At 38.1% G+C, this 139,694-nt stretch overlaps 1 protein-coding gene across 2 annotated transcripts; it reads right to left on the bottom strand.

The window, feature by feature from the left end:
* Positions 1–34,592: 34,592 nt before the first annotated feature.
* ACVR1C (activin A receptor type 1C) lies at positions 34,593–121,016 on the bottom strand. 2 transcript variants are annotated; one of them, XM_046019692.1, is made up of 9 exons: positions 120,345–121,016; positions 85,295–85,525; positions 61,747–61,986; positions 56,190–56,420; positions 53,442–53,609; positions 51,926–52,082; positions 50,005–50,129; positions 41,938–42,068; positions 34,593–38,230 (listed from the first exon to the last, which is right to left on the bottom strand). In XM_046019692.1, exons 1-9 carry the CDS (start codon positions 120,415–120,417, stop codon positions 38,105–38,107), a joined length of 1,482 nt encoding a protein of 493 aa, XP_045875648.1. In that variant the 5' UTR covers positions 120,418–121,016; the 3' UTR covers positions 34,593–38,104. The 2 variants fall into 2 exon arrangements, with proteins under 2 accessions (XP_045875648.1, XP_045875650.1); XM_046019694.1 differs by lacking the exon at positions 56,190–56,420.
* Between the last annotated feature and the right edge of the window lie 18,678 nt (positions 121,017–139,694).

Consider the following 139,694-nt stretch of genomic DNA (forward strand, 5'->3'; position numbering starts at 1 on the left):
AATTATAATCCAATATTCCCAGCTTTGACAGTTGGGAACTACTTCAGGTTGGCGTCTGACCTTTTCAATACACTTCCATCATGTTTTGAACATTTGCTTTCTGATACCACAAGCCAGGCTTACCTTGTACTCAGCCTTGGACTTGGCTATTTTATTTAAAAATAGTGCTTAGAAACCAAGTTTTGGGCATTAGGTATACTCATTGCTGTAGGGGTGTTATTGTTTCTAGGTCCTCTAAGTGAAGAGATCGAAGAAATATATACAGGAACACACAAATACATACAGATCTGTATCTATTTCTGTATCTTCCTCCCCACTAGTTAAAACTCATCCCTATGACCTTGATCCACAGGGTTCATTCTAGCCTTCCCTCTTTCTTCATTTGTTACTCCTTTCTCTGACAGTAATAAATTGGCTCTCACTATCCACAATTTATTTACTTATTTACTCAATTTTGGAATATATGTAGTTTCAGAATTACTAATATAAACCTCTGTGAAAAACAAATTTACTAAAAAGAGTGCCATATTTGTGTCTTTGGCCTTGTAAGCCAAATGTTTCCAATATTATGCTTGTTATTTTCTTTTTTTCCCATTTGTTATGGCAGTGGTATTCATTTTAAGCAGCTGATTCATAGGGAACCATATGTATTCTGTTGGGATTCTCCATATATATATATCCTAGTTAACACTAATTACCTATCTTTTAATGTCTGCCACACTGCTTGGTCCTAACAGAACTATACAAGAAGGTGGGCTTAGAGCTATGCCCCCACTCATGCCTTCCACCTATTCCCACTCCCACATTCTTCCCACTCCATTACCACTGACCTCTTAGACAATCATTTTAGTGTCTAATCTATTCTTTCCATATTCCTTTCTGCCCAAATAAGAGCAGGTGTGTGTGTGTGTGTGTGTGTGTGTGTGTATTCTTATATCTCTTTCATTTGTACTTAAAAGGGTACCCTACCCTACTATTGATACCCTGAATACCACTGTATATTGGTTTGGAAAGCTCTTTTTCATTCTTTTTTATAGCTGCATAATACTCTCTATTATGTGGATATACCACAGTTTATTTGACTATCCTCTTACGTATGGGTATTTAGATAGTTTTCCATATTTTATATTTTCAAACAGTGCTCCAATGAATAACATTGTGCATGTTATTTGTATTGTTGTCTTCAGAACAACTTTCTAGAAACAAGATTAAATCAAAAGGTAAATGCATGTAAACCTTTGTTAGATATTGCTTAATTTTCCTGGGGAGATTTTAACCTAATGATATCCGAGCCCTAGCCCCAGATATTCTGATATAATTGACTGAAGAATGGGACCAAGGATTGGTATCATTATTTAATACATTTTTATCACTTTATGGAGGTATAATTTATACCATAAATTCACACACTGTATGTGTACAGTTCAATAATTTTTAAAGTACATTTATAGAGTTGTGCAAACATCACCAGTATTGGTATGTTTTCAAAGCTAATGAAAATGAAGTTTCAGACCACTAATTGCTACACTATTGTTGGTACCACATGGTACCGCATGGTGTCATTATTAAAGGCCCATGCTGCTACTTGGAGGCACTGGGCTTTTCCTTTATTGCAGCGCCCCTACTGGTTTAGATTAGCAGAAACTGTTACACTTTGAGCAAAAGCATGTGGCTCAATATCAGTCTTTATTCTTCAGCGTGGAATTAGAATCACTGAGCTATAAAAATGGTATTGGAGTGAGCTTCCAGCAAAAGTTACATACTTGGGGCACCTGGGTGGCTCAGTTGGTTAAGCCTCTTCCTTTGGCTCAGATCATGATCCCAAGGTCCTGGAATCAAGCCTCACGTTGTGCTCTCTGCTCAGTTTCCTCCCCTCTCTCTCTGCCTGCTTGTGATCTCTCTCTCTCTCTCTCTCTGTCAAATAAATAAATAATTAAAAAAAAAAAAGCTACACACTTGTCCAAACCAGTTCTCCTCCTAGACTCTTGTGCTGTGAAACCATTACACCAGACTTCATTTGTGACTTCTTTAAAGGTATTCTCCTATTCATGTCTGGTCTTTACTGTCCCAGCAATCAGCTGAGCATAACCCTAAACAAAGGAGAAGCCAACATAAATTTTAAATATTTCCCATATGAGATAGCCCTTTGGATGTCGTCCTTAAGAAGCACTCATACAGTTCCATATATATAGGGTCTCACCAGCATTGACCCAGTCTGGGAAATATTGAGAATGATTTTTTTTGGTCGGTGATATTTAAACAGATCTTCAGCTGATGACTCCTAATTAATCTGGTGAAACACAGGGAGGTAAAGGAGTTCACATTCCATGCAAAGAAAAGACATCTGCAAAGAGCCAGTTGGAGGACAGAACAGCAAAGTTGCTGTGAATGGCGCACAGAGAGGTGATAAGGGAATATGTCACTGGATAAGTCTAGATGGGTAGACCTGAGGCCAGCTCATTCGGACCCTTTTAGACCTGAAGGATTTTGTCCCTAATCTTAAAATCAGCAGAGACCCACCAAAAAAATTTAAGTGTTGGATCAGAGGAAGATAAAGGGGAACTGCATGATTGTATTTACTGAAAAAAGTTCACTGTGATAGCAGCAAAGAAAACAAACCTACAAGAGTAGGTACTGGAAGACCAATTAGAAACAAGTGTTCTGAAACAGGGAGAAATGACTTTTTTTAAAAATCTGGCTGGTGACTAGAGTAGTGCAATATTGAAAAAAGCAATAGATTGACAGGACTTAATGATTGGTTAACTCTGGGGCTGAGAAAGAGTAGGTATCAAGGATGACTCAAGTTAACAGACTATACCACCCACTTCTTCTCCTGATTGCAGTCATCTCTGGTTCTCCTCTCATTACTCCTCATCATTCTTTTAAACTTTTAGCTCCTCACTCTCTGTTGCTTTCACCATCCTGTGATAATTCTTGATGATCTCAAGATATATGCAAACAATTCTTTCATTACCCTGATTGTTTGGTTCCTTGATTTCCTCTTCTATAATCATTTTGTATTCTATGCTACCTTACCCACTGATTCCCATGGACATATACTTGATTTTTGCTACTATGAATTGAAATCCCTCCATAGTTTTATTTGCAAAAACCCCTTCTAGTACTCCAACTCCAATAATCCTGTGACCCTACCAGGCTTTATATTCCACCGATACTACCAGGATCACACTATCCCTCATCCCATCATATGTTCATATCTATTACTTAACAGCTTAAATTCTAGAACCAATCATTCCAATCACTCTTTCTTATAGCCTCAACTCACTTACCACTCCCCGCCACCCAATCTATAGAATCTCTTGGCCAAGCCACCATTATGACAATTAAATGATGTCCTTTAAATTTGAGTAAAAATAAGGTGAATGCAGAGATCTTCTGTTTTCTTCTTAAGATCAAATCTCCTTCCTTCTCTTCTCTACACTATAGCTGACCAAAAGGGACTACATACTACACAGCAACCATGCCCTCTTGGCTTTCAAATGGTTCAAGCAATGGAAAGGCCTGGCAGGAAATGGAAAGGATGGAGGATAATCGAGTTCTATCTGGTTCCATCCCTGCAAATTCACCAAAGGTTGTCTGTGTCTCTAAGTGAACTCAGTACACTGGTTTGCTGTAGGGATTTCACTTTCTTGAATTTTGGAAATCGCCAGTCCCACGCAGACCTTCCCATCCAGACATGTTAGTAGGTCTACTTCCAGTCAACCTGACTTTCTGCCTATCTCTGTAGTTCAAGTGCACCCTGCCTACATCTTTTGTATTACATTTATTATTAAGGTATAACTGACACAGTGAAATGCACGAGCCAATCAACTTTGACAAACATAGACACCTAGAAAACCCACATTCCAACCAAGATATAGAACATTTCCATCTCACTAGAAAGTTTTCTCATGAACTTGCCCAGTCAGTGTACTGCTTGCCAAGGCAAGAAATATTCTGATTTCTATCGCTATAGGTTATGTTTATTTATTTTGAACTTGTATAAATTGAATCATAAAGGTTTTATTCTTTTGTGTCTTGCATTTTCTATCAACATCACACCTATGAGATTGATCATATAGTTGGATCACATCTCTTTTCACTGTCTTACTCCACTGTATGAGTAGACTACAATTTATCTCTTCTCTTAAACATGGACATTTGAGTGGTTTCTAGTTATTGGCTTTTATACCTAAAAATGTTACCAGTTATACTTGTGCAATCATTTTGTGAACATGTGTTTTCATTTTTCAGTTAAAGAGAAGTGAAATTGATGATTCATATGGAAAATCTATTGTTTATCTTTTTAAGAAATTGCCAAGAAGTTTTTCAAAGTGACTGAATGATTTTATATTCCATAACAAATGCATGATAGCTCCAATCACTTCATAGTCTTCCAGCATTTGGGGTTGTTACATTATCTTCCTATTTTTAGACATTTTACTAAGTGTATAGTAGTCTCACTGTAGTTTTAACTCGCATTTCTAATACTGAGTACCTCCTCATGCACTTATTAACGGGAGCATTTATCTTCTTATAGTTGAATTATAACAGTTTTTTTAATAGTCTCAATACAAGGTCTTTGCACATGTATATTTTGCCAATATTTTCTTCTACTTAATGTCTTGCCCTTTCATTTTCTGTTGATTAGAGGATAGTATTGTATCAATGCTAATTTCCTATTTTGATCACTGTACCATAGTTATCTAGGAGAATGCCCTTGTGTTCAAGAGATACATAATTGAGTAGGTAGAATTAAAAAAGAATCATGTCTGCCATATATATGAAAGAGAGAGAGAATGACATAACAAATGTGGTAAAATGTTAACATGAGGAATCTGAATAAAGGGTAATCAGGAATTCTTTATACTGACACTTTTCTGCAAGCCTGAAGTTTTTTATAAAATTTGAAAAATGTTGTCAAAAAGCTCATGGGAAGAAAGCCTTTTAATAGGAAAGATAGTATTACGGATTGAATGTTTGTGTCTTTCCCACATGCATATATTGAAGCTCTAACCTCAATGTGGTGATATTAGAAGGCAAGGCCTTTGGGAGGTAATTCAGTTTAGATTAAGTCATGAGAGTGGAGGCCGCATGCTGGGATTCGCGTCCTTTTAAGAAGAGAAAAGGAAATCAGAGATTCCAGCTAGAAGAGCAGCGATCTGCAAACCAGGAAACAGGTCCTCATCAGATCCTGAATCTACAAGCACCTCATTGTGGGACTTTCCAGCATCTAGAACTGTGGAAAACAACGTTTTGATTTTAAGATACTCACTTTATGGTATTTTGTCATAGCAGCCCAAACTAAGACAAAAGGACTAATCAAACTTATGTGCTAGAGAGAACCCAAGTCAGTGGAAAACTGACATATTTTGGAAAGGTACGTAGAAGACAAGTGGTAGAAGCCTTAAATGTCAGACTAAAAGAGAGCAACTGGAATAAATTAACAGTTGTTGAACATAGGAAGAAAATGTGTGATATATTCTTTTAGGAATATTAGTCTGGCAAAAGCATTCTTGGGAAAATAGGAGATGAGCTGGAGACACAGCTTAATGGATAATTGCCAACACAGCAAGTGAAAATGTGGATTAGGTAGTAATGAGAATAGAAAGGATGGGACAGATGTGAAAAGAATTATGGTACACTAGCTTTGCAGGGGCCTTAGAAAGCCAGAATTTTCAAATCTCTGCAGAAAATTCTGAAACACAGCCATCCATGGGAACTTTGAGACTAGAACACATATTGGCACTATAAAGTGACATTATTGAGACATGAGCCCTGGATGGGGAAATCTGTGGTCAAAGGAACCAAATTGAGACTAAAGAAAATGGAAAGTTACCATAATAAAATTGTGGGTTTAATTATTTTAAGACAGAGCACTTAAAATAAAAATCCGAAGTAATAAATCCAAAGGAAATGCAATGAAATTAACAACTTTATATTGACTGGAAATGGAGCCAGAGATTTGGATGGGATTATTCAATATTGTTTAAGTCAAACTATTGCCATATCTTGATTAAATCATAATGTCTTTTAAGTTTTGGGCTTTTTTTTTTTTTTGTATTTAGAGAAGACTATCAGTGAATAAAAATATGTGTGGTAAGATACAAGCTCTATCTACTCCTATTCCCTTTCCTCATCTCCCTCATTATCCCGAGCTGTTTAAACCTCTCTTGCATATTTCCTAAGTAGTGAATCAAATGGCTGTTCAAAAGAACTTCCAGTTATACACTTCATTCTCTGTAATTTCTACCTCATGAGCCTCTACAGCTCAGCATAGAAAAATGCCTTTGTCCAACAAAATGGAGTACAGTCACCCTGCCATAGTCAAAAGAAAAACATAATTACCTTTTTCTTTCTCTCTCTTCTCTCACTTTCTGTTTCTTTCTTTATTTTCTTTCTTTTCCTTGAGTGTCTCATAGGGCTCAAATAATTACTAATAGTGAATATATTTCTAAGAGAAGAAAGTTTAGCCAATCCAGAAAGTGAATACACAAGCAGACAATGACTTTAAATGAGAGCTACATAATAAAGCACTTGCTATGTCAAGGCGATCAATAAATAGTAGCCTCCTCCCCTACCCAACTCCATCCACTATTTGTGGAAAATAAGAAATAGAAAAAAAATTGTCACAATTAAAAATAAAGTTCATTTGTGTTTTGCTGCCAATCTCAGTTACCTCCCCAGGCAACAATTGATTTCTATTGGGCCCTGTTGGGTTATGAAGTGTTTTCCAAAAGGGGTGCAGAGAGGTTACAAAGTAGCTTTCAGGAGTATTTTTTGCTTATTGTGGGTGGAAAGAGAGAGTAGGCAAAGAACTCTGGGAACAAAATTGTCTCTCCCACTACTTCTAACAATTAAAGATTCATAGTACTTAATGAGCTGTTCTTTTAAAGAGCAAAGTTCTCATGGGGTTAATCCTCATTTGCACCTGAATGTCATTAAACAAATAATTGATTTTAGCTAAAATTCAAGGCAGAAATTTTGTGGTTAGGGAAGGAGATATGAAGAACCTCTTTGTGAAGTAGGTAAGTGGCAGACTCCTATAACTAGAGGCTCTGAGGGCAGTGAGTATCTGAAACTAGGGGAAGAGATGGCAAGTGGCAGCAGGATTCCAGAAGAAAAAGAGGTAATCGCCAAGTACAATGCTGACACTTTAATTGGAAGTCAGAGAGCAATGGATGTGTGCCACCCATATTCCAGCAGGATTTTCAAATGACTACATTCAGACATCTAGACTCGTAATAATAGTTTCTCTTATTTCCATACAACAATCATAAACCTTACAACAATTTTGCAAGATAGATATTATATCATTGTTTCTCAACTCAGGAAACTTGAACACAGAGAAATTATATAGCTTTCTCGAGGTCACACCGAAGCTCGTAAATATAAGGGCAGAATTTGACCATAAATTTTCTTGAGTGCAAAGTGTGCCTTGTTTTCAAGGAAGGCCTGAACCCTTGGCAGGTTACAAATCTCACCTTCTTTCTACTGGATTCAATTTTTTCAGGCTATAGCTTAACAAACATTTTAGTTCAGCTCAGTGTCCTTCTGATCAACCTCTACCTTCTCAAAGGCGTGGGTCAAAGAGTGGAAAGAAGTCAAACTGTGGCTTCAGGCACCCTGGAATCCACAATTCAGCTCTGCCACTTATGTGCTATGTGGCTGTTAGCCTATTTCTTCATCTGTAAAGTAGCTGATCATACCCAGCTTACAGTACTCTTGCTTTATAACAATCATCTCATAATCTAGTGGCTTAATTTTTTTATATATATTTGGCCTGTAATTTTTTAAGCTGATCAAAGTCTGGTAGGGATAACTCATCTCTGCTTCACACAATGTCAGCTGGGGCAGCTTCAAGGCTGGGAGCAGAATCATGTAAAGGCTCAGTTACTCACAAGTCTGGCAATTGATTCTGGGTACTGTCTGATACATTAGCTGATGCCATCAGCAAGAACATCTATACACGGCCTCTGCCTGTGACTTGGCCTTCCTCATAGCGTGGGATTACAAACGTCACCATTCCAGGAGAAAGAAGTTAGGTGGAAGCTCCATTTCTTTTCGTGCTCTGGCCTCAGAAGCCACACAGCATCACTTTTTTTTTTTTTAAGACTTTATTTATTTATTTATTTGACAGGCAGAGATCACAAGCAGACAGAGAGAGAGGGAGAAGCAGGCTCCCTGCTGAGCAGAGAGCCTGATGTGGGGCTCGATCCCAGGATCCTGGGATCATGACCTGAGCTGAAGGCAGAGGCTTAACCCACTGAGCCACCCAGGTGCCCCTCACACAGCATCACTTTTGCAGCATTTTACTCTATGATGTAGTCACTAAAGTCTACTCAAGTTTCAGGGGATGGGATATGCATTCCATTAATGGGCGAATGACAGATCCTGGAAGAGCATTTGGGACCAGAAATATTGTGGAGACTATTTTTAGAAACTAAAATCTGCCACAATCCACTTTTGGCCACACTGATTCACATCTCTATATGCAAAATAAACTCACTTTCTCTGCCATGATCCCTCTATCAAGTTCATTAGGATTGAGTTTAAGATCCAGGATCTTGACATCTAAATCAGATGAATATCTTTGGGTGTGGTTTCTTGAGTTTAGCCTTGAATGACATTCCTTTTGATCTACAGATGTGTGAACTAAAGAGATGATTCTTCTTTCCACACACACTTGACATCCAACAATGATGTGATATATGGAAGAAAACCATTAAATGTATGCATATTCAAATGGGAAAAATAGATAGAACAGAGCTGTCACTGGTTTATTCCAAAATAAAACTAGAAACAGTTACCAGTTCCTTGACCAGGGCTCAGTCTTACCACGTAAGAGGTCTCCAGGGCTCTTTGCTCTGCCTTTGGGCTCTTTCAATCGACTACCTTATCTTTTCTATTCCATAAAATGTAGATCATCTTTGCAGTTGGGTGATTTTCTTTTTTTTTTCTTTTTTTTTTAAATTTTTAATTTATTTACTTGACAGAGAAAGATCACAAGTAGGCGGAGAGGCAGGCAGAGAGAGAGGAGGAAGCAGGCTCCCCGTCGAGCAGAGAGCCCGATGCGGGGCTCGATCCCAGGACCCTGAGACCATGACCTGAGCGAAGGCAGAAGCTTTAACCCACTGAGCCAACCAGGGGCCCCAGTTGGGTGATTTTCTTAATCTGCCTCCTGGTCACAGATTTTTGGGGATACAGATGCCTCTTAATTTTGTACTCTCTCTATCCTTTTTAGTAGAAGGAAACAAAATTCCTTTAAACAATTTGTGGGTTTCTTATGAATCACTTTATAACCCACCCCATTATACAAAAAGTAATATGTCCAAATCTTATTGAGATAAGACTTTTTTTCTAACTTGGGTTTCCTTTAAAGACATCTACCTTAATATTCTTAGAAACCCTATTGTTTTGTGGAAGGAGTCTATAAGGCACCGCTTAAGATCCTTAGAGGTACTTTTTGTTTATTCAAAGTGGTCTATAAGGCACTATCTGAAAATTTTATGAGGCTTTCACAAATGATTTTATATTTAGACCATGTTTTCCTGACAGAACCCTGGATTTGATCTCTGCTCAGAAGCCACATCTTAATTTTAGTATCATTTGCCATCTGGAGAGGCTGGGAATGAGAAACAGTTTTCTTTTCCAACCCAGCAAGTCCTGGAGACTTTATATATAACAGTTCTTTCTTTAGCTCATCTCTTTTCCTTACATTCTACTACAGGCGGTTAGAAACAGACAGGTGGCAAAGCATTCTCAACCCTCTTTCTGCAAATCTTCTTAGCTAGAAAATAGGTATGTTTCTTATTTTCCACCTTACTGCAGGAGACATTGTTGCTAAACTTTCTATCACTATATAACAAGAATCCCCTTTCCCCCAGCTTCTCCAGCTTCCAATGCCATTTTCCTCTCTTTCTTTTGAGTCCTTACCAACAGACTTTCCAGGTCAATGAGGCTTCCTTTATTGGTCTCTTTGACCTCTTTAGGATTTTACTAACACTTTTAAAGATGTTTCTTATTTCTGCCTGCCTCCTGGTCTTAAAGCTGCTACCACATATATTAAGTTTAATTTTGGCCGCACTTTACTGCCTGAAATTAAAATGTGTTCCAGCTATCTACTGCTGTCTATAAAAGTACCATAAAACTTAATGGCCTAAAAGACTGATATTTATTTTGCTCAAAAAACTGCAGTTTGAGGAAGACTCTGTGGCTTGTTCATCTCTGCTCAACTCAGACTTAAGGACATCTCAAAGACTAAGGATTGAATTAAACATTTTGCTCTGCTCCATGATGGGTTTAGTACCTCAGCTGGTAGACCTAAAACCTGTGGATGACTCTCAGACTGGATCCTCGAATCATATGAGGGTTTTGTTGTCCCCCCACCCCCAGAGAGAGAGAGAGAGCGAGAGAGCATGCAGAAGCAGGGGGGAACAGCTGGCAGAGTGAGAAGCAGGCTCCCCACTGAGCAAGAAGCCCAATATAGGGCTCAATCCCAGGAAGCTGAGATCACCACCTGAGCCTTAGTCAGATGCTTAACTGACTGAGCCATCCAGGCATCCCTGAGGGCTTCTTAATTCACATGTCTGGTGGTTGATACTGGCTATTAGCTGTTTTACTGGGGCTGTTGGTCAGAATACCTATGCGTGATCTTTCCATGTGTCCTAAGCTTCCACCATGTGGCTGAATTCCAAGAGTGAAAATTTTGAGAAAAATAGTAAGCCAGAAAGAATATGTATTGCCTTTCATGACTTAGCCTCAAGTGTCATGAATGTTACTTCTGTTGCTGTTTTTTCATTGGGATAGTGACGTAGGCTCTAAGATCAAGTGACAGAAAAATAGATTCCATAGATGGGACAATGACAAGTTTCTGGAAGGACATGTGAGACCAAAAAATATCCCACTAGTTTTGGAAAATACAGTCTGCCTCCAAAGAGTTAAAATAATTTACACACACACACCAAAAAAATAAATATGCAACACATGTCAGTTCCTGTCTCAAGGAAATACACATTTCTCTTCTATCTTCACTCAAAATATGGCCTTAACATGGCATATATTCATGATTTTTAAAGATAACTTGAATTGAAACAGTAAAATCTGTTTAGTATGCATCTGTGTACATATATCTTTTAATATGGAGAGAATCCATTAAAGGCTTAAAATATCAATGACCGGGAAAAACATGAATTAAAACTATTACTACAGTCTGCATCATAGAGTACACTATTTAAAAAATATATATTTTTGGAAAAGGAACCTATCTCCTACAGTGCTGAAAGCCAATTTTACAGATGTTTCCTATGGAGAAATTAGCAGAAGGAGAAAGGAGCTCTGGTAAAACAAAAGTTAAATTTTACATCATTTTATGGTCAATCAATTTGCACTGTATATTCTTAAGGAAACACATATTGTCTCTTTGTTCCATCTTGCTCCTAAATAAGCTCTTGTAACTGAAAACAAAATCAATTTGCAGTAATTCAGCATTCCTATTTCATTAGAGTGACATGAAAGAAGGTATATTATGATAGTTGCAAAAGCCACTGGAGACTGGGTCAACCTGCTCCTAGAGTTGTTTTTTTTTTTTTTCTCAAATTTCAATAAACAAGCTCTGGTTTCAGGAATCTAGCATCAAAGACTTTAAGCTAATGAATCAAAACCCTTTTCCTCTTCTATACCAATTCTCACCACTGTAATTCCCAATATCCACTTCTACTTGAGTAACAAAGGGTAGGAAATGAAAGAATACACACAATCAGGGAGGAGAAGAAGAAAAAGTGGAAGCAATAAAGAGGAGCATAAGTGTCACATTCAGAACCATGCCAGGCACCTGCCAATCCAACCCCCACCATTATAGAGGAGAAAAAAAAAAGAAAACTGTCAGAAATAAGGTAGAGGTGTCAAAAGTATATATAATTACCTACATTCATTTAGAATAATAATCAATGGTTTTGTTCTAGAATTCTGTTAAAAATTGCAAATTTATAGAGAATGAATACTAAAGACCCAAGTAATATAGATACCGTACAAAATATTATGTTCATCATAATTTCATTATGATGAAATTGAACATCAGAGGTACAATTCTGGACATGTTTTCACTGTAGACAAGTATCCCATTCTTCAAAAGCTGGTATCATTCACTATCTTCCATCATCTCTTTATACCAACCCCTCTGCATGAACAAATGATCATGAAGCTCTTGTGATCTTTCTCTCATTTCTTGTCCTCCAGTCACTCTTCATATTACAAACACATTTTAATCAATTGAACACGTCCACAATTTTACATTAGGTATTTATTCCATTGCACTTGACCTAATTTAGTCTTCAGAATCGAAGTCCATAGAATGATAAGCTTTTAGATAAATAATTGGAAAAAATATATAATACATTAAAAACTTTAAAAATAAAGATGTCTGCTTCCATCCATAACAGACTGCTGGTACTGTAATTGTCCTCTTTCCATAAGCAGTTAAAAATCTCAAATAGAGGAGGAGTTAAGAGGGCAGAGTAGTAGGGGGACCCTGGGCTTGCCTCATCCCTCAAACACAACTAGATCAACACCAAATTATTTTGAACAACTAGGAAGTTGATCAGAGGATTAAGAAAACAATCTGCACAATTAGAGGGAGAGAACAGATGTGAGGCTCAGAGCTGTCTACTGGGGGAGAGAAAATCCACAAGGTGGTAAAGGGGAGGGAGCTCTTTTCACAGACAGAAGCGAGAGAGAAAGCGAAAAGCAGGATAGAGAGTGGAGCATAGGTTTTGCACAATACACTGTGGTGAGGGGATCCCCTCAGTCATACTGGAAGAGCTCTCTCCCCCTCCTGGAATACATTTGGAAGGAGTATTTTGCCTCTCCAAAGACAAAGAGCTCACCGGAAGTGATTGATAGCTGTTCAGCAGCAGGGGACAGAGGTGTTCACAGAGCACAGGTGACCCGGTTGCAGTTATTTTACTGTGAGTCACAATAGAATCCTTTTCTGGGACAGAATGGTGTCATACCAGGAGGCTCTCCTCTGGGGGAGGAGAGTGGGTCTGTGCTTTATGGGGACCCTTGAAGATTTGGAGTTTTGAATCCTTGTCATGGGCCAGCGATAAAACACAGGAAAGCTATGGTATGCTGACGGGCCTATACAGAGACAGGTTGAGGTCAGGAATCTGACTAAAGCCTGGGACACAGGAGGGGCTTTTTCACTTTTCTGTGAAGGCCTCCTGAGGAGCAGCAGTTATGAATCCTCCTCCTCAGGGATGGGAAAGAAGGGTGAAGCCTTCTTCAACCCTCTGCTCTAGCAGCATGGTTAGAATTCAGAAAGCCTCCAGTGGAAGCTGTTGTCACTTACACCAAACCCCACACCCCTCTGCTCTGCAAGAGAATCCTTACTAGGCCAGTCTAGCCAGCCTCCCCTTCAGAAGACCAAGAGAGGGCCCCTCTGCTCCATTCCTCAACATCTACCAGGTCTGTTGATGATGCTCCAAAGATCACCTTCAGTTCTGGTGGAAATAGGAACAGGCTTGCTTGCTTTTTAATTTTTATTTTCTTTTCATTTCTTTTTTTTTTCTTTTTTTTCTTCCTTGCTATCAGATTTATAGGTTTTTTGTTTGTGTTTTTACTTTTCTCCTTTTTTGGATCAGACTTCTTTTTTTTCTTTCTTTCTTTTTCTTTTCTTTTTTTCTTCTTTGGAATTAGGCTTAGATTTTTGTTTGTATGCTTGTTTGCCTCTTTTTGTCCTTTTTCTTTGGATCAGGATATTTTTTGGTTTTTAATCAGGCCTAACAAACAAATTAAAGCATACTTAGTTAAGGTACAAACACTGCCCCCTGCAAGCATGGAGGAACTCTGCAGAGGACTGACCTGTGGAAAGAGCAGCCAAAGCACAGCAGCAGAGGGTACACAGCGTATAGCAGAAACACTACCTGAAGCACCAGGCCCTGGACAGTGTAGGACACCTTGTTGATATAGTATTACTCTCAGGAGCAGGAAACATAACATGTTTTCATGATATGCAAAAGACAAAAACCTAGGGGAAATGACAGGATGGACGAATTCTCCCAAAAGAAAAATCAAGAAGAAATCACAGTCAGGTATAAGCAATATATTTGAACAAGAATTCGAAATAACAGACATAAGAATACTAGTGGGGCTTGAAAGAACCATAGAAGACACCAGAGAAACCTGGCTGGAGAGATTTAAAAAGAACAAAAACCAAACCAAAACAAACAACAAACAAAAAACAACTTAAAAATTCATTAGACAAAATTTAAAAATGCTAAAGCTGAGATGCAAAACTGACTGGATGTAATCATGATGAGGACGGAAGAAGCAGAGGATTGACTAGGTGATATAGAAAATAAAATTATGGAAAATAATGAAGCTGAAAATCAGAGAGAAAAAAAAACTATTAGATCAGAAATATAGAATTAGGGAACTCAGTGATTCTCCAAAGTGCAGTTATATCTGTATCATAGGAGTCCCCGAAGAAGAGTGGGGAAAAGGGGGCAGAAGTTTTATTTGAACAAATTATAGCTGAGAATTTACCTAATCTGGGGAAGGAAACAGGCATTTAAGTCCAAGAGGCTTAGAGAATTCCCCTCACAATCAACAAAACAGGTCAACACCAAGACATATCATAGTGAAACTTGAAAAATACAAAGATAAAGACAGAATTCTGACAGCAGTTAGGGACAAAAAGTCCTTAACCTACAAGGGTAAACACACAAGGTTATAAGTAGACCTGTCCACAAAAACTTGACAGGCCAGAAAACAGTGACATGATATACTCAACAAGCTAAATGGGAAAAAAATGCAGCCAAGAATATTTTATCCAGCATACTGTCATTCAGAATAGAAGGAGAGATAAAGAGTTTCCATGACGAGCAAAAACTAAAGAAGTTCATGAATACCAAACCAGCTCTGAAAGAATTACTAACAGGGACACTCTGAGCAGGAAAGAGAGACCCAAAACAACAAAGACCAGAAAGGAACAGAGACAATCAACAAGAATAATGACTTTGGGGGAGGAGCAAGATGGTGGAGAAATAGATCTAAGTATCATTGGGGACCAAGAGTTCAGTTAGATAGTTATCAAATCATTCTGAACACTTACAAACTCAATAGGAGATGGAAGAGAAGAAGAGCAGCAATTCTAGGAACAGAAAAATGACACTTTTTGGAAGTTAGGATGTGCGGAGAAGTGAATCCAAGGTGATATAGGGGAAGACAGACTGCAAAGGGAGGGACTGGCTCCCAGCAAGAAAGAACAATAGAGTGCAAAATCGGAACTTTTAGATGTCTGCTCCACTGAGGGATGTCAATTTGGAGGCCAAGTGGAAGGGTGGAGCCCTTGTGGGGACAGTGTGGTCTCAGGACTCACAGGGTTACAAAAAGACCAAGGGTGTCTTGAGTGTGGCAGAGCTCCCTGGTATTGGAGTGGGGAAGCTGGCTACAGAGATGGAGCTGAGGTGGGGGCTCTCAGCTCAGAGTTACCTTAAACCATGGTCCAAGGCACAGTAGGACCACTGCTCATTGAGCAGGGACCCCGCAAGCAGCAGATCTGGGGAGACGCCCTCCTTCCTCATCCAGAAGGAGTGGCACGGGAGTGTGCTGCAGGAATCTGCTGGGTTTAGAGACTCCAAACAGGGCTGTGCACCAGAGAAAGAAATGCTTGGTCACAGGCTGAGTGAGCACAGAGTGTGGTAGGAAACCAGGGACATGGGAGGGATTGACTGCTTTTCTCTGAGGGTGCACTGAGGAATGGGGCCCCCAAGCTCTCTGCTGCTCCAAGCCAGAGACTTAGAGGCTGTCATTTTCATTCCTGTCCTCCAAAGTTCTACAGAAAGCATTCAGGGAACAAAAGCTACTGAGAGCAAACTAAGCAGATTGCTTAGCCTGGCCCCTGGCAAGGGTGTTGTAGTTAGCCAGGGGCAAAAACATTTGAGAATCATGGCAACAGGCCCCTCCTCCAGAAGATTAACAAGAACATCCATCCAAGACCAAGTTTATCAATCAATGAGAACTGCAACACTCCAGAGCTGGGGAATGCAACACATACATAGAATTCATGGCATTTCCCCCATGATTTTTTAGTCTTTCAGTGTTAAATTTTTTAACTTTATTTTTTTCTTATTCTATTTTTAAAATTTTTCTGCTTTCCTATTTTAACATTTTTCAACTATTTTAACATATCGATTCCTTTTTAAAAATATTTTTAAATTTTCATTGTTATATTCTATCCCTTCATTGTATATAACCTTATTTTTTTATATACATATAGGTTTTTCTTTCTTTAAAATTTAGGGATACAATTTCTTCTAACAGATCAAAGTAGACCCTAAATCTAGCACATGGTTCTGTTCTAGTCTCCAGCCTGATCACATTCTTTCCTCTTTTTTTTTCTTTTTTCAACCAACTTCTTATCTTATCAATTCCTTTTTTAGAATCTTTTTTAAATTTTTATCTTTACAGTCATATTCCTTACCTTTATTGTGTTTACCCTTATTTTTCTATAGGTATAAATTTTCCTTTCTTTAAAACTTTTGGAAGCTGCTTCTTCTAACTGACTAAAATAGACCCAAAGTCAAGTGTGTGGCTCTGTTCTATTCTCTCCCCAGTTTTGGGTCTCTTCCAATTTGGTTAGCATATATTTTTCTGGAGTTGTTGCTACCCTTTTAGTATTTTGTTCTCTCATTCATCTATTCTTATCTGGAAAAATGAAAAGGCTGAAAACCTCACCTCAAAAAAAATTAATTAAATTAAATAACAAGAGTCAATACCAATGGCCAGGGACCTGATCAATACGGACATTAGTAAGATGTCAGAACTAGAGTTCAGAATGATGATTATCAAGATGCTAGTTGGACTCAAAAAAAGCATGGAAGATACTAGAGAATCACTTTCTGGAGAAATAAAATCCCTTTCTGGAGAAATAAAAGAACTAAAATCTAACCAAGTTGCAATCTAAAAGCTATTAATAATGTGTAATAAAATATGGGGTTTCTTGCTGCTAGGATAAATGAGGCAGAAGAGAGAATTAGTGATATAGAAGACCAAATGATAGAGAATAAAGAAGCTGAGAAAAAGAGAGATAAACAACGATTGGACCACAAGGTGAGAATTTGAGAGATAAGTGATACCATAAGATGAAACAATAGAATAATTGGGATTCCAGAAGAAGAAGAAAGAGAGAAGGGAGCAGAAGGTATATTGGATCGAATTATGGCAGAGAATTTCCCTAATTTGGTGAGGGGAACAAGCATCAAAATCCAGGAGGCACAGTGAACCCCCCTCAAAATCAATAAAAATAGGTCCACACCCCTTCATCTAATAGTAAAACTTGTAAGTCTCAGTGACAAAGAGAAAATCCTGAAAGCAGGTTGGGACAAGAGGTATGTAAAATACAATGGTAGGAATATTAGATTGGTAGCAGACCTATCCACAGAGACCTGACAGGCCAGAAAGGACTGGCATGATATATTCAGAGTACTAAATGAGAAAAATATAAAGAATACTATATCCAGCTAGGCTGTAATTGAAAACAGAAGGAGAGATAAAAAGCTTCCAGGACAAATAAAAACTAAAAGAATTTGAAAACACCAAACCTGCCCTACAGGAAATATTGAAAAGGGTCCTCTACACAAAGAGAGAGCCTAAAAGGAACAGACCAGAAAGGAACAAAAACAATATAAAGTAACAGTCACCTTACAGGCAATACAATGGCACTAAATTCATATCTTTTAATAGTTACCCTGAATGTAAATGGGCTAAATGCCCCAATCAAAAGACACAGGGTATCAGAATGGATTAAAAAAAAAAACAAGACCCATCAATATGCTGTCTAAAAGAAACTCATTTTAGACCCAAAGACACCTCCAGATTTAAAGTGAGGGGGTGGAAAACAATTTGCCATGCTAATGGCCAGCAAAAGAAAGCTGGGATGGCAATCCTTATATCAGATCAATTAGATTTTAAGCCAAAGACTATAATAAGAGATGAGGAAGGACACTATATCATACTCAAAGGGTCTATCCAACAAGAAGATATAACAATTTTAAATATCTGTGCCCCTAACATGGGAGCAACCAATTATATAAACTAATTAATAACAAAATCAAAGAAATACATGAATAATAATAGTAGGGGACTTTAACAACCCCCTCACTGAGATGGACAGATCATCTAAGAAAAGATCAACAAGAAAATAAAGGTTTTAAATGACACACTGGGCTAAATGGACAGATATATTCAGGACGTTCCATTCCAAAGCAACAGAATACACATTCTTCTCTAGTGCAACTGGACCATTCTCCAGAATAGATCACATGCTGGGTCACAAATTAGGTCTTAATGGGTACTAAAAGACTGGGTTCATTCCCTGCATATTTTTAAACCACAGTGCTTTGAAACTAGAACTCAACCACAAGAGGAAAGTTGGAAAGAACTCAAATACATGGAGGCTAAAGAGCATCCTTCTAAAGAATGAATGGGTCAACCAGGAAATTAAAGAATAATTTTTAAAACTTATGGAAATATATGAAAATGAAAACACAACTGTTCAAAATCTCTGGGACACAGCAAAGGCAGTCCTGAGAAGAAAGTATATAGCAATACGAGATTTTCTCAAAAAACAAGAAAGGTCTCAAGAACACAACCAAACTCTACACCTAAAGGAGCTGGAGAAAGAACAGCAAAGAAAGCATAAACCCAGCAGCAGAAGAAAGATGAAGATCAGAGCAGAAATCAATGAAATAGAAACCAAAAGAACAGTAGAACAAGTCAATAAAACTAGGAGCTGGTTCTTTGAAAGAATTAATAAGATTCATAAACCCTGAGCCAGACTTATCAGAAAGAAAAGATAAAGGACTAAAATAAATAAAACCATGAATGAAAGAGGAGAGAGTACAACCAACACCAAAGAAATACAAACAATTATAAGAACATATTATGAGCAACCATACATCAGCAAATTTGATGAACTGGAAGAAATGGATGCATTCCTACAGACATATAAACTACATAAACTGAACTAGGAAGAAATAGAAAACCTGAACAGACCCATAACCAGAAAGGAGATTGAAGCAGTCATCAAAAACCTCCCAAAAAATAAAAGCCCAGGGCCAGACAGCTTCCCTGGGGAATTCTACCAAACATTTTAAAAAAGATTTTATTTTATTTATTTGACAGGGAGAGAGAGAGAGATCACAAGTAGGCAGAAAGGCAGGCAGAGAGAGGGGGAAGCAGGCTTCCCGCTGAGGAGAGATCCCGATGTGGGGCTCGATCCCAGGACCCTGAGATATGACCTGAGCTGAAGGCAGAGGCTTAACCCACTGAGCCACCCAGGCATCCCTCTACCAAACATTTAAAGAAGAACTAATACCTAGTCTCCTGAAACTGTTCCAAAAATTAGAAGTGGAAGGAAAACTTCCAAACTCATTTTATGAGGCCAGCATTACCTTGATTCCAAAACCAGACAAAGAGTTCATCAAATGAAGAATTACAGACCTATATTCTTGATGAACATGAATGCAAAAATTCTCACCAAAACACTAGCCTATAGTATCCAATAGTACATTAAAAGGATTATTCACCACAACCAAGTAAGATTTATTCCTGGGCTGCAAAGTTGGTTTAACATCTACAAATCAATCAATGTGATACAATACAGTAATAAAAGAAAAACAAGAACCATATGATACTCTCAATAGATGCTGAAAAAGCTTTTGACAAAGTACAGCATCCTTTCTTGATCAAAACTCTTCACAGTGTGGGGATAGAGGATACGTACCTCAATATCATAAAGCCATCTATGAAAAACCCACAGCAAATATCGTTCTCAATGGGGACAAACTGAGAGTTTTTCCCCAAGGTCAGGAACACAGCAGGGCTGTCCACTATCACCACTGCTATTCTACATAGTACTAGAAGTCCTAACCTCAGCAATCAAACAACAAAAAGAAATAAAAGTCATCTGAATCAGCAAAGAAGAAGTCAAACTCTCACTCCTTGCAGATGATATGATCTTTATATGGAAAACCCTAAAGACTCCACTTCAAAACTGCTATAACTCATACAGGTATTCCGTAAAGTGTCAGAATATAAAACCAATGCACGGAAATCAGTTGCATTTTTATACACCATCAGCAAGACTGAAGAAATAGAAATTATGGAGTCAATCCCATTTACAATTGCACCCAAAACCATAAGATACTTAGGAATAAACCTAACCAAAGAGGCAAAGAATCTGTGCTCAGAAAACTATAAAGTACTCATGAAAGAAATTGAGGAAGATATTAAGAAATGGAAAAACATTCCATGCTCATGGATTAGAAGAACAAATATTGTGAAAATGTCTATGATACTTAAAGCAATCTACACATTTAATGCAATCCCTATCAAAATACCATCTATTTTTTTCAAAGAAATGGAAAAATAATCCCAAAATTTATATGGTACCAGAAAAGACCCTGAACATTGAAATGGAATGTTGAAAAAGAAAACCAAAGTTGGCAGCATCACAATTCCAAACTTCAAATTCTATTACAAAACTGTAGTCAAGACAGTATAGTACTGACACAAAAACAGACACACAGATCAATGGAACAGAACAGTGAGACCAGACATTTCCTGACAAAGCAGGAAAGAATGTCCAATGGAATAAAGACAGTCTCTTCAACAAATGGTGTTGGGAAAATTGGACAGTCTCATGCAGAAGAATGAAAATGGACCATTTCCTTACACCACACACAAAAATAGACTCAAAATGGATGAAAGATCTCCATGTGAGACAGGAATCCATCAAAATCCTTGAGGAGAACACAGGCAGCACCTCTTTGACCTCAGCTGCAGCAACTTCTTCCTACAAACATCATCAAAGGCAAGGGAAGCAAGGGCAAAAATGAACTATTGGGATTTCATCAAGATCAAAAGCTTTTGCACAGCAAAGGAAGCAATCAACAAAAGCAAAAGATAACTGAAAGAATGGGAGAAGATATTTGCAAATGATATATCAGATAAAGGGCTAGTATCTAAAATCTATAAAGAACATATCAAACTCAACACCCAAAGACAAATAATCCAATCAAGGAATGGGCAGAGGACATGAACTGCATCCAGACATTTACTGCAAAGAAGACATCCCAATGGCCAACAGACACATGAAAAAGTGCTCCACATCACTCGGCATCAGGGAAATACAAATCAAAACCACAATGAGATAGCACCTCACACCAGTCAGAATGGCTAAAATTAACAAGTCAGGAAATGACAGATGCTGGTGAGGATGCGGAGAAAGGGAAACCCTCCTACACTGTTGGTGGGAATGCAAGCTGGTGCAGCCACTCTGGAAAATAGTATGGACATTCCTCAAAATGTTGAAAATAGAGCTACCTTTCAACACAGCAATTGCACTACTGGGTATTTACCCTAAAGACACAAGTGTAGTGATCCAAAGGGGCAATTGCACCCAAATGTTTATAGCAGCAATGTCCACAATAGCCAAACTATGGAAAAAACCTAGATGTCCATCAACAGATGAATGGACAAAGATGTGTTTTATACACATACACACGCGTATATACACAATGGAATACTACACAGCCATCAAAAAAGCAAAATCTTGCCATTTGCAATGACGTGGATGGAACTATATAGGGTATTATGCTAAGCGAAATAAGTCAATCTGAGAAAGACAATTATCATATGATCTCTCTGATATGAGGAATTTGAGAGGCAGAGCAGGGGGTCATGGGGGTTAGGTAGGGAAAAAATGAAACAAGATGGGACCAGGGAGGGAGATGAATCATAAGAGACTCTTAATCTCAGGAAACAAACAGGATTGCTGGGGGTTGGGGCAGGAGAGCTAGGATGGCTGGGTATTGGGGAGGGTATGTGCTATGGTGAGTGCTGTGAATTGTGTAAGACTGATGATTCCCAGACCTGTACTTCTGAAGCAAATAACACATTATATGTTAATTTAAAAAAAAAATAAAGAACAGTGACTTTCCAGGTAATACACTGGCATTCGATTCATATTTATCAATAATCACTGTGAATGTAAATGGACTCTATATTCCAATCAAAAGACATAAGGTATCAGAATGGATATTAAAAAAATATAGAGAAGCCTCAATATACTGCTTATAAGAGACTCATCTTAGGCCCAAGACATCTATAGATTGAAAGTGAGGAGGTGGAAAACCATCTATCATGCTAATGGACATCAAAAGAAAGCTGGAGTAACCATACTTATATCAAACAAACCAGATTTTAAACCAAAGACTGTAATAAGAGCAGAAGAAGAGCACCATATCATAGTAATGGGGTCTGTCCAACAAGAGGATGTAACAATTGTAAATATTTATGCCCCCAACTTGGGACCACCCAGATACATAAATCATTTAATAACAAATTTAAAGAAACTCATTGATAATATTACAACAATAGTAGGATACTTTAACACCCCATGCACAACAATGGACAGATCATCTAATTAGAAGATCAACAAAGAAACAGTGGCTTTGAATGACACACTGGACCAGCTGGGCTTAACAGATACACATATTCAGAGCATTTCATCCTAATGTAGCAGAATACACATTCTTTTCAATTGCACATGGAACATTCTCCAGAATAGATCACATATTGGGTCACAAATTAGACTTCAACCAGTATAAAAAGATGGAGATCATGCCATTCATATTTTCAGACCACAATGCTATGAAACTTGAAGTCAAGCACAAGAGAAAATTTGGAAAGACCACAAATACATGGAGGTTAAAGAACATCTTACTAAAAAATGAATGGGTTACCCAGGAAATCAAAGAAGAAATTAAAAACACGTAGAAGCAAATGAAAGTGAAAACACAACAGTCCATAACCTTTGGAATGCAGCAAAGGAAATCCTAATACAGAAGTACATAGCAATATAGGCCTTCCTCAAGAAGCAAAAAAAGTGTCAATTATGCAACCTAACCTTATACCTAAAGGAACTGGAAAAAGAACAACAAATAATACTTAAAATGAGCAGAAGAGAAATAATAAAGATTAAAGCAGAAATCAATGATATAGAAATTTTTAAAAAAATGCAGTAGAACATAACAACAAAACTAGGAGCTGGTTCTTTGAAAGAATTTGAAAAAATATCACAAAAGTGATAAACCCCTAGCCAGACTTATCAAAAAGAAAAGAGAATGGCCCCAAATAAGTAAAGTAGTGAATGAAAGAGGAGAGATCACAACCAACACCCCAGAAATACAAGTATAAGAGACTATTTTGAGCAATTATATGCCAACAGCCTGGGCAACCTGGCAGAAAAGGATAAGTTCCTAGAAACATATAAACTACCAAAACTGATATAAGAAGAAATAGAAAACCGAAAAGACCCATAACCAGCAAAGAAATTAAATCAATATTTAAAAATCTCCCAACAAAGAAAAGTCCAAGTCTGGATGGCTTCCCACAGAAATTCTACCAAACAGTTGAAGAAGAATTAATAACTATTTTTCTGAAACTGCTCCAAAAAGTAGAAATAGAAGGAAAACTTCCCAGCTTATTCTGAGGGCAGCATTACCTTAATCCCAAAACCAGACAAAGACCCCACTAAAAAGGAGGATCACAGACCAATATCCTTTATGAAAATGGATGCAAAAATTCTGAATAAGAAAGTAGCTAAACAAATTTAACAGTATATTGAAAGGATTTTTCACCATGATCAAATGGGATTTATTCCTGGGCTTTGGGGTTGGTTCGATATCCACAAATGAATCAATGTGATACACCACATAAATAAAAGAAAGGGTAAGAGTCATATGATCTTCTCAATAGATGCAGAAAAGCATTTGACAAAATATAACATCCTTTCTTGATAAAAAGCCTCAAGAATGTAGGGATAGAAGGAACATACCTCAACATTATAAAACCCATATATGAAAGACCCACAGCTAACATCGTCCTTGATGGAGATCTTGATGAGAACTTTTCCCTTAAGGTCAGGAACAAAACAGGGATTTCCAGTCTCACCACTGCTGTTCAACATAGTACTGGAAATCCTAGCCTTAATAATCAGACAACAAAAAGAAAGAAAAGGCATCCAAATCCACAAGGAAGAAGTCAAACTTTCATTATTTGTAGATGACAGGATACCCTATGTAGCAAACATGAAAGACCACCAAAAAATTGCTAGAACTAATACATGAATTCAGCAAATTTGCAGGATATGAAATCAAGGTACAGAAATCGGTTGCATTTCTATACACCAATAATGAAGCAGCAAATGAAAAAAATCAAGGACTTGATCCCATTTACAATTGCCCCCAAAACCATGAGATACCTAGGAATAAACCTAACCAAAGAGGTAAAAGATCTATATGCTTAAAATTATAAAACACTAATAAATGAAATTGAAAAAGACATAAAGAAGTAGAAAATCATTCCATGCTCATGGAATGAAGAACAAACATTGTTAAAATGTCTATACTACCCAGAGCAATCTACACATCCAATTTTTTTTTAAAGATTTTATTTATCTATTTGACAGACAGAGATCACAAGTAGGCAGAGAGAGAAGGGAAAGCAGGCTCCCCACTGAGCAGAGAGCCCAATGCGGGGCTCAATCCCAGGACCCTGGGATCATGACCTAAGCCGAACGCAGAGGCTTTAACCCACTGAGCCACCCAGGTGCCCCATACACATCCAATTTAACCCTAATCAAAATAACACCAGCATTTTTCACAGAACTATAACAAACAATCCTCACTAGCCCTAGGATTAGGCTACACTAGACCCAACCCTAACAAATGTTAAAACAACAAGACTAGACAGAATAAAACTATTCTAAATGACTTCTAAATCAAACTTCAAATCACCAGGGGAAAAAATGAAAATAAAATCCCGACACTCCATAACGCAACCTATACAATGTCCACCATCTAATAAAAGAAAAATACTAAACATACAAATAAGGAAAATATGATCCATAAAAAAGAGAAAAGGCAATTAAAAAAAAAAAGAAAAGAAAAGGCCTAGAGGAAGACAAAGACAAGACTTTATAACAGTATTATAGTACTTAAGGACTAAAAGTTGCACGAAAATAATGAGAAGAGATATGATATAAAAAAGAACTAAATGATGCCTATAGAGGCGAAAAATATAATATTTGAAATGAAAATTTCACAAGGATGGTGTATCAGGAGATTGGAAAATGCAAAGGAAAGGAGTAATGACCTTGAAGTCACAAGCAATCAAAACAAATCAAGTTGAAAAACAGAGAGATAAAAAGCAGCAGAAAAAAAAATAGAAACTCAGTTACCAACAGAACAATGCCAAGATATCTAATATGCACGTATTTGAAGCTCTCTGTAAAAAAGTCAGTTTGTGGGGTAGGAAAATTCTAAAGAAACTATGGGAATCAGAAATTTTCCAGATACAATGAAAATCGTACACATATAGATCCAAGAAATTCACTGAAACAAAAGTAGAATAAAAATAAAGAACTACACCAAGACCCATCATAATCTGATTGGCAGAGACCTGTGAAAAGAGACAATCTTAGGACAGCAGAAAAAGACCACAACACAGGGAGAACAAGAATTAGTGCGGACTTTCTTATCAGAAACCATGCAAACAGGGAGATAACAAGACAATGACTTTAAAGCACTGACAAAAAAGACTCAAACAATAAAAGAAATTCTGTTAATTTAGAATTCTATGTCCAGTGAAAATACTCTTCAACAATAAAATGTATTTGCGGTTTAACAAAAGCTGAGGAAATCTGGTTCCTCCAAGTATAAGAAATGTTAAAGCAAAATCTTCTGACTGAAAAACAAAATATCAGATTAAAACTCAAATCTAGGAGCACCTGGGTGGCTCAGTCAGTTAAGCAGCTGACTGTAGGTTTCCGCTCAGGTCATGCCCTCAGAGTTGTGAGATCAAGACCCATGTCCAGCTCCATGTTCAGTGGGGAGTCTACTTCTCCCTTTCCCTCCCTCTGGGCCCCTCCACCCCCTCAAAATAAATAAATAAAATCTTAAAAAACAAAAAATAAAATTTAAAATGTAGTTTATTTATAATATAATTCACAGTTTAAAGAAAAAATAATTCAATATATTGTGAAATTACAACATATAAAAAAACAAGTTGTACAACAACAAAAGCACAAAGGACAAGAGGGAGAAAATGAAAATGGTTTGTAAAATTCTTACTTGATATGTATCATGACATGATAGTATTAAAGGCAGATTATGATAAATTAATGATGCCCTAAGCTATATAACGTCATTTGTGAGCATAGAGAAGGCAGATAGAAGAGTAATGAGAGCAAAAGTTTCACTACGGATGAAGGAAGTGAAAGGGCAGAAAGGAGATGGGATGAGAAAATGGTTCCCTACTTCTACAAAAGCTTGTTTCAGGAAAGAAAGAAGAAACAAAGAAATAGTCACGTCTATGTTTCTGCATGTCATTTTCCTACCTGACTTTAAATTGGGGGTATTTACTAAGTACTTTGTAGCAAATAGATTCTCAGTAAGAAGTTCATGATGTCACCCATGTATTTCTGGGAAAGGAAAAGCTGACTTAGAGAAAAGTACATTTCATGAACTAGTTCATGTATTATATAAAAGCAAAGATCTTGATTGCAGTATAGAATTGAAATGTGTTTTGCAGTCGTGTTTTTGCTCTGTGCATAACTCGGCTCTATTTCCTGGTTCTGGTTCACTTATATCTCTGTGTCACCTTGTGTTTTACTGTTTAAAAAAAAAAAAAGAAAAGTCCAACTCAGCAGTTCCTTTTTCTTCAACTGCTTCAGTAACCAGCAGTTGCCACATTAAAAGCTGTAGCTGGAAGATTATAAAAATAGCCTAATGTTTCCTAGCAGGTAACTACTTTTGAACCAGTTCTCCTTTCAGGGATGTAGTGAGGTCAAATCAAACAACCAAGGGAGGACAGGCTATGAGAGAGAAGAAAGCCGGTTGACATTCAAAGGGCAAAAGTGCATTGTGTTTGGAATGTTTTGTGTAAATGTTAAACAGTGCCCACATTTAACCACCTGCTTCTTGTTTAGAAGAGTTCAAACGAACAATTTCAAGCACAATTGAGTAACACTCAAAAGAAAATCAAGTGTAATTTCCTAAGTTGCTGAAGCAAGTGTTCTTCTATGAAATCACCATTAGTATTTCTAAACCCAATTTGATTATATTTGAAATGTACTGCACACAGTTCAGTGGCACCTGGAAATTTTTCATGCAGAGATGGAATTAGGAGGAAGAACTTTTTAAATGATTTAGCGTGTGTGTGTATGTGTGTGTGTGTGTGATAAAATTCATAGTTGCAATAAAACTAAGTTTGTAACAATGAAAGCTTTCATTTCTTTTTTATCTTTCTTGTGAATATAGTCTGCTTTTAAGACACATGAAAGAGTAGAAAAAAGTACCATATAAAGACACCTACATCACACCAACTGTACAGCTCATCTTAAGATTCTTCACCCGGGCACCTGGGTGGCTCAGTGAGTTAAGCAACTACCTTTGGCTCAGGTCATGATGCCAGAGTCCTGGGATCAAGTCCCACATTGGGCTCCCAGCTCCATGGGGAGTCTGCTTTTCCCTCTGACCTTCTCTCCTCTCATGCTCTCTTTCACTCTCTGTCTCAAATAAATAAGTAAAATCCTTAAAAAAAAAAAAATTCTTCACCCATCTGCTATCTCTAAATATCCACCAATTAGGGAGGAAAGGCAATGGAGGAATCTTCAAGTCTCTTTGCTATATCTTCTAAGAAGGTAACTTTTAAAATTCCTTTATTAAATATAAGTACACCTTTGTTTTATTGTGCTTCACTTTATTGCACTTCTCAGATATTGTGCTTTTTACAGATTGAAGGTTTGTGACAACCCTGTGTTAACTGAGTCTATCGATGCCAGTTTCCTGACAGCATTTGCTCACTTTGTGCTTCTGTGCGATATTTTGATAATTCTTTCAATATCTGGGAGTTCTTCATCATTATTAAATGTGTTATGGTGATCTGCGGTCATAAACTAGGACTTGCAGAAAGCTCAGATGATGGTTAGCACTTTTTAGCAATAAACTATTTTTCAATTAAGGTATTTACATTGTTTTTTAAGACATAATATTATTGCATGCTCAAAAGCCTCCAGGATAGTGTAAACATAACTTTCATTTGTACTAGGAAATCAAAAACTTTCTTTGACTCATTTTATTATGGTATTTCCTTTATTACAGTGGTCTGAAATCAAACCCGCAGTCTCTTGAAGCATGCCTGTCCTAACTTTCCATTACCATTGCAGCTTTAAAATCTCAGTCTCCCTCAAAGGCAAGATCAAGTTTAAATGCTGTAATCTAAACCTTATAAACAACCCTCTGTTCTACTCCTCTAAGTTACTCACCGCCTTGATCATCCCTGCCGTTTTTTCAGACATTTTTCCTACCAGGGACTTCTCTGTTCCACTTACAAAAATCTTTCCCATCCTACAGTATCAACTCCTTAATTTTCTTGAATATTCCAGTGTAACTCATATCTCGTTTCTATGTCTTTGTGATCACTTAATGTCTGTATCCGCACTCAGCCTTAATAACTTTTTTCCTATGACATCTTTTCTGTTACTAGCTTCTGAGGTTAGATAGGCTATTTGTGTGCCTGCCTTGTGTTCCTTAAACCAATTATCTTCTGAAATGCAGGAGCATTTCATATTGTTTTCTTAGTAGCATCTACATTAACTGCAATGATACTATGCGCGTGGCAGCAACGTTGGGTAAAGATGTGTTGACTAACATTTGAGAGGGAAATAATTTGAACCTATTTTAACTATAGGAATGATTGTTTTTTTGTTTTTTGTTTTTAAGATTTTTATTTATTTATTTGACAGACAGAAATCCCAAGTAGGCAGAGAGGCAGGTGGGGGGGGGGGGGCGGGGACAAGGTCCCTGCTGAGCAGAGAGCCTGATATGGGGCTCGATCACAGGACCCCGAGATCATGACCTGAGCTGAAGGCAGAAGCTTAACCCACTGAGCCACCCAGGTGATGGTAATTACAATTTTGTTACAAAGAAAAAAAAAAACTTCTCTATAGAAGAGTTTTTCTCATTAAACAGATTTTAAAGAAACTATTGAAAGTTCAAATACTCTATTTAACCACAGCATGTGCTCAAAGTCATTGAACATTTCCTTAAAATTCAACTGCAGAACACCCCGTAAAACAGCCTGGATTTAGTTATCCCCCAAACTCAAAGAATCTATCCTAAGCGAATAAAAGTTCACTATCCACTTTTAAGTTCACTCATTAGGTAAATTATTTCATCATTGTGAATATTAACTAACTTTTGCTCACATTAGTGTTAAAAAATAAAATTGCTGAGAGGTTATTACAAAGTTACAACCAAAAAAAACAACTACTACCAGGCCTGCTGAAACAAAAGTATTCGTCTTATTTCAGGCATGGGTTTCACAATCCAGATTGACAAAGATAATATTTTTGCCTTTTCTCTTCAACTCCAAGAAAAATCTAATCATGAAGCCAAATGAGAACCTGATTTAATGATTGTTGGGGAAGAATATTTGAGTGTGAATCTGGTTAGTACCTATTTAATGCAGTGAGGACACATGAATAAAATTGCCCTCAACGTAAAAAAAGAAAACGAAGTGGAGGAACAGAAGAACTGATACCAAAAGTAAAACCAATGCAATGTTTTGCCTCTCTACACTAATGCCTGGAAAAAATCCAACTTTGTAGGATTGAATGTATAAACCACACAACCTAATTTTTTCATGTCATTCTGCAACAGCCACTATGAATTTGGATAAACTATTCTTGATTGAATTTATAACTATCCTTTAAGGTTTATTAGACATGGGGGAGGAAATGGGTAAATAATGAGTGCCACAGAGTACTTCTCACTGTGCACAATATATAATTTTTCATGTTTTAAAACTACATCCTCAAGGGGCACTTGGGTGGTTCAGTGGGTTAAGCCTCTGACTTTGGCTTAGGTCATGATCTTAGGGTCCTGGGATCAAGCCCCACATCAGGCTCTCTGCTCAGCGGGGAGCCTGCTTCCTCTCTCTCTGCCTGCCTGCCTACTTGCGATCTCTCTCTCTCTGCCAAATAAATCCATAAAATCTCCTTCAAACTTAAGTGCAAGGATCCCTAATATCAGAGATCAAGGTATATGATATAATATAATGCCAGTTACTGTAAAGTACTATAAAGAAAAAGAAAAGAGGCTAAGTGCACAGTGAGTGATAAAGGGTGCTACTCTAGAAAGCATGGCATAAAAGGCCCATTTGGTGTGATGGTATACTAACAGAGCCCTATACTTACAACTATCTGCAGGAAGGATAGTCCAGGCAGAGGGAATAGAATGAATCCCCTGGGACAGGCAGGTTTATTGCAAGTTCAAGGAATATCAAGGAGCAGAAGACTGCAGAGCAGTCTGGAGGTGGGGGGATACCAGAAATGAAGGCAGAGAAGTTGTCCGGTTCCATAACCTGAAGGTGCTTATAGACCACATGAGTGTTCAGGGTTTTATCTAAATGTGAGGGAAGCTATGTTCTGTTTGAGAGCAGGCCTACCCAAAAGTCTCAATAAATGCCTAAATAAGTACCAGGAATTGTTACTCTACAGGAAAATTAAGACAAAAACTATTGTGCTAAGTTTCACATAGAGAAAGGGTTATTGAAGAAGCAAGTGGCCTCTTCCAGGAAGGAAGGAAGGAAAGAAGGAAGGAAAGAAGGGAAGAAGGAAAAGTCCATTTGCAAATAACAACTGAATTTCCAAAACCCCTGCATTTACTGCAGGCAAATATAAAGACAACTTCAAAATAATAGAACATAGAAACCAAAATAGGACACATTTTCTTTTTATTTAAAATAGAGCTCTATATGCTTCACAGAAACAAGTGCAAGGAGTGATTGATTTATTAACTTTGCCACTTTACAAAACAATACATTTCCAGAAATGCATACATAAAAATATAACATTTAGGCAGATAAGTATTTACATTGGAGGCAGCTGAAAGTTATGCAATAATATTTAAAATGCTTTAAAATAAATACTTTATGACTTGCTGTTAGTAAAGTTAAACATTTTGGTATGAAGGCTATCACTGAGTTCTTACTAAATTCTAAAATACTATCATTTCTAAAGAAAATAAGTATACATATTACTACAAAATGCATATTTCCATAAACTAGAAGTTAATGAAACATCTGAATATCATTCATTTCTCTTTGGAATTTAGAATTCTCTTCAGCTTCAACAATTAAAATTATAACTACTAAAATCACCATCTACATTTTTTATACAATTTATTGCCCAATTCTCATTTTAAAACCTAATTTATTTCTTCATAGTCCTTATATACATTCATTTGGGCCTGTCTGTTGAAGGGTAATATCTTTTTACATACCTATGAATATCAGCGAACTTACAATAAGTCTTTACAACAGTGATTCTTTTCACAGTAGTTCAAGAGTTCAAGGCATGTTTTGCAATGTCAAAATGCAATGGTTTTGACATTTGTAATATGTTCTTAGGTATAAGAAAAGTCACACTACCAAAAGAAAAGTATAATTAGTATTAGTACTTTGAAAGTCAATCCAAAATTCCTTTTCTTTTTTTTTCTTGGAGATATGAATCTAATTTTCTGTATTTAGGACATTTAAAGCCTCAAATACAGATCAAGTTTGAATAATATTCGCCAGCCTAGGTTCAGAAGAGTACAAGAGCTTGACACTAGTGATTGTGGAAACAAACTAGAATTTAATATTTTGGGTCAAACACACCTTATATAAAGAAGAAAAAAAGAGTTGGATTCTGGAAAATATTTAATTACTTGTCTTTAGCCTACTGAAGGAAATGGAGATACTGGTAGATCTCATTTTATACTTGCCTTAGACAGAATTTAGGCATGTAGTTACCTCTTTACAAGCAAAGTCAATGAACAAGGTTGCACATGGAAAGAAAACTCAACAGAGATATTACATGAGGGCCCACATGTCTTGCTGCAGATTATCTGGGTTGAAAAATTAAATCGACAGATTGAACACACAGTCTCCTTCACTCTTTTAGAAATGCTAGGATGAAAACCTACAGAATTTTTCCCGTAGGTTCTCTAGTCAATTTGCAGATGTCAAGAAGCATTTTGGAATATTCAGTGCTCATTTTCTGAGGTTGTAAAAGCGGGACCCTTTCTCTGGAGATACACAGCATGTAAGATATTTTCTGAAAAGTATAAAAATGTTTGAGTTGAGGAGCCAACTGCGGGTTAGATTTCAGCTCCAGTCTGCCCCTCAAAGGAGAGGTCTCATGCAGGACACAACATAGCCTGCTCAGTCTGGTGACACTCAGTAGAAGGCCAATTTCCTAATACATTCAGATTCTCAGTGGCACTGTTAGCATTAAGGTTCATGTAGCCCATGTACAAACCTTGCAGTTAAAACTGTTAGATCCGCAGAGAAAACTTTCTTGCATGGTAACGTGGACCAGCGGTAAGAAAATACAGTCATATCAGAATATATTAAAATCTAAGATGAGACAGTGTGCCTAACCTCCCAAATGTTGTGTTAATCTACATCTGAATTAAGAAGTATGGGAAGATCTTAATCGAGGGAGTTTAAAATGGGGATGATTAATTTCCATACAATCTTATGTTACAAACCATATGCCGTAACAGCTTAATTTAAAAGATGGCCAAAGCAAAACAAAGCGATTGTATGAAGCAGCAGAAATAAATTTAGCAATTGCATTAGGAGACTAACATTTCACATTCTCTGTCCAAAGTCATCATCTTTGAAGCGGAATTTGGCATTCAGGCAAAAGTAGACATTCCTTGTATGTTAGCTAAAAGCTAGAATGTAACTTGACTGGTAGTCTTTTTAAAATGTGAAAGAAAATTTTCTCTGCCATTAACAAATCCTCTCTTCATTGTGCCATATGAAAAATCACTGGAAAAAGCACAAGACGGAACCTCTCATACGTGGTTATGGCAAATTACAATCTTGCCAGGAAGTTCAGTGTGGAGCAAATGTGAACATGGGCTAAAAGATCAGAAATTACAGAGTGACTGGAACTGAAGGTAGCCGGCAAAGATTTTTTTTAATGCACCGAAAGAAAATGAATACAGAAGAAAAAGTAATGAGAAACTGAGAATAGAGAAGACAATATGCTACTAGCCATGGTCCGAGATTCAAAGGCTAATCATCTCTCGCTCCTATTCCCAGAACAATCGTTACCGAAAAGGGAGAAACAGAGGCATGAAGTGTCTCATCGTTACTTGCTACTTGCGCAAAGAAATACTACGTTCTCCCAATTCCTAAATTTTATTCAGTACTTCAGTGGTTGCCTACCTAGCTTGACAATTAAACTTTACAACTTTTCCCTGGCCTGTTTTAGCTCTTCTCATTGACCCCACTATGAGTGAGCAAAATATTTTAGCAGGAAAAAGAGAGAGAGAGAGAGAGAGAGAGAAAAGTGAGATTTGATCAACACCATTAAATGATGCATTCTATCAGTGTACATTCAAGGTAGGTTTAGAGGCATGCTAATCATTTTTTAATTAGCAAATGTTGACTGTGGTAGGGTCCTGTGGTGGGAGTCACCACTGCGTTTCCCTATCAGTTCTGCTAATAACAAGCAGTCACATAACCTTTGATCCTTGGTGTCTCTATCTATAAAATATGGAAATTAAATTATAAAACCTCTTACATTCTTTACAATTTCCAAGTTCTGGTTTTTGTTTTTGTCTGTGACACACCTGAAATAACTTAGACCACCACAGGATTCCCTTTCATTAGAAGGCTAAATATCAGAGCGATTAAGCTAAATGATGTCTAGTTGCTTTTTAAATTAGGGACTAAATATAATTTTGGAAGACAGTAGAATATTTTAAAAGGAGGTGAGAAAAATAACAAAACATAAAAGCAAAGCTAGGAGAAAAAAAGAGTGTCAAATATTGGAAAATTTGCATTGACATGCTTTGAAAAACTGCCTATTATGGAAATTCTATTTAATATTAACATTTTTAATGAAACTTTTGTATTCCAACCAACATTTTTTCTTCTGTTTAGAAGAAGCTGTCAGAAGCAAAGGGATGACTGTCATCACTAAATAGTACATAAAGTCCCTGTAGGTATTACCTTATGGAGGGAGCTAATACAGAGCAGTGTCAAACACAGCAGGAGCACGTTTCATGAAAGAAGGTGTTTAGAATATCTTCAAAAACCATAATGACACCATTTTAAGATATGAATTCTTAAATATTTTCAAGTGACCTAAAATGCTGTATTTGTAAATTTACTTAAAGTGATGCTTATTGAAATAATCACCCGCCATCAATTTGACTCACTTGTTACTGTTACTTTCTCAATTTCCTGATGGGAAATAAAATGTCCATACTTTAAATAAATTTATTGAAATAAAAAACATCTCCAGGGTCCCTGGGTGGCTCAGATGGTTAAGCATCTGCCTTTGGCCCAGGTCATGATCTCAAGGTCCTGGGATTGATCCCCACATTGAGCTCCCTGCTCAGCAAGGAGTCTGATTCTCCCTCTGCCTCTCCTCTCAGCTAGTGCTTTCTCTCTCTCTCAAATGAATAAATAAAATCTTAAAAAAAAACCCTCTCTATATATTTTAAATAATTAATCAAAAAATATTACCTAAGAAATTTTAAGTTGAACTTGATACAATGGCAAATGTGGGCTTCCTGTTTTCAGATGATTTCTCAGTAGGTTCCCTGGTATTTTTGCGTAAACTCTAAGACAGCCCTGAGTTTTCTCTGCCCCAGTAAGTCACGTGGTGGCAAAATTCCAGCACAGTAGTAGTTTTGTTTAATAATTCTACTAAAGTAGAAGTATTAAGAATAATAAATTCTTATGAAACTTGCAACCCAATGAATCTATTGTAGATATTCATTTTAAAATAAAAGATGATTTTGAAGTCTTCAGACACTGCAACCAGGTTACTATTTTCATACAATCATGGAAATTTAAAATGCAAAGTTAATTGAAAGTATAAAGATGAAAAGCAAGTGCTATGCCTAAAATAGTGCACGACACAGTCATGTTTCACTTAACTTTCAAGTCAGAACATAAATTAAGAATTCTAGATGTGACATGCCAAATATTTTAGACAGAGAAGAAAGCACACAACAGAATTCGTACCAATTACACACTTAAACGTGTAGCTTGAAGGCAACAAGTTCATGCTGTAATATTGACAACAAATAATGTTTCCCTTATTTTAAAAAGTGATGCTGCATAGAAACCCCATCACCCTTTATACAGTACTGACATTTCATAAATAGCAATTTCCCAAGCTTTATATTATACTCAAAGTCAAAATATTTGAAAGGAGCAAAGAACACTGACACATTGAGCCTAAGAATATTTTTTGCTTATCACACAATCCAAAAGAAATAAATATTACACAATGACACTCCATCAAAAACAAATAATATGAAGTTTAACAGTATAGGTATATACAATAAATTTATGCTCTAAACTTTATCCTGTTCTTGTATTTTCTATTTATAATCATGTTGAGAGTTAAGAAAAATTAGAACTTTTATCTTTTTATCATTTTTGTTAACCTAACTCTTTTCTTAAGAAGTGTGTTTGGTAATTAAGATGTCAGACCAGTCAGTTAGAAGGTACAGTAAACTAACATGAAAACAAGAAAAACATCTCAAAATGTACAAATTTCTCTAGAGTATAAGTTGAACCAATAAAAATATGGAGTTCTATTTGGACACACCCAAATAAATTATAAAACATAATGTAGAGGAAATGGAAATGTTAAAACATTCTCTTAAAACTGAAATAAGTATATTCACCCAACATAAGTGAATAGAACAGGAAATATTATTCTTATTTATTTGAACAACCATTTAACTAAAATACAACCATAGTAAATAAATAATTTCATTTTCAAATATTCAAATACAACCTATAAGAAATCAGATCACCCCTTCACATAAGCTCTTTTTAAAATCCCTTCCCATATGCATTTTAAAAAAATGATTATATAATTAGATTGTCTGCACTGGGCCAATAAATATACCTTCTAAATGTTTTGCAAATTGAAAATAACTTCCAGAACCCACTGTCATATGGAACTCAAGACTTCCTACATTGTCAATTTATTTCCTTCCCATAAACCAATACCTACATCGTCGTTCCCATTTCCAAATGAGTCTCTAAAATCCCTGAGGGCAGAACCTATGATACAATATTATGGCAATGAAGATACGGGGTCCCCTATCTTATTTAATGAATGGATGACTGCCTGAAAGAGAGTACCACAGCTGTTAGATATTTGCCCTTGATGACCTCATTCCAATCAAATGAAGGGGGGTTCAGTAACATATTTCCATAGAGAAATGAACTATAATCACTAGATTGTGCTCTGTACGAAAATACATAGCTATATCCTTTTGAACACTGTTACCTAAGCTATGTTTTGTAGAACACTAAAATGTGAGATAGTAAAAAGGTTTTCCCTCCTCTTAATAAAAGGATTCCATGATCAAATAATTTGGGAAATCTAATTAAAAGAAGCTCCCGCAACATTTCTTTATTGCTAGATTCCTCAAAGTACATGATATGCTAATGTATACTATCACTTTTTAAGAATCTAACAAAGAATGCTTTTGGTCTTGGAACGTCTCAACAGAAGAATGTTCTAAGGATCAGAGCTTAGGAAACAGTGTTGTAGAACAACAAAAGATACCATGTTAAATCTCCTTTATCCAAGCAGAATTACAGATTTGAAAGAAAGATTTAGTGTTCCAAGTATTATTCAGAATTCATCACATGTCTCCATGGGAAGTAGAATAAAGGCAAAAGTACCATGAGCCTTCTTTTGCATCTACTTGCTCATTTTGAAAAGGTAGGGAAATAGCTATTTACAGTTACTGAAGAGTTCTCTTATTTTTTCTCAAAATATTTTCTACTTCCTCCTCCCTCTGTTCTTTCTAAGTGTGTATGTACAAAAGTAGGGGGAACCTCTGAAATAAATCTTAAAGACCCCTCCTAACAATGGATCTTTATACTTGATTAATCTCTGGAAGTATTCAGAAAGTGTTAATATTTATCTCACAAATAGGCAGACTATGAAATTTCTATGAGGAAAAAGTCAAGGGATATTGTCCTCAGAGTTCATGCAGGTCCATTATGATTGTGCAGAATGACCCAGTTGGTCTTCTGTTTGACTAAACCATGAATACCATCATGAAAGCTGTTGTTTCTGCATAAGGAGAAAAGTACTGTATGGGAATTCATGGGAAAGCAGTAAGTTAGCTAAGTCTACAGTGTGGGTTATCACAAGATTTGGACCTAGTGCCAGCTCCACCACTGGATATGTGACTTTCAGGAAGTCTCAATGTCCCAGCTGTCCGACGTCTCATTTGTAAATAGGAGGAAGTAGCAATCGTAGTGGCTTTCATACTGCTTTGGGGGCTGCTGTGGTGGCGGGTTATGAAGAAAAGGATAGCAGGTAGAAAGGAGGCCAAGCCAGTGGCTACTCGGACCTCAGTTCTATCTTCCAACTGAGTGGCTCCCCTTTTAAGTATTTTAGACACTGAAGTTCAGGGCAATATGTAATTTTTTTCAAAGATCTTTCTTAAATTAAAAAAGAAAAGAATACTGCAGATTATATAATCTAAACTTCTGCTAAAATATAACGTGCTCTAGTTCACACTTTTAATGAAGGTGATTTCATCTCAGAAAAAAAGTGCTTTTACATTTCCTTTTCTTCATTCATGTGTTCTTGATTCAAGTAAAATAAAATCTTAATGACTTACATTAGTTTTATATAGCTTATTTTATATTTTTGCAATATCTCTCTTATTAAATAAAAAGATGAACTGATGTGGTGCTTTTCAAAAGAAAATTAAAGACAACACAGAGATGGGATGAAATCAATTCCTGCCCGTGCTTGACTTCAGAGTTATGTTTTCCATGCTGCCTTTGGGCTCTTAAATACTGTACTGCATTATCTCTGAGGTAGAACGACAACCAAAAAAAAGTCAAAAACATTCACATAAAGAGGGAAAATGAGGAAAAAAAAGCTGTAAGAGATTTCTTTTTAACAGAATTATCATCATTAGGCTTTGCAGTCTTCTTTGCCACAAAGCTGAGAGATAGTCTTCTTAATACGAAGGGCCGTTAGGCGGGCTGCCCCATTGGCATACCAACATTCCCGCATTATTCTCCCCATGACTCGGAGGGCCTTTAAGAGAGAAAAATATTAAACACTTTAGCTAGTCACACAAACACAATTCAAGAGAAGCATAACCACAAACCCAGAAACTGATGCTAAGCTCTGATGAAGAAAAAGTAAATTTAAAATGGTATCAGAAGATCAGGACCAAACCTCTTTAAAAATCTGGTCAACACACACACATTAACCTTATGGAGACTAACTTTTAATTCAATCCAGTGATTTCTGGGAATATGGTAGAGTAGCTATCTTTTAAAATCTTCTGAGAAGGGACATGAAAGACAAAAAGGCATATAGAATGAATTGCAAATTCCTTGATCTGGATGGTAAGTACATATGTGCATACTCTTTTTGTTATTCATTGAGTTGTATATTAAGATTTGTGCATTTTAACATTTAATTTATGCCATAATAAAATAATGACCTGGTTGTAAATATCAAAAAATTTGAATCAAAAAATAGTATAAGTGAGCGCTAAATAAATAAATAAATACTCAGAGTGGAAAAGAATCAGAGAACACAGGAATCAGAGATAGAAGAAATCACTGAACCAGGCGTCCAGTCTGGTAACATCTGCTGATCTCACAGTCTAGAATTTCAGAATTGATGAACAACAAGGGAAAGACAGGAAACACAGCCAAAACACACAGGAAGTATCAGGTCAAGATGTTTCCAAAGTCCTGAATATACAGATGAATCATTCTTATAAGGAATTTTGTAAAGAATATTATCTAAATCTTGACTCTTGGTAAGAAAAAAAATCAAGCCCAGGCCTTAAAATTTTACAGTAAGCCTAAGCTCAAAAAAAAAGTCAGAAGACAGTAGAAAATAAAGTATCATAAGCAAGAATCAATTGAAACAACAAACAGTAAGATCAAACCCATCAAAACATTAGATCTAGAATTAATGCCCTAGAAGAATTAATGCCCTAGAATGACACATGAAGAGATGCTCAACATCACTACTCACCACTTCTAGGTCCTTCTAAAAAATCAATTGAAATGAAATACATTTAAAGAATGCACATTAGGAAATCAGAAAATGATTTTAGAAGGAAGCTCTGAGAGGCAAAAAGGAATGTTGAACAAAGAAAATAATAAATACCTTCTTAAGTTTAAATAGGTAATAGTGGTAGAAAACGGCACTAGTATCTAATATGTAGGATTAATACAGAATAAAACAGAACTAAAATATTGGATTAAAATGGACAAAAATTGTTTTTATCAGCAATGTACAAAATCGATCATATAAAATATGTTATGTTATATATATACATATATATACGTATATATATATATAGATATATAAAATATGTTAGTTCTATTCTTGGAATGTATGATTGGTTTAACAGTGGAAAATTTATAAATCCAATTTATCACATTAAGAGACAAAAGTAGAAAGGCAATATCATGACCTCATAGGTAGGAAAAAAGCTTTTATCAAACAAAGTCAGTTTTTATTTAACCTGATGAAAGTTTTGACAAATAAAACCTACAACAAACAGTATACTCAAAGGAGAAATGTATGAAATTTTAAAGAGTAAAACATGGATATCCATTACTAACTTTTAAGCAACACTATACTGGAAGTCCTAGAAACTCAAGAAGAAGTAGAGAAAAGGCTTAAGAATTCGTCCCAGAACTCTCATTATTTGGAGATATGATCATCTATGTGGACACCCCAAAAGAATCTACAGTTTCATACTCTAAGACATTTTCCCCTCACAAATGCATACATATATATGTATATATATATATATACACACATATATATATATATCAGCATTGTTTAAAAAATACTAAAATCACACATAAGACAATCAACATTAAGAAGAAAAATTGTATTCTACCCATATAATGGACTACTGCACTGATATGAGCATGAAGAGATTATAGCTACATACATAAATGAAAGGGAATAGAAATTAAGAATATCTACAGTAAGTTTCAATAATACGTTTCACGGGGCGCTTGGGTGCTCAGTTGGTTAAGTGACTGCCTTCGGCTCAAGTCATGATCCTGGAGTCCTGGGATCAAGTCCTGCATCGGGCTCCTTGCTCAGCAGGGAGTCTGCTTCTCCCTCTCACCTTCCTCCTTCTCATGCTCTCTCTCTCTCATTCTCTCTCTCTCTTTCAAAGAAATGAATTTTTTAAAAATCTAAAAAAAATAATGTTTCACAATTACAAAAAAGTAAACAATATATTTTTAGTGTGAGTATATATATATTTATATATATACATATTTATACATAAATATATATTTTTTAGTAATCTCTCAGAGCAGTAAGGGAACTTTGTTCTATTTTTTAAAATTAGTAGTGAATTCACTGACTGCCACTTTATTATTATGCTTAAATTTTATATATATATTACATATTCTTTCATATACATAAAATTATTAACAATAGAAATAATTTAATTTCAATTTGATTATAAATATTTTGAATTCTGCTTCTAAAATAAGTATGTAGGTAAGATATCTACACAAAATAGAAACATCAAGACATAATTCCTCCCTTAAATAGAAAAAGAATTGAATGAAACATGAAGGAGAGGGGAAATGAGGAGAAAAACTACTGTATGAAATAACCCTTATGACGAAGTCCAACTAAAAAATGTCACTATAAAAAGACCTGAAATACTACAATTACATTTGGTAGAATATAACAGTAATAATGGGGTTGAGGGAGAGTAAAGCCATAAAACAGTTGTGGAATTAGTTAGATGGTCTGCAGTCTTTCCCTCTTCTTCCCCTCCTTCTCCCTGTGGTTACTAGAAAAGTCTCTCGCTTCACATAAGGCAGAGCAAGCACTGGGATAAACACAATCTATGCCTATGACATGTTGCTTACCGGATGCATTGTTGGAGATGAGAGAACAGTGGTCTCTGCCATGAGGAAGCTTTTCTGATTTAAAAACAGAAGCTCAAACTTTGGCAAATGTACTGACTGTAAAGATGATCGAAATTGCAATACTCCGCCTTGCATGGACACTGACCACCAAACCTGTCCGTGCTCCTACAGTTACCAGCCTCCTTGCAGGCAGACCGGGCCGTGTGACTGACTCTGGTCTGTGAATCATGAGCGGGAGTGAGGTGAGTCACCTGAAGCCAAAGCATTAAAAGCCATGGGTGATCCTCCAGCTCCTCTCTTTTCCTGACCTAGACACTTGGAAACTGTGTGTTGCGATAGCAGCATCCCAAGATTAAAGTTACCTGGATCACTGAATCACCACAGAGAGCACAGCTGCCTGACCCATAGGGGAATGTCCATAGCAAGAAATAGTCTTGTGTAAAGTCACTGGGATACTTGTTGCTGCCATTTATCTTGGCGTTCTGTGTACATATGGCTGAAGGGAATAAAATCATTTTGAAGACTGATACAAGGACATATACGTACATATGTGGAATGAACTGGATGCCTAGATGAAGACAGAAGAACTATACGGTCTCTGAAAATCTTCCCCAATACTTACCTCAAAATTATAACAGATAAAACATATGTAAGAACATAGCCTGGGTACCTGGATTGCTAGGTGGCTCAGTTAAGTGTCCTTGATTTTGACTCAGGTCGTGATCTCAGGGTCAAGACATCAAACCTCGCACTGGGCTCCACACTGGGCATGGAACCTGCTTGAGATTCTCCCTGTCCCTCTCCCTCTGCCCCTTTCCCGAAACCCTGCCCCACTCCATTCCCAGCCAAAAAGGAACACAGACTTACTTCACAGCTTTGCCACTGGTTTGGGATACTTGGCCGAAACTTCTGGTCACAAACAACCTTCCTCATTTCCTCTATTGAAGGATCTGAAGGCACCATGTCATAATAAGGCAACTGGTACTCCTCAACAATTCCTTTAAGAAATTTGCATAATAAATTTCCCAGTGTGAATAATAAACAAAGATGCTTATTTCAAAAAGAATACCAATGAAGTCCTCTAGGCACAAGTGGCACTCAGAAACTGGAAAGTCGTATTTATGAAAATTCTATATCACTATAAAACTAAGGATATAAATAAAGCACTCAGATGAATAATTATTGCATACATTCTAAAATATATATTATTAAAGTTTACATAATTTTGAGAATTATATAAGTTTTATATAAACATAAAATTATATCCATTTTACAAAAATATAATTTATGCAATTACATAAAATTATATAATTTTGTATAAACAAATTGCATGTGTATAATTTTAATAATTACATAAAATATAATTGTATATTATAAAAATTATGTGAATACCGGTTTATATAAAATACCATTGTACAATTCAAAAGTAATGCCTAATTGCAAAATTTATAGCATGGTCCCATTTGGGAATGAAGTATGTTTCTCCATTAAATAACCTTTTCAAAACAGGATAGTTTTTGCTTTTTGAAAATTGATAGGCAATCTTTCAAAAGTTGAGTTTCTTACATTTGGATTTTGGAAGTACTGTACCAGAGAAGGTGCCAAAGAAGCAGCAAAGGTACTGAAGATGGACAGTTCAACATGAAGGTTATATTAAAGAGTCTCAAAAAGAAAGATCTGAACTTAATTATCAGAATATTACCCGGACTTGAGAATCTTCATAAGATTGTTTTAATTAACAGTCCTTTCAATTTAAAATATTTAAGATATATCCTAATATTATATTAACTATTTCAACAGTTAAAGAAAATTTAAGAACAATGACCAAAAAGCAGATCTAGAAGAAGATTAATATGAAATTTAAAAAATTTATTACAAACATGTTTTAATCTTGCTATTCACCACGCACTGTCTTAAACCCTTTACATGTTTTAATTCCTCAAAACCACTGACTAAAAGCGGTAGCATATTATCCCTACTTTACAGAATAAGGAAACTGAGGCACAAAGAGACATCAATTTGCTCAAGGTCCAAGAGCTAATAAGTGGCAGATCTGGAACTCGATCCCAGGCTCAAGGATTCCACTACAACTTTATTGCTGCTATAAACAGCTTCATCTTCCTGCATGGTTTACTAACTTATTTGTGAACAAAAAGGGGAAAAGTATGTTTTCTCATTCAAAGGAATTTTACCCTTGTAAGTTTAAAAACTTTTTTTACCCATTTAAAAAAAAATGAAATTGGTGTAAGGGAAAATTATATCAATGCAAAATACAAAACTGACAGTTGTCTGATAATGCCAGCTCTTTTAGTGAATATTTACTCTGTCCTGCGCTCTGTACTAATTAATTAATCAAATGAATCCGTTAAATCCTCAAAACCCAAGGGATCAGTTTTATTACTCATTTTACAGATGAGGGAAATGAGACCAGGTAACTTGCCTAAAGTCAGACATTCAGGAATTTGCTAAACCACGGCTTAGTGTTATGTCGGTCTCACTGGAAAGTGAAAACCGTAATCAGTTTTCTACCAGGAGTTAACTTTTCTCCACGGATGCCACAACTTCATAGCCTGCATTTGTAGGGTTTCATCCTTTCAAACTCTTCCTCTTCTCATTATTAATCTCTAAACAGCTAGGAACAGTAGAGTCAGGAAGTTAGTCTTCCTCTCCACTTTTCCCTCCACTTTCTTCCTTCTGTAGGGGCCTGATTAGGCAGAGGAACTGTAAACCCCGGATATAGGGGCGGGCCAGGCCAGATAGCCGTATTCAGTCAGAGGGGTGTGCATATATTAACTGTGGTAGGTTGAAATCCGATGGCCACCTGTGTGTGGGCGGGGCTCAGCCACCTCTATAAAAGATGGTCTGTGAGGCTGGATAGAGGAGGTTTTTTTTTTTTAGCTAGAGCCGTGCACCACCGCGAGCTGTAACATGAGTGGCGCCGCCCAGTGCACCGCCAGAGCAGCAGCGGCAGCGGCGCCACAGCCAGCGGCATCGCCCCGTGCACCACCCAGAGCAGCAGCGGCAGCGGCGCCACAGCAAGCGGCATTTCCTCGTGCACCGCCCAGAGCAGCATCGGCAGCGGCGCCACAGCGAGCGGCATTTCCCCGTGCACCGCCCAGAGCAGCAGCGGCAGTGACGCCACAGCAAGCGGCACTGCCTCGTGCACCAGAGCAGCAGCGGCGGCGGGGCCGCCTTGAGCTGTAACACGAGTGGTGCCGCCCCGTGCACCACCGCGAGCAGCAGCGGCAGCGGCGCCACAGCGAGCGGCATTGCCCCGTGCACCGCCCAGAGCAGCAGCGGCAGCGGCGCCACAGCCAGCGGCATCGCCCCGTGCACCGCCCAGAGCAGCAGCGGCGGCGGCGCCACCTCAAGCGGCATCGCCCCCTGCACCGCACCGCCCAGAGCAGCAGCGGCAGCGGCGCCAACTCCAGCGGCATCGCCCCGTGCACCGCCCAGAGCAGCAGCGGCAGCAGCGTCACCGCGAGCAGCACCGCCCAGAGCAGCAGCGGCAGCGGCGCCTCTGTGATGCCACGAGCGATGCCACCCTGAGCCAGAGTATCAGCAGCAGCGCCGCCGCAAGCAGCCACGCCGCCTCGGGCAGCGCCGCCATCAGGAGCAGCCTCTCAAGAGCCAACGGTGCAGCCATGCCGGGAGTGGGTCTGTGGTACAGTGAGGGTGAGGCAGGGAGCCTCCAGGGGGGACCCCAGCGACTGGGAGGTGGTGGTCCCCAGCAAGACTCGGGCACCTACCAGTCAGTTTGGTTTCTAATGCAGTTTGGTTTCTGATGCAGTTTGGTTTTTAATGTAGTTTGGTTTCTAATGCAGTTTGGTTTCTAATGTAGTTTGGTTTCTGATGCATGGCGCGAAATAAAACTTTGCTTGATTTTCGCTTTGTGTCAGTCTCGTTCCTTTGATCACGGACCCTAACATTGGGGGCTCGTCCGGGATCAAACAACGAGAACTGAGCCAGCATCGGAACTTATGGGAAAAGCCTCCGGAGGTGTTAGGATTTTATCTGTCTGTCTGGTTGGAGCTCCAGGGTATGGCCCACCGGGGAGAAGCTGGACGGAGCCATGCTCCCCAGGGCTGGAGTGGATGCGGGGACGCCCCATCCCTCTGCTGGTAGATCGACAGGGGGTTTGAGTCCCCCTGGGCAGTCAGGGGGTTCGAGTCCCCCTAGGCAGTCATCGGGGGTTCGAGTCCCCCTGAATGGTCACCAGGGGGTTTGAGTCCCCCTGGATGGTCAGGGGGTTCGAGTCCCCCTAGGCAGTCATCGGGGGTTCGAGTCCCCCTAGATGGTCAGGGGGTTCGAGTCCCCTGGATGGTCAGGGGGTTCGAGTCCCCCTAGGCAGTCATCGGGGGTTCGAGTCCCCCTAGATGGTCAGGGGGTTCGAGTCCCCCTGGATGGTCACCAGGGGGTTCGAGTCCCCCTGGATGGTCACCAGGGGGTTCGAGTCCCCCTATGCGGTCGTCGGGGGTCAAGTCCCCCGAGGTGGTCATCAGGGGTTCGAGTCCCCCTAGATGGTCAGGGGGTTCGAGTCCCCCTGGATGGTCACCAGGGTGTTCGAGTCCCCCTGGATGGTCAGGGGGTTCGAGTCCCCCATTCGGTCATCGGGGGTCGAGTCCCCTGAGGTGTTCATCAGGGGTTCGAGTCCCCCTAGGCGGTCAGGGGGTTTGAGTCCCCCTAGGAAATCCCCACTGGTGGCAGGACCGCTGGGCCTGTGGTTTTCTTCATCTTGTCTTTTTGTTGTCTGCTGTGTTGTTTGTTATGTTTGAAGGAATGGGGCAAGCAAAGAGTAAGGGGACTCTGACTTTCATCCCTCCGTTCCTCATAATAGATGTGGGGCTTCTCCCTCACTCATTTCGTGTGTTAAGGGCTATCACTAGAGCCAACTGGGGTTAGTCTAACTCAGGACAGAGACTTTAAGGAATATTCCCAAGCAGCTGCCGAAACTCCCTTTGTTTCAGGGAATTCCTTGCCTTCTCTGGCCCGACGAGGACTGCCTAACCCCTCCCCCTTGCTGGCGGGAAAGCATTGCGTCTGAAGTGGAATGAGCCCAGATGGAACATGAAATCTGTTAGCAAAGAGATGACTGAACTGATGGTTAATTATCTGTCTCAGGGTTTTAATGGGTAATTGTTAAAGTAGCTTTCAGAGTCTTTGGCAACCTGAAGCTTTGAAGTTTAGCTTGGATGACAAATGGGATGAAGTGCTAGGGTGCTGGTTGCTGAAACTGGGTTTGTGCTTTTGAAATCTGTTAGTAAACAAGTTTTGTGCTTAATGGCTGTCGTAACAGTTCACAAGTGGCTAGAATGTGAATGGTTTTCACTTTGCTCACCTAGAATTGTAATTGAGATCTCTTTGACTCATAAGCCTTTTCCCTGATGTGCTAAGTTACTCAGGAAGTACTGCTAAATCAATGATAAACCTTGGGTTACATTTGGGTAAATGCTGTAACTACTCCAGAGGAACCCGAAAATCAGGGGGCAGTGAATCTTGATTTTGCCAGTCAGTCAGTCCTGGATACAAGGAGGAAACTTCAGGAAATTGAAGGATTTGAAGGGAAGAATCTGATTGAGTTATTGGGAATAGGAGAAAGGTGTTTAACAACAGGGATGCACAAGAGGATGAAAAACAGACAAAAAGACTAGTTAAGGTTTTGGCATTACAGGAGGCAGGGAAGAAACAGGTTGGGGTTAGTAAATGGAAGGAAAAGCCTAAGCACAGAAAAGGCAGGCAGGAAGACTTAGATCGAGACCAGTGTGCTTACTGTAAGGAAAAGGGTATCAGGTGTCAGCAAAGAAAGCACAGCTCTGTCAGAGCCATGCCACATATCTAGGCTTTTCCTGCCAAACATGAGACGGCAGGAGTGGTAGCCAAAAAGCTATTAGAAGAAATAATTCCTAGGTTTGGGCTGCCTCTTGCAATCGGGTCAGACAATGGCCCTGCATTTGTGAGTTTAGTCTCACAGGCATTGGCCAAGGCCATGGGCACTAATTGGAAATTACATTGTGCCTACCGGCCTCAGAGTTCTGGGCAAGTAGAGAGAATGAACCGGACTCTTAAAGAGACCTTGACAAAACTAATTCTGGAGACTGGCGGTGGATGGGTGGATCTCCTCCCTTTTGCCCTCCTCAGGGCACGATGTACACCCTATTTAAGCAAGGTGACCCCATTTGAAATAATGTTTGAGAGACCCCCCCTCCCGTCCTCGACTGCAAGAGGTTGCCTTAGCGGAAATGACTGACCAATCTGTACTCCAGTCACTGCAGGCATTACAGTCTGTCTTAAAAAAAGCCCACTCAGGGATCCAGACTGCCCACACTGGGATGGAGACGGAGGTGGAACCACATCCCTACTAACCCGGGGACTTGGTTTGGATACGTCGTTATCAAGTGGGAAACTTGGAGCCTCGCTGGAAGGGACCGTTTACTGTTATCTTGACCACCCCCATGGCAGTAAAAGTAGAAGGCATTAGGGCCTGGATTCATGCGGGTCATGTCAAACGAGCCGAGAACGAGGACACTCCCCAGAGATGGAAGCTGCAGGCGACAGACCCCGCTGACCATGGACTAAAGCTAAGGCTAAAAAAACTTAATTTATTGTTGCTCCTATTGTTCCCTGTTTATGAAATGTATAGGTGGGAAATTAGATGAACAGAAATAGGAAAAAAAAATGGAAAAGGTTATACAAAGCGTTGAATGGCTAACTCATCAGCCGACTGTGCACTACTGTTACTTTTTGGCCCCAATATTACATGCTCAAAATAACCCCCTTACAATAGAAGAACATAGAACTGGCTGAAAAGTCAAGGATTTGACTGATTTCCAAAGAAAAAGGGGGAACGTAGGGGCCTGATTAGGCAGAGGAACTGTAAACCCCGGATATAGGGGCGGGCCAGGCCAGATAGCCGTATTCAGTCAGAGGGGTGTGCATATATTAACTGTGGTAGGTTGAAATCCGATTGGCCACCTGTGTGTGGGCGGGGCTCAGCCACCTCTATAAAAGATGGTCTGTGAGGCTGGATAGAGGAGGTTTTTTTTTTTTTAGCAAGAGCCGTGCACCACCGCGAGCTGTAACATGAGTGGCGCCGCCCGGTACACCGCCCAGAGCAGCAGCGGCAGCGGTGCCACAGCAAGCGGCACCTCCTTGTGCACCAGAGAGCAGCAGCAGCGGAGCCGCCTTGAGCTGTAACATGAGCGGCGCCGCCCCATGCACCACCGCGAGCAGCAGCAGCGGCGCCACAGCCAACGGCACCGCCCCGTGCACCGCCCAGAGCAGCAGCAGCAGCGGCGTCACAGCGAGCGGCATCGCCCTGTGCACCGCCAGAGCGGCAGCGGCGCCACAGCGAGGGGCATCGCCCCGTGCACCGCCCAGAGCAGCAGCGGCAGCGGCGCCACAGCAAGCGGCATCGCCCTGTGCACCGCCAGAGCGGCAGCGGCGCCACAGCGAGGGGCATCGCCCCGTGCACCGCCCAGAGCAGCATCGGCAGCGACGCCACAGCAAGCGGCACCGCCTCGTGCACCAGAGCAGCAGCGGCGGCGGGGCCGCCTTGAGCTGTAACACGAGCGGTGCCGCCCCGTGCACCACCCAGAGCAGCAGCGGCAGCAGCGCCACAGCCAGCGGCATCGCCCCGTGCACCGCCCAGAGCAGCAGCGGCAGCGGCGCCACAGCGAGCGGCATCTCCCCGTGCACCGCCCAGAGCAGCAGCGGCAGCGGCGCCACAGCAAGCGGCATCGCCCCGTGCACCGCCCAGAGCAGCAGCGGCAGCGGCGCCACAGCCAGCGGCATCGCCCCGTGCACCGCCCAGAGCAGCAGCGGCAGCGGCGCCACAGCCAGCGGCATCACCCCGTGCACCGCCCAGAGCAGCAGCGGCGGCGGCGCCACCTCAAGCGGCATCGCCCCCTGCACCGCACCGCCCAGAGCAGCAGCGGCAGCGGCGCCAACTCCAGCGGCATTGCCCCGTGCACCGCCCAGAGCAGCAGCGGCAGCAGCGCCACCGCGAGCAGCACTGCCCAGAGCAGCAGCGGCAGCGGCGCCTCTGCGATGCCACGATTGACGCCACCCTGAGCCAGAGTATCAGCAGCAGCGCTGCCGCAAGCAGCCACGCCGCCTCGGGCAGCGCCGCCATCAGGAGCAGCCTCTCAAGAGCCAACAGTGCAGCCATGCCGGGAGTGGGTCTGTGGTACAGTGAGGGTGAGGCAGGGAGCCTCCAGGGGGGACCCCAGCGACTGGGAGGTGGTGGTCCCCAGCAAGACTCGGGCACCTACCAGTCAGTTTGGTTTCTAATGCAGTTTGGTTTCTAATGCAGTTTGGCTTCTAATGCAGTTTGGTTTCTGATGCAGTTTGGTTTTTAATGTAGTTTGGTTTCTAATGCAGTTTGGTTTCTAATGTAGTTTGGTTTCTGATGCATGGCGCGAAATAAAACTTTGCTTGATTTTCGCTTTGTGTCAGTCTCGTTCCTTTGATCACGGACCCTAACACCTTCCACAGCCATTATCATAAGGAAAAAGCAACAACAGTAACAAAAAGCACACAAACAAAAACGGGAAAAACCTGAAAACTAGAAGACGTCAAGGCCTGTGGCTTTTGGTGAATCATTTAACATCTTTGGGTTCAATTTCTGGTGGGAAGTAGGGATACAGCTAACTGCATACAAACTCAAGAAAATTTTCCGGTGCTTCGCAAAGCATCATTAAGAAAATCAGAATTATCAGGAGAACTGTCACCGCCACCTGCGCAGTAATCACACCAAATCATTGTTATATGTAGGGTGCTCCACTCTTGCCACTGGAAAGATAACACCAAAGGGCATTCTCTTAAATATTAAAAAAATGATTCAATATAATGCTTAGAAAAAATACATAGAAAAAAATATCTTGTATTCAGAGCATTGAGAAAAGACAGATACGAAGAGTGTCTCCAACATCTTACCTCCAACTGAACACCTTCGGGCTATTTCCCAATAAACCAGACCAAGAGAATAGATGTCAGCTCGTTTGAAAGACTCAAAGATATTCACATTCATTGTATCATCCAGCATTTCAGGAGCCATATACCTTAAAAAAACATGCACAATGCCAGATCCTCTGTATGACTTTATAGCAATCCAGTAAAATACAACCTTAATAAATCCTCACATAAAATATAAATTAATAGCTTACATCAATTTTAAAAGTAGATCCAAGCCACTGTAATAAATTAAATTTATGTAATATAGCTATTGACTGAACTGTAATTTAAAAAACATTTTAAATAAAACTAGAGGTCATCCTACTCAGTGTATCAAAGCACAGGTGCCAGGAGCCAAATACTTGCAAAGGACAAGCTAGAGGGAAATGCAGTAAGCAAAGCATTCAACAGGAGAGATGGAACTCAACCTCCACCAACAAACATTGCCATGGAAAATTCCTTAAGGCAAAGACCATCTCTTAATCATCATGGTGGGCCCAAGACTCTCACACAGTGTTTAGCAGCATTCCATAAACACCTTCTCTGAATGAACATTTCTACTATAAACTAGCTTCCAGAAATATATACACCTTATATGGTGGCTACAAGAAAATGACAGCCTTGTTCAAGTAAGACTAAACCAAAGAAATCTATAGCCCATGAGACCTGATGGAGTCTAGCTGTCCTAGGGGAATTCTACGATTTCCCAGAGTATTAAGATGAGGATGCAAAACCCTCCCAAACACTTAAAAGTTTTAAAACCTCTGAAGGAGTCCAGCATCCAAGGCTTCCCAGGGGGTGGGAGGTGAGGGGTGTCTGTAATGGGGAGACATTCCAATGGGCAAGCTGAAGTTTACTTTTTATAGGGGAAAGAAGACAAGTCCCATAGAGTTGCCCGGCTTGAATAAACTGCCCTGAAGTGTTCCTGGGGTGTCATTAAATTCTCCTAGGGAACCAAGGGTTAGGACTCAGAGCTTTGGGCTTGGAATCGCAAACATGGCTTGGAGGTCAACTATACCAGAAATCCCCTATTCCAAAGAGTATTTGACAACTCCAGGAAAATGTTTTCATGTTTTCTGACTTCAAGGTCAAGAACCCAGGAATTATGTCAAAGTAGCATGAGCTTGATATTCAAATAAAAGGAAATGGAAGTACACTGGCCATATGACCACAGGCTGGCCAGAACAAGAAACCACCAGAAATCCCATTACTAATGGGCCTGTGGTAATACATATGTCATATGTTCTGTTTCTCTCATATTTGTTCTGAATCCTCAAAAATTCTGTTCCTTGAATGTGGGACTTGTGTCCAAACTCCTGCTACCTCAATATACATCAATTTGGGAGACTTAAGAATAAGTACAATTATAGTAAATACAAAAAATGTAACATATTCTTAAATATGAAGGGAGTACAGTAGCACATGTATGAATTTATGTAGAGTCCCTCGCTTATCTTGCTCAATACATTGACTGTATCTACTGTTTAGAACACTGAACAAATAGAACTAGCCCTGAGTTTCAGTTCATTTATGAGTATAAAGGCTTTGGGGAAGCTATATACTGATGACATGTTTTTCCCCTCCTAGCCATGGGAAAATGTATTCCGGGAAACTGGCCCATTCAAAATAATGCATCACCGTCTCTTCCACCACCCATCTCTACTGGATTCCCCACCCAGATAGCTACTATCGGTATGACTAAAATGCCAACTGTCCTCGCTTTATAACCATTCTGTCACTGATTTCGCAATGACCCAGAGAAGACTCCTTGCTTTCCTCGGCCTAATGATTTTCCATTTGGACTCCCACCTTCACCCTCAAAACACCCACACACTCACCCCAGGATTTCATGTTTATGGGGCGGTCATAGGTCTGAGTGTGCCACCAAAGTTCGTGACCTTACCTTTTGGTTCCCGCTTTAGGATTCTGAGGTATGTCAATTGTGTTCAGTACTGAATCATGCTTCACAGCCAGCCCTAAGTCTGCTATGGCACATGTTTCACATTTTTTCACTAAGATATTCTTTGATTTTATATCTCGATGAGCAATAGCAGGTTTACCTATGAAGCATAAGAAAAGAATACACATTTTTTTTCTTTTTCATTCTTGTTCTTGTTGTTGTTGTTACCAAAGGCTGACTCTCCCTAAAAGGAATCACACTGAACACCTGGCTCAAAAGTCACCTCCAAAAACAGGTCTTCCCTGACCACACATTCCACATCCCTTGTCAGTCTCCACAGAGGACGCCATTTTGCCTTCTTCATAACCCATATTCCTCCCTAAACTATACTGTTCATTCACATGTGTGTTTGATTATCCGTCTCTCCCAGCTAGACTGTAAGCTCCCTAAGGGCAGTGCCTGTGTGTTATTCATCAGCCTTCAGCATGTCATTGATGCTTAGTACACTAGGTGGCACTTAGTAGCCACTAATACATTTTTGTTGCCTGAACAGGGAAAGAATTAGCATTGCTACATCCACATAAGAACATAGCAAATATTCTCTTACAAAACAAGTCTCAAATTTCTACTACCTTAGATTAGCAGTTCTCAAAATTGACCCCCAAATCCCTGGGAGTCTTTGATACTATTTTCCAAATACATAGCTGTGGGATATTAACTTTTCTGCACATATTTCAACCAAAACATAAAGGAACAACTGAATGAAGAGCATGCATGAAAATCTATGCATTAAGTCAGACATTAAAGAGATTTGCAAAAATGTAAAAACAAAACCATATTTTCACTAGATTGGTTTTTGTATTATTAAAAAAATAAAAAGTTTTGAAACTTGTTTAATAATTATTATTAATTAATAAATACTTTAACTTTTTTTCAATTTTAGTTTTTAAAAGAGTAAATATTAATAGACAGAATGAAAATACACAAAAACCTCTGGGGTCCTCAACAATTTTTAAGAGTTTAAGGGATCATAAATCCAAATTTGGGAACCACTGCCCTGAGTGAACTAATGACTTTCTAGAGCAAATTCACTATTAGCTCAATAAATAGAAAAGACAGTGGGAATCATTTGACCTTTAAGTACTTTACATGTAAATATTTTTTTCAAGATCATATTACCATCTCCAATTATTTTAGCTATTAAAAGTAAATATTTTAAATTAGTTATATTCTCTGAACATAGAGCATTTGCCACCAAAGCACAATCTCCCAGGTGTATGTGCTAAATGGCAAAGTTGGAGCCACTAGGTGTAAAAATATTATTATGGCTAATATGCAAAAAGTATGTAGATGAGAGTTGGCTATATTATAATATCCTCAGCTTTATAAAGTATCTTAGTGTTTCTTTACATTTGATAACTGTTTGTAATAAACTAAAATGCAATTAAACACTAAAACACAATGTGGTGTTTCTATCCTCATAAACAAGCAGGAAAAACTTAGAAAGAAAACAACGTACCTTGTGTACCAACGATCTCCATATGTAGGTGGGCCAGGCCACTAGCAATTGAAAGAGCTAGTTTGATCATGCCAGCCACGGTCACTATGTTTCTATTCAAATAGTCATATAAGGAACCCAGTTCATGATATTCGGAGACAAGCCAAAGTTGAGTCCAAGTTCCATTATCTAAATGTGAAAAAGTTATTTTATTGCTATAAATATATGCTGAGAAAGAAACCAAAAGCTTTTACCAAATGTCAGTATTTATAGTAAAGCTGTACGGTTCACAAAGCAAGCTAATTCCTTTAGTGAGGATGCTGACGGTCCAAAGGAGCAAAGTAAAATTTCTCACTGTATCTCTGAAGATACTGATTTCCTAGAACCTGTTGCATGTATCCACCAGAGCTACAGTAAGCTGTGAGAGTGATTCTGATTAAGTGAACAACTCTTTTCTTACTCTCTCTTTATACTGATAGCACCACATTATAGGAGAAGCTACTGACAGATATACTTAGGCTCAGTGTGGTGCTAAAATTACTCTGAGCTTTCAAGAAAGATTGTTCCAGTACAAACCAGAAATGCAACAAATTTACACAAAGTGTTATTAATGTAATAAAGACTCTAAAATTCTAAGAACGTTCATGTTCTTCACCTTTCAAAATACGAAGTTGATGATTTCCCCCAAAAGTTAAGGTTAAGAGCCAAATAGAGTTACTAGACATTTTCAAGTAATTTACTTCATCCAACCAAAAGCTAATCCAGCATATAAAATATTTTTAGCAGAACAGAAATTAGGCTACAACTTCTTCAGGTATTAGAGTCCCTGGAGTTAACTTTAGCTTTTGGAATAGTGTCTACAACAGCTCTGAACAGTCCTGACCTGTTCTAACACTCAGAGAAAGGAAGCCATAATGAACATTTGCTAAGGACTTTTTCTATTAAATGCTTTATGCACAAGAGCTACTCCAAATCCAAATATTTACTTTTCAAATCCGGGTAGTGATAAAATTTCCCAGGAATATAAAAATCAATATAACATGATAAAGTTCAGTGATAAACTAACCATGTATTAAACTAATCCTTATTCTAACTCTTTCCCTGCTCAACAACAGTGGCTATCTTGCCCTCTCATAGCAACGTCTCTGTCAGACTGTTGACTAACCAATGGAACTATAAATACCACAAAAGATTTAGAAATGAGGTTGAAAGCAATGCTGGAGGTCATTTGAAACCATGCACAAAGCCACTGATAAGCCAGTGACAGAGGTAGACCAGTTAAACAGAAGAAGAGACAATCAAGGATGATTTCCATTGGGTCTTATTGTTTTATAATCAAATAAACATCATGATTTAATTAGCCTCCTCAAGATGATCCATATAACTAAAGTCATTACTGCTTTGACAACAATGCTAATTCATCTGATCATTAGGTACACCTCAGCTCAATCTCAGGAAGGAAAAGGAAATATTCTTAGCTTACTAAGAAAGGTCTCATTTTCAGTAGTCTGGATATTTTTTCAAAGTACATAGAATTAAGAATTTGGAAAGAACCTTTTTTGTTTATAGCTCATCTTTATCCAGTTTATACCTGGGAAATCAGAAAACACATACCATCTGCAAACATAATTATGGCCAAAATGTACAATAATTCTAAGCCTCTCTTTTGTCATCTAGTTAGTAATAATCAAGCTTATAATAGATAAAAATAACCACAGATTTTAATTTCTATGGGCAATGGTGGGTCCCTGATATCCACAGGTAATTAGTTTTTTAGATAGAGGTTACAATCTCTACCTCGCCAAAGTTCTTCATGATTATTACTGATCTGAATTTTAAAAAATTGACTGGGTCATGGTTTGCTCATCATTGTGCCCTGTTTCCCTTTGTTATGGGAACTAATGCACAATTAAGTAAGTAAAAGCCATGCAAAAAGAAGAAAGAAAGCGTAAGTAATCCGCAAATTACACCCAGTCCCTGATTGCTCAGGTATTTATACAATATTTTATGAAAATTGATTTCAATACCAAAACATTGATGCTCTGTCTTGCTCCACAAATCTCAAAAAGTCATACTATTTGAGGTTGTTGATGTTAAGCCTCAATATAATTTATACTCAAAGTACAATAATAGAAAATTTCACTAAAATTGATTTGCTTGCTGCCATTCTGGTAATGTTCATAGAGAATTTAAGTCCTGGATTTGAAGCCTATTTATACAGATGAGAAGTACAGTCCTAGCAAAGGTGAATATCCAACTAGCATTCACTGGTATGCCTGTACCAGTTAAAACATTGAAATATTTCTGTCCTCATTGGGTAATAGCTGCTATTCAAAATTCCAATGTCATCCCTTTGCCCTAGACACCCAAAGCAACCTCGCCCGCCTCCCACTCCACCCCCTGACAAGATGCCTCTCCATCTCTTCATGAACCAGCAAGTAACGATAAAAACTAGCATGGCACCGTTCTCCCAGGACTCTGGTCCAGCTGAAGCTTCTGTTCTGATTGGTTGATTCCTGTGCCATACCAGTCACCAAGCATTTTAAATGTCAGCCTGGCTATGGCATCATCATGATTTCATGTCACTCGTTTGCCCTGCCTTTATTGTATGGTTCTGTACATTTATCTGTGGAGAAGAGGAAAAGCATCTTCTATCCTCAATAAAGAAATTGGACTTTTATGTATTTTATTAAAACAAAGAAATTATTTATGGTGATCTGACGATGGAATGACATGTTTACTTGCTGAACCCAATTAGATAGAAAATACCTTTGTTGTCAGCAGCAATGAAACCAAGTATGTTTTCATGTCTCAGCATAACCGTCTGATAAATTTCTGCCTCCCGAAACCAAGATCTTTCATCTCTGGAGGAGAAGATTTTTACAGCCACATCTTCCCCACACCATCTTCCATGCCAGACCTCACCAAATCTACCTTTTCCCACTATCTCCTGAAGTACGATCGTCCTTGCAATTGTTCTTTGAACCAACAGAGGTAGACCTAACCAAAGAAAAGATGGAATTGATGAGTACAAACAAGGAAGTGTCAGGAAAGAACTAACATAATGATTATTATTCTCACAAAAAAGGCAAACATTGAAGTGCTTTCATAATTTTACTGATTTTGAAGAAATAAGGACCATTGTATCGAACTTTTAGGTCAGACCTTTCTCAAAAAAAAAAAAACACTCCAAATTCTCCATATGAATTTCTCTTCTCACATTCCCAAATAAAGATTTCTTGAACATAGCCTGCTGCTACAGATATCTGATTTTCCAGAATTGCTGGAAATCTCCCTGATTTGTCCACGAAAGCCAGTCAGGTTACTAAACAAACAAAAGTAAAAAAAAAAAAAAAAGCCATCAGCCTCTAAAACAAAATGCATAGTTCCTAGTACAACTGGGGAAGCAGAAGAATTCCTTGTGAATTTTTTTAAAAACCAAATTAAAGGGGCGCCTGGGTGGCTCAGTGGGTTGAGGCCTCTGCCCTTGGGTCGTGATCCTGGAGTCCTGGGGTGGAGCTCCGCGTTGGGCTCTCTGCTCCACGGGGAGCCTGCTACCTCCTCTCGCTCTCTCTACCTGCCTCTCTGCCTACTTGTGATCTCTGTTTGTCAAATTAATAAATAAAATCTTAAAAAAAAAAAACCAAAAATTAGGGGCGCCTGGGTGGCTCAGTGGGTTAAAGCCTCTGCCTTTGGCTCAGGTCATGATCCCAGGGTCCTGGAATCGAGCCCCGCATTGGGCTCTCTGCTCGGCAGGGAGCCTGCTTCCCTTCCTCTCTCTCTGCCTGCCTCTCTGCCTGCTTGCGATCTCTGTCTGTCAAATAAATAAATAAAATCTTTAAAAAAAAAAATTAAAATTGCAAAGTTAAGAATCAGATTCAATAATCAAGTGAGATAATCATGTTACGCTAAAAAAAGCAAGGCATCGTCATAAAAAATACCAAATGGACATTCTTTGTGAAATAAAAAAAAATTCAAAGAAAATATATTCCAAGTGTATGTTAAAAGTTTAGATTCTTTGAACCAATAACCCCACCTCTAGAATTCTATCCTAAATATTTAATGCAAAATGCAGAAACATTATGTCAAAATATTTAATACCTTATTATTTACAGGAAATAGAAGGAAAAGTATCAGAAAATAGAAAAATTGGTAAACATAATGCTGTGATTAAGAGAATAGATAAATTTAAAGGCCTCAGTTCCAATTTCAGCCGTGCCACATGTTAACCACGGGCAAGTATCGGAACTTCTCTGAGCTTCAGCTTCCTCATCTACAAAATAGGGGATATTAACAGTACCTATTTCATAGGGGTAACATAAGAATGAATTAGCATGTTAAGCACCTGGGACAGTATCTGGTATATTACATGCTCAGTAAAGGTTAGCCCTTAATATTCTATCCTAGAACAGATTACTTAGAGCAAATGATAATAAAGCTGCTTATGAGAAGGTATTTCTTAATGACATTGGAAAATACTTTTGCTATAATGTGAAATGAAAATAACACAGTAAATTCGACTCATCTAAATAAGTATACCTAGCTATTCAAAATATGCACAGGAAAAAGCCTGTAAAGGAAATTTGTCAAATGTTATGATGATGGTTCTTCCTATTTAGTGGAATCGGGGTGAACTGTGATATTCTTCTTTCTACTATGCATTTTCTTAATTTCCACAATAGGTACTTACCACTCTTATAATTAGAGGAAAATAGGTAAAGAGGTTATAGTCTAAGTTTACTCTGGGAAGTCATGTGCACAGATGGCTTGGAAACTCTCATTGCCACGGCCCCCTAAGCTCTGCAGGGTTCGGCCTCTGCTCCTGAAATGAGCCACGGTTTATTCAGATGTTCTCCTCTTCCTAAGAACCACCCACTGTGGCTAAATAAGCACAGACTATAAGGTTGCTATTATGGATCTCAACAATTAGTCATAGAGCCCCATAGCCAGGAAGTTCTGAAATTGTCTAGTTCAACTTTATCATTTTAGGGATGAGAAAATCGGGGCCCTGCAGTAATCGAAGACTGGCCCAGAAATAGGCTCTAGTGGGAGGCCAACCTACAGCTGAAATGCTGGTGTTCAGTCCAAACTCTTGCTCTCCCTCGAGGGAGACAAAACATAAGGGACTCAATCTCACAAAACAAACTGAGGGTTGCTGGGGGACGTGGGGTATGGAGAGGGTGGCTGGGTTACAGACATCGGGGAGGGTATGTGCTGTGGTGAGTGCTGTGAAATGTGTAAGCCTGATGATTCACAGACCTGTATCCCTGGGGATAAAAATACATTATATGTTAATAAAAATAATTTAAAACAAAACAAAACAAAAAAACTCTTTCTCTCACCATTCAGTGGATATGCCCGCAGTCTTCCCCTGTTGGGAAGACTTCCAGCAGCAAACTCTTAAGGGCTATTTCTTCAGGCTATGGCCAATTTTACTACTTGACCATGCAGTAAAAGTTGTACTAACAATTATCAGGCCAAATTGCAATCTCAGTCTCCCTCCTCCCTCCCCGATCTTGCACGCACACACTCACCAGAATGCCACCCTCAACAACCACTACCACCAGCAACTGACTAGAGAACTCGATTAGCCTCTGTTTTCAAACTGCAAATTGATCAAACACAGGACCAATGCCACAGACCAGGGACAGAAGAAGACAAGATCAATAAAGGTACTGATCACAGCAATTAAGCTGAGACACTAAAACTCAGGGAAAGTTTCTTCGGTATCTTTCAAGACAACCACTCCAAATAACCTAGGTCTTGTTTATACACTTAGAGATTTCATTTGAAGATACATAGACTTTGCTTCTCCCTGTAGGTTCATTTCACTTTTTAAAAATTGTTTTATTTTTTATTTTTTACCAGCAGTTGTAAAAGCTGATGCCTTCTGATGGGAAGGCATCTTTCAGTAACATCACCACCCATCAGGAGTGTTATATTGGGACAGGAAAGCAGCCATTCACCCAGTTTCTCAGAAGCCACCTGAGACGCAAGCCATTCTCAGAAATAGTCCCGCAGCAGATCTGTTCACTTGCCTTTCCTGCAGGTATTTTATTTCTTTGAAATGACCTGGTCAGGGATAAGCCTCACAATTTTTGTTTTTCAACATCTAACAAAATTGCCTTTGCCTAAAGGCAAAGCGGAAGCACCTGATTTCCTCCCAGTGAACGAGCTTTCATGATGGAAACTTGTTGCAGCTAGACCCATTCTCTCTGATTACCAAAGGCACTGCTGTCATCAGGTACTTTTAGCCAGTGCTCACTGCTAAATGGATGTAGCTGACTCTAAGAAAAAGTGTCTAAAACGCTTACATTTTTTAAAAAAATATTTTATTTGTTTATTTGACAGAGATCACAAGTAGGCAGAGAAGCAGGCAGAGAGAGAGGGGGAAACAGGCTCCCCGCCGAGCAGAGAGCCCGATGTGGGGCTCGATCCCAGGACCCTGAGATCATGACCTGAGCTGAAGGCAGAGGCTTTAACCCACTAAGCCACCCAGGCGCCCTTCTAAAACTCTTTCAAACTGGTCATTAAAATCATCTGTGCTTGGGTACATGTACAGCTTTCTTTTTAAGAAAGATCTTAGAATAGAGATGAGAGTTCAACAGTCAATAAACCCAGATTTAGGTTTAAAGATGCACAAAAACACCAAAATATCGTAAAGTTTATTTTTTAAAATTTCATGTCCTGGCTCATGACTACTTTCTTAAACTAAATATCCATTCTCCAGTTATAAAGTCTCTATTATTTTTATTTGAGAGGGGAAATCTTCGTCATCTTAAATACATTCAAGGAGGAGCTACTTAATGTCTTCAGATGAACTGAAATGCTTGGTGGGAATATTAGATAGTTATTTAATCACTTGAAATTTATCGAGAAATTATATGAGGTTTCAAGGAATTGGGCACAAATCAGAGCACCCTCTGCTCATATTTTGTGCCTAGAATGTCACCAGTGTCCAGGAAATTAGCACCCAGTGGGTCCCAGGATGTAACAGTCAAGGAAGGATGAGTACTGAATCTGAACAGCTTTACTTTTAAAGGAAGAACATCAGTTTTCTATGCAATAATTTAATTTGGATTTTTGTTCTATAAACTTTGCAGTCTGGAGACAATTTATTCTGGGATGCCTCCTTTGAAAACATGCCACCTAATTTGTGCAGTGATGGCACACACATTGAGACCTTGGTCCATGACATAGCAGGGGACCTTGCCCCCCAAACAACAAACTCTCTGGACTCTGGGGATGGCCTGATTAGGCCTCTCTTTCCTGGACTCTTAGGGGACTGTAAAGCTACTTCCTGTTACATACAGACTCTCATACAGATGCTACTGTCCCTCCAGCATCTGCCCTTGTTCATTGTGCCTGCCTGAAGGCTGTGGGCTGGGGAGTTTCTCAAAGTCTGTTTGGGGTAGTCATTCTAAATGATCCTTCCAAAGAAAGAAGGGTCCTGGCGGCCCCTAAAGTGACCCACGTAGGCTCACTCTAGTTCACATTTCTGTAGTACTGCATGCCGGCAGGATTTATGGATATATATATGAGGAAAGGTCATTTTAGAAAGTTTGTTATTACAGAGAAATCTGCTTGGTCGCCAGAAACCCAAAATGGCCTCATATGGTTTGTGCGATGAAAAAGGATCATTTAGGCCATAAAACAGCCTGGTCTTTTGAATTGCTTCACCAGGGGTTGGGGAGTTCCATTAAAGAGGAATAGACTTACCATACTACCTTAGCAAAATCAGCACAGGAGGGCTGCACTACTCCCTATCATCTCTGTTCCTGTGCTTTAAGAATACATTCTTGATTTTAATTTCAGGTCAGCTCCCCGTTGACTTCACACACACGAACATCATAGGGGGTGCTTTGGATTCTAAAGACTTCCAATACCACAAGCAAAGACACTCTAAGAATACTATGCTCAACTAACATTATTCCTCAGAACTCAGCTCCTCAAATACAGTAACTTTTGTGCCCATGAACCATTACAAAGAGAGCAACAATGATTATTACTAACCATAATGGCGGGGGGCGGGAGAGAAGAGAAACTCTTTATTGATTCAGAAGTACATTCTGAAAGAATATAAAAATGAGAATCTGAATACCCAAGGACAGAAAAGGCAACTGAGAGGACTTAATTCTTTTGGCCACAGCTGTTGGCTCTCTTCATCAAATCCAAAAACAAGTTTAATATCAGAACTTACCCGTACCACATCAAGGCACTCTAAATGACCCAGTTCAAAATATTGGGGCCCCTTTTGTTAGAAATTGTTTTTATTTCTTTTTTAAATAAGAGTTTTTTTACTACAAAATGGACAACAGGCACATACCAGAGCCAGATCCAGAGGCAGTCACGTCATAAATCAGATCTTTGAGAGTTTTTCCAGCATTTACCAGATTGCACTCGGAGAGGGGTTCCTCCACATTCTGTCTCTTTTTCTTCCTATTTGTGCACGGTCGACCTTGGCATGCCCAGATGGTCAGAACTGTGGCCAAGGACAGGAGGCAGACTGGCACAGTAATGACAATGGTCAACTCCATGGGTCCAAGTTTGGGGGCATTTGGAGATGCTTCAGTTAAAAAAAAAAAAAAAAGAACATGACCATACATCAACCCATTTAAGGTACTCTGGAAATTGGAAATGTGATCACCAAAATCTCACATCTTTGATGTGGAGCTACACGCTATTCACTTAGGTGAGTTGGTAAAGATTCTCTGGGGGATAAGCAAAGATGGGGAAAGGGAGTTGAGGTCAGGATGCACCCAGAATAATTATGCCAGGTGAAGATGGGAGCCAGAATGAGGATCATGGAAAGCACCGGTGCATGGGATCCTTTTTAAATCCTCCAAGGCATTTGACATTTTTCTACTATCTTCTTCCCATTTTTCAGCAGTCCATCCTGAGAGCACATTCATTCATTCACGCCACAAATAATTACTGAGCTCCGACAATATGTTGCCACTATTCCAGGTGCTGGAGATACAGTGGTGATGACAGCCAAATCCTTGTTCTCGTGGCGCTTATGTTCTCATACACCCACTAAACAGATGGATATGCGATACCCAAACAGGAGGCCCTCAGTGTTATAATGAAGCAGAGGGGAAAGCACATGACGCCGGGGTGCCCCTTAAGACAGAGTGCTCCCAAAGGCTACTCTGGGAGGGGGCAGGGAGAACAGCAGGAAGAGCCCAAGGAGGTGTGCTCTGGGCAACATGAAAGCAAGTGTACACCCCAAGATGAGGCCCACTCGGGCTGCTCAGGAACAATCCCTGCCCAGAGTGCAGTAAGCGAGGAGAAAGGCAGAAGACAGTAGGAGGCAACCAAGGGAAAGAGCATGTGGGGTATGGTAGGCTAAGTGAAGGACTGTGTCTTCTAGTCCAAGCAGATGCTGTCTCAGGACTTGGAGCAGGCAGACTAACTATGTGATCTCACTTCCATTCTGCAGGGCTGCAGAGGGGCCCAGGAGTAAAAGTGAAGAGACCCATGAGATCATCCAGGCAGGAGGGGACAGGGTGGCCTTGGCTGAACTCAACCTGAAACAGGAGCACTTCCTTCTCAGTCCCCATTCATTCTCTACACCCCTTTACTGTTTCGTTTTCATTCCTGGGTTGTATCACTGTCTGACACATCATATATTCATGTATTTATTTATTATTGGATTCCCTCCAAAGAAGGTGTGCTTGGTGAGAGAAAGAACTTTGCCTGTTTTTCACAACCATATCCCCAGTGTTTACAACTGGAGATGATTAATAGTTCTTGAATCGCAGAACCACTAAAACTTCTACTAGTTTTTTTCTTAATAGGTAAGGGATAAGATTTTTAGTTTTGGAAAAATAAACCTAATAATTGAAACCAAGTAACATAAGGATATAATTTTTGACTCTAATATTAAAACACAGATAGCCACTTTTTCCAAAGCTCTCCTTGCACCTAAGAAGTCTTTTTAATTTAGGGACAATAGTGATCCATGAAAAATCTACGATGGCAGATAATTTCTGTATTTTTCAAAGAAATTATTTTGACACTTGAAATGAGCACATAGTTCATTTTTTCTTCGTTCACTAGACATCCTCGGGATCGATTTAATTTTATCCCCCTATCCTATCATTAGGAATCATGATTTTTTGTTTTAATAAACCCTAGGAAGTATTTGATAGAATATAGGAACAGAACTCTGGCGTCTTAGCTTCTCAGACATCAAGGAGAAATAGAAGAATGCAGGCTTTGGAGAAAGAGAAGCAAAAGTAAGCAGACATTTTCTCCATTTGTGGCTATAATGCCTTGAGCAAACTACACCCTTCCTGAGCTGACAGGCATACTCAGAGAGAGGGTTGCAGACATGCATGGAAAGCAACAGCACAACAACTGCCCCTTAGAATCTAAACAAATGAAGGTGATAATGGACCTTGTGAATTAAGCCATTCCTCAGACTTCCTTCTTTGCAATGACAATCCTGAAGAGTTCCTTATATTAAATGCATTTACATTTTACTTACAATATATCAACCAGAATATATAAGTATAAAGGCAAAACAAATATTTAATTCTCAAGGAAAAGGAATCGAATTCTTCAAAAACATGTTCATACGAGTATCACCATAATCCTAAAAATAGTTGTTGTTTTCTTTTTAAACCGATAAAAGAATTAAAACTGTTAAGAGAACTCTGGAAACAAACATTATCCGTGCTCTTCTACTTTGCCCTGGGAATTCTGGCAGATCACCAACTTTCCCTCTCCAGAGTGTTTCAGGATTCCTCTGAAGACATCAGGAGTTGTCCAGGTGCATATGAGAAGAACTTGGCCTTGAATGTTCTCATGAGAAGGTGCTAAAAGAGTTCTTTGACTTGACTTTGCTTTAAAAATCATTAACCATAGTACTTGCAACTTGTACCATTTCCTATTACAAAAGGGTTTTATTATTCATTTCACAATGATCTTTCAAACACACATTTCAAATTGTATCTATATCTCTAGGTCCTCACGATGGTATTCTAGGAATCCTATGAAAGCACTTAATCTTTTGCAACCTACATAAACATCTCACTTAAATGTTTTTAAAACAAAAATAAAATTTAAAAAATAAAATTCCACTATTAGATCCATTTAAATGGCTATATCTTATTTCAATATATGTTATCAGGACCTACCAATATAAACATTACAGTTAACAAGCTTATTGACTCTTCATTTCAGTAGCTCTATTAAGCAGAGCTCGGATCATCACTATGGCAACCAATAAAGAGGCGAAAGGTCAGTGACCCTGAAAATAGAATATTCTCTATAAAATTGTACTGCTCTAGTGAAGGTTACTGCTCTCAGAGATGTTTATTACAGATGAGCAATTTTTCTACTTTTGTGAACAAATTTACTGATGGGAGTTAGTAATAAAAAAAGATTACTCAGCTAGAAAAAGGCAAGCAACAATATCCAGAAAGAGCTCCTTAAACACCGAGCAATTTTTAAAGCAAACATTTGTAAAACTATCTTCTAAACCAAATGTTGATTGTAATCTCTATAGGAGATAAATGAAGAAAAACTGTGGTCTCCACTCAATGAGTCATAGCAAAGGAGATAGCAGTGCAGCTAAGAATACATTTTAATAAGTTACCTTTGATGAGCGTATTATTTTTTCTAGCAGGTTTTACATTCTCGATCATAGAACTCTCATAATTCAATAATTTCCAATCTGAGACTGCCTGTGCCAAATGAAATGCACGCTCCATATCATAAGCAGCTCCATGGGAGAATGTGTTAATCCCAAAAGTGAGGTCTGAGGAATGCTGCATTGTTCGTTCATATAATTTCACTCTCCAGCAATTAAATAGAATAGATGAGGATAGCGGGCAGAGAAAAGCTCTAGGTGAGAGCCTAGGTCACAAAGATCTCCCCTCTGTAAGCTCTATAATACACTGAACCAAGGAAGTATTTACGAGGCATGGAAAGGAATATTAACGAGGCAGGGAGAAGGACACATTGACCCAAATGGGGTGGAAGATTCTGGACAGCTGAAGAGAGTCCTGTGAAAGGCAGATGAATATAAGAAAGTAAGATAAGACAAAACAATAATAACCAAAAAGCAAAAAAGGGAGGAAGGAAAAAGGAAGGAAGGGAGGGAGGGACAAAGGAGTATATATTTTTAAAAAACATTTTTTGTGTGTGTGTGAACCTTGCTACTTCCACTAGAGACCTGAGTAGAACTGTTGATGGTGAAAGTCAATGATCACTGCCACTGCTCAAATATCAGAACTATTTTCAATGCCTCAGCTTCTTCTAGGACAGTGCCTCCTTGCCACTCCCTACTTTCAGCTTTAGGGAAGCAATCCTCAAGATGAAAAGAAAAAGATAATACGGCCATGACCCCCATGTTTCCTCCCCTGCTGACCTCCCCTCTTTCCTTATTAAAATTAATAAGGAAATAAATTCTATAATTACTGATGTTTGTAAGATTTATAAGACTTTTAAATTAATTAATTTATATCTCCTTAGTTTATGCTATTAGTAGGATGACAGAATTAAGTGGAGCTCTGGACTAGATCAATAGCTTCAAATAGCCTATTATTGGTATAGAAATCTTAAAATGTCTATGTTCCATGTAAAGACACCTTTCAACTGATTATGAACTAAGACATTACAATGGAGTGAGGAATAGAAACTCTTTGAGAAGGGACATCTGGGTGGTTCAGTCGGTTAAGCATCCAATTCTTGGTTTCAGCTCAGGTTATGGTCTCAGAGTTGTGAGATGGACTCCCATGTCGGACTCTGTGCTGGGTATGGAGCCTGCTTAAGATTCTTTCTCTCCCTCTCCCTCTGCCCCTCCTCCCCCTCTCTCTCTTAAAAAAAAAGGAAAAAGAAAAAGAAAAGAAAAGAAATTCTTTGAGCAGAGAATGACTAAAGACATATGCACTGGCGGGACAGCTGGTGAAAAACAAATCCAAAGAAAACAGAGGTCTCCGTCCAAAATGATTTTTTACAAAACTTTGCAGGGTTAGTGCTTCCTTCCCAAAGCTGTTATAGGAAATAACCTATAGAAACTGAAGAGGATCCAAAATACCCCTAAAGAAACCACAGACTAATTTAATATTAAAACCACTTGTATTCCTTTTATTAAAAGTTTTGCCCCAAGTGAAAAGATACCACCTTGCAAGATTGTAACTATGAATGTATAAATATCAAGTCTTCACTGCCTCCCCTCCCCTTCTCCTCACAAGAGGAAGCATTTCTTTTTCTAGCTTGGAGCATGTTCTCAGGTAGTAAGCCAACGAAAACAGACAATGCTGCTTGAGATGCCTTCTGAAGGGTGTGCTTCTGTCCTGGCCATGTGGAGGAAATGCCACCAGGGCCAAATGAAAGCTGTGATCCATCCACCTACCCTATAAACTCTCTATGGCACAGAGGCACAGACTATGACATTAATGAAAGAAAGGGTCTTTGTTTAGCTTAGTTCACAGGGTTCTGGGGGGAAATCGTGGAAATAATATCTGCAGCTGAAACAAGAGGATACATTGCCTCTAAGACATTCAAAGCTACCTTGTTAATTAGCTCAACAGGAATAGTATATTTGCCAAAAAGAGAAAGACTTGTTAAGCACTGAGAAGTCTCCCAAGTCTTCATGATGAACCACTTTGAACCTGCCATTTCAAATCATCCTTAAATGTGGATACCATCATTTCGAACATCTGCTTGATGGTAATGAAAAGACATTTTGAATTGGTTTCTTGCTGCTCTACTAAAAGACTGGATCCAAATGGACTGCTTTGTGTAACGCTGCACTGAGAACAACTCTCTAGGGCAGATGCCCGAAAATGAGGCACAGTCCACATCTTTATGGAATTTAAATTCTACTAAGGAATATATGATCCGCCTAGGGAAAAATTCCAAAACAATTTCTACAGTAAAAATATGAAGACAACTTTACATAAGAGCAAGGCAAGTGGGAGATAAGAGAAAGATCATGATGAAGAATTCCATTCATGATCAGTCCAATATAAAACCACACGGAATTGCACTTACATGTGGGAAGTGAATGGGTCTCTGTTGCTAAGTCAAAGATATTGGTTTTATTTGTCTAACATTCTTACATTATTCCACATTCACAAATTGCAGGCATCCCCCTACTCTCTGGAGCTTTTCATAGCTTCCTACTTCTTCACAGTGACCCTTATAAATGTCATCAGGAATAATCCAATGAGAAGTGAATTCAGTTAGATCCCTCCAACATACTCCAATACAAGGAACAGCAAACGGCCATCCTTCTCCATGGAGTAAGAACAATCATGTTAAACAGGTTATTTCTGATCAACATGAACCTCAAAACAAGGGGAGAACATCATCTAATCTAGAGATTCAACAGAGCAATGAAGGTGACAAAAATAACATGAGAAGTATTTCTGCCTTTTAACTGAATCCAATGAGCTATTGATGGGGCCATTCCATTGTTCAGTGCTCAGTCTAAGTATGGCTGTTTCCATCCACCATCTTCCCCTGGAATTATTTCATGATTTTATGGCATGCTGATCACACCACACATAAACGTATTTCCTGGCAGTTCTCCTTGTGTTGCTGGGCTTCCAGAAATATGTGAGGAACACTGGGTATCTTCAAATCTTCTCTTGTCCACTTTTGTCTGAATTTAGAATAAAATTGTTTTAATATGTTAAGGAATTAGGAATGTGAGATTGAAGAATATCAACTTTGGCATGGGGTCTGTGGAACTTCGACTTCAGGGGAGATAAGATTAATAAAATGTAAGAAGGAGGGGCACCTGGGTAGCTCAGTGGGTTAAGCCTCTGCCTTCGGCTCAGGTCATGATCTCAGGGTCCTGAGATCAAGCCCCACTTCTAATAAAATGTAAGAAGGAGGATTTAAATCAGCTCCACAGTTGTTCTTTACTTCAGTGCATGCACCCAGAGATTAGTTTATTATCTGTCATCAAAACACATATGATATGATACAATACATATTTGTATAGAAATTAGGTAGTAATTACTCAAGGAATATTTCAGTGTTTTTTTTTTCCTTAAGCCAGCCTTTTACATGGAAAAAATGAAAGACCCTTGGAAGTAGCACCTTTCTCTCCTATCACTGTTTCCTCGCTCATAACAAAGCCTTGTTCAGGGAAACGATTTAAAAACGTTGACCACGGGGCGCCTGGGTGGCTCAGTCTGTTAAGCCGCTGCCTTTGGCTCGGGTCATGATCCCAGGGTCCCAGGATTGAGTCCCACATCGGACTCCTTGCTCAGCAGGGACCCTACTTCTCCCTCTGCCTCTGCCTGCCACTCTGCCTGCTTGTGCTCTCTCTCTGACAAATAAATTTAAAAACAAATAAACAGACAAAACAACAGAACATTGATCACGAGCTAGAAGTTACAATTCTCTGTCCTGAAGTTCATGCTACTATAAATTCTCCCACAGCAAACACAGCAAACCCACAAAGCAGGTTTTTCACTTGGAGAAAAGACTGATGCGAGATGATCTTATTTTGACCCAGCCCAATGTCCTGTACAGGATAATCACCCAAAAAGTATTTCAGCAAACAGGTAATAGTATTTACATAACTGAGAGAGTAGAGGCTCACATTGTGTGAAATCCTCAATTTAGAATTGGTTATAAATTTTACTTCCAATTTCCCATTACATCCCTCTGAACAAAATTTCGTAATTGAAATCAGTGTACTTGTTTCCCGAGATAGGAAATGCTTCCTATATTAGACTTTAATGCACATCTTCGACTTCTTTGTATGCTTATATTTCATAGCATTTTCTCAAATATAAAAATCATAGCACCTTGCAGTTTACGGAGGGAAAAAAAAAAGAGCCCTGTCTGGCACACCTGTCAGGTGTGCACTGAATCCTCAGAGGATAAGCTATAAATGGATTTGCTCCTGTGATGGCAGAACAATTCCACAAGGGGTCCCGTGAGTATTTCTCAGCAGGTAGATGTCACCTTACACTGACTGGAGCAATGAGTTGGTTTAAAATAGAAAACCATAAGAAAGTTTGAAAACAACAAATTTTTTAAAGGATTGTAGATCACAAGACGTTTAAAGTCCCCAAAGAATAATACGATCAAAGTCTGCAATTTTTATAATTATAGCATCCTTTGAAATTATTAATTTTTGATAAATCTAATTGTAATGTTTTGGCAGTTTATCTTCCTTCAGATGTAATCCTTCAGTTTGGTTTAAATGAAAATCTAATTTAGACATGTACCTAATCAATATGCATTGTTTACCTACCCTGACTGATATAAATAATCACTTTCCCTTTTTCTCTTTACACAACTGAGAACAGAACAGGAAGGTGGAAATTGTACTGAGGTTAATAAAGCACCCAATATTTTCATGTTGTGTATGTCTTTTCTTTACTGAAACCAATTATTTGGAAAGTAAAAAATATAATAGCATTATTAAAATAGCGTATGAAATCTGAAAGGAAATTATTAGTACATTTACCTTTTCAAGCTCTGTATGTTTGGGTAGCAAAATGGGAACAAAGATACCTGGAACTTGGATGTTTTTGTTGAATAGCTGATTTCCATATGAAAGGTGGTAATTAGTGCAAGCCTGAACTAAATAGCAATTCCTATCAAAATTAACCCAGTAGGGATGCCTGGGTGGCTCCAAAGCTTCTGCCTTTGGCTCAGGTCATGGTCTTGGGGTCCTGAGATCAAGCCCTGCACCCAGTCCCACAACCAGCCCCAATGGGCTCTGTACTCAGTGGGGAGTCTGCTCATCCCTCTCCCTCTGCTCCTCCACCCAGTCGTTTTCTCTCTCTCTCTCAAATAGATAAATAAATAAATAAAATATTTAAAGAAAAAAAAAAAGCTTGCTAGATGCTGCCTGAATGAATAAACAGGGAAAGCCTGTGTCCACTAAGGAAGAATGAATTACTTCTCAGCTTCCACCAAAAGATAAATGAGGAAGACATCAAGGGTGCCACCCCTGATTTTTCAAAACAAGCCACATATGGAGAAGTTTTATATGAAGACTCTGAGTTTTTAACAATGTAAAGAAATTCCTGTTTCTTTCCTTTTCCAGAAACCATAGGTCAAACAAAACCTGTGAACCAGATAGAACCCATAAGCAGGTAGAACTCCGGATGACAAGTTTTGTTGTTTCTATGTAATTAGAATTGGGTTTAGCTGCAAATAACAGAGGAAACCAGACAGAAGTTTTCTAAATCATGGAAAAGACACTTGAAGATGAGTAGTTCAATGTGAGCAGGTGGCTCCATGAAGCTTTCAGTCAGGCTCCTGTTCCCGTATCGCCACCCCCATGGTGCCTCCTCACGGTCCAAAGGCAGCCACTAAAACCACCTTCACAACCAGGCATCAGGATGGATGTGCCAGTTCTAATGGACTCCAAAACACTCACATTCATCTCATTTGCCGAACCTAGTCACATGGCTACACTTACCTGTAAGGGTAGCCGAAAACATTGTCTGTTAGGGGGACAGATATATTATCAGCAAAAGTCTCGGTCCTGCTACAAAGTCGGTTTTGGAGGAAACAATATGTCTTTGAAACACTTATTTACCATTTATAGGCATAATAAACTTTGATCTATTAGATTTTCTTGTTAGAAAAAGAACATATGTGTGAAGAAACAAATCAGACAGTACTGTACAAGAATTGATAAGGAAGGAGTTACCTAATGTCCTCAGCTGTTCAGCACTCCAATACCAACTCAGATGTTCATAGAATGTGTAACCTCGACTCAAAAATTACTCTGAAACTTGATGTTTTGTTCTTCTTTTGTTGTGAAATATAGTGAATATACAGAAAAGTACACAGATTATATAGGTTGAGTACAAAAAGAATGATAAACTCCCATGCATCACCTCTCCCCGTCCCTCTTCCCCCTTCCCCCCTACTCTGATATACCCCCACATGGTCACAACCTAATTTCTTAACCAAGGGTAACACTTATCCTGATTTGAGGAATAATGATTTCCTTACCCTTGTACTGTGGTTCTCAGAATCCCCTTTTCTTAAATGGTTCCAGGTTCAAGTTGGCATATTTGCATACATGTTCATAAATATGAGTGGCTTATAATTTCCTTTTCTCATACTATCTTTGTTGGGGTTTGGTATCAAGAGTATGTATAAAATGAGTGAAGGAGTGTTTCCTCTTTGTCTGTATTTTGGCAGAGATTTGTGTGAGATTGTGTGAGATTTATCTGTTCCTAGAAGTTTATCAAAATTTTCTGACAGCCCTCATGGGCTTTGAAATTTTCTTTCTGCATATACTTTTCCTACCTTTTTCAAACTACTGATTCAGATTCTTTGTTATCATAATACTACTCAGATTTAGTAAATTACAATCTTCTAAAAAATTAGACTGTTTGTAAGCCATTTGGGTTCAACCTGGCACAGTCTCACTAATTATTTATCCACTTGTTCTATCAATTACCAAGACTGTGGCATACTAAAATCTCCCCCCTGAGATTGTGGACTTCTGTATTTTTCCTTACAGATCTCGAATATTTTATTTTTGAGTCCCATTCTTAAGTACAGAGGAATTTAAATGTATTAAGAATTCCTTAAAAAAAATTCCTGGTAAATTGAAACTTTAATCATTGTAAAATGACCCTTCTTAACTCTAGGAATTTTTTGTCTTAAAGTTAATTTTGTCTGCTCTTAATATAAACTAATATTTTTGTTTGTTTGTTTTAAAATATGTATGGTGGGGGCGCCTGGGTGGCTCAGTGGGTTAAGTCTCTGCCTTTGGCTCAGGTCATGATCTCAGTGTCTTGGGATGGAGTCCCGCATCGGGCTTTCTGCTCAGCGGGGAGCCTGCTTCCCCCTCTCCCTCTGCCTGCCTCTCTGCCTACTTGCAATCTCTCTTTGTCAAATAAATAAATAAAATCTTCAAAAAAATAAAATAAAATAAAATATGTATGGTATATCTTTTCCAACAAAAACCACTTCAACATTTCTGTAAACTTTCATTTTTAAGACATTTTTAAAACAACATTTAATTGGATTTGTTTTCTCCAATCTGGTGATCTTTGTTTAGTCTATTTACATTAAATTATTTTTGTTTAATTATTACTGACATTTGGATATTTTCTTTTTGTCACGTCTGTTGTTTGCTTCTTTCTCCTCTCTCTCTCTCTTTCTTTTTTTTTAACTTTTTTTGGATAGTTTTTACTGTTCTATTTTTCCAACTGTAGATGAGAAGGAACATAGTCACCACTCTTTTAGAAGTAATTCAGATATGACAAGAGGGACACTTGAAAGCATAAGGATTAACAATATTTTTATCCTCCTCCTAGACAAAACATGGCCCCTAGAAAAGTTTAATTCCATTTATGCCTCTCTTGACATGTACAGTATGCTATTTTTATGCTGAATACCATTTTATCTTTTTTTAACCCCATAAGACATTGCTGTTGTTGTAGATTAATATTCTTTAGAATTAGTCACGTATTTCTCTCTCTCTCTCTTTTTCTTTTCATTCCTCCTTGCATGCCAGAACTTTGGTATAGTTTTTTGTTGTTGTTTTTTGTTTGTTTGTTTTGCCTGAAGTACATCTTTAGAACTACCTTTATCAAAGATTTTGATAATATGAAACTCCCTTATTTGTGTTACTTTGACAATGTCTTTTACTTAACCTCATTCTTTAAAGGTATTTTTGCTGGGTAGAATTCTGGATTACCAGTTAATTCCTTTTAGAATAGTGAGAATGTACTTCCACCTTTTCTTTTTTTACTTTTTGCTATTGAAAAGACAATGTCAGTTGTTGTGCAATTCCTTTAAATTTCATTTACCCTTTTGTCTGTCAGCTTTTAGTGTTTCACTTTGTTTTTAGTGTTCTGCAATTTTACAGTGCTATGTAAAGGTTTAGCTATCTTTTTATTTCTCCTCTTGATATTGATTGAATTTCTTAGATTTATAGATTGGTGTTCATCAATTCTGGAAAATTCTGAACTATTACTTCTGCAGAGACTGCTTTGGCCCAAATCTTTCTCTCCTCTCCTATGGACCACTGTGTAAAAGCACATGTTAAACCTTTTTATGTGTTCCTCTATTTGTCATCCTCTCTTCTATATTTTCCATTATGTATTCTCTGTCTTACTCCACACAAAATAACTTCTGACCTGTATTTCAGATCCCTAATTCTCTCCTTATACTAATTGCTGTTAAACCTATCTGTTAAGTTTTCAATTTTTGTTATTATATTTTTAACTTTTAAAAAGTTTTATTCTGTTATTGTTCAAATCTGGTAGGTCACTTTTTTGTAATATCTTCTTTAAAAGTATTTCCAGACATTTCTGCAAAGAAGACATCCAAATGGCCAACAGACCCATGAAAAAGTGCTCAACATCACTTGGCATCAGGGAAATATGAATCAAAACCTCAGTGAGATACCATCTCACACCAGTCAGAATGGCTAAAATTAACAAGTCAGGAAATGAGGTGTTGGTAAGGATGCAGAGAAAGGGGAACCCTCTTACCCTGTTGGTGGGAATGCAAGCTGGTGCAGCCACTCTGGAAAACAGCATGGAGGTTCCTCAGTAAGTTGAAAACAGAGCTACCCTACGACCCAGCAATCGCACTACTGGGTATTTATACTAAAGATACAAATGCAGTGATCTGAAGGGGCACGTGCACCCGAATGTTTATAGCAGCAATGTCCACAATAGCCAAACTTATGGAAAAAACCTAGATGTCCATCAACAGATGAATGGATAAAGAAGACGTAGTATATATATACAATGGAATACTATGAAGCCATCAAAACCCCCAAATTTTGCCATTTGCAACAACATCTGTGGAACTAGAGGGTACTATGTTAAGCGAACTAAGTCAATCAGAGAAAGATAATTATCATATGATCTCATTGATATGAGGAATTTGAGAAACAAGACAGAGGATTATAGGGGAAGGGAGGGGAAAATGAAACAAGATGAAACCAGAGAGGGAGACAAACCATAAGAGACTCTTAATCTCAGGAAACAAACCGAGGGCTGCTGGAGAGGAAGGGAGTGAAAGGTATGGGGTGGTTGGGTGATGGACATGGGGGAGGGTATGTGCTATGGTGAGTGCTGTAAATTGTGTAAGACTGATGAATCACAGACTGTACTCCTGAAATAATACATTATACATTAATAAAAACAAAGTTTTTCCAAATTTGCCTTATTTTTTTAAAACTTAGAATTGTTGGTTTACAATTATTTTCTGATAATTCTAATATACGAAACCTTTGTGCTCTATTCTGCTGGCTCATGCATGCTGCCCTGCACCCCCCTGTGCTTGGGAAATATTCTTCACTATGCACTGCTCACGTCCTTGAATAAGCATCTGATTTATCTGCTTGAGACCTAACATTAAAGTCCCTTCCTCTAGAGAGCTGGTACTTTCTTCTGGCAGACTTGGGGGCACTAACAGTCTGGGACTACCTTAAAGAACGTTTGTTCCCTGGAGAGTCCTTGTACCACCCAGGCAATGGGAACATAGGCCTGTCCAGGCTATATTTGTAGCTTCTCAGGGACGGGTTTTTTGTTTGTCTTTCATTTTCCCTCTCTGCCTAGTGAGAAGGCCAAACCTCCTCCCTGGGGTTAAAAGGAGATGGGTTTATATCTTGTTTAAGCTTGCAATATGCAAAGAGACCTTTGATATCTCTTCTCAACACGGTGCCTTCTATTAGACAATCCAATTTGAGCAAATCATGTTTCTTGACCTTCGTCATCCTTCAACCTTGAGATCCCTGATAATAAGACCCAACATTTTCCATATTAGAAAAAGCAGACACATGTGAGGAAAAGAGTCTTAGCTAAAAGTATCAGAAAGTTACATAATAATATCTTAATATTAAAGGTGTTTACTGATTCATGTGATGAGAATTCTGGAAATAGCCTGGTGATATTGTTGAGTCTGTCTGTTAATAAATCATGGAACGAATCTACTTCCAGATTCCTAATCATGTTGAGTTAGTGAACTCCCTTATTAAGACATTATTATCTAAGTTTCTGATACTTTTAATTGAAAATATCTTGACCTCCATCAGAAAGGATGAATACCCAACTTTTGTATCGACATGGATGGGACTGGAAGAGATTATGCTGAACGAAATAAGTCAAGCAGAAAGAGTCAATTATCATATGGTTTCACTTATTTGTGCAGCATAACAAATAACATGGAGGACATGGGGAGATGGAGAGGAGAAAGGAGTTGAGGGAAATTGGAAGGGGAGATGAACCATGAGAGACTATGGACTATGAAAAACTATCTGAGGGTTTTGAAGGGGCGGGGGGTGGGAGGTCGGGGGAGCCAGGTGGTGGGTATTATGGAGGGCACGTATTGCATGGAGCACTGGGTGTGGTGCATAAACAATGGATTCTGTTATACTGAAAAGAAATAAATTAAAAAAAAAAGAGTTCCAGTTATAAAATAAAAAAGTCATGAAGATAAAAAGTACAGCATGGGAAATGCAGTAAATAATGTTATAAGTATGTTGTATGGTGGCAGATCATAACTATCAATAATTATCCTGGTGACCATAGTTTAGCGTATAAAATTGTGAAATCACTCTATTGTATACCTGAAACTAATATAATATTGTTTGTGAACTGTACTTCAGTAAAATAAAAGAATTAATAATAAAAATTAAAAAAAGAAAGAAAGAAAATATCTTGACCTATACATCACTCTTCTAACTTATGCAAAGCTAATAGGTGGAAAAGAAAAATGGTTATTTTAATTCGCATACCTCCAGCTATTAGTGATATTTAACATCTTTTCAATACTCTGGCCACATAGAATATTCTCTTCCAGGTGCCTGGGTAGCTCAGTCAGTTAAGCATCTGTCTTCAGCTCAGGTCATGATCTCAGTATCCTGGGACTGAGTCACACATCAGGCTTCCTGCTCAGCAGGGAGTCTGCTTCTCCCTCTCTCTCTCTGTCCCTTCCCGCTGCTTGTGCTCTCTCTCTCTTTCAAAAATGAATAAATTAAAAAAAGAATATTCTCTTCTGTAAAATTCCTGTTTGTGTCTCTTGCCCACTTTTTCACTAAGCATCCCCTCTCCTTCTCTTTCCATTCTCTTGCCGTGCACACGTACACACATGCAGCATACACACGCAAGATGCTCCTTACCTTCTCATAGTTAACTTTTCTCTAGTCACACATGCTGCAAATATTTCTATCCCATATTTAACTTATCTTTGGTTTTATTTATGTTATCTTTCATTACTCATTTTTATTTTAGTTTGCATGCAATTATATCTCTTTTCCTTTTATAACAGTTGGATTTCCTGTCTTATTTAAAAACAGCTTCCATACTATAAAGTCATAAAAATCTTTTTTTCTAAATTTTCCTCTGACATTTAAATTGTTTTATATTTCACAATTAGATATTTAATCAAGCTGTAATTTATTTTTGTATATGGTATGACACTGTGGTACAGCCCTGTTTTCTTCCAGATGGATAGATAATTATGCCAGCATCATTTCAAAAATAAACTATCCTGGAATTTCCATTTCTGCCAAGTTACAATTTAGATGTCCACAGAAGCCCTTCTTGGTACAGCACACGCAAAAATGCTGAATAAAATATAAATGAAAAACTTTTTTTTCTATTACATGATTAAGCTAGTGGGAAAAGAAATGAATTGCTTGGAGCCACAAATAAAGTGAAAATCCAGAGAGGTGCTTGAGCACTGGGGCTGCTATTTACCCTGGAGGCATCTGCCAGCTCCTGGTGGTTACACACTTAGCTTACCAGACCTCAGCACAAAATCAGGAGATAAAATATGGTTCCTAAGACAATGCAAGGCCAGATCAGAGACCCTCATCTAAATCAGGCAACTATGAGAGGAATTACACTGAAAATAAAACAGAAAATGTTCTGTAGAGAGAGACAGGGTGTATACTTGTCTATTTGTCTGTCTCAACCTTGACTTTGATATAGCAAAAAAAAAAAAAAAAAAAAAAAAAAAAAAAAAAAATCCTCAAGACTTGCTCACCCCAGTGTATACGATAGGCAGGCTTAGAGCCTGAATTCCTATTATATGTTGGCCAAAGTAAAGCTAATCAAAACACTGAATGGGTTTCAGATACTTAGCAGATACTTAGCAGAAGCTAAAGTAAATCTTCTCTGAAGGAACACATTTTAAATACTCGTCTCAAAAGTGTCCTCCAGATACGGTTCCCAAAAACATGAGCTCACATTCAAAAATTACAAAACACAAAGTAAGTAGCCACCAAAATATGAGTCAGAAAAATAAAAAAACAGCACATTCAAACTTAAGTGAACTGTGGATATTAATATTTTCAGAGATTCAAACATTAGAAAATATGGAGGAAAGATTTTAAGAGATATAGAGAATAGACATCAAAGGCCCAGCTTGTACAAACTCCATGAAGGCATTGTGAGAACAAAGAAGAACCTATTAGAAGGCTCACAGACAACTTGAAATGGATAAAAGACCTCAATGTGAGGCAGGAATCTACCAAAATCCTAGAGAAGAACATAGACAGTAACCTCTTCAACACTGGCCACAGCAATTTCTTTCAAGATGTGTCTCCAAAGGCCAAGGGAACAAAAGTGAAAATGAACTTTTTGAACTTCATCAAGATAAAAAGCTTCTGCACAGCAAAGTAAACAGTCAACAAAACAAAGAGGCAACCCACGGAATGGGAGAAGACATTCACAAATGACACTACAGACAAACAGCTGATATCTAAGATCTATAAAGAACTCCTCAAACTCAACACCCAAAAAACAGATAATCACATCAAAAATGGGGCAGAAGACATGAAGAGACACTTCTCCAAAGAAGACATACAAATGGCTAACAGACACATGAAAAAATGTTCATCATTAGCCATCAGGGAGATTCAAATCAAAACCACACTGAGATACCACTTAGAATGGCCAAAATTAACAAGATAAGAAACAAGTAGTGTTGGAGAGGATGTGGAGAAATGGGAATGCGCTTACACTGTTGGTGGGGATGCAAGTTGGTGCAGCCACTTTGGAAAACAGTGTGGATATTCCTTAAGAAATTAAAAATAGAGCTACCCTATGACCCTGCAATTGCACTACTGGGTATTTACCCCAAAGATACAGATGCAGTGAAAGAAGGGCCATATGGACCCCAATGTTCATAGCAGCAATGGCCACCAAATTGTGGAAAGAGCCAAGATGCCCTTCAACAGATGAATGGATAAAGAAGACATGGTTCATATATACAATGGAATATTACGGCTCCATCAGAAAGGATGAATACCCAACTTTTGTATCAACATGGATGGGACCAGAGGAGATTATGCTGAGTGAAATAAGTCAAGCAGAGAAAGTCAATTATCATATGGTTTCACTTACTTGTGGAGCATAAGGAATAACAAGGAGGACATTAGGAGAAGGAAAGGAAAAGTGAACTGGGGAAAATCAGAGGGGGAGACAAACTGCAAGAGACTGTGGACTCTGAGAAACTGAGGGTTCTGGAAAGAGGGAGTTGGGGGGATGGGTAAGCCTGGTGGCGGGTATTAAGGAGGGCACGTATTGCATGGTGCACTGGGTATGGTAAATAAACAATGAATCTTGGAACACCAAAAAAATAAAATTAAATTTAAAAAAAAAAAAGAAAGAAAGCTCACAGACAGAACCCGTCATAGAGACACATCTAAATACTTTCCAGTGTGAAGACCTATTATTATTGGTTAACCCTACCTGATCCCCGAGCCCCCACCAAGTGCACACCAATTTGTGCAAGTAAGTCTTTTCTTTTTGAAATGGAAATATTCTTCAAGAGCTAAGAATTAATCATTTACTTCTAAAGGTAAATTTTCCCCACTCAGTGGTTTCTCTCATAAATTCAAAGAAAGCTGAGAGTGGGCAATCTGCAGGAGTTATTGCACAGGAAGTTTCCTTAAGCCTGGGAGTACTAAAGTCAGAACTGGAATCTGACTGGAGTCAGAGCAAGAAAAGTAGCACCCAGAAAGGTAGGCAGATATGTCTGGAATTGAGGATCTAAAAATAAACAGGAAGAATATATTAGACAGGGTACACTACATACAGTATGTGTTTATCTTGTTTAACTGATTTGCACTGTCTATATTCAATTTTTAAATATTCAGTACTACACTTGTTGTGTGAAAATAATAACATATTTGCTGTTAGTAGAAATGTGAACTCAAAGTACTAGTCAAATAAATGGCTGTTTTTGGAAATGGATATTGCCTTTCAAGTTTTACATAGGAAAAATAAACTTCTAAATATTTGTGATAATACTTGAACTTGGAAGGTCATTCCAGTGACAACAAAGATACCAACTTTAATAAGCTTCAGGGGAGAAAGCAAGTTTTCTAATATTATATCTCTATCAAGCTTTAAAATTGCTTCTATTCTAAAAATTATTAACTCCTAAAAATTAAACTCATGTGCAATGTCAAAATAGAAAGTATGTTTTTTAAGGGCAAATTACTGAATTTAATGTGATCTAAATCAAATCTTGCTTACAAATATCTGAATTAATTCAACTTAAATCTAATGCAACTTAGTATTAAAACTGAATGGATAAAAGGTTTTAAAGGTCATTTAGAAAGAAAACATTTCAGATTAAAATGGTAACTAGGTTCTTACCAGAGTTTTGTGCAGTAAATTAAAATAATAAGCGTCCTCACTCCATTTTAAATTACCACATTTTAAATCTCTACTAAAGTAGGGTTTCTCAAACTGTGAACAACCTATTAATGGGGTCTAATCAGCATTCCTAATTAAGGAAAATTCATATGGTGCCTCGCACATTTTAAGGGTATGAATATATTGTAAAAATTCAATTATTTCAGTTGTGCATGCATGCCGGTTGAGGGATATTGTATAAAATGTACTTCTTCTGTGTGTCTCGGTGGAAATCTGCATAAAAGCCACTAGTCTAAGTCTTTAGGAATTACAGCCAAACACTTAAAAGAATTTATAGGAGGGAAAGAGGGAGGGCCTACAATTTCCAATTGCTGAGTTACAATTGCACTAGCAGAGAGAGGAAGGGAGAGAGAAAGTCCCAAGCTGTATTCAAGGTAGGAATTTTGTCACAAAGAAACAAGGCAAGAGCCCAATCATTACACGTAGGACTTACAAACCAAAGAGGGTCAGCTAACACATCCCAAGCCTTGGTTACTCCACTTCCATCAAGTCACTACCCAGACATGGCCCCACAGTCTGGGGTGGTGGGGGAAAGAGGCAAAGAGCCAAGGGTCTACTTGGCTTTCAGAGGAACCAAAAAGGGACGTCCAGATTTTCTCCAGTCTCTTCTGGTGACCTCTCTCCCTTTTCTTCTCTATTTTGTCCATCAGTGTGATTGCAGAGCATTAACACTGTAGATCTGTCACACTGCTTACACTGCAGAGTGCTTTTATAGATTTCATATATATGTAACCCCCTTGAAATGAATAAATCTCCACTAGGCTGAGCAGGGAATGCAGAGCGATCACACTCACTGATGACACAAAAACGGTGGAGTTCTTGGCACCGACTGTGTCAGTGCTCAGCCTGGAAGTTCCTTCCCAAACAGCTGCTCTTCCAAATACAGCTAATAACCATTAAGCACTGCCTCACAGACAGAGCAACCCGACACAAAATGACTACACATGCAATCCTGTTCAATTTCATGTCAGCTGACCACACAATGTCACTGAAGGACAAAAATTCTTAGTTCAAGTAAAGACATTTGAATTCAATGTCCCATAGCATTTTTTGCAGACATACTAATTACTGATGAGAAAATACATATCTTCCCTGTTATAAGTAATATTTGGAAACCAATTACTATAATCTATCATATCAATAGACTGAAGAAGAAAAAGCATTCTATAATCTCAACACATTCATGAAAATACTTGAAAAAATTTAATATTCATATAGGATTAAAAAAAAAAACCCTTCCCCCAACTAGGAATAAAAGCAAATCTCATCAATTGATGCCAGGAATCTACAAAAAACTACAGTTACTTAATGGTAAAAGAGGGAGTGCATTCACTCACTCCTTGGACCAGGAAAAAGGCAAGGATCGTCACTCTTATCACTCCTACTCATCATCGTATTAGCAGTCCCAGCCAGTGCAAAAAGGAAGAAGAAATAAAATACATACAAACCAGAATAGAAGATGTAAAATAGCCTGTATTCACAGATAAGATGACTGTATATAAAGAAAACGACAAAAAATTTTTAAAAGAGCTACCAGAGCTAATAAATTCATTTTGGCAAGCTTGTAGGAAATAAGGCCACTATACAAAATTAATTTTATTTTCATATACTAACAATTAATGTTGACCAATTAAAAATACCATTCACAGTATCATCCCAAAACAGGTAATACTTAGAGAAACATTCCAGGAAATACATATGAAACCTGTTCTCTGACAACTATAAACATTGCTAAGAGTAACTGAAGAAAAATAAATGGGAAAACATGCTATCTCCTATACTAAAATGTTAAAATGACCATTTTCTTCAAATAGTTTATATATTCAACTCAATCTAATAAAAATCTCAAAAAAAATTCTCAGATGTTTTTGCAAAAACTGCTGAACTAATTCTAAAATTTAAATAGAAATGCAAAGGCCTCACAATAACCAAAACAATTTTAAAAAGAACAAAATTAGAGAGGTCACACGACCTGATTTTAATACTTACTATAAAGCTACAATAATAAAGAAAGTTGCATAGTGACATTAATATAGACATACAGAACACAGGTCAGAAATATACCTACATATATTTTTGGTCACTTTGCATTCAAAGTGGCAAGGTAATTGAAAGGATAGATTTTTCAACAAATGATGTTGGAACAACTTCAGATCCATATACAAAATAAAATTTCACCTAAATAACAAAAATTAAGTTTAAACTGAATATAGGTCTAAATGGAAATGCTGAAATGTTAAAATTTCTGGGAGAAAATATAAGAGTATTTATGGCCTTTGGAGATAAAGACTTCCTCAGTTAAGACATGACACACAAAAATAATAATAAAAATACATAATTCACAAATTTTAATCTACTCTGTAAAAGACACATTCAAGAAAACAAAATGGCAATCCACAGAATGGGAGAAAATATAATACACATACCTGAGAAAGGACTTGTCTTCAGAATACATAAAGAAGTTTTAAATTCAATTTTTCTAATGTGAGAAGATTTGACACTTTACAAAGCAAGACACATCATTGTCCAATATGCACATAAAAATAATTGGACATCATTAATCATCAAGGAAACGCAAACTAAAACCATAATGAAATAGCATTACACGATCACTTGAATGGCTCCAATTTTTTAAAAAAAAACTGATTATACCAGTTGACTATAAAAATATGGACCAACTGGAACTATTATACATTTCTGTTGGGGATATAAAACAGTACAGTTTGAAAACTACTTAGGAGATTATATTTGTAAAATAAATAGATACTTCTCATACGATCCTATAATTCCACTCTTGGGTACTTTTCTTACACACACACACAAAAACATATATCCAAAAACTTGTACATAGACATTCATAGCACTTTTGTTAAGAGCCCCCACATGGGGGGCGCCTGGGTGGCTCGGTGGGTTAAAGCCTCTGCCTTTGCTCAGGTCATGACCCCAGGGTCCTGGGATCGAGCCCCGCATCGGACTCTCTGCTTGGCAGGGAGCCTGCTTCCTCCTCTCTCTCTCTCTGCCTACCTCTCTCCCTACTTGTGATCTCTATCTGTCAAATAAATAAATAAAATCTTTAAAAAAAAAAAAAAAAAAAAAAAAAGAGCCCCCACATGGAAACAACGTGAGGACTCATCAGTGGGTGAATGGGTAACAGCAACAGCTGTAGTATATCCATATAATGGGGTATTACCCTGCAGCAAGAAAGGAACAAGCTACTACCACACCCACAACATGCATAAATCTCAAAAAACCCTGACTGGAAGAAGTCAAATGCAAAATAACATCTTCCATAAGAACTCCATGTTGTGAAAGTAAATCTAGTCCACAGTGACAGAAAAATACATTGGTTGAACCCTAGTCAAACTGGGGATAGATTGAGGAGAACATTCTGAGGCAATGGAAAAGTGGTGGTGGTTACACCAGGTATGTGTGTGTCAAAAATTATCAAACCATATACTCAAAATGTGTGCATTTTATTATAGCTAAATTACACCTCAATAAAATTGATTTTAAAAAAAGACTGGTTCCTACGTGGACTTCAGGGTAGAATATAAGCTTCTCAGAGTGTATAGTTAGGCTGGAAAGGACCCACAGTCTAGCTGCACTAAGTATCTTTAATTTGCCCAACTGTGTATGAACCATTTTGTCCTCCAAGACATTTTGTTGCTGTCAAAGTACTGTCTTGTGTCCATACTGACTGGCAGCATGTGGGAAGCCACCTCAGTGACGTCATGGCCACAGGCTAATGCAGACCTATCTCCCCCTCCTTATGGGTCATGGGAAGACCAATATCAGATATAGGGAGGCTTCACTTCAGGGTATCTCAGATAACCATGGGAGAAAATACAGTATCTAGAATAAATGCCAGATCAGCACCAAACCAAGGAAGCCTATGGAATCTGAGACCCAAATCATAAGTGTGGTCCAACATCCACAACTGCAAGTAACCTTGGGGGATGAAATATGCCAGATAGGACTTCTGAGTTTGCAATGTGTAGTGTAACATCCCAAAGATTGGGACAAGTCTCAGTGGTGACATAAAATGATTTTAAGTGTTCCTGAGATGATTTGGAATAGTCAAGAAACATGATTTAAATAACACTGAGTTACATAATAATTAGTTTTCTAGTTCTCTTAGTTTTTCTGATAACCAAAAAGCCTTATTTTGTGCTAGTATGTCTTAAACATCACATTCTTCTGTCTTTTAAACAAAAAGAAAATATAAAATACTTAACTGGAATGCAGTAGCTATGTTTGTTTAAGCACACAGTCATCTTCTACTTATGGTAAGTAAACTGGTTTTTCCTTTGTGGTAGTGATGCCCAGTTTCTGCATAAAATAAGTGTTCTTCAGAAAAAAGGGGGACAGTGAATTTACAAAAGATAATAGGTTAAAAGTACTACAGTAGAATATTGATATGGTGATAGGGGATCACCTGAGATGATAACGCTAACTTAAAATGTTACTTTGTAAGGAAGACTATGTATTGGTGTGCAGATAGTAACATAGCAATAAGCACTGAATTATTACTAAATTAATACACATTAAAGAAAATTCGCTACAGAATATTTCCTGTCATAAATCAGCTTGTGATTTCAATTACTTGCCCCTTAACATCCCCCAAAGTTTCAGATTCCAAATTACTGATAAAAAAAAAAAAATGAGATTAAGGTTTTCAGTGTCTTGTAAATTAGGATAAAACACCATGAAACTGGGGGCAAGGCAGGAATTTATCTGCACAATAATGAAGAGTTACACCCCATTTTCCATCTTTCTGCTCCTGAGGGCTTGCACAGGGAGGCAAAGAACTTATCCAGAAGGTGCCCATGAAAAAAAAGATTTTGTCTCCATAAAAGTGGCAATCTATTATTTTTAGTTCTGCTCTTTAGTCTCTGTCTCCACCCCCCCATACATTTCAATTTCTTTCCTTTCCAAGAATCCATACAAATTGACATTTTATTTTGGGTCCCTTAATCACTTCAAAAAATACAATTCACATGGACAAATGTCTTCACAATTACGCTGTTGTCAATGTTTTGACAGTCCTGTGCGATTAAAACAAAAAATCAACCTCACCTAGGCTCTAGAGAATGCCACCAGTCAAAAAACGGAGAGAACTGTAAAACGGATTTTCTTATGTACAGTAACAACCAACACCTTGATTTCTAGCATGCTTATATAATTTCCCCCTAGCAAAATTAGATGTGGAATGAACAAAGAGGAAAGCCTTACCCATTGGAAGGTGCAGTGTTATGTTGTTGCAAAAGTCTGTGAAGCAGCATTCGGTTTTGGTAACATTGTTGGAACTATGGCAGAAGACTTGAGCATTCAGTTCTGGGAGAGAGACACAGGACTTGATCACCTGCTCTTTTCCATTGGCCAACATAACTGAAGCCCAGCATGCTCCTTCAGTTTGGCAGGTGAAGTTTGAAGAGTCACACAGAAGACATACACACTTCAATCCTGGAATGTGTAAGGCGGAAGCTTTAAGATATAGAAACTATCATGCAAATTCATTCAATCTTAATGAAAATTGAGGAACGGCTTAAATGAACAACACTGGATAAACATATGCTCCTGCTCTTTGTCACCTCTCAGTCACCGGTTTTATTAAATCGGTAGCCCAATCTTCATTTACTATTGCTTGTATTTTTGTGAATTTATTCAGTTTCTACTGTATTTTAAAACAATTTTCTTAGCCATGGTCTAAGTCCCTCCTTTTTAAACTCAACTGGCCTATTCCTGAATCAACAGCTCCCATGAAATGCTGGGATACAGTAACACAGTGACCAAGGGGCACTGTCCAACCTAAGCATAACAAAGAAATGCATCCCTTTCTACCTGTGGAGTGAGTTGAATGCCCTCCTTCTTTTAACAGACCAGTTTAGAACCTAGATAGTCACACAGCAGGGTGGCGTCTGGCCATGGTCCAAGTAAGGACCTCAGGAAAAGAAGGTCTCAGTCCTACCTCTGTCACTAATTTGCTCATTGACTTTAGAGAAGACATTTAACCTTACAGGGGCTCCGTGGCTTCTTCTAAAAATGGGAAATAAACCAGGATCAGGGCAGTAAATCCCCAAATCTTGAAACCTCATAGAATGCCACTATTTAATAGTCTATGATTTTATAACTCATGGAAATTTACAATTACACAATACAGAAAACCTTTGACATTGAAGAAACTTAATCCACTATGGTTATTCTTCACCCTCATATTTTAAGGGGCTGAAGTTGGGAAGAATAAGTCTTTTGACACACAGTCTCAAACCAGTTGTTACTAGACTCCTGATCAAAGTCTCCATGAATTTTCTATTTCAAAGAGAAGCCTAACCTTGAAATCAAGGCAACTAACTATGAAATATGGGTCCACTGAAGGAAGACGAGTATAACGCACTCAACAGTTAAACGTATGTTAGTTCCATGTGTATTCATCATTACTTATGTATAATTCCCAGTGCGAGTGTGGGAGTTAGGTGTCCCTATCTCCATTTTATAGATAATGAAATAATGGTCAAAAAAAAAAAATCAAGTGACTGAATTAATGTAGAAGTTATTAGACTACTCAAGCAATGTTGTTTCTACCCTACCAAAACTGATATATATATTTTTTATTTTTTAAAGACAAGTTCATAAAACATTTTCCCACCTCACCAATTTCTAGCAATTGAATAAAATATAATTCTAATACAGCAGAAAGAAGTTAATAATTGACAATTGACAATTAAGATTTTGATCTGTATTATCCTAATTTTCTTTCAAAACACAGTTGATATTTTTAAAAACCTACTTATTTTCTGAGAAGACAGGTAGTTAAATAAAAGTAAATTATCATGTGTGTGCATCTACATAAATAACCTTACCTTTCAGGTTGTCTAAGTTGTGTATTAAGTGTGAACCGCTAAGTATCTAACCTGATACTTTTTCTTGGAAATATTACTAGCTCCTTATAAAAATGACTACATAGTGCTGTGAAGTGTGTAAACCTGGCGATTCACAGACCTGTACCCCTGGGGATAAAAATACATTATATGTTTATTAAAAAAAGAAAAATTTGGAAGGGGAGGCGAACCATAAGAGACTATGAACTCTGGAAAACAACCTGAGGGTTTTGAAGGGTCAGGGGTGGGAGGTTGGGGGAACAGGTGGTGGGTAATGGGGAGGGCACATTTTGCATGGAGCACTGGGTGTTGTGCCAAAACAATGAATACTGTTACGCTGAAAAAATAAATAAAATGGGGAAAAAAATGACTACATAATAGCTCTTATCAAGGAATAATGTGGATACTCACTGAATGTTTAATGAGCTATAAAGATTTCCTTCAGTTTTAGGTAAAAGGTACCAATCAGAAGATTAATTCAGACCGAGGTGACATAGTTAAGGCACAGTAAATGCCACCTTGCTTTAAATGGTAAAATGGAAAACAGGGACAACACTGAGAATGTGTTGATAATAGCTTCAAACATCTGCTAAATGTTCTCATTTATTCCAGGTCCACTGTCAGTACTATAGCCCTGCTGGAGAGCAAACAGCAAACTAAAAGGAACTTAAGATGTATAGCTAACATGCAACATATTCAGTCTTGCATTTTTCACTTCCCATCAAACCACTATATGGTCACATTTGGTATATAATTAAATTATATTTATATCAACCACCCTCAACATAGAACCCTTGTGCTGCCAATTAAAACATAAGTTGCCCTTAGTGATTAGACTTATGCTTTCATATTTTGTTTTTTAAAAGACTGATGTTAATTGAGTCAATTATACTAGAATATTCCATGACAGGATAAATCTGGCTGTTAGCAGACAGTAGTCCAGCCTTATGTTTCTTTATTTTGTACTTTCCCATTATAATGTACTTGAGTCATATGGAAAGGGATAGCAAATGAAGTTGAAGAAGGAGGTAATTACCCAGAATAAGGAGGTCTATTAGAGTTTCCCCACAAGAAAGATTGCACTTTTCTTGTATCTCCTCCCACCCTTTTAATTAGCCCCTTTTCCCCCTTTTTGCCAATTAGTGTGTAAAAGCCAAGACATCTGTTACTCATAAGACATCTGTTACCCACATGAAACCAAAGGATGTGCACATTCCTAATCAACAGAAAATAAATTTTCATCCATATTTTCATGTGATGGCAAGCAAACCCTGGTGTCCAGAAATGTAAAATCCATCAGACAGCAGAAAAATAACCAAATTTATCAATTTGTATTAAAAAGCCAAATATTTGCTTGGGAAATATTAGTTGTTTTGAATTAGATACTACTTGCAATAAATCGGTTGTCTACATTTTATATGCTAAAATATCTATTGACCAGTGCCTTACACAAATTTCTGACACATTACCTTTCCTCTTCTCCAGACATCAGTTGATTCAATTTCCCTAATTTTAGAGCAGGCTATTGAACACATTTTTTTTTTTTTAAATTCAGAAAACTGTCTCAAATTTGACCTGCTGAATATATAATCTTTTCATCATTTGCAGACTTCTGAGTTAACAAAGGAACAATTCAAGCTCATCCATGTGCTGAATATAAAAAGAACACCAGGACAACTAGCACTAGTGTGTGTAAAGGAAAGCCAGACAGGGGTCAAAAGAATCAGGCAAAGACCTAGCTTCCCTTCTATTCCTTTTCAACATTTGATTTTCTTGTCATGGGGTCATTTCAAATCATTTCTCTTTCTTCATGTTAAGGAAAAATATGATAGAAAAAGAAAGCAGAATTACTAAAATATGGACAGTATGAAGGTAAACTTTTTGGCCAAAGGAGTTTTCAGTAGAGATACAACTTTTAGAAATTCTATTTGCCAGGCTGATCCAAGGACATTCAGAAAGGAACCACTCTCACGGGAGGGATTCCATCCAAGAGAACTGTTTTCACTTCCAGCTGCAGGGCTCAAATTAGGAAGAGTCCAGCACATTTTGAATAATAGGACTAGCCATTTTGAATGCCCTCATTTCACAGGCAACACTAGATGAAACCGGATGTGTCAGTCCATCTGCACCGCAAACCACCCAACACTACAATGTCTCCGAATCTTAGATGCCTCACCTGAAATATAAGGTCAGGAAGCAGATAAAAAGATTTTTAAAGACCCCAGTTTTATAGTCTTTTCCTGCTCTGAGCCCATGTCCCAATTCTCAGTACAACTAACTACAGGGGCTATCTTAGGTATGATAAATAAAAAGAGAGAGCACCCAAAGGATAGGATTATACCCCCAGATTCCAAAATGATATTTTAGTGGATGAACGGCTCCTAGTAGTTTATAATCCAACAAAATTTCTCCAGTTAACATTGAAGATTATTAACCGTGTCCTGTATCATATGAGGATCTAAAGCTTTTTCCAGTATCGGCACAATATTTTTAGGGAGAGGGGGGAAGTTCATCACCTCTCTGAATTGGGCCAGACACTCAAAGTCTTGCCTAATCCTTCAATCACAGATATATACACCAACACAGAAATGGCACGTGAGACCAAAAGCTATTCAAGAGTACCACACCACAGCAAAATCTGATTCTACTAAATTGAAGTGAAAACATTTCCCAATAATATTTAAACGGCTGACAAAAAGAGTAGAGTTTAAAAGTGGCCAGGATTAAGTTATTTCTTTACTTATAGCCTCAAAATGGGGACTAGACACAGAAAGAACATGTCCTATGGCATAATCTCGAAAAGCTATTTGCGCAATTCAAAACTTCTTACAGAGAAAAATAATCAGTTTAGCATTTTTGCTTCTCCGCATAGTTACTGAAAAGTTCATTTGTCAAAGAAGGGCTTTTCCAAAATTACTACTAACATTAGCCCCTAAGCTCATGCAGTATGATACAAAAATAAGATAACACATAAAGCTTATCTAATCTAAATTAATCTGATTAAAAAACCTAATCTAAACTAATCTAAAAAGGGGGGATGATGGTATTATTTGTGCGGATTCTCTTAAAATATCCCTGTGACAGCATGACAATGCAGAAGAATTCTGAGCTGGGGAGAGGACAGCCTTGTCCTTTCTGCCTCTGGAAGTCAAGGCAGTAGTTGGCAACAGGCTAGTAGGGGTGGCAGTTTCATGATGACTGCTTTTGGGACTAGCGTGACATCTCTTAAAGTATATGCTTGTTTCCTTAGGGAGGGCACACTTCCTGCAGCTCTCTGGCCAGCTTTAGACTTGGTAGCCATGGACAGAAGAAAAGGACCCCATTTGGGATCTCCCATATCAAAACATCATGTCAAAGAAGAACGGTGTTCCTAATCACAACACCGATTTCCTCTACCACCCTCCCATGTCATTCTCCTTTAATTTAAGAAGTTCTATTCTTGGGCTGCCAGCCTAAATGGCTTCTCATCAAACTGTTTTCTCAGTCTTGGGATTTTTTTTTTATTTGTCTTCTAGTTAAGAAGAGAGCTATGTTCAACGGAATCTAAGTACATCTAGAATAAAACAAATTCATGGCCATTATTTGTGACCTCATAAGCTAGTCGCTCCAACTTGGGTCCTTCCCACTTCTTGAACCTCATTTCTTATCACACAGCCCTTCAGACATACTGGTCTCCTTTTCAGAGCTTTAGATAACAAGTTTTTTCCCACCTAACTTTTTTTTTTTTTTCTCTCCCCCACCCCCCTGGCTGCTCCCTTTGTCTGGAGTGTGCTTCCTCTCCTTCTAATTTTTGGGCCTTAGCTCAAATGTCACCACTGCAGGGAAATCTTCAGACTCCTCGCCATAAGTGATCTTCTCCCCATCCTTTCCGCTATATACTGCTATCTGCAGTTAGCTAATTTATTGTATCAACCCCACTAGAATGAAAAGTATATGAAGGCAGAGACCCTTTCTTTCTGCCTCATCTATCATCACATCCCCAATACCTACAATAGGGTATGGCAGATAATTAAAAAACCAAGAAACATGTATTAAATTAAAAAGTATATAAAAATATATATATATATGGGGCACCTGGGTGGCTCAGTCATTAAGTGTCTTCCTTTGGCTCAGGTCCTGATCCCAGGGTCCTGGGAATGAGCCACACATCAGGCTCCCTGCCCAGCGGGGGGTCAGCTTCTCCCTCTCCCACTCCCCCTGCTTGTGTTCCCTCTCTCACTCACACTCTCTGTCAAATAAATAAATAAAATCTTTTAAAAAACTATATGGAAGAATGGAAAATGATCAAACACACAAAAAGACTCACAACCCTGTTACTATTCTCACTGTGGTATATTATCTTCCAGTCTTTTTTTTTTTCTATATAGGTTTCCATAGTAGAATTCTACCTATAAACACAACTTTATGTGCTTCCTTTTTATTCTGTCAGTATTATATCATGAGCTTTTATAATCACCTGTTTATAGTCACTTAATGGCATTTATAGACCCTCCATTAGTGTAAATGAATGACATCCAGCATTTTCTAGTTTTTAAGCATTTCTCTTGTCTCCATTTTTTTAAGTAGAATTTGAAAAATGTTTATTGGATAAATGACTAAATAAATGGGTAAATTATCAGTCACAAGTACAATGAGAATCCTTTATAGAGTTTATGGTTTCTGATTCACTCAGTAGAAATCTCTCTCTTTTTTTTTAAGTATATTTCCTATAGAACATTTAGGTATGGCAGGCTTTTTAAAAAGTTTCCAATTTTTGCAATTAAATAACACTGTGTTGAATATTTCTGTGGATTAATCTTTAACCAAATTTAGTTTCCTAGGCTAGAGTCCCAGAAGTGGAATCACAACACCAGACTTTCTCGATAGACACTGTCAAATAGTTTTCCAGAAAAGTTGTACCAATTAAGATTTCCATTGGCCCTATATGAAAGAACCCATTTCACATACACTTATCAGCATTAGATAGTCTCACTAAAATCTTAATAAAATGATGGACGGGCGTTGCATCTATTTTAATTTGCACTTCCCTATGGTTGGGGTTGAATTTTTTTTTTTTTTTCCAAATATTTCCTCTGGATTTCCTCTTGGGTGAATTTTTTGTCCATGCCATTTAGCTCTTTGATAAGTATTAAGAGCTCATTATAAAGATAGAAATCCTTTGCCATTCAGTTACATAAAAATTTTCCCACTTTCACATTTATTTCCTTCTTCCTAATGTACCATCTTCATTGTTTTTGAAAAAAAAAAAAAAAATACTTGGCCCTTGTCAAAAAGAAGTCAAGTAATACATGTAATATAAAGAAGTAAAATAAAATTAATTACTCCTAATCCCATATCACCAAAATAACTAATGTTAACATCCTCTCCAAATATCTTTCTATGGAGCTTTACTATAGCTATCAAAAAAACTAATGTGACAGATGGAAATAGTATCAATCAATCAATCTTTTCCTTGGCACCTTCTTCCTTTGGTTTCAAGCTTAGGAAATCTCCCATCCCGTTTATGACTTTTTTAACACACCTAATCCCTAAATTTATGTGGATTTGGTGGTGTTGTTACATAATAAATAAATCTAATAAATAAATCTCTTTGGCAGGTGATAAGTGAATTACTCTATGGTAAGATTCTGGATGTTAAAAATTTCTTTAAATTATTATTTAAAGAATATTGTATTAGCCATGGTTCTCCAGAGAAAACAGAACCAGTAGGATGTATATCTATATATTCATGCACACACACACACACACACACACACACTCACACGGGAAGAGAGAGAGAGAGACACCGAGAATTTATTTTAAGGAACTGGCTTACTGGACTGTGGAGCCTGACAATTCAAAAATTTCCAGGGTAGGCTCCAGGGAAGAGTTGATGTTGCAGTTCAAGTCTGAAGACTGGAGGCAGAATTCTCTCTTCTTCTGGGGACCTCAGTTTGTTTTCTCTTAAAGCTTTCAACTGATTTGATGAGGCCCACGCAACTATGAAGGGTAATCTGCTTCACTGAAAGTCTACTGCTTTAAATATTAAACTCATCTAAAAAATACCTTCACGGGGCACCTGGGTGGCTCGGTGGGTTGAGCCTCTGCCTTCAGCTCAAGTCACGATCTCAGGGTCCTGCGATCAACCCCCGCATCGGGCTCTCTGCTCAGCTTGGAGCCTGCTTTCCCCCTCTCTCTCTGCCTGCCTCTCTGCCTACTTGTGATCTCTCTCTGTCAAATAAATAAATAAAATCTTTAAAAAAAAAAATACCTTCACAACAACATCCAGATTGGTGTTTGACCAAATATGTAGGTACTATGGCCTAACCAAGTTGACATATAAAATTCACCTTCACAAATATTTTTACTGTATGCCAAATATCATGGTAAGAGCTAAGGAAAGAAAAGAAAAAAAGACCATTCCTTAAAGGAATTATAGAGTTAAAGCACATTATGATAGCATGATAAGACAGTAGGCGTTGCAGGCACAATGTGTTAGGGAAAAAAGGTTGAGAACTGCTTAATCCAACCTGGGGGAGAGGGGGCAGGAGCAGGCAGGTAATTTTCTTTGAGGTGAGTCCTGAGGAACACAGTTGTTCTTCACTATCCCCAACCCATTCCCCTCCTCCATAGTCCCATCCTACCCTCTCAGCAGTCATCAAAGATCCTCCAGCCAGCCCCCACCAGCCTGGGTAAACTGAGGCAGTCCTCAACCAACATATGGTGGGAAATGTCTCCTGTTGTGGGGCTGAAACGTAGAGGATTTAACCTGTTCCCACTTTGCCAATGTGTTCTTGTTACACACACCCCTACGTGAAATTCCATCCACAGTCCCAAAAGGCATCAGTATTCCAGGAACAGCCTCATAGGACCCCCGGACTCAGCTGCTGGTTGGAAAAGCCCAGACTTCCCTGAAGTTGCAAGATAAGGCTTAGAGTCCTCCCCAAGATAGGGCCACAGGGCTTCTGCTTCCTCTTCATCTGACCTATTTGCCAATCCTTGCTGGGGTTATCAGGGATCCTCAGGCTTTCGGCCAAGCACTGGCATGAATGCATTCTAGACCTAGCTCCTGGCCATATAGTTGTTGATATTCACACAAAATCATATTTAATAGTGATTACCAGATTTGGGGATTTCACCAACAAGTTAAATTTCAAAAATAATTTTAGGACGCAACCAGGGTTGCATTAAATTTTTGCCTTCCCCAAGGGAGAACACTGGGGACGAGGGGAAGCACCCTTTATTATCATCATTTCAAAAAAGAAAGGTTATAATAATACCAACCAAGTAAGGGAGAACATAAAGGAACTAGAGGCTGACTTTGCCAAGATCATAGATACCTTTTCAAATTTTCAAATGTTGAAAAATATAATTACTTCATATAATGTTACATTTCTTTTGTCTTTCTCCAAAACAAATTGTTAATCTGGAGTGCCCAACCTATTCCTGTACTTTGTTTTGTTCACAGTCAACAGCCACAACCCATATAGGAATGTTCTCTAGAATGGAAAAGGCAATATTCCACAGTGCTATTTATATTCAGTATGGATATTCTGGAAAACTGAAAAAGCTGAATAACAGCCACCCATCCCAAGCTACCAAGAAACCTAATAGTCCCAGATCTGTGGTCTAGCTAACAAGGGACTTGTTTAGTGAATGGGCTACTGGGTCTTTTGGCCTCAATTCAAGGGCTCACTCTAGGCAATACCTCCGTCAGTACTGGGGCACAGAGCTTAGCACTATATTTAATCAGTCTGCATATTAGGGTCTATTTTATAAGACTTGAAGGATGACATATAATTTTTGAATCATTAGAGACCTGTGTTCAATATATTGCTTGTCAAATCTATGATTTACTTCATCATAACTCTTGATCAGGAGTATACCATTTTTAGAATTGTTCTCATGAGAAATTGTGACTCATTACAACCAAATCTCATAAAATACCATTTTCGGCAACATCTTGTACTGATATGCAGAAATTGCTATTGTTTTGCATGGAGAAATGAACCTGGGTAACGAGAAGAACAGTGCAGTAGTTCTAATCCAGTCTAGTGCATTTAGGGTCCAAGTTAGAAGACTTGAAGTTCTGGGTGGTTCAGTGGGTTAAAGCCTCTGCCTTCAGCTCGGGTCATGATCCCAGGGTCCTGGGATCAAGCCCCGCATCGGGCTCTCTGCTCCCTGCCCAGGGGAGCCTGCTTCCCTCTCTCTCTGCCTGCCTCTCTGCCTACTTGTGATCTCTGTCTGTGAAATAAATAAAATCTTTAAAAAAAAAAAAAAAGAAGAAGAAGACTTGAAGTTCTAATCCTGATTCTATTAATGTGGCCTTTGGGGCTTCTATGTCCTCAACTGGTCTGTCCAAGAAGGAGTTCAATTTGATGATCACCAATTGTTCTAAAGTTGTATGACCCAAAGAAAAAATGCATCAAGGACTCCCATGTAGTATCAGAAAGAGCGATGAGCGTTTGATACCCAGGGAACAAAGAAGTTGTTGTCCTGGAATCAGAAATCACAAAGAAAATAGTTCAGGAAAATACTGTTTCGTTCTGATAAGGACTGAAGTCAATAATCTTGAGTTCCTACGTTGGGCGTCCATTAATTCATAGAAATCTAGTTTTGTGTTTCCAATCTCCATGAGGTAGAAAAGACGGAAAACAAATGGGAGAGGATCACAAAGAACTTGGTGATGTAAGGAAAACAGGAGCACATGACATGCTCAATCTATTTCGGAGAGATGAAATAAAACACAAAAAGTTAATGATAAAAACAGAAGTTTTTAATTATTCCCTGCATATTCTCAGATCACAATGCTTTGGAACTGGAGCTCAATCACAAGGAAAAGTTCGGAAGGAATTCAAACACCTGGAAGCTAAAGACACCTTGCTTAAGAATGCTTGGATCAACCAGGAGATCAAAGATGAACTTAAACAATTCATGGAAACCAATGAGAATAAAGACACTTCAGTCCAAAACCTATGGGATACAGCAAAGGTGGTTCTAAGGGGGAAATACATAGCCATCCAAGCCTCCCTCAAAAAAATGGAAAAATCCGGAATAGACCAGCTGTCTCTACACCTTAAAGAACTGGAGAATCAACAACAAATCAAACCAACTCCACATGCAAGAAGGGAAATAATCAAGATTAGAGCAGAGATCAATGAGGTAGACACCAGAGATACAGTAGAACGTATCAATGAAACTAGAAGCTGGTTTTTTGAAAGAATCAATAAGATCGATAAACCATTGGCCACACTAATCCAAAAGAAAAGAGAGAAAGCCCAAATTAATAAAATTATGAATGAAAAGGGAGAGATCACAACTAACACCAGGAAATAGAAACAATCATCAGAAATTATTACCAATAGTTATATGCCAATAAGCTAAGCAACCTAGATGAAATGGATGCATTCCTGGAAAACTATAAACTCCCAAAATTGAACCAGGAAGAAATTGACAACCTGAGTAGACTGATATCTAGTAACAAGATTGAAGCAGTGATCAAAAACCTCCCAAAAAACAAGAGCCCAGGACCTGACGGATTCCCTGGGGAATTCTACCAAACTTTCAAAGAAGAAATAACACCAATTCTCCTGAAGCTGTTTCAAAAAATTGAAGCAGAAGGAAAACTTCCAGACTCTTTTTATGAAGCCGGCATTACCCTGATCCCCAAGCCAGGCAAAGACCCTACCAAAAAGGAGAATTTCAGACCAATATCACTGATGAATATGGATGCTAAGATTCTCAACAAGATCCTAGCAAATAGGATCCAGCAGCACATTTAAAAGATTATCCACCATAACCATTTGGGATTCATCCCTAGGTTGCAAGGATGGTTCAACATTTGCAAATCAATCAATATGATAGAACAAATCAATAAGAGAAGAGAGAAGAACCACATGGTCCTCTCAATGGATGCAGAAAAAGCATTTGACAAAATCCAGCATCCGTTCCTGATGAAAACGCTTCAAAGTATAGGGATAGAGGGAACATTCCTGAACTTCATAAAATCTATCTATGAAAGACCCACAGCAAATATCATCCTCAATGGGAAAAAGCTTGCAGCCTTCCCGTTGAGATCAGGAACACGACAAGGATGCCCACTCTCACCACTCTTATTCAACATACTATTAGAAGTCCTAGCAACGGCAATCAGACAACAAAGAGAAATAAAAGGTATCCAAATTGGCAAGGAAGAAGTCAAACTCTCTCTCTTCGCAGATGACATGATTCTTTATATGGAAAACCCCAAAGACTCTACCCCCAAACTACTAGAACTCATACAGCAATTCAGTAACGTGGCAGGATATAAAGTCAATGTATAGAAGTCAGTAGCCTTCTTATACACTAACAATGAAAATACAGAAAGGGAAATTAGAGAATCGATTCCCTTTACTATAGCACCAAGAACCATAAGATACCTGGGAATAAACCTAACCAAAGAGGTAAAGGATCTGTACTCGAGGAACTACAGAACACTCATGAAAGAAACTGAAGACACAAAAAGATGGAAGACCGTTCCATGCTCTTGGATCGGAAGAATAAACATTGCTAAAATGTCTATACTGCCTAGAGCAATCTATACTTTTAATGCCATTCCGATCAAAATTCCACTGGTATTTTTCAAAGAGCTGGAGCAAATAATCCTAAAATTTGTATGGAATCAGAAGAGACCCCGAATTGCTAAGGAAATGTTGGAAAAACAAAAACAAAACTGGCAGCATCACGTTACCTGATTTCAAGCTTTACTACAAAGCTGTGATCACCAAGACAGTGTGGTACTGGCATAAAAACAGACACATAGACCAATGGAACAGAGTAGAGAGCCCAGATATGGACCCTCAACTCTATGGTCAAATAATCTTTGACAAAACAGGAAAAAATATACAATGGAAAAAAGACAGTCTCTTGAATAAATGTTGCTGGGAAAACTGGACAGCAATATGTAGAAGAATGAAACTCGACCATTCTCTTACACCGTACACAAAGATAAACTCGAAATGGATAAAAGACCTCAACGTGAGACAGGAATATCAGAATCCTAGAGGAGAACATAGGCAGTGACCTCTTCGATATCAGTCACAGCAACTTCTTTCAAGATATGTCTCCAAAGGCAAAGGAAACAAAAGTGAAAATGAACTTTTGGGACTTCATCAAGATCAAAAGCTTCTGCACAGCAAAGGAAATAGTCAACAAAACAAAAAGGCAACCCACGGAATGGGAGAAGATATTTGCAAATGACAGTACAGACAAAAGGTTGATATCCAGGATCTATAAAGAACTCCTCAAACTCAACACACACAAAACAGATAATCATATCAAAAAATGGGCAGAAGATATGAACAGACACTTCTCCAATGAAGACATACAAATGGCTATCAGACACATGAAAAAATGCTCATCATCACTAGCCATCAGGGAGATTCAAATTAAAACCACATTGAGATACCACCTTACACCAGTTAGAATGGCCAAAATTAGCAAGACAGGAAGCAACGTGTGTTGGAGAGGATGTGGAGAAAGGGGAACCCTCTTACACTGTTGGTGGGAATGCAAGTTGGTGCAGCCACTTTGGAGAACAGTGTGGAGATTCCTGAAGAAATTAAAAATAGAGCTTCCCTATGACCCTGCAATTGCACTGCTGGGTATTTACCCCAAAGATACAGATGTAGTGAAAAGAAGAGCCATCTGTACCCCAATGTTTATAGCAGCAATGGCCATGGCTGCCAAACTGTGGAAAGAACCAAGATGCCCTTCAACAGACGAATGGATAAGGAAGATGTGGTACATATACACGATGGAGTATTATGCCTCCATCAGAAAGGATGAATACCCAACTTTTGTAGCAACATGGACGGGACTGGAAGAGATTATGCTGAGCGAAATAAGTCAAGCAGAGAGAGTCAAGTATCATATGGACTCACTTATTTGTGGAGCATAACAAAGAACATGGAGGACATGGGGAGATGGAGAGGAGAAGGGAGTTGTGGGAAATTGGAAGGGGAGATGAACCATGAGAGACTATGGACTCTGAAAAACAACCTGAGGGTTTTGAAGGGGCGGAGGGGTGGGAGGTTGGGGAACCAGGTGGAGGGTAATAGAGAGGGCATGTATTGCATGGAGCACTGGGTGTGGTGCAAAAACAATGAGTACTGTTACGCTGAAAATAAATAAAATAATTAAAAAAAAGAACAAAACAAAAAAATATTAAAAGTAGGAAATACATATGTTAAAATGTAAATTAATCATATATAAACATAAGTATATACACATTTAATGTATAATAAATAAATATGCCATCAAAAAAAAAAAACAAGTTTTTAAAGCTAAGGAAGCTCGGACTTGATTAAGGGAGGCAATTAAGTAATCAGTAAAGAAACAAGTAATCAATAGTTAATAGTCGAACTACTGGGCTAAAAGAACACGCAGAGAGAAGAAGAGACAAAACTATCTGAAGTTTAGAACAAAAGTAGAAAAGAAAATTAAAAAGTTAAAGTCCTTGAGTTCTCAGGGGTTCACTTGTCAGAAATTTTTATCATGATCCACAGTTATTCATTTATATGATCAGATATGGTAAGGAATAGATAATTCTCAATCTAGAAATAAAAGGAAACTATCCAAAGTAAGATGATCTAACTAAAAATAGATTGGTAAGTGAAGAGTTGAAAGGGGAAGAGGAGGGCAAGTAATTTAGAAGGAAAGCTTTTTTTTTTTTTAAAGGCTGACCCTAATTGCTCCTCTTTCTGACACTGACCCTAAAACTCAAAGGATTGGCTTAGATAGTAAGAAAACTTGTATTATGCAAGCATAAGACAGGCAGCATTGCCTGCCCCTCTATTCATAGAAGGTACCTGGGAGGAAGAGCTGAGCAATGGGAAATGAAATTTTTAAATCTGTAATTTAAAAATATATACCTAAACCTCAGACTTCTTGGGATTATCATAGCTGGTTTAGAAGGCTGGTCATACGGCTTTCTCTGGAATTACACTTTCTTTTGTTTATCAAAGCATTATTCAACAAAATAACTGTTTTTATTGCAGCTATACTAATATATTCCAAGACATAAAGGTGAAGCAATGTAAAAAGAAATTAGAGGACCTCAGAGAAGTCTCAAAGAACTCATACTAGCCAGAACGAAAGGGAAGTCTAAGGCACATTGTTTTGTCTCAACTTTGCTGCTTCCCTTATGTTAAGCAAATATAAAACAATACAACAACATAAAACTACAGGAAAGAAACAAAGAAAAACTGTATCTTTGTAGTTCTGTTCATTTGAGTTTACTGTTATCAGACTTCAGCAAGGTGTTGGGCAAGAATCCTGTGTATCCAAGGACTCTCCGCCTGTAGCTGAAATCCAGAGTCCCCACTGGTCCAGCCTCAGGGTCTGCAGAGTTGTAGCACCTCTCCAAACATGACTGCACACTGCTAAAACATGGATAACAATCCCTATCTCACAGGGTTTTATGTGATTAAGAGATATTTTAGATAAAACATTTCATGCATAGTAGATGTTTAAAAACACAAATGAAAAATTAAGCTCCTGCTATTACAAATTATAAGTTATATGGACAGCTCAACATTCAAGGCCCAAACCACACTCCCTAAAACCAACTCTCAGTGTTTTGACAACCATTTCTGGCTTTAACCTTCCCTTTGGTAGTAGTAACATTGCCACTTCAAGGTGATAAAATTGGCAGCTCCAAAACAAAATAGAAAATTAAAAAAAAAAAAAAAACCAAGCCTTTAGCATCTGGGCATGATCAAAGAGTGAAGTATCTAGAATGTTAATTCTCATATTGGTTACTATGTTGTCCATGGAAAAATGAACAGAGTAAATGGCAATACATTATTTCCATTTGCCAAATAAGAAATGATTTCATAAATTACAACACCCAGAATTGGCAAGGGGTTATCAATGAAATTTCATCTTTATTCATAGTTGGTAGAATATTTTTTGGTACAAACTTTTGGGAATACAATCTGAAATGTTTGTCTTAGGAGTCCTAAAAATGTCTATATTCTTAGTGGTTGTATTTCTACTTCTTCTTTATAAAATAAAAAGAAAACAAAATTTATTTTAAATTTCCATTGCAGCTATTATTCACAAAAATAAAAATTGGAAATAATCAAAATCTCCCGAAATCAAAACGGGTGAGTAAATTTTGACAAAACATATAATGACATAATGTCCTGTTTTTAATACTATTTAAAGGGAATGGAAATGGCTCACTCTAGCTATTAAATGAAAAGTAGAATTATATAGGATATGATTTCAATTTACATATATATATGCACAGTAAGTAAGACTAGAAGGAAATACAACAAAATATTAAAAGTGGTTCCTTCTGAGCTAAAAACTAAAGATGATTTTTACGATTTTCAACACTTTTCTCTAATCTACAAAGAACACATATTAATACTATGATGCTAAAATCATATTTTTTTAATTTAAAGATTTTATTTATTTATTTGATAGAGATCACAGTAGGCAGAGAGGCAGGCAGAGAGATAGAGAGAGAGAGGAGGAAGCAGGCTCCCCGCGGAGCAGAGAGCCCGATGTGGGGCTCGATCCCAGGACCCTGGGATCATGACCTGAGCCGAAGGCAGAGGCTTTAACCCACTGAGCCACCCAGGTGCCTCAAGTCATCATATTTTGTTAAAATCATGTCTTACTCTGTAGAAGCATTTCATTCACAGGGATTTGTTTTGGGAATCACAGTGATATCTTCAGTCAGCAGTTCTGCATAGGCCTTTAAAAGAACACTGAAGCCAGAGTCTGGTGAACACCCACATGCCCGCTGCCATTACCCCACAGCTTACAGCAACTCTATTTTCCAGACCAAAAATTGGAATTTGTGATCTGAAAATAGGTTAGCATATTTGAAAGCAGTGTTGTCCCTGAAAATTCAGGTGCATGAGTATTACACAATGACTCCCACTCAACACTGGAAATTTACCTGATCCTGAAATGGAAACCAACGGACTCATTAGCCTGATGATCCTTCCATAATCTTAACCTCTCATCTTAAATCCGTCTTGGAAGAGGGTCAAAATACCCATAGTGACTTTCCCTAACTGTGTAGAGAACAATCAAGAAAATGCTGACTGCCCACTGTGTGCACGACACTGTACTGAACGAGGGTTACCTCTAATTTAACTCAGCAAAATGAGGTTTGTTAATGCATTAATAAGCCCATGTATAGACTGCTGGTGCAAGCAAAATTCTCCATAAGCAAGTTTAACGCTCTAGGAAACTAACAAAAAGAGCTCAAGCAGCCAGTAAGTGCTCCCTTGTAGGTGATAAATGACCTTTCAAGTCGAACCAAATGCTTTCACCTAAAAGAGCAGGTGAGGAATGCTGCATTTACAATGGGCTTTATCTACATATGGATGATGTACCTTAGTTGCAGTTTCCTTTGCCCAGAGAAGAAATCACTACTACTCCAGATTAATGAATTAAACACAGTCTAATTTATCCTAATTTCATTTCATTTCTTTCTACTTTATGCCATGTTACAGACTGAAGATGATACACACACACAAAAAAACATTTTAACAGAAATCCCTTATTTGTATAGGGAAAACAAGTCAATTATTTGTAAATTTTAAAATAGTTTAAAATAGTTTTTGTTTATGTAACCAACCCTATCAGTGCATAAGGTTAAAAAAAAATTAGTATAGGAAGAATTAAAATAGAAAGCATCTATCCCACTTCTCTTCACTCCCCCCCAGTCTCACTTCACAAAGGCACTTTTAACGATTTTTTTTTTGTTTTTCTCTAGGACATTATCATAGGACATTAACTCTAAAAAATACACTGCATTTCTTAATTAACCAATTTGAAACATTATTGGCTAACTTCTTGATTTACACAAGATTTGTTAGTTCTCATACATACTCTCCAATCTGAGGAGGAGGATCATGTTTATTAAGATTGAATTTACATATAGTAACATTCATTCTTATTAGTATACAGTTTTATGGGTTTTGACAACTGAGTTCAATTACCTCTCTTCCCAGATTTTCTCAGGCTCTCTTTTAGACAACTCCTCCTGCCACTCCAGCTCCTGGCAAGCAATGATACTTTGTATTCCTGATTGCCTTCTCCAGAATGTCAAATGAATGCAGCCTTTTGATTCTGGTTTCTTGCATTCACTTCTTAAGGCCTTTATTCATGTTGTTGCATACATCAGTGTTCATTAAATGGACATAAAACAGTTTGTTTATCCATTCACAAGTTAAAAGCCATGTGGGTTTTTTTCCCCCAGCTTTTGCCGATTAGGAATAAGCTTGCAATAAACATTAATATACAGATCTTTGCTGGAGATCAGTTTTATTTCTCTTTGCTAACTGTCGAGAGTGAAATTACTATATTTCATATTAAATGTATGTTTAACTTTATATAAAATTGCCAAAGTGTTTTGTCTAAAGTGGCTATCCCACTGAATATTCACCGGTAATGGATGAGAATTCTGGTTCCTTAGGATTCCTACCAACACTGGTATTGTCATCTTTGTTTCCTTGAGCTTTTTTTGGTTGTTGTTTGTTTTATTAATGCAAATAAATATGCAGTGGAAAGTTGCCATGGTTTAATAAGGATTTCTTCAATGACTAATGACACTGGGCAGTTTTGGTGTGTTTATTTCCATTCATATATGTTCTTTATATCTATTCAACTCTTTTGCCCACTTCTTATTGGGTTGTTTTCTTATTACTGAGTTTTGAGAATTCTTTACATACTCTGATTCAAGTGTTTTATTAAATATGTGTCATGCAAACACTATCTTCCAGGCTGTGGCTTGTCTTTTCAATTCTCTTAACAGCATCTTTCAAAAAAATGTAAGTTTTCAATTTTGATGAAATCCAGTTTATCAATATTTTCCTTTATGGATTGTGTTTTTGGTGGTCACATTTAAGAAATATTGCTTAACCCAAGACCAAAAGATTTTCTTCTATGTTTTCTTTTAGAAGTTTTTTACAGTTTTCGATTTTATTTTCTGGTCTATGACCTAGGTCTATGATTTATTTTAATACTTGCACACAGGCAAAGCATGTTTTGAGGTACTTTTCTTTCTTTCTTTTTTTTTGAGTATCAATGTATCACTGCATCATCGTTTGCTGAAAAGACTATCCTTTCACCATAGCATTGTCTTTGTACCTTAGTTAAAAAAAAATGGCAATATATGTACAGGTCTATTTCTGCTCTCTCTATTCTATTCCATTAATCAACGTGCATCTCCTTTTACCGATAACAGAATCTTAATTACTGTAGATTTATAAGACTTTGAATTTAAGTTACTGTAAATATGACAACTTTGCTCTTTTTTTTCAAAATTGATTTGGTTATTCTAGTTCCTTTACCTTTCCACATAAATCTGAAAAACAGCTTGGTGAATTCTGCAAAAATCCCTGCTGGAATTTTAACTGGAACACTGACTGGTATCACACTAACTCTATAAACTAAATTGGGGGATAACTGCCATATTAACAACATTGTGACTTTGATACTGTGAATAGAGTATACTGTTCCATTTATTCAGGTCTTGTCTAAACTCTTTCAAATGTGTTTTAGAGCTTTCAATACATCCTTCCTTTCAATATAGACCTTTCATACATCCTGTTAGATTTTTCACCTTCATATTTCATGAGTTTTTAGATGTTATTGTAAATGGCTCCCTTTTTTCCTAATTTCTCATTTTTTGTTGCTAGTATATATAAAAATACAATTGATTTTGTGTATTAATTTGTATCTTGCAACCTTGAATTTGAACTAGAATTTCAGTTCTAATTCCTTTTTTGGAGATTCTTTGGCATTTTCTCTATATAAAACCAAATAATCTGTGAATAGAGAAAATTTTAGTTATTCTTATCCAATCCATATGCCTTTTATACATTTCTCTTATCTTAATGCATTGGCTAGGACTTTCAATGCAGCACTGATAAGAATTGGTAAGAACAGACATCTTTGCCTTGTTTTCACCTGTAGCGAGGAACACCCACTCTTTCACAGGTAAGTGTAGTGTTAGCTGTAAGTTTTCTGAAGAAGCTCTTCATCATGTTAAGGAAGTTCACTTCCATTCTTAGTTTAGTGAATTTTTATCAAAGAAATTGAGTACTGACATCTGGTTTTTATGCATCTATTGATACTATCATATGTTTTTTTTTCTTTAGTCTGCTGAAATGGTAAATTGGAACATTAGATTTTTGAATGTTGAGCCAGTCTTGCATTCCCCAAAATAAACTCTACTTGATCACGATGTATAATCCTGTAATATCCTGTTTATACTCTTAGATTTGATTTGATAGTATTTTATTAAAGATTTTTGCATCTTCATGAAAAATATTAGTCTGTAGTTTTCTTTCACTAAGATGTCTTTTTCTAGTTTTGGTCTCAGGGTAATGCTGATCTTATAAAATGAGATGATAAGTATCCCCTCCAGTTCCATATTCTGAAAGAGTTTGTGTAGACTAAATATTATTTCTTCCTAATTTTTTTAAAGTAAGCTATATGCCAATGTGGGACTTGAATTTATGACCCTGAGATTAGGAGACACCTGCTCTACTAGTTGTACAAGCCAGGTGCCCCTCTTTCTAAGTTTTTTGATAGAATTCACCAGTAAAGCCATCTGGGATTGGATTCTTTTTTTTTTTTTTTTTAAGATTTTATTTATTTATTTGACAGAGAGAGAGAGATCACAAGTAGGCAGAGAAACAGGGAGAGAGAGAGGGGGAAGCAGGGTCCTTGCTAAGCAGAGAGCCCGATGCGGGGCTCGATTGCAGGACCCTGAAATCATGACCTGAGCCAAAGGCAGAGGCTTAACCCACTGAGCTACCCAGGTGCCCCTGGATTCTTCTTTAACAGAAATTTTCCATGTTATTTATTACTTCTTGAGGGGCCTTTGGTGGTTTATACTTTTCAAGGAATTTGTTCATTTCCTAAGTTTTCTCACTGTGGGCATAAAGATGTTTTGAAAGGTTTCCTAATTTTTAATTTTTGTATATGTAGTATGTGCAATGGCATCCCCTCTTTGACTGTTGACATTGGTATTTCCAATTGTTCCTCTTTTCCTTGGTAAATCCAGCTAAAGGTGAGTCAATTTTATTGATCTTAAAAAAATATTTTGGTATTCTTTAACGTTTTCCTATTTCCAGCTTAACTGATTTCTCTTCTTAACTTTATTATTTAATTCCATCTATTTGCTTTGAGTTCATTTGGTATTCCTATAAATTTCATTCTAATTACTGCTTTCGATGTATTCCACAATTTTTGTTATGTTGTAGTTTCATTTTCCTTTCATTAAAAGTAATATATACTTCTACTTTAATCCATGAGTATTTAGACATTTGTTGCTTAATTTTGAAATATCTGGAAATTTTCCACTTAATCTCCTGTTGATTTCTAGTTTATTTCCACTATGTTCAGAGAAAATATACTGTGTACTTTAAATTTTTTTATATGTATTAGGTTTGTTCTATGACCCACATTATGGTTTATCTTAACATACTACATGCGCTTTAAAATAATGTATATCCTGTTGTAGCTGGAATGTTACATAAATGTCAATTAAGTCAAGTTGATTTAAAGTGTTTCTCATATCTTATATATCCTTATTAATTTTTGGCCCACTTATTCTATCAGTTATGAAAGAGTAGTGTTGAAACTCATATACTTGTCTGTTTGTCCTTCCAGTTCTATCAATCGCTGTTTCATGCATTTGAAGCTCTATGATTAAGTACCTGAACATTTAAGATTATCATATCTTCTTGGTGAAGTGAGCCCTTTATCATTAAGGAATATTCTCTGCAACATTCTATTTTCTGAAGTCTACTTTGTCTGTTATTAATCTAGTCACTCCAGGTTTCTTATGATCAGTAACTTTTTCTCTTAACTTTAGGTTTAGTCTATTTGTACCTTTATATTTAAAGTGCATCTCTTAAACTGCAAGTGTGTTTCTTAGAGCCAGCTTATAGTTAGAGCAATAATCTCAGTTTTTAAATTAGTATATTTAAACGACTCACATTTAATGTAATTATTGATATGGCTGAATTAAAATCTGCCATTTTACTGGTTCCTTTCTATTTTTTTCACCTCTGTTTGGTATTTCTTTGCTATTTGTTTTTAAAGATTTTATTTATTTATTTGACAGAGAGAGATACAGTGAGAGAGGGAATACAAGCAGGGGAAGTGGGAGAGGGAGAAGCAGCCTTCCTGATGAGCAGGGAGCCCTATGTGGGGTTCTATCCCAGGATCCTGGGATCATGACCCTAGCCAAATGCAGACATTTAACGTCTGAGCCACCCAGGTGCCCTACACCTTTGTTATTTTATCGTGTTTTTGGATTCAAAATTTTATTTGGATTCAAAATCCAAAATTTTGGATTCAAAATTTGGATTCAAAATGTACTTTATTATATTCTTATTTATGCATTTATAACTTAATAGTTCAAGGGTTGTTCTTGGTTGTACATTATACATTTTTAATCATAATATAACTTCAAGTAATACTGTAATCCTTCACATAAAATATAAAAAACTAAACAATTGTATATTCTCAATTCCTCCTTCCTATCCTTTGTGCTAAGGCTGTCATATATTTTATCTATATCCATGCTATACATTCAAAGAGCACTGTTAGTATTTTTGCTTAAGAAAGTCAATGATAGGGCACCTGGGTGGCTCGGTGGGTTAAGGCCTCTGCCTTCGGCTCAGGTCATGATCCCAGGGTCCTGGGATCAAGCCCCACATCGGGCTCTCTGCGCAGCAGGGAGCCTGCTTCCCTCTCTCTCTCTGCCTGCCTCTCTGTCTACTTGTGATCTCTGTCTGTCAAATAAATAAATAAAATCTTAAAAAAAAAAAAAGAAAGAAAGTCGATGATATTTCAGGGTGATTAAGATTATGGAAAATATATTTTATATTTATCTTCATTTTAGCCATTTCCAGAGGTATTTATTTCTCTGTGTGTATTCAAGTCTATGATACTGTACACTTCCTGTCTGAAAACATTCCTTTAATATTTTTTGCTGTACAGGTCAAGAAGTAATGAATTCTCAGTTTTTATGTATTGAAAATGTCATTTCATCCTTTATTTTAAAAGATAACTTCAGGGGTGCTTGGGTGGCTCAATCAGTTAAATGTCTGCCTTTACCTTAGGTTATGATCTCAGGGTCCTGAGATTGAGCCCCACATCTGACTCCATGCTAAGCAGGGAGTCTGCTTCTCCCTCTCCCTCTGCCTGTCCCCCACTTGTGCACTCTCTCTCAATAAATAAATAAAATCTTTATAAAAAATAAAAGATAATTTCATGTGGTATGGAACACTTGGTTGCTTTCCACTTCAGCTCTTTAAAGTTGTCACCTTATGGGGCGCCTGGGCGCCTGGGTGGCTCAGTGGGTTAAAGCCTCTGCCTTCGGCTTGGGTCATGATCCCAGGGTCCTGGGACTGAGCCCCGCATTGGGCTCTCTGCTCAGCAGGGATCCTGCTTCCTCCTCTCTCTCTCTGCCTGCCTCTCTGCCTACTTGTGATCTGTCAAATAAATAAATAAAATCTTTAAATAATAATAATAATAAAATAAAATAAAGTTGTCACCTTACTGTTTTCTTGTTTGCACAGTTTCTGATAAGAAGTCTGCTGTAATTCTTAACTTTATTCCTCTGTAATAGGTCTATTTTATTTGGACTGCCTTCAAGATTTACTCATTTACTTCTGAATTTTATCAGTTCATATATGATGTGTCTAAGAGTGTGGGGTTTGGGAAAAGAGATATTTATCCTGCTTGGGCTTCTCTGAGCCTCTATGACTGGTAATTTGATTTCTTTCATTGTATTTGGAAAATGATTAACCAATATCTCTCTTAAAATATTTCTTCTGGGGGCGCCTGGGTGGCTCAGTCATTAAGCATCTGCCTTCAGCTCAGGTCATGATCCCAGGGTCCTGGAATTGAGCCTTGCATCCGGCTCTCTGCTCTACAGGAAGCCCGCTTCTCCCTCTCCCACGCCACCTGCATGTGTTCCCCCTCTTGCTGTGTCTCTGTCTCTGTCAAATAAATAAATAAAAATCTTTAAAAAAGCATCTCTTCTATTCCATTCTGTCCCTTTTCTATACAGAATTCCATTTACACATATGTTATACCACTTTAAATTTTCTCACACCTCTTGGATGCTCTGTTTTGGGCCTTTTCACTCTTTTTCTTTTTATCTCCTGACACCCCCCATTTTAGTGTAATCATCTTGTAATACCATAATTACATAATTACAAGGTAATTTCTGTTTGTCTATCTTCAAGTACATGATTTCTTTCTTTGGCTGTGCTGAGTCTACTGATGAGCGTATCAAGAGTATTCTTCATCTCATGGAGCGCCTGGGTGGCTCAGTGAGTTAAAGCCTCTGCCTTCAGCTCGGGTCATGATCCCAGGATCCTGGGATTGAGCCCCGCATCGGGCTCTCTGCTCAGTGGGGAGCCTTCTTCCTCCTCTCTCTCTGTCTGCTACTCTGCCTACTTGTGATCTCTGTCTGTCAAATAAATAAAATCTTTAAAAAAAAAAAAGTGTTCTTCATCTCATGCTTTCATATCTAGCATTTCCATTTGACATTTTCTAATATTCCCTTTCTGCTAAAATGCCACATATGTTCATGTGTATTTTCCACCTTTTCTACTACAGTTTTTAATCACAATTATTTTAAATTCCTATATGATAGTTCTAACATCTGCATCATACCTAAATCATGAGTGCCCTGTCTCTTGTGAGCAAGGTATTTCCTGGATTATTTGAATGTCTCATTATGTTTGGTTGATGTCAATATAATTACAAAACTGTTAAATGTAATCATAGAATTATAAAGGTCTTTACACTGAAGGTGTAAAGGAGGTATCATGGGATAAAAAGGGAAGTGAAGTTGGCAAAATGAAGCATTAAGTGTAAAGAGTGATGTATGATATAGTACAATATTGTCTCGAAAGGAACATTAAATTAAGAAAAAAATACAAGTTAGCTTAGAAAAACTACTAAAAAAATTAATTAAAAGAGCCTGGGTGGCTCAGTGGGTTAAAGCCTCTGCCTTCGGCTCGGGTCATGATCCCAGGGTCCTGGGACTGAGCTCCGCATTGGGCTCTCTGCTCAGCAGGGAGCCTGCTTCCTCCTGCCTCTCTGTCTACTTGTGATCTCTATCTGTCAAATAAATAAACAAAATCTTTCAAAAATAAATAAATAAATAGAGAGTGTTAAGAAATCAATAAAGGAAATGAAATGGAATACTCAAAAAAAGTGACTAGCCCCCCAAAAAAGGCAAAAAAGGAGACACAGAAATAATAAAAAGAGAGACAAATAGCAACAGGGTAGGCATGAATCCATACCAATAATTATACTAAATGTTAATGCTCTAACCAATTGAATTAAAGGCAGATATTGTAATCTAAAGGATAAAAATCAAGAACCAACTATATGCCATGTACAAAAGTTGCACATCCAAGATAAAGACACAGTCAGGGTGTAAGTAAAAGTATGGGAAAAACAAACATGCAAATATGAAACATAAAAATGTTGGCCTAGTTATATATAATTTTGCACAGAGTAGATATGAACACAAAAGTATTAGTGAGATGAATTGGTCATTGCATCAGGAAGACACGATAACTGTAAATGTGTGTCTACCTAATAAGAGAGTTTTAAAATATATGAAATAAAAACTGACAGAACTAAAGGGAGAGAAAGCTAAATCCACAAGTATAGTTGGAGATTTTCAATACCCCTCTCAGTAAAAATATAGATGATGTGAACAATATTATCAACAAACTTTACCTAATTGGCATTTACAAAGCAATACACTCAACAGTTAAAACTAATCTATGCTGGATAAAATACAAACTCAGGAAAAACTGGGTGGAAACAGGAGGAAACTTATTGTGATGGTGTTTATTATTAACACCTTGAAAAGATTAAGGGAGGAATGCCTGGGTAACTCAGTCAGTTTAGCCGCTGCCTTCGGCTCAGGTCATGATCCCAAGGTCCTGGGATCAAGTCCCACATTGGACTCCTTGCTCAGCAGGGAGTCTGCTCCTCTCTCGGCCTCTGTCTGCCACTCTGTCCGCTTGTGCGCGCTCTCTCTCTCCCTGACAAATAAATAAATAAATTAAATATTTTTAAAAAAGAAAAGATTAAGGGAATAAAATTCTCAAAACACCATGAATGCACACATAAGCTTTGTGAATGTTATTATATGTAAACTATGTAAATGTTTCATGAAAAGAGAAAAATGCTAGCAAATATTGTACTTGTATAAGCGCATAATGAAGTATTTAGAGGGTAGTGTAATGATATTTGTAACTTATTTAGAAATACATAAAAATAATACGTATTTGATGAACAGAGGAATAGATAAACGGATATATACGTGATAAAGCAAGCATAATGGTATGATCTAGTTGATGGATATATGGATCGATGAACTAAATTTCTTTCAATTCCAGTTAATAAAAAGTTTCTTTTTCATTATTATTATTAGTTTCAGAGATAGGATTTAGTGATTCATCAGTTGCATATAATACCCAGGACTCACTACATCAAGTACGTTACTTAGCCCATTACTCAGTTACACCCATCCCCCAACCACTTCCCCTCCAGCAACCCTGTTTGTTTCCTATAGTTAAGAGTCTCTTATGGTTTGCCTCCCTCTCTATTTTCATCTTATTTCATTTTTTCTTCTCTTTCCCTATGTTCATCTGTTTTGTTTCTTAAATTCCACATATGAGTGAAATCATATGGTATTTGTCTTTCTCTGACTGATGTGGTTTGCTTAGCATAATACCCTATAGTTACATCCTCATTATTACAAATGGCAAGATTTCATTATTTTTGATGGCTGAGTAATATTCCATTGTTAATATATACTTCACCTTCTTTATTTTTTTTTTAAAGATTTTATGTATTTATTTGACAGAGAGAGATCACAAGTAGGCAGAGAGGCAGGCAGAGAGAGTGAGAGGGAAGCAGGTCTCCTGCTGAGCAGAAAGCCCAATGTGGGACTCAATCCTAGGACCCTGAGATCATGACTTGAGCCGAAGGCAGCGGCTTAAACCACTGAGCCACCCAGGCGCCCACCTCACCTTCTTTATACATTCATCTGTTGATAGACATCTGGGCTCTTTCCATTGTTTGGCTATTGTGGACATTGCTTCTATTAACACTGGTGTGTGGTTGCCCTTTCAAATCACTATGTTTGTATCCTTTGGATAAATACCTAGTAGTGCAATTGCTGGCTCATAGGATAGTTCTATTTTTACCCTTTGAGGAAACTCCATACTGTTTTCCAGAGTGGCTGTACCAGTTTTCATTTTCACCAGCAGTGTAAGGATGGTTCCCCTTTCTCCACATCCTTGCCAACATCTACTGTTTCCTGAGTTAATTTTAGCCATTCTGACTGGTGTGAGAGAGTCAATTGATGAGAATTTTAACTAAATGATGAGGAAAAGGAAAATGAAATAAATCTTTTCCAGAAAATAAAAATGCATTAGAATTCATTGTCAGAAGAAATGTTCTTCGGGTTAAAGGAAAAAGACACCAGATGTAAATTCACATCTACACAGAAGAATGGAAAGAAATGTCAAATTTCTTGATTTATTTTTAATAAGTAAAAAATCACTCAGTGGTACCATACAAAATCAAATAATTTTTGCACCTAGTATTTTCACCAAAAATGATCTCATGGTACAGAAATAAAACAGATACTGAAAAAAAAATTGTCATTAAATAATTTTTGCACCTAGTATTTTCACCAAAAGTGATCTCATAGTACAGAAATAAAACAGATAATGAAAAAAAAAATTGTCATTAACTTCACATCCTGGCTTTCCAGCTTAGTAGAACTGAACAGAGATTATTAATGGCAATTACCATTACCTACTGGGGGAAAAAAAAGGCAATGATAAAATGGTTTTAGGTTTAATGACAAAATGAACTTAATCCTTGTTGGTTTTGTCTATTAAAGCACTGATCACTATAAATAAGAACTGATAGCATGGTTCCAAATTTACTTCTGCAAAGATATGGAGATCACATCTACACAGAAGAATGGAGAGCAGAAATGATAAATAGGTGGGTAAATGCAAAATCCTACATTCATTTTTTAATTCATATAAAGGTAACTAAGTATTTAAGCCAAAATAAGAACTACTTTTTTCAAGGTCAAAAAATATTTAGAAGTAAAACATGTGAGATTAATTACACAAGGGACAAGAAGAAGAAAATGAAAGAATATGATAATAAGGTTCTTAGATTAAACTATGATAATTTAACTATGGATATTATAAAACTTGGAACAATCACTAAAAATAAGACAAAGAGATGTAGCTTATAAACCAATAGTGGAAATAATACAGAATAGTAGCATTTTATCAATTAAACCAAACAAAGGCAAAAAATAGAAAGAAATAAAGGGAGAGACATAAAAACAATAAGGTGACAGATTTAAACACAACCATATTGATAAATACATTAAATGTGTATGGTCTAAATTCTCCAGTTAAAAAACAGGTATGTAAGCCTGAATTAAAAAGTAGGACTTTTCCATATGCCCTCTACTAGAAGCCCAATTTAAATATATATGTGTGTGTGTGTGTGTGTGTGTGTGTATACACACACGTAAGTATATAGATAGATAGATAGATAGATAGATAGATACAATAAAAGTTTAGAAATCTATGATATGCAGGCAATCAGCAAAAGAAGCAGGAGTAGCTATATAAAAAGAGATACAAAAATATTAACCATGAAAAAGCTGGGATGGCTATATTAATATTAACAGAGTAAACTTTAAAGCAAAGATTACAAGTGATAAAGAGAGACATGGCATAAGAATAAATAACACTAGGGGTAAAGCGGGAGATTTCCTAATGATAAGCATTCATTAAGAGAACATAACAATTTTAAGGTATATGTACCTATTAACAAAATTTTCAAACACATGACAAAAATCAGAAACACTAAAAAGAGGAGCAGACAAATTCACATGTATGTGGGAGAAATCAACAATCCTCTCTTGGTAATTGAAAACAAGCCGGTAGAAAATCGATAAAGATATAGAAGCCTTGAATAACACTGAGAAACAACTTGACCAAATAGCATCTATAGAACACTCCACCCAACAACAGCAGAATATACGTTACTTTCAAGAACATGTAATACATTTACCAGGTCAGACACATGTTAGGCTCTAAAACAAATCAATAAATTCAGAAAAATTAAAATGATACAGATTATGTTCTTTCACTCCCAGTGTATTTAAATCAGAAGTCAACAACAAAAAACAACTTGAAAATTCCCAAAATACTTGAAAATTAAACAAAAGACATCTAAAAAACCCACAAGTCCCAGAGAATCATAAAGAAAACTAGAAAATATTCTGAACTCACTGAAAGTTAGAATACGACATAACACAATTTATGGATGAGCTGAAACAGTTGCCAAGGAGGAAACGTGAAACTTTAAATGCTTGTATTAGAAAAGAAGAAAGGGGGGCGCCTGGGTGGCTCAGTGGGTTAAGCTACTGCCTTCAGCTCAGGTCATGATCTCGGGGTCCTGGGATCGAGTCCCGCATTGGGCTCTCTGCTCAGCAGGGAGCCTGCTTCTCTCTCTCTCTCTCTCTCTCTCTCTCTCTCTCTGCCTGCCTCTCTGTCTACTTGTGATCTCTCTCTGTCAAATAAATAAATAAAATAAAAAAAAAAAAAAAGAAAAGAAGAAAGGTCTTAAATGAATGATTTAAGAAGAGGTCATCAAACTATAGCCCATTGGCTGTCCCATTTGTAAATAAAGCAACACCCATTTGTTTATGCATTGTCTATGGTTGATTTTACATGAAAATGGTTGAATCAAGTAATTGTAACACAGACTGTTTGGCCCACAAGCCTAAATTATGTATTATCTGATCCTTTAAGAAGAAGTTTGCCTGCTGTTGATCTAAAGTACCAACTTAAGAAGCTAGAATAAAAAAGAATAAATTAAACTCAAAGTAAGTAGAGGAAGGAAATATTAAGTTAAGAGTAGAAAACAACTAAAGAAAAAAAACTGAAAATGAATAAAGCCAAAGTTATTTATTTGAAAGAATTCAATAAAATTGATAAACTCCCACCGATCAAGGGAAAAAGAAAGAAAATTCAAATTCCCAATGTCAAAAATATAAGAGCAGACAGTACTATACACCCTATAGATATTAAAAACATAATAAAGGAATTTAGGAAAAACTTTATGATAATGACAATATCTAAAGCAGAGTTCAGTAAAAGCAATTCTAAAAGAGCATCTTCATCTTGATTTGACACAAAAATCTCATTCTTTAAAGTCCATTTGTCTTAAGGAAATCAATCTTCTCCTCTGTGCAAAAAGTAATACCTTTTAATATAGTTAATATACAGCTAGAGAACAGCTGTAGGGAAAAAATTAAAAAATAAAGAGAGGTTCATTTAATTACACATTTATTATCCTGTAAGATATGTTCTACTAGGGGCGCCTGGGTGGCTCAGTCTGTTAAAAGTGTCTGCCTTCAGCTTAGGTCATGACCCAGGGTCTTGGGATCCAGCCCCGCATCTGGTTTCCTGCTCAGCGGAAGCCTGCTTCTCCCACTCCCACTGCTTGTATTCCCTCTCTCCCTGTGTCTCTCTCACTCAATAAATAAATAAATAAATAATCTTTTTTTTTTTTTTTAAAAAGAAACCTTCTGCTAATCATATATTTATTCTTTATTTAGTGTTTCAAATTTACAATGTATTATCTATTTCCTAGAAATATACACTACAGGTAATAGGTGGAATTTGAGTGAGAACAAAGTCTCACTTTGATTATTAGAGCAGGCAAATATTCACATAGCAGATTTTTATACTCATGAAGAGCAATAATGGGGATGGAGAAAAGAAATAAACACACTTTTAGGGGAGCGGTCCAGAAAAATGTCATCAGATAAAATTATGAGATGTGATGCATTAATACTCTTCAATATATTTTGGCTCTGTTTTAAAACAATCTGGTTCCTTAAAGCTGTGTTAATCTGGATTACCACCCTCTGAGTTAACATCTCTTGGATAAGTATGCATTTATGAAACTAAACATTTTGCATTAAAGTGTTCATTGTCTGGATCATAATGGGTTAGATTTATTTCTCATCTTGTTTTCGACCAAGTCAATCATGGCGTTAATCAAAATATTTAAAAAGAACTCAATCCAAATACAGAGATATGGTGCTTTTCTCAATCACTGTACCTTATCATGAGATAAGGATGATAAAACAAATTAGAAGAAAATATATGTGTCTTGCTTCTAAAACCAAAGTATCCTAATCATTTTCTTGGTGTGAAAAGTTTAATGAAAAAGTAGATAGATCTAATTTGGGATCCTTAAGTCACTGGCAAATTTAAATTGTTTAAAAAAATAATAAGCCAAGCTCTTGAGTCATACTGAATGATTCACCCATGAATTCTTGAGGGGATTAATTTAAAACAGTTCCAAAGAAACATAAGTATATTCACATACTCTAAAACACAGCAGAGAACAACAGAAAAGGGAAATTACTCTGGAGGACAAAAAGCAAAAAAAATGAGGACAGAGTAGAACTTTATGATTCTCATTGGCCAATCAGAGCAAGTGAATGCAAGAGCCATGTGGTAAAGCAAAGAGCAACCCCTGCCAATTAGGAGGGCTGGCTTCTATGGAAATGAAGTCCTCATGCCTGCTTCACACTCCTACTCACCTCCTCCCTCCCTTTTACTTTTTAGTGGATTCCTAAATGTGAGGAGTAGTGGTTTTACTGTCCCCATTCCAGGGAACCAAGAGGCCCGTGTGCTTTAGGGATGCGGCTTCCAAAGAATGTGAAAGGCACCAGGTTCATGAACACAGTTCCGTTTTCTACAGAGGTAACAAATGTGGGAAGGGCAGGACCTGCTTCCTGGTAGAAGAGAACCAGTCATCTCTCTCCACAGACTCTCCACCTTTTCCTGCCTAAGCAGTAGCCCCTGACATTATCGCAGGAAACTTGTCAGCTACCGTGAAGGCTGGGGACTAATGTGAAGTAATGGAGAAAGAGGTCCCCACTCCGCCATCCTGCTTCATTTGGCAGACATCACCCAGCCTTTCAATCAGTGTCAGGATCCAGGATTCTGAGGTACCACAGCCTCCTCCCCTTTATCCTTAGGCTGTTTAACTGTTACAAAGTTTGAAAAGAGGAGTAGTAGGTTAGAGTTCTGCCATGCGATTAGGGGACAAAGTACCAGGTAACCAAAAGAACAGTTACTTTGCTTTATTTTGCCTCTCTTTTCTGGATATCACCCTGAATGACCCCTCTCAGACTGGAGAGGCACAGCTGTGACAGGAAGGTATTTGGGTATTCCTGTTTCTCCCAGGAAAAGGAGAAAATCTGTATCACTTACAAATATATCCCTTTATTATCCCAGTTTCGTAAACAATGTAAGGATAAAACTTGAGATCTGAGAATTGGCTACGAAAATTTAAAATAGAGACAGCCAAAACAATGAAAAACCCAGAGGTGGCCTCACAGATATGTGATAAGGAACAATATAGAGGACACTCTTGGTGCTTAGAATTATCCCTTTTTTCCCCCGTTTAGTTCTATTTCCCATTTATATTTAGAAATTAACTCTCTCAGTTTATTTAAATAAACCCTTTATATACATGTGAACATATCCGTTTAAGCTTGTTAATGATCCATGCATAGAGTTGTCCATTTTAAGGCCACCATCCTCTACAAATCTCAAAATGAAACCCATACTAATCATTTGGTAGCTGGCCAAGACTTAGCTAAGAGCAAGAATTAAAAAGTCCATAGTTGAAATTAATGTATCCCTGCCCGTTCCCCCAAAGGATGAGCAGTCACTCTCGTAGGCACCTGCTCTTAAACCTCAATCTGCCTCCAATGAACAGGTCCTGTGAGGGTACCCCCTCCCCAGCTCTGACTCTGCCCATTCTCCACTCCCCTTATCCGTCTCTTATTTACAATAAAGTAGTACAAAAAAGATACAAGTACTGCCAAGAAAAATACAATGAACTGCATCTTGGTTACTGCCTGGAAGCAATTCTCCTAAAAGAGACACCTAGGAATGATTATTCAAAAGGCAAATACTCTAAAAATGCATTTGAAAATCACAATCACATTCAGAAAATAGTTGGGCAAAACCACCTGCTTTCACCGACCAGGGAGTCTAGAGAGCGCTAACTTTCTCACCACCTTTTCAGGTCAAGAACCCATGTAAGGTTAGGAGAGGCTGTCTCTCCGTTCCCCGGAAACAGTAGAGCCACGCAACGCATGACCAGAAGTGCTGGAGGTGACTGTTCAGAGACACATACAGGGATGGCGGCAGAGCTAGAATACAAGTAGTAAGAGAAAGGAATAGAAAAAGAGGTTTGTGCTTCTCTTTCTAACCTAAGATCCCGGCATACCGGAAACAAGAGCAGTTTAGCTCACCGCAATTATCTCTTTCATGTAGGACTGCCCGGTAAAAGTACAGAACACCCAGTTAAATCAGAATCAAACACCAATTATTTTGACTCTCGATTTTTTAGCGTTAGTCTAGACTTGTGCCCGGAACTCCAGGCCCCAACCAACCAACTGCCTACTTGGTATCTCCACTTTGGTGTGTCGTAGGCATTTTAAGCTCTCCACGCTGAAACTTAGTTCCAGCTCTGGGCCACCATCCCCACCCCCACCTGGGACCAGATCTGCTCCTCCTGCAGTTGTCGGCCTGACCCCGCATCGCGGTACTATTCCTCCACTGCTCGAATCAAAAATTTGGAATCATCCCCATTCCTCTCTTACATCTATTTGAGGAACTCAAATACTGATACTTCTGTAAACTTGAGGCTAGATAACAAGCTGAGGTACTACAGTTAATGAAGAAATATGCCGCCAAGGACTTCTGCACAGAGTTTCTCCTGGGCCAGAGAAGTCTCTTCCTTAGAACCATCTGTGTCTTGTCACATGTGTGTCAACCAACCAATAAATGACCCTGCTTAAAGAAGAGCAAAGGTGGCAACGTCTTCTGCATTTGTACCCTCAACCAGCCCAAGGCTTTCACTTTCACTTCCAGCACACCTTAAAACGGGCAGTGGAAGCATCTCCTTATCTGAAGCAGAAACTCATTTCTCATAAAGACTTTCCCATTGTCAGTTTTCTTCCCACTGATGAATTTACTAACTCTGAATGCAAATATTTCACTTTATCCCATCATTCTCTGGACAGTTTCTGAGTAATGGCTTTCCTAAAAGCCTGTGCTTTTCCAAAGATAACTAAAATGCTTTAATCCTCATATTGTATTAATCACTTCCAATAATCAATTTTCATTTGAATATTGTATTAAGTGATTCTCTCAGGCCATCTGAAACATGAAATCTGCATTTGACAGAAATCATACTATTCAAAACATTCCCCTGCACATGTTACTAAAAGGAAAACTACCCACCCTGGAGTATAGCTATTAATGTCAAACAGATTGTCATCTGGGAAAACAAAAATGCATAAAAATCAGCTTCGGACAAAGTACAGCTCTATGGAAAAACACCAGGTTTTTGTGTGCAAATGTCTTAAATGTCTGATTGAAATGTTTAAAGAACGAGTTAGCAAGGAATCTGCCGCTGTTCTCCACAGCCTAAGATAATGTTATAACGAAAACAGTTTTAGAGCTAAAGGGTTTTTCATCATAGCACACTATGATTTTACCGAAGATGCATTTGCCCCAGTTTCTAGTAAACGTTATAAGAAATGTTTGGTTTCCAGCTTGGGCCGAGGGCTCTATTTAGCCTATCAAGGCACAGACCTGTTAAAAACGCTGGGGCGCTTGCCAGAATTTTTTCTCCTGCAACTCTTGGTAAAGATCGTACCTCGAAAGCAATGTGCGTTGCAAACCACGCAGATCTAAGCTCCCTTTCCCGCCTACAGAGCTTGGCACCAGCGGCTTCTGAGAGATCCCTTGCCTCCTAAAACTCAGACCGAATCGCCACCACCATTCCCCACCTTTCCACCACCACCACGCCACAATCTTTGCTCAGCTCTTCCGAGCCCAGTACGGAGAGTGCCCGAAGCCCCTGCAGAGTGAACTCCTGGTGCCACTCAACTCCCCAGCCCAGCGCACACCCACAAACACACTCCCTCCGCTGCAAACTGTCACCCACCTCACCCCTACTACCCCCACGTCCCTGTCGATTTTTCGCTCCTCCTGGTGGCTTCGTCCCCAACACACCTGCCTAATCCTATGGCTACCAGACGTCAGGTGCCCACGCTGCGCCCTACCCCGCGCCCTCTCTATCCAACTGGCGCTTCCCACTCCGCCCAGTGGAAAGTCAGTGTACTCGCAGCACCTTCTACCCCACCCGCGTGCCCACCCGCAGACCTCCCCCGACTCCCACTCTCGCTTGCGCGGGAGAAGGAGCGCCCGTCGTACCTGTCGAGAGCGCGGCGGCGGTGGCGAGCAACAGGAAAGCCTGGCGGAGCGTCGCGCAATGCGCTCGGGTCATGGCCACCAGGCGGCCGCTCCGGGGCTGCGAGGTCCCAGAGCGGAGCTAGGCGGTCCGAGCCGCCCGGGCCGCTTTGAAGTTCCCGGGGCGCGGGCGGGATGGAAGCACAGCCCCGTCACCTTTTTGAAGAGCGCGGCTGGCTCTAATCCATGCGGGCGCCCCCCTCTTGTGCCTCCCCCATCCCTCGCCCCCCGCGGCTGGCGGTGCGCGGCGCTCCTGCCACCGGCCTCCGCAGCCCGCTGAAAGGGGTGGGTGGGGGGGACAGAGCCCGCCCCCGCCGCGCCTCCGCCCCCTGCGCCCTTTCCCAGCCGCCCGGGGCCTGGCGTTGCCGGCCAGGCGGGCAAAGGGAGCCCAAAGGCCGGGCAGTGAGACCGCCCAGAGCTGGGGGCAAGAGAGGGGATTGGGTAGCGCGGAACCCACAGGACCCGAAAGCTGGGAAAAGGGTAAGGACGCGAGGGAGAGCCCCACCGAGGCTTTAGGAAAACTTAAACCCTGCCGCAATTGCTTCCTGGTGGTCGCTCTACAGCCTCCTACAGAAGAGCCACTCGTCCAGATCTCTTGACATTGGTCTGTAGTCCCGTGAGCTAAAGGTTTTCTAAGTAGACTGAGCCTTAAGACACCCTCAGGTGTTCGCGCGGGGCTCGTCCCACCACCATGTCCTGGCTGTGCGCGCGTCTGTAGAAGGGCGCCCTCTCTGTTCAGCCCTGGAAATAACCAATTTCCCGACTGCCTTGGCTACCCATAGTTTGGGTTTAATAAACTTTCTTACTTGATGCATTCCGGTGACCAACCCCCCCCCCCCCAACCCCCAAGAATGGCGACCACGTGCGCCAGGCCATTTGGTTATCTGACAGATTTGGAGGCGAAAGACCCGTCGTCCTATGCCCTATGGAAGATATCTTGCAACAATTTCAGCAATGAAAATATGGGCCGGAAGAGGGGAATCGTACACAAGGATTAAGGCAAGGTGAAGAGTCATTTAAAATAATGTGTTGGAAACTTGTTTGAATTTAATTCCTGGAGCCCCCTCATCAAATGGGCGAGCTTGCCATGTGGGTTGTGATTGAAAATTTAAGGGCATAGTTACCAATTAACAAATTAGCCCAAATTTAATTCATATATGTAGCCTATACGTTAAAGTGAATGGGATTATTTTAACGTGAACAACACACAAAGCCCAAAAGCCGATATTGGTATTATTGCCACTGTAGGGGGCTCCTTGAAAATCGATTGTCGTATATATTAATTGCTTGAGAGTAAGAGGTATTACTTGCTTCCTCACCCCCTCAGTTCTAAATAGAGTGTTCTTTCTGAGGTTTATGAAAGTCCTCTGGTGAAATAATGTATATAATTGATTTCACCACGAAAAGATCACAGTAGTGGGGGTGGGATGTTTGTTGGATTTGGTGACAGTCCTCAGGATCTCACCCCCACCATCACCACCTTGGATGAATCAAAACATTCCTAAGGGTAAAAAGACTTTGTTCTAATTTTATTCTGGATCCAAGCAAAAAAAAAAAAAAAAAAAAAGTGGAGATGTGGGACAAGACTGAGCCCTTCCAGACACCCACAAAACAGATGCTTAAAAAAAAAAAAAAAGACAAGAAAATGCTAGGACATATTATATTTTGGCTGACTCGGCTGGCTCATTATTTGGTAACTGAACCCTAGATTGTGATCTACCATTGGATCATGAGATTTGGAGCTGAAAGAGCAGGATTTAGTGTCTGTGCCTGCTTCCTCAAAAGTAAATGGAACTTCATCCCTCCCTATTTCTCGAAACCATGACTGGGATTTAAAAGAGGAGTGACTGTGAAAGCACTGTTAAGCCATCAGGCATTATACTAATGTCAGGTATTTTCTTTCAATATTTATTTTGTCTCTTGAATACAGTAAGCAACATCCCTGCATGTCAGAAACCTCTTATCTTCTTAAAAAAAAAAAAAAAAAAAAGCAAGGTTATTACCCAAGAAGTCTAATATTGAATAAATTTAATATTCTAAATAAACCCAACACTGTCTTCTGAGTCTAATGGTGCCCTGTCCACTACAGTTTCCACTGGCTACATGCTATGGTACCACTAGCCACGTGTAGGTAGTGAGCACTTGAAATGTGTCTAATCCAAACTGACACATGCTCTAAGTATCAAATACATGCTGGATCTCAAAGACTTAATATAAAAATAGAAGGTAAAATGTATCATTAGTAGCTTCTATGTTGTTTATGTTGAAATGATAATATTTTGAAAGTATTGGGCTAAATATATTACTAAAGTTAGTTTTACCAATTTCTTTTTACTTTTTAACATGCCTACTAAAAATTTTAAAATATGTATGGCTTATATTATGTGTTTATTGCGCAGTGCTGGTCTAATGAATCCTCCTCAAATGGTAAGGTCTTCGGCAGAGTACTAAAAAAAAAAAAAAAATAGAGTTGTTGGGTGCCTTGCCAGTCAACATATGGCCAGCCAATAAAGGAATCAGGATCTTTTGAATTTGGGCACAAAGTTTTGTGACATACACACACACAAAAAGGTTAGTATGTCAAAAGGTAAGTATGTAATTTGTAGAAGTATTTTTAACTTCATCTTCAAACACCATTTCCCTCTGTGCTCTTGTGCATGTTCTCCTCCAACACCAATACTATAGAGGCTTTGAAATAAGGAGTTAGTCATTCTAAATGTATTGAAGCCCAATAGCTGGCAAAGTATTTTCTTAGATAATTATAAATATTTCTGATATGCTTGTGTTCTTAACACCACCTTCGTGGTAACCAAGAAAAGAATTTAATCCTCATAATGTGTCCCAATTTTTATTTAAAAGAGTATATTTTATTCGCACACACACACACACACACACACATCCCTATAGAAATTAATCCAATCTTAATCCAATACCTTTTTGTGTGAACTGTTATTAAGAAAATACTCTTTGGAGAATATTGAGTGACTCCTGTCATTTAATATAAGCAACACAATGCATTGTTGATGCATTGTTGATGCAAATATGATATGATATAACACATCTTTTACATTTTTTGTACGTAACAGAAAAAATTCATGTGTGACTTTTTTTTTTAATTCACTGGAAAGAATTTATATGCAAATGTGTTTCTCAGGACTTAACCTCTCCCCCCCACCCTTAATCATCTATTTGTACATATTCGTTACCATAGCAACATTACATCATGACTCCTGGATCCTCATAATCAAAAGAAAACAACAGCAATAATCAAGGAGTTCATAACCCACCAGTGAAATAGACTTTGGTTGAATGAATCTTACATAACCAAGAAAAACAAGTATAGGAAGTTTAAATTGGAATGACTCGACACATTTGCAAACTAACTTTCTGAATTAATAAGGCAAACAAATGTGTATAATAATTGAACTTTGAAAATGACTACTTGTTGGGTATGATTGTTTGGGATTTTTTTTTTTATCATACATTTTTCTTTTTTTGTTATCCTTTCTAGAATCTCCCATGCCATGCATCTTAATTTTTTCATTTCATCTTGGAACATAAACTTATCATGGAACGAGCATATGGTGAGGAGGCATACTACAATAATTTGCTATATACTATCAAGGTCTAGTCTGTTCTCATTTTACTGCGTTTTTCCTTCCCTAAACTCATATTCTCCCTAAAGGAGCCTATGATAAATTCATTTCTACTCCTCTCATCTGGTAATCCCAGAAATCTTTCTATTAAGGAACCCGGGTTCACTTCTATTCTCCTCCTTCTCCTTTTGATTGGTCATTCCATTCCATGAAAATAGTCATGTGTTTTAGGACCTTTATTAAGGTTCTATAGTATGTACCTTTAATCCATCTACCTCAAGGACAGTTCAAGTCTCATAAAGAAGAAAAATAATGGCATCTCCGTGGACATGATAGTGGGGCATCAAACAGTTTCTTTCTTTCACTGCCACTGCTAAAAGCTTAAAGTCTTTAAGTACTTACATTATCTCTTTTCACCACCTTCCAAAATGGCTGCATCCCTTCCCCGATTTTTCATATCCCTATTATTATTAATATCCCTAACACTATTAATATGGTCTTTCCAAATAACTCAAACTTTGTCTCAGTTTTCCCTTCTACTGATTAATGTCAGTGTGCTGGGCTTATTACCTGCATTCAGTACAGGCTCTGTAAAATGCAGGTCAAAGATTCAGTTCCAAGTAAGCAGACCACTACTACCTGGAGCGTTTCCTTACAAAGGGCCTCTAATTATACTCTACCAGAGTGAGGTGACAAAGAGGTGAGAGAGTTATAGGACTCAGTACAACCCATCCCTTCCTGAGTAAATAACTAAAAACAGAAACAAACAAACAAATAAAACACAATTATTTCAATCCCAGCTAAATCAGCACTGGCATTCAGATGACCTTGACTCAAGCAAAAGAGTAGTCTAAAGCTGCTCTGTTGAGGGCAGCAGCCACTAACCACTTGGGCTCTTGAGTACGTGAAATATGACTAGTCTGATCTCATAGACACTGTGAGTGTAAGATATACACAAGACTTCAAAGACTTAATACCCCCAAAAGTCTCAATAATTTTTAAAGTTAATTACATGTTGACATGATAGTATTTTGTATATTGGGTTAAATGAAATATATTATTAAAATTAATTTCACCCCGTTTGCCTATAAGTGCTAGTAGGAAATCTAGAATTATGTGTATGGCTTCCATCCTAGTTTTATTAGACAGTGTTTACCTCAAGATTCTGCATCAGATGTCAAGGAACTGTCAATTTTTCTGCACTTAAAATGGTAGGAGAAACAAGGCTTTTCTTCCAGACACGTAGTTACACCAGCTATCTTTTACTCATTTCATCTCTTCAGTCATGACCCACATTCAGTCAATAATAAAATCACATTTATTTTCCTTTTGTGTTGTCCTTGTCATTCACACTGTTATTTCCGAAGTTCAAGCCCCTAACATCTTCATTACCTGAGTTGTAATTACCAACTAAATCACCTCCATGACTTCATGTTTTCCCCATCAAAATGTTTCCTCAAGATGGCCATCAGAATAACTTTTTATTAACATGACTCTGATTATGTTTTCCCCTGCCCTCAAATCTTTAGTGATCACCCTTGCATACAGAATCAAGGCTAAATTCTCTAGCCTACTGGTTCTCAGACATTTTGATTATCATGATCCCTTTACACTTAAAACATTCTGAGGACCCCAGAGAGCTTATGTTTAAGTTGGCTTTAACTATCAACATTTTGCATATTATAAATTTAAATTGAGAAAATTTTAAAACACAGGCATACACAAGCACACATTCTATTAGCCTCCAAAGCAATAACATCATACATATCTTGTGGCTTCTGGAAAATTCCATTGTATCTTTGTGTCATAATGATACTAGAAAAGACAAATTACATCTTAGCATGACTTATAGATAAAATTTTCACCTTATAGACCCTCCAGAATGGTCTTGAACACCCACAGGTCTCCCTGAACCGTACCTTGAGACCTCCCGGACTAGCTCATTTCTCTACACTCTCCCTTGGTGATCTAGTCTTTTCCCATGACTTCAGTGTTTTTTTCTGGTTTTTTTGTGCTCAGGACTCCCAAGTCCTTGTCTCTAGCCTTGACCTTGCCCATGAACTCGGATTTGTATATGCTACTGTCATCTCTACCTATATAGTGCAAAGGTGGTCAAAACTGACTCGTGTAAAACAGAACCTGCTCCCAAACCTACTCTTCCTGTCTTACTTATCTTGGTAATTGTCACCTCTCAAGTCAGATACCTTGGTTTTTTTCCCTTATCTCTCCTCTCTCTCTCCTCCTTCACATCAAATTAATCAGTAGTTTCTATGGATTCTAACTCTTCTAAATTCTCTCAATTTTTTTTTTTTACTTCTTCCCACTTCACTGCCACCACCCTACCTCAGATCAACCATCTTCTTTTACTTGAAATGTCAAAAAAGCCTTCTAACTGATCTCCCTTCCTTGAGGTTCACTCTTCTCCAATCTATTCCCACGACCCTTCAGCCAGAGGAATCTTTTTATAGCACAGATGTGATCATAGCACTGAAAGCTATCTAAAACACGTTGCCATTTCTCTAACACCAGAAATTCCAACACTGGCATTCAAAATCGGCTTAGCTCATAATAAGTACTCAATAAATACTTGTTGAATGAATAAATGACATTTAAGATCTTCAACTGTATTGTCCCAAACCTGCTTTTCCAAGAGTATGCCCATCTTCCCCTCTGCTCCCCTCACATTGACACTATGTTTGTTGAATAAATAAGTTAGCTGAACAACAGCACCATTTTTATAATGAAAGATTTGTTCCCTTTATATTCACACTGCCAAACCAGAGACAGTGATTTGGGTAAAGTACAGATAATGAGAACGAATGCCAAAGCTGAAAGTGAGTAAACATTAAAAAGGACAAAAGAAGAAAAAAAAAAAAAGGACAAAAGAGACTAAAGACTATCTGGCTTGTGGTCTAAGTCATCCCAACAAAAGAAACTTGAGCTACATATCGGTCAAAGCTTTTAGTTGGAAACAAAGAAACCTATCTTAATAAGTTTAAGCCGGAATTAAGCTTATTAAAGAATATTAAATAGCTCATACCTTCTCTAGAGAAGTCCATGTAGGAGAACCTGGGTGGCTCAGTCGGTTAAGGGTCTGCATTTGGCTCAGGTCATGATCTCCAGGTCCTGGGATTGAGCCCTGTGATCGGTTACCTGATAAGCAGGGAGTCTTCTGGCTTCTCTCTCTGCCTCTACCCCCTGCCCGTGTTTTTTTTTTTTTTTTCTCTCTCTCTCAAATAAATACACAAAATCTTAAGAAAAGGAAAGAAAGAAAGAGAGAAAGGAAGGAAGGGAAGAAGGGAAGGAGAGAAAGGAAGGAAGGAAGGAAAAAGACAGAAGAAGAAAGGAAAGGAAAGAAAGGAAAAGAAAAGGACAGGAAAGGAAAGGCAAGGAAAGAAAAGAGAAAAGAAAAGAAAATGAAAAGAAAGGAAGAGGCTTGGAAATTACAGGGCCAGGGACAACATGCCCATCCCACCACAGACCTGGCCACAGAGATGCTCTGCCCCCCGCTTCCTTCATGAAGCACAGACAATACATCTTGCACCACTAACACCCTGAGGCAGGACAGTGCATGATTCAGCTAATGCGTTTCCAACTGCTACGTCTGGACACTAGCCACAGTTTTCTTCACCCTCACTGGAGTTTCAAACAAGGTTTGGGACCCAAGCATCAGGCTTTTATAGAGGAGTAAGGATTCATAAAGTCTGGAATTCCCCCAAAACTGCATCAATACTAGAAGGTGCTGGTGGTCCAGAAGGAATGACAAGCTGGAATCCTGAAATCCAGGGTTCTAGTCTCAGTTTTCTAGAATTTAGGCTAGTTACCTAAGCTTTCCAAAGTTCCAGTCAGAAATTAAGGTTTTTTCCTGTAAGCTTTATATAGCGACAGCTTTACCACATTTTATACTCTTCTATAAAATGGGAAAAGTACCTCCAAGGTTTATTTAGACTACTAGGCAAATATAAAGTGGTAATAATGTCATTATCACAAAATAGGGATAATATTTTCCCCTGCATAGAACTGTTGATAATGAGATAAGATCATCTGCAGTCTTTTTGAATTTCAAAAAAAGTTGGACAAACAAGGAACAGATTTTTAATCACTTGTGTTAGAAAGAAAAGAGTAGAATACTTAAATGTAGTTCTAAAAATTGTAAGTTACATTGTTGCTAAAATTCTTTGAAAAATACTGAATCTTTTTCTACCATTCCTGTTTTGATGGTAAATGAAGTTTATGTACAAATATTGGTTGGCATGAGTGACCTGTTTCCAAATTAAAGGGACTGTGTCTTTATTCTTGTTCCTATTTGCCTGTTTCTTTGTCTGGCAGGGGCTTGGTTCTCCATGCTTTTCAAAACAAAATACAAAATATAAAATGTAAAAAAATAAAAAAAGGATTGTAAATGACAAAAGCCATACACACACACACACACACACACACACACACACACACACATACACATACACACACACATCCCCAAAAGAATCACTGTCTATTTCCTTGGACTAAGCCACTTATCCCTAAATTCAGAAATCAGGCCTTCTTCTAGAACCTAATAGAAAATAAAAATAAAAATAACAAACTGAAGAGAACAAGGATGGAAAGCACTGCTGTCTGAAGCAGCAGAGGCGCAGGTATGAGACTGAGGAGAAGGATGGTGGGCCATCTCAATAAAACCCAACAGGTTTTATAGTGTTTGGATCCAAATTGTTTCCTGTTAGATTTTCTATGTGACCCAATAGCTTTTACCATTCTGTTGCCAAAGTAGGGTATTTGTCTTGCCTAAATGTGTCTCTGCTCTTAGAAATTCGTAAGCCATTATCGACACACCTATTTCTTTTAAGATGACTCTTACATCAAGACCTTTAACTATACAGCAAACTATGACATTTGGGATGGTGGGGTACATTTATTTTCTCAGTAGTTCCCTCCTCCTGTCATGTAGAAATGTAAAATGTACTCAAACTTCTATTTATTATGTATTCTCTGGGAGTTGGATTCTTCCTAAGAAACACTGCTGTGGTTGGGGAAAAACTCACCCAGTACTTGACCCATCACTCAAAACCAGGTTGGCTCGTAGCTTATCACATTCCCCATAGAGCAAAAGGACTCAGAGCACAGCCTGTTGTCTAGATCTAGTTGAAGGTAAATATGCCTCACTCCAAGAAAAAAGGCAAAGTAACCCCAGCTTGCTGTTGATATTTCTAGCTTCCCTTATTTCCTTCTTCCCTGTAAAGGGAAGGATCCTATTTTTGACCCATTCCTCTCATTCAATCAAGAAATGTTATGAAATCGTATGTTTATTGGTCAATCCATTATAATTCAGAATGAACAAAATTCTGTCAGGCTACTACTATAGCTGAGTACTTGTATTTTTCTTCAACGACTTTCAAAGAACGGCAACTGATTCAGGAGAAATCTGAGGGCTATGGAGAAACTTGAAATGTTACTGTAAAGAAGAATCTAAAGATATTCCTCTAAGGAGACCAGAATCGTACTCAATAAATTAAGTCTAATATTTTCCGTGATTTCAATGGAGAGAATATTGTCAGGTGGGGAACAGGTGGATGGATAGATAGCTAATAATTCTGACACCACTACATGGTCCCAGCGAGTGAGGACATGAGGTAGTCAAGCAGAAGAAAATGTTCACCTATAATACTCTGGCTCAAATGTGGAACCCAACTGTTCTTTAAATTTCTAGTACTAGAGTTGACAGGAATGGAACATGTAAATAAATTCCACTTAAAGCTCAGATATAATAAAAAGGGAAACAAACCAGATAAAAACAAAACCGTATAACTAGGCAACATAATTCACAAAATATCATTTGCTCATATTTTATCCTGTAGTCTCTAGAGAGGCTTTTCTCCCTCATCCTACAGTTCCAGGCTCCTTTTCCTGTGGCCTATTTGGCAGGGGCCATCTTTATCAAGATGGAAGCTGACCCCAGAGAGCAACAGGTATTTCCTCTTGCACTTTTAAGCCCATCATCTCAACGTTCACTGAGATGAGACAAATACCCACATCATTGGCCCCAGAAAAATCCAACTCTTTAAAGTGGAAATACAGTGTCCTCCCACCTACATAGGCATGACTTTATTACTTCACAGAATAACCATATCAGAACCCAAAGCAAAAAAGCACCAAAGAGACACATGCATTAGTGCAACACACACACACACACACACACACACACACACACAGTAGTAAGGGTCTCAATTCTCTGCAGCACCAGATTTAACTCTATGGGGACGACTGGCAGTCAAGTTTGAAATCAAAAACACCAAAAATGAGTTTCCCTGAAGAGAGTGGCCAGTTCTGTTACCCTGTTGCAGCTGTCGCTTAAGAAAACAAGCCAAGAAAATAAGATAGGGACAGGGAAGTGGACAACCAGTTGTCATCTGCCTCTTCAAGGTCCTGAATCATGTTATGCTATAACACAGACACATCTAGCATGCTCTGATGGACTTAGGATAATTGAAATGGAGAACAAGAATGTTTGTAGATGCTTTCATAAACTTCAGAAGTCGAAGTTCCTGATAACACATGGCGTAGAAGCAGATAGAAAACTTGCTGGTTTGGTTTGATTAAGATTACTTCCACAAAGCCCCCAAGTTTTAAGTTTTCTGAACCATTAATACATCTTTAGTGTATATATCAAAGCACTACTGCTAATAGCTGTCTTTTCCTCATTCTTTCAGAAATGGAGTGACCATTATGTCACTCCATTATGGAAATGGTTTCTTGACACAGAAGTCAAACAGACTTAGAGTCCAGCCACTCCTTTTGTTAATAAAAGTCTAAGTAAATCAACATAGTTGTCTAAAAATACTACTGAACACCTACAATGTGGGAAATGCTAATCCTTGTGTATCTATAAAACACAAGAAGATAAAGTTGATCTGTCGGAGGTAGCAAGGAAAGTTTGTAGTACAAAGTATGTCGACCAGGACTTGAAAGTAGAACAGAAATTAGCTAGATGTTGTTTGTGTATGAATGTGATCTTAAGGACTCGGGCAAGAAGGCATGTGGTTTCAAAGGGACCTGAATAAGGCCAAGGTGACAAGATGGGAAAGTACTAGAGATGAGTCAGAAGAAATATTTAGATCAGGTGGGTGTCTTTTAGGCCACATTAGGAATTTGGGTCCCAATTTTTAAGGTAATGGGAAGTCACTGAAAAACTCCAAGAAAGAGAATGCCATAGTCTGAAATATTAAAATATCACTTACAGATACTAGTATAGAGAATGGGTTGTGCCTAGGCACAAGTTAAATCTCAGTAACTAGTTGGGAGGATTATTCAATCATGTGGGTGATAAAGGATTTTTGTCAAGAACCACTTGGGCAGGGGAGATGGAAAGAAGGGTTATTTGTTGAGGAAGGTGTAGGTAGGAAAAGAGAGAAATGTTCTAGGCATGCCCCAAGGTAAAGGATTTTTGTCAAGAACCACTTGGGCAGGGGAGATGGAAAGAAGGGTTATTTGTTGAGGAAGGAGTAGGCAGGAAAAGAGAGAAATGTTCTAGGCATGCCCCAAGGTTCTGATCTCTGCACTGGGTGAACAAAGATTCCATTCACTAAAAAAGGGAACACTGTGAAGATTCAGGTTGGATATGTATGAATTCCACTAAGGACTTTGAGTTTGAAATGAATGTGAGACACCCAAGTGAAGCTGAAGAGGCAGTAATTAGAAAAAATAGCTTTAGGATTCAGAGTATTGGTCTTGGTTAGAAGCAAAACTTTGAGAGTTCTCCTGGTATTCAAGAGGTAATTAAGACCAAGTCTGTGGATAAGATTTTCTGGATACATGTTTTTAAATGAGATATCCAGTGAAAGTGTCTTGAGTTTATTTCCTGATCTTTTATAGACTCCCAGCAAATTTCAGTTGGTTCATCCTGACTTAAAGTGTTTTCAAGAGCTATGCTCTATGGCACCAAGGTATGGACTCTCAACCAATTGCTGTAACTACTTAAGAAAATCCAAAAATTTTTCCTTGAGAAAAATGTTGACTCTGTGCATAGATACCACTATATTGGCCAATTCCTGTGTAGGTGTGTTGATCTTTTGACTGGGATAGACTTCACATTTGTGTACTCAAGTGTACACAACTGAAAGAGAACTTTGCCCCCTTTGAATCTAGGGTTTAAAGCATATGGCCTTCACTTGATTCACAGTGCAAAATACACACAATAGAGCTACTTCTTGTAAAATTCAATCATGGATGAAAGTCTTTTTTGTTTGAGAAAAGTATTTGTAGAGGAGGAGGGAAAAAAGATCTAATCCTCTACTAGGTTTGTCAGTAAGAAAGTGTTTGCCATTGAAGGTCTTGGTATTATTTTAATCTGCTATGTTTTCCTAAGTGAGGATCATTCTCATATGTCTATGAAGGTTAAGGTATTAAAGAATAAATTTCTGCAAGATTTCAAAGCTCTGCCTCTTCTTAGGCATAGAGTAATAGAAAAGGCAAAAGTAACAGAAGTTAAATTTTTAATTTACATTTCTCTGTGTTCCATGAAGAATTTGAGATGCATTACAATAACATATGAAATATATATATTCAAAACATGGAAAAATACAAATTGGAGCCGATGGTTATTACTGAGGAAAAAGGTAAAATGCAAATGTATAGGCCAAAGACCCCTGCACAAGTACTAAGGTTGGATTGCAGATATGAGTCTGAAATTTTGGCTTTTGAATAAAGGGATATGTCCTTACCTTCTTTATTATACATAAGAAAGATATTTTCTTTCTTCCAAAAGTAATTTATTGCTTGAGGTTTTCTTTAAAGGGCTCCAAAAGATATGTTTAAAAATATGTTCAAACATATCTCTAGAATAAAATGCAGTAGTAGATTTTGTACCACTATTTCCAGTAGTATGCTTCAATTCAAGATTAGGACCTAATTCCAAAACCAAACCCATAACAGCAGTTCTGTGAAATGAGAAAGTAGAGGGGAGATGACCATGTGCCCCATGTGACCCTACGTGGCTCTGTGATGGCCTAACTTAATCCATAGCTAAACTCTAGCATAACTGGATGACTGACTCTTAACTGTTTAGATGAGCTATCCTAAGGGAATCTGATTAAAACCATGGATCTCCAACAAAACAAATATTGCACACACATGTGTGTGTACACACACAAACACGGTAGCACATAAATTCAAAAAATTCACTAATCTTTCCAAACCTAGGTTGTAATACAGGATCTTAAGTACCTGAAAAAAATCACATAAATTACATTATTATTACATTAGAGGTAATATGAGAAACTGCTTAAGAGTATATGCTCTGGGATCAAACAGAGCTCAGTTTAATTCAAGGTTCTGCCCATTCTGGCTGGAGAGCTTTGAGCAAGCTGTGTAATTTCCCTATGCCTCCTTTTTCCCATCTATAAAATGAGGCTGATAATATATTTTATTTCATAGGGTCAAGGTAAGGATTAAATGAGATAATGCATATAGAGGGCTTAGCATAATGTCTCTAACATAGTAAGGACTTAATAGTAGCTATTAGCTATCATTAGTTTAATCAATCAATTTAATCAATCAATTGAAGCTATCATTTTTAGTTACACTGTTCCCATTTCCCCATAAGACCAAGAACATCAGATGGGTACCTGAATGGCTTAGTCAGTTGAGCATCCGACTCTTGATTTTGACTCAGGTCATGATCTCAGGGTCATGAGATGGAGTCCCCAATTGGACTAAGTGGGTGTCTCCTCCTTTTCCTCTCCCTCTGCCTCTTCCCCTGCTCATACTCTCTTTCTCTCTCTCAAACAAACTAATTAATAAATCTTAAAAAAAAAAATAGACCCAGAACATTAGAGAAGTGGTAATCAATCTACAAAACACTGTGCTTATATGTAAATGAAAACTATTTCTCAGGAAGGGTATATAGAATCATTTTTCAGATTTTCAATAAGGTCCATGAATGAAAAATGTGGAGACTACAAAAAGGCAAACATGAGTTGGCTCAGTTCTTTATGAAGGTACTGACTCACAATCACTCTTCCCCAGTCTCCATTTCAACAGGACTCTCATGAGCTCTGAGCATATATTTATCTTATAAGCTGTTTCTCTAAAAAATAATAGTGTCCTCATGGCTCACTAACTGTCACTAAGCTCCTTTATTGATCTGATTCTATTTCTGGACATTCTGTCATTGACCTGAGTATGCCTAGCCCACCCCACAGCCCCTTGGATATGTCAAGGATGCATTAACGTAAGAAATGACAGAAAACCTCCCAGGTAAGTTACTGAGCGGTACAAAATTACTTTAAAATCTCTCCAAAATTGCCAGCAATCGTCACTGCTTCTCCTGCTCAGAACAACTTTCTCCCATTCCCTGAGTAATTTCACCTTGTGCCTCTACTGCCCTTTTATTTCTTTCCTAACCAGACTTCCTGTTTTGTCCTTTTAAAAGCTAGCGTTTGTAATAAGAATACCCTTTCTGTTGACCAAACAACAAATCAGGGTAAATCTAGAAATCTCAACTCTTCTCTGCAGTTCATTGCATCATGCTCAAAGATTCTTTTGTTGTTGTTGTTGCTAGGCATACAACACGGCTCGTTTTATTTTCTTCCCAATTCAGAACTATTTTGAATGCTTGAAAGAGTCTCCTTCCATACACCCAAGGATGTACTGTATTGGAATGAACATTTTAAAGCTTTAAGATTTGGAACACTTTCAACAGCCTTGCAAAATTAGGGTAAAAGGTGAAGCATGTGGTTCTAGGGTCAGTGAGCTTTGTTTTCTGAGACCTTTGACTTGCTGATGTGTTTATAGATTATGTGGCTCAAATAAAAGCCTTCTCCAGCTCATGCCATTTCTACGGTTATCTTTATTTTAGTATCCCAATTTCTGTTCTTAATAGTTACTGCAAATATTGCAGCCATGAATCTCTTAGCTCAAATAATTGCTTAATAGAACATATCCTCACCTCAAATGAAGCAGGTCCTTTATGAATACCCACAATAAATAACAGATATTTATGGTATTTACTATACGCTAGGGGTGCGCTGATGCTGTCATACATTCTTTGCCACACTGGTGAGAGGACAGCTACCATTCCCATTTTATTGGTGGATAAATTAAGGCACAGAAGGTTTTAAGTGACTTGCCCTAACTCAATGAGTCTAAGGTTTTTTTTTTTGTTTGTTTGTTTGTTTTAAAAAGATTTTATTTATTTGACAGAGATCATAAGTAGGCAGAGAGGCAGGCAGAGAGAGAGGGGGGAGCCTGCTTCCCCCTGAGCTGAGCAGAGAGCCCCATGTGGGGCTCGATCCCAGGACCCTGAGACCATGAGACCATGAGACCATGACCTGAGCTGAAGGCAGAGGCTTAAATCACTGAGGCACCGAGGCGCCCCGAGTCTAAGGTTTTGATTTTTAACTCAGGTATGTCTGACTCTAAAGCCCTTGTTTTTCTGGCTAATAAAGAGGGATCCAATTGAATTCATCAGAACCTATGAAGGAACCTTATAAAATTGTGAATTTTTGAGCTCCTAAATCTTCTAATTCAGGAGATCTAGCTGGAACGTGGAAAACTGGTAAGGACTGGATTAATGGTATCTATTGTTAGTTGTTAGTTATGCTGCTTCAGTTTTTTTAATAGGATCAAGAAGAACATTAGAGAAGGGGTTATTAATATTCAAAACATTACATGAATATGCAAATGTGAATCTCTGGGAAATGTTCCATAATCTTGTTCAGATTCTCAATGAGGCCCTCAAACCAAGAAAGTTAAAAAACCACTGGATAGAGGCAAACCCAAGTTGGCTTGTTTCATTTTTTTTTTTTTAACAAAGGTTTCTTCTCACACTTAACTACATTTTTTTCACCCTTTAAGAATACTAATATGCTCAGAACAGGCATGTGTATTTTATATATTGTCACTTTTAACTCTCTAGGTCACAAAATGTCTATAAATATCTTTGTTGCTCAAATCACAAATACCTTGGACCGTTCCACTTTTCACACTAATGCTCTTCATTTATCCCATAGACCCTTGGAATTTCTAAAGCCCAGGTAATTCAGATTCATAGCCAGTTTGGGGTACAACTAGTGTTTCCTAAACCTTTTGGTATAACATTAATCTTATTTATTAACTAAAACCTCTTTATTAAGTAGCACCAGTTAGTGGGCCTAAAATGACAAAAGTTTTACTAAATATACCGCAATATGCATAGATATTAGAGCAGTCTTTAAATAGATTAGCGTACATTTTATTACCACAACAAAACTTGTAATAATTATTGCTTTTGCATACCTTTTTTCCTCCAAGCTGTTTATGAACATGAATGCCTGATTGTTAGGAATGCCAGCCTTGGTGTGAGATAACGTTCTTCATTGTAGCACTAGGATCTGTTCTTTGAATTAATTTCTATGTGTAATATAGCATCCAGTGATGGTTACTTTCTCAACACTCACTATCCCTTCTTTCTGATTTGTTTGTTTCAATGTGTCCAGCCCCAAGGGTGGATTATCATTGGCCCAAGTCTCTCTCTGCCAATGATTAGTCTAGTGATAGGCATATAACCCACTTCTTATTCATTAATAAGGAAATTGGAGACAGGCAGTCTTGGTGTTCATTTGGCAGATCACATTGTCATCAAGAACCAAAGTTCCATGTCAGTTTGAACTCTGCACAAATAACATATGCCCTTAAAAAAAAAAAAAAAAGATTTAGGTTCCTGCCATACATTGATCTAAATCTATAATTAAGTATTATTTTTTGAAGTAAAAGCAGAATGACTTCTGTCAGCTTCAAAGCTGGAATTATCCCAAGATATTTGATAGCTATTAAAACTTATTAATTTAATAATAATATGTATTAAAAACTAATTTGATCATATATGATATGCATCATATATTAGTTTATACACATATGATCAAATTAATCAGTTGCTGATGAGTATAGCTAATATGAAATTGTGTCTAGGAGCCTAGATGGAGAATTTCATAAGCAAGACAAGGAAATCGATGCCAGAAACTTCATCAAACACAACATCCTGTATGAAGCTGAAGAGATAAACAATTGGTTGCCCCACTGCAATGGTACAAAATTCTTTGGTTTCTTCAGATTGATGAGAATCTTGAACAGTTCATTTAAAAACAAGAACTTCAAAAATTTGAAGTGCTACAGACAATGTTTAGAGGAATAATTTATTCTCACTATTTACAATGATTAGGACTTAAGTACTTGTCATGATTTTAGCAAGGACTTGTATATGCTAGACATTTTTTAAGCACAACATTATTGAGAGGACACAGACATGTTTCTCAACATTTCACAATGGATGACTTTAAAAAAAGATCATAAGAAAACTTGATTCAAATGTATTTAGTAGTTTATGTACATGTTTTACATAATACATTATATGTGAGGAAAAGAATTTGTTGATTCACTCAGTCGCAGTCATTTTATTGGTCTCATTTTCGTTTTGGTAGAGAACACTTTCCCAGTACCTAGAAGTTACTTGTCAAAGTAAAAAGCCCTAGCAAAAAGCTCTCATCTGAGAAAACAAGCTAGGTATTAGGCACTTGGGGGCAAGCCAATGCCAGAACTAGGGAACATCTAGTCTGCCATAGAAGAGAATCAAACAGTTTGTTTATTTCTTTGTTTGTTTCTGGGCATTTTCTTTTTTTTTTTTCATTTTTTTATTATGTTATGTTAGTCACCATACAGTACATCATTAGTTTTTGATGTAATGTTCCATGATTCATTGTTTGCTTAAAACACCCAGTGCTCCATACAATACATGCCCTCCTTAATACCCATGGCTGGGCTCACCTATACTCCCACCCCCCTCCCCTCCAAACCCTCAGATTGTTTCCCGGAGTCCATAGTCTCTCATGGTTTGTCTCCCCCTCTGATTCCCTCCCCCTTCATTTTTCCCTTCTTTCTCTTAATGTCCTCCATGCTATTCCTTATGTTCCACAAATAAGTGAAACCATATGATAATTATCTTTCTCTGCTTGACTTAGTTCACTTAGCATAATCTCCTCCAGTTCCATCCATGTTGATGCAAATGTTGGATGGCTGAGTAATATTCCTTTCTGAAAGCGGAGTAAGATTCCATTGCATATATGGACCACATCTTCTTTATCCATCTGTTGAAGGGCATCTTGTCTATTCCATAGTTTGGCTGTCGTGGTCATTGCTGCTATGAACATTGGGGTGCATGTGCACCTTCTTTTCACTACATCTGTATCTTTGGGGTAAATACCCAGCAATGCAATTTCTGGGTCATAGGGTAGCTCTATTTTTAACTTTTTGAGGAACATCCACACTGTTTTCCAAAGTGGCTAAATCACCTTGCATTCCCATCAACAGTGTAACGGTTCCTCCACAACCTCTCTAACATTTGTTGTTTCTTGCCTTGTCAATTTTTGCCTTTCTAACCAGTGTAAGGTGATATCTCAATTTGGTTTTGATTTTAATTTCCTTGATGACTAATGATGTTGAAAATTTTTCATGTGTCCATCAGCCATTTCTATGTCTTCTTTGAGAAGTGTCTGCTCATATCTTCTGCCCATTTTTTGACTTATTTGATTTTAGGATATTGAGTTTGAGAAGTTCTTTATAGATCTTTCATACCAGCCCCTTATCTGTAGTGTTATTTGCAAATATCTTCTCCCATTCCATATGGCCTCTTTGTTTTGTTGACTGTTTCCTTTGATGTGTAGAAGCTTTTTATCTTGATGAAGTCCAAAAGTTCATTTTCTCTTTTGTTTCTCTTTCCTTTGGAGATGTGTCTTAAGAAGTTGCTGTGGCTGATGTCAAAGAGATTACTGTCCATGTTCTCCTCTAGGATTTTGATGGATTGTTGTCTCACGTTGAGGTCATTCATCCATTTTGAGTTTATCTTTGTGTATGGTGTAAGAGAATGGTCAAGTTTCATTCTTCTGTGTGTAGCTGTCCAATTTTCCCAGCACCATTTATTGAAGAGACTGTCATTTTTCCACTGGTTATTTCTTTCTGCTTTGTCGATGATTAGTTGATGATAGAGTTGAAGGTCAATATCTGGGCTCTCTATTCTGTTCCATTGATCTATGTGTCTGTTTTTGTACCACTGCCATGCTGTGTTGGTGATCATGGCTTTGTAATAAAGCTCGAAATCAAACAATGTGATGCCCCCTGCTTTGTTTGTTTTTTTTTTTTCAACATTTCTTTGGCAATTTGGGGTCTTTTCTAGTTCCATACAAATTTTAGGATTGTTTGTTCCAGCACTTTGAAAAATGTCATTGGGGGGCTCCTGGGTGGCTTAGTGGGCTAAGCCTCTGCCTTCGGCTCAGGTCATGTCTCAGGGTCCTGGGATCGAGCCCCACATCAGGCTCTCTGCTCAGCAAGGAGCCTGCCTCCCCCCGCTCTCTGCCTGCCTCTCTGCCTATTTGTGATCTCTCTCTGTCAAATAAATAAATAAAATCTTAAAAAAAAAAAAAAAAAAAGAAAAAGAAAAATGTCATTGGTATTTTGATAGGGATGGCATTGAAAGTATAGATTTCTCTGGGGAGCATAAACATTTTAACATTGTTTATTATTCTGATCCATGAGCATGGAATGTTTTTCCATCTTTTTGTGTCTTCTTCAATTTCTTTCATAAGTGTTATGTAGTTTCTAGAGTATAGATCCTTTACCACTTTGGTTAGGTTTATTCCAAGACGTGTTATGGTTTTTGGTGCTATTGTAAATAGAATCAATTCCCCAATTTTTCTTT

The sequence above is a fragment of the Meles meles genome, chromosome 9 (genome assembly GCF_922984935.1).
Source record: "Meles meles chromosome 9, mMelMel3.1 paternal haplotype, whole genome shotgun sequence".
NCBI classification, from domain to species: domain Eukaryota; kingdom Metazoa; phylum Chordata; class Mammalia; order Carnivora; family Mustelidae; genus Meles; species Meles meles.

Excerpts from the sequence above, each read along its gene's own strand:
- ACVR1C (XM_046019692.1), bottom strand. The coding sequence starts at position 120,417 with ATGACCCGAGCGCATTGCGCGACGCTCCGCCAGGCTTTCCTGTTGCTC. Across the intron at positions 50,130-51,925 it reads CCTAAAGCGGGAACCAAAAG|GTATATGGCTCCTGAAATGC; the intron begins GTAAGGTCACGA and ends TGTTTTTTTAAG. Across the intron at positions 38,231-41,937 it reads ACCAGTGGCAAAGCTGTGAA|GCCCTCCGAGTCATGGGGAG; the intron begins GTAAGTCTGTGT and ends TCTCTCTTAAAG.